The 130,400-nt window shown below is 38.5% G+C and overlaps 1 protein-coding gene across 2 annotated transcripts; it reads right to left on the bottom strand.

Annotated features, from left to right (window-relative positions):
- Positions 1-33,015: 33,015 nt before the first annotated feature.
- Positions 33,016-110,977, bottom strand: mtss1lb (MTSS I-BAR domain containing 2b). 2 transcript variants are annotated; one of them, XM_053616585.1, is made up of 14 exons: positions 110,169-110,977; positions 98,022-98,083; positions 97,845-97,918; positions 53,910-53,994; positions 52,666-52,757; positions 52,481-52,555; positions 48,770-48,927; positions 48,318-48,425; positions 46,946-47,043; positions 44,463-44,682; positions 43,454-43,528; positions 41,403-41,567; positions 40,045-40,210; positions 33,016-37,798 (listed from the first exon to the last, which is right to left on the bottom strand). In XM_053616585.1, exons 1-14 carry the CDS (start codon positions 110,250-110,252, stop codon positions 37,032-37,034), a joined length of 2,229 nt encoding a protein of 742 aa, XP_053472560.1. In that variant the 5' UTR covers positions 110,253-110,977; the 3' UTR covers positions 33,016-37,031. The 2 variants fall into 2 exon arrangements, with proteins under 2 accessions (XP_053472560.1, XP_053472561.1); XM_053616586.1 differs by having other exon boundaries at positions 44,463-44,595; positions 110,169-110,973.
- Between the last annotated feature and the right edge of the window lie 19,423 nt (positions 110,978-130,400).

Raw genomic sequence — 130,400 nt, 5'->3', positions numbered from 1 at the left:
ATTCACATGGATCTGCGAAAACAACTAAAAACGCTGTATTATGCATGCCAGGCCAGTAGTTGGCTATATTCTTTGTAAAGAAACACTATGCACCTGTGCACATAAGCATTCACATCAACGTGTCCACCATATTGATCCGGACAAGACTGCCTAGACATATACAAGTAAACAGGGGAGCTGGGGTTTTTCTGGTTAAAAAGCACAATAACGTTTACATTTCTCAAACAATTTCAATGGTTTATGATCTACATGGAGTACAAAAAAGTTCTGTCTCCAGTTACTTACAATCTTGATGGTTAGACTTGGAAAATTATTTATTGTCATAGGGAATTTTGAAAATTCACACTTGTCAAGCATAGGTTCAGCTTATTTATCTTGGTTAATAAATGCTGAGCTGTCTCTAATGTAATATAATTGAATGTACATGAAATGTGCATAAAGTTTTTTTCATTGTGGAAATGGCTTTTTCTGCCTTCAACCCCATAACAGAATTCTGTTAACAAGGCTTGTTCATTTTTAAATACTGGGAAAAAAAAAAAAAAAGAAAAAAAAATCAAAATGGTGCATCTTTAAGTACTAATAATTGACCATCACTGTACCAAAATGGAACAAAATCAGCAAATACAAATCAAGTATTGAGATACTGGCAGCTTTCTATATTTTATTAGCAATAAAAGGATACCAATACAGTGCATCCGGAAAGTATTCACAGCGCTTCACTTTTTCCACATTTTGTTATGTTACAGCCTTAATCTAAAATTGATTAAATTAATTATTTCCTCAAAATTCTACAAACACCACATAATGACACCATGAAAGAAGTTTGTTTGAAATCTTTGCAAATTTATTTAAAAATATAAAACAAAAAAAGCACATGTACATAAGTATTCACAGCCTTTGTTCAATACTTTGTTGAAGCACCTTTGGCACCAATTACAGCCTCAAGGCTTTTTGAGTATGACGCTACAAGCTTGGCACACCCATTTTTGGGCAGTTTCTCCCATTCTTCTTTGCAGGACCTCTCAAGCTCCATCAGGTTGGATGGGGAGCGTCAGTGCGCAGCCATTTTCAGATCTCTCCAGAGATGTTCAATCAGGTTCAAGTCTGGGCTCTGGCTGGGCCTCTCAAGGACATTCACAGAGTTGTCCTGTAGCCACTCCTTTGTTATCATGGCTGTGTGCTTAGGGTCATTGTCCTGTTGGAAGATGAACCTTCACCCCAGTCTGAGGTCCAGTCTGAGATCCTGACTAGCTTCCCAGGTCCTGCCGCTGAAAAACATCCCCAAAGCATGATGCTGCCACCTCCATGCTTCACTGTAGGGATGGTATTGGCCAGGTGATGAGTGGTGCCTGGTTTCTTCCAGACATGACGCTTGCCATTCAGGACAAAGAGTTCAATTTTTGTTTCATCAGACCAGAGAATTTTGTTTCTCATGGTCTGAGAGTCCTTCAGGTGCCTTTTGCCAAACTCCAGGTGGGCTGTGACTTCCGTCTGGCCACTCTACCATACAGGCCTGATTGGTGGAGTGCTGCAGAGATGGTTGTTCTTCTGGAAGGTTCTCCTCTCTCCACAGAGACATGCTGGAGCTCTGTCAGAGTCACCATCGGGTTTTTGGTCACCTCCCTGACTAAGGCCCTTCTCCCCCAATCGCTCAGTTTGGCTGGGCAGCCAGCTCTAGGAAGAGTCCTGGTGGTTCCAAACTTCTTCCATTTACGGATGATAGAGGCCACTGTGTTCATTGGTACCTTCAATGCTGCAGAAATGTTTCTGTACCCTTCCCCGGATCTGTGCCTCGATACAATCCTGTCTCGGAAGTCTACAGACAATTCCTTGGACTTCATGGCTTGGTTTGTGCTCTGACATGCATTGTTAATTGTGGGACCTTATATAGACAGGTGTGTGCCTTTCCAAATCATGTCCAATCAACTGAATTTACCATAGGTGGACTCCGATCAAGTTGTAGAAACATCTCAAGGATGATCAGTGGAAACAGGATACACCTGAGCTCAATTTTGAGTGTCATGGCAAAGGCTCTGAATACTTATGTAAATGTCCTTTTTTTTTTTTTTTAATAAATTTGCAAAGATTTCAAACAAACTTCTTTCTTGTTGTCATTATGGGGTATTGTTTGTAGAATTTTGAAGAAAATAATGAATTTAATCCATTTTGGAATAAGGCTCTAACATAACAAATTGTGGAAAAAGTGAAGTGCTGTGAATACTTTCCGGATGCACTGTATACTACAAAGCAGACAATTACAAAGAAAATGATAATATTTTGAATACCCTTCCTCGGCGTAGATGTGGGCTAATCATTTGCTGTAACAAATGCATCTCCGGTGGTCGTGGTAGTGATGCAGTAAATCTACACTTTGCTCGAGAAGCGTCAAACACAGTCCTGTACTCCACCATCATAGTTTTGAATGTCTTGCCTGTTGTTTTGAAGCACTTGTGTGCGTGCCTATAGACTGAACATGCGTGCACATGACGTCATGGTTTTTCACAGATTCTCGTTTTTGTACTTTTACACAGAGACGATAATGGCATCGTTTTCAAAAAACTTGCACTTTGACCCCCTTTTTCAAAAGCTTGCGTTTTCAGGCCCCAAAATGCCACTGTCGTGTAAACAAACAGTCAAAACGCATAAAAAGTTTTCCGTTTTTTTGTTGTAAACGTTGTCGTATAAACGGCCCCTCTGTGTGTAGAGTATCATGACTGTGTTTAGCTGCTGGTGAGCAGGGTGATGGAAAATGGGAAGGGAGTGAGTACCCTGCTGGGCAAACAAATAACACCTCTCCACAAAAACACTAATAAAGAGATAAAACTGACAGCACAACTAAAGGTTTTAGTAAGTAGTAGTAGTAGTAGTAGTAGTAGTAGTAGTAGTAGTAGTAAAACACCATATACAATTGCCACAGTAAAAGTATAACATTTAAACCTAGAAGACTAAGTTTAAAAAATAAAAATAAAATAAAAAAGACATGCAAATTCTTAAAGCCGAGTGTCTACTTTTATATGAGCCATTAACCACTACTGTGGAGTGTGGCATCAAAAATAAATTAAATGCTGAACATGGGCACCCCCAAAACAGCAGGAAATTGCATTTTCTTGGCCTCTGGTAAAAAGAGTTAACTTGCAGTCACATTAGCAAGTGACAATTGACACTGAATGCAATGTTAACCTAGTCACAACTGCAATAAGGCCTGTATTTTTTGACAGTACAGATTCAACCAGAGTGTTACACCTCTCTGTCACATTCACTGTAATGCGCCTAATGCAGTAAACATTTTCGATTAAGTCCTTTTACAAATAATTTGTCTAATGACCCTCACGGGAACCCTGAAGAAGAATAATGTGTAGACCTCATCAAAGAGTGATGGGGCAGTAAAAATTTGGTAAACAGTGAAAAATATAACAGTACAATTTTTAATAGTCCTATTACAAATTTCTTGTCTAGAAACCATCGTAGAAACCGTGAAAATCTGCTGCTGTTCAAACTGTTTGTAAACATATGCACTGACCAGCACAAGACAGCAAGCAGAATTTCTAATCACTAAAATTATTAAGTGTTAGATTTGACAAATTTTTGTAGGCCCATATAAAAAATTTTTGGTCAAAATGTTCAGCCAGAAGGGCTGTTTTTAACCATTTGCCGCCAAAGATTTTAGGCGGCTGTAATTTCAGCACATCCACTATAAATATAGTTCACTGATGTTGACTATATACATACATGTTTAGCTACCTATATGTTTGCTAAGTGGAACATATATTGATGTGAAATATAACCCATCAATGAACTCAAAACATTCTTCACTTACCTTGATAGAAAGGTAATTGTTCTTCCATGCGAGAAAATGAATAGGGAGCTAGTCAAAATAGTACTAATGTGAGATGGGGGAAAGAGGGCGGGGCTTCCAGGTTTGTGAGTTAATATCAGAGAGTTCAAAACGTCTGCCCAATTGAGAATTATTACATATTAATTTGGCAGTTGGTGCAGCTGGTGGTTTTTCTAGGGAAAGATTGCTCTTTTGGTGTATTTTGAGTGATAATTCATACACGTGTACACCAATGTTAAAATTAGGAGCTGCTACGAAAAATGCATGATGGTTGGCAGGTATGCTATTTCACTGGATAAGAAATGTGAAATTGGAGTGAAGGTCAGGTGCCTACATAGATGGCCATATAGGTTATATGCAGCAGGACACACTATCAACGTCTTTCTAAAAAAATTCAGTAAGTAGTTTTATTATAAAAGGTAAAGGTACATGTTACCATCTTGGCTTGCTAGTTAGCCCAATATCTATAGTATTACAGGAAATAACTGCATTTTTTTCCTCACTCTCTTTAAAGACAAGTGATTCAAATGATCTGACAGTGATACAAGTGCTGATGTTGGACCAACTGATGAGAAAAAAAGGGAAAGTAGTGGACAAAGAAAAGGACAGAGAACCAGATCTAAACATAAGAGCTGGAGTAAATTCTAATGCTCAGAAGTGCTTGACACACTAATCACCAAATGCACAATTCAACTAGGAATGATTTTTCAATACGCGGGTTGCAGCAAAAAAAAAAAAAAAAAAAAAAAAAAAAAGCATTCAACCTACGAAAGCTTTTATATATAAATAGTGGTGGCTTAGCCCTCCCAAGGGAATCATTAGGTCTGATGACAACTCTGCATCACTCTATAGCAGCCAATGAATAAGACCATTTCACATGGCCAGGGGATGTACAAAAAAAGTCATATTTATAAATTCATGCATAAAAACACCATTTCCACATTATAAATCATACTCATCATTCATAAGCATACTCTTGAATGAGTCCCCTATACAGCCTTGTTACTGCCCTCTATTTTGTTTAAATGGCCAATGCAAATTCCTTCATGAATACATAAATATGGTGTGCACCATCATTGTTGAGTGATTGATAGTGGTGACAATGATATAGCAGAATACAAAAAGGCTCTCGTGTTAGAGAAGTGAAGAATATATCCATCCATCCATCCCACTTAATCCTTTTCAGGGTCACAGGGAAACCTGGAGCCTATCCCAGGGAGCAACACCCTGGATAGGGTGCCAATCCATCACAGGGCACAATCACAAACTACAGACACTTTGGACATGCCAATCAGCCTACCATACATGTCTTTGGATTGGGGGAGGAAACCGGAGTACCCGGAGGAAAACCCCACAGCACAGGGAGAACATGCAAACTCCGCACACAGGGCCACGGTGGGAATCGAACCCCCAACGCTGGAGGTGTGAAGCAAACGTGCTAACCACTAAGCCACCGTACACCCTGTGAAGAACATATATACACTATACTATATCGTGTACACACACACACACACACACACACACACACACACACAGTAATTTTTTTATGCAAATGTTAATACACAGCTACTTTAGTTTATGTACTTAAGAACCTGATGACTCATTAGGCGGGTCAAGAATTTTCTAAGTAGCAGTCTGAGGCGCTAAAAAGAAGCTTTTCAAGATTTGAAGACCAAAAATGCTTTTGAAATGTTTTAAAACTGCCTATATGCTGGACTGAAAGGCAAAGCAAACCCCCAAAATGACATTAATACTATGCAGGAAGGTTTAGCTCACACAGGAGTGATGGTGTGCCATTTTACTGTGCGGTGTTGCTTGCATAAAGATGATCTGCATGGAAGAGTCATCAGAAGGAAATCTTACCTGCAACCTTATAAATAAAATCAGTGTCTGAAGTACACTAAACATCATCTAGATAAGCCAGAGACATTTTGGGAACAAGTACTGTGGACTGATGAAGTGCAAATGAAACTCTGGCCACAATCACCAAAGGTATGTTTGGAGAACACAGGAGCAGAATTTGATAAATAAAAAAAGGACACCTTGCTATCTGTTAAGCAAGGGATAGATCAATTATGCTTTGGGGTTGTGTGACAGCCAGTGGCACAGGAAACATTTCACAGGTAGATGGAATAATGGCTTCCAGTAAATATCAGCAAATGTAACAGTCAGTCAAGAAATTGAACCAGAAAAGAGATGCTGCAACTGGACTATCCACCATGAACTACCTCAAGAAATGCTGGCTGGAGAGTATGAAATGGCCCTTACAGTCATGTAACAATTGTGTAACATGTGACATCACTGAAAATATGTAGGTAGTTCTTAAACATGCTGTGCATGCTAGACAAGAACTAGAATTGTTCTGAAAGAAATAGTAGATAAAAGTTCATTAAACAAGTATAGGTATAAAGCGTTTGCAAGCTGTGATATCTGCCAAAGTGGGTGTTACTCATAGGTACAGTGGTGGATTGGTGGTTAAGGCTCTGGGTTACTCTGGGTTGGGGGTTCAAGCCCAAGCACTGCCAAGCTGCCACTGTTGGGCCCTTGAGCAAGGCCCTTAAGCCTCTCTGCTTCAAGGGCTACTGTACCATAGCTGACCCTGTGCTCTGACCCCAACTTCCTAACATGCTGGGGTATGTGAAGAAAAGAATTTCACTGTGCATATGTATATGTGACCAATAAAGACTCATTACTCATACGTAGCTGCTATATTTGCTATTGATAACTGTTTATGAGACACATCAATGGCACAATATTGGGGAGTATTCAGTGCTGAAAAAACCAAAGCACTCTAGACTGTCAAGTAATGCTTAGACAACTGCAACAACAGAGAGATCAGACGTTCATTTGGAGCCAAAGAAGTGGCCATGGCCATTTAAGAGGTCCTTGGGTATCAGTACTTGGCTGAAGAGGAGAACGAGTTCCCTGGTAATGTTATGGGAGGTGGCTTTCCAGAGTGGGACTGCCTCGGAGTACCAGGTGGCATAGTCTACAATGACAAGTATGTACTTATATCCCTGGGAGGATTTGGGGAGTGACCGTATGAGATCCATGCCCACCCTTTCAAAGGGCACACCAGTGATGGGAAGTGGAATGAGTGGGGTGGGTTTGGGCTGCTTGGGGGAGGTGCGTTGGCACTGCTGGCAGAAGTCTGTACTTCTGCCTCATACCTGGCCAGTGGAAGTGGTCCCTTAGGCTCCTCTGGGCCCTCCTCTCTTGACTGCTGACAGGGCCCTGGTGCCAGGTGAGGCCATGGAAGAATTCTCATTGCTCTCCTCTGCCGATTGTCAGGGTAGCCTGAGCACACTCCATCTCCTTGGGGGTGCCAGGAAATTGAATACCGACTGCCTTGCATTATTCTGCTGGTAGGGACTGGGATGGGGTCAGGGAGAGGGGTGGCTGAACCACATTCAGTTTGCAGAACACTAGCAGTTCCTCCTTGACTGCTTTAGTAGGGGATCTGGGTCCATGCTCATGCCTGCATTCTTCACCAGTATAGCAACTTGCAACAGTGGCAGGCAGAACACAGACAGAAGTGGGGCTGGTGGTTAAGAAGGCTTTTGTTTCCTTAAGTGAGGGGAAAGAGAGGATGGGAGTGTAGAAGGGGCATAAAATGCTTTCATCAAGGGCAGTGGGCTGTGAGGGATGTGTTAGGGTGGAGCATGGGGGTGATCACTGTGGGCTGGGCAGAGTGGCACAGGCTGGCAGCGGTGTTTGGCAGTGACATGAGGTCCATAACACTCTTGTAGGCAGGAGTGAAGGGGTGAAAGGTCTCAACCAAGGTGTGCAGCAGAGGGGGAACATCACTGTCATCACTGTCTGAAAGGAACAGGAACAAAGGGGGTCAGCATAACCACATAGACAGAAACCACCTCCTTTTTCTGTGGTCGCAATGCTCTTTTATCATCTCCGGTCTTCTCTGAGAGGGTGAGGAGCCGTGGTGATTATCTGCCACCAGCTGTGCTCCATTCTCCCACACCACCCCATGGCCATACACTCTCCTGCCGTCCACAACAGTAGTGCTGAAATGGTGCTGTCTAATTTCATATTGGGTATTTCTTTATAAATCCTGATGCATGTGCGCGAAATGATATACACAATTTTACAAGCCTTTCTGTGTGTACACAACATTTATAAATTAGACTGCAGTTTTATTGTAGTGATAACATAATGACTTTAGTGAGTCCCCAACACTGTTCTTCTGACTGCATCAGTTCCTGTTTTCACTAATGTCCACATTAAATACCATTTTAATATCTACCTACTCCACATTATTTGCAGCACACAGAAGTGCAACCATTGGCTGTTTCTGGTTGTTTTATAGGCTTTCAGCATTTGCCTTATTTTGTAGATAACTGCCTATGCCCTGAATACCAAGGTTGTTTTTCTATTACCAACTATAGTACACACAGTTTTTCATGAGAGTTCAGCACTTAGCAATCTCTGAGCACCACATAATACCACAAGGCCAGTTTTTCTTGCATTCAATAACACAAATCTGTACCAGAGTGAACATAAGCACTGAAGAATCCAATGCCGCATTTGGAGTTTAGTTTCATCCAAGCATATAGTTGTGCTCAGCAATCCAACTCTTTTTGCAGTTCTACAATTAGACCTGGCAACCAAATGGTTGTACAGGACCTTAACTGCTAAGCTACCTCTACCAATCAACATGCTGTCCTTCAAGTTAGATTTGAGCCAATGGCCATGTTAAGGGTTGCATCTTGATCAGTTAGCTATTAAAGATTATGGGATTGAGGACACATACAAAATCAAAATCAGTTAGCGCGTATGGCTCAAGCTCAGCTCAGCTCAGCTCAGCTCAGCTCAGCTCAGCTCAGCTCAGCTCAGCTCAGCTCAGCTCAGCTCAGCTCAGCTCAGCTCAGCTCAGCTCAGCTCAGCTCAGCTCAGCTCAGCTCAGCTCAGCTCAGCTCAGCCATGGAAGATGTCAACTCTATCTCTCTGACTCTTGGCAGCCTGCCAAAGATGCAAAGAAGCACATAAATAAGCTACCATAAATCACACACAGGTGTAGACCATCACTTATTACCCAGTTGTTCTCCATGACTCCCACTCTGGTTCACAGCCTAGACTTAACCACATCCCCACTGCCACATGGTAACATATCATTCACTCATTTATAGGCTTGTTTTTTAACAAATATGTGACACTCAGTAGTTGTTTGAGCTAAAGATGATTAACATTAACAAGCACAATTTGTTCCAAGGGTGCTATATTTACAGTAATATGAGAGTGAGTGATAGATAGCATGAAGGTGTACATGCTTAATGCATGTAATAAGTGGTTTTTCAGACTCATGGACACAAACCATTAATTTAGGGTGAAACGCAAAGGACTAAACTAGGGAATATACACCTACAAACAAACATGATATACTTACACTGCTTAGCTCACACACTGCTTAAAGCTGGCATTATGCTATACAATTTCCAGCTCAATTGTCTTATTGCAGACACAAATTACCCATAATAATATCATTCTTGGTCATGAGTTGAGACATAATGGGACATGCTTACCTGCAATGAGTTTAATGCCATTGTGACTAAAGAAAGCTGACAATATGACACATCTTAAATGAATGATGCTAATGGACAGAAAGAGAATCCTTATTAACTCAAGCTTACTTTGTTTATGTGAGCCCATTTTCTGCATGAGCCCGGATCTTGCCAAGAAATGATGTAAGCAGTACATATTAATTTTATTTAATCACAGGTATATTAGAGGAATTTCATTGTATAATCTTACATGAATAACACGTTATTGCACAGTCCATTATAAAATTTTGTCCAAGGTTTGTTTGGCACTACCTTGTACAGTGTGTAATAATTTTAAAAGTGTGTCAACAATACCAAGAAGCAATGACCAAATAAGAAAATGGGAAATAAAATGGGTCAGACAAGTGTGGAAATCAGCTGCGGTCAAGGGTTTGTTTTTACTGTAGGGATGAGTGGATTGATACGCATGTTCCCATATAGTGAGACAGTGGGAAACAATGGCTATGTCTATAGTGGGTTCTTATTTTTGTGTGACACTTCTGCAATCTCTCTCCACCCACCGCTCTGTTTCATGCACTCAGTCAAACTCACACACACAAAACGAGGTAGGCATAAACGAGAGAGAGCACGAGTAAGAATATTGTGATATTGATGAAAAGAAAAGAAGGACTGTATAATAAAGAACAAGGGGAAAATATGGATGCTAGATATTTATTAGCATGTTGCTGCAAGAAATAGCTGTTGTACATGTTATTTAATTACTATTTATAATTTAATTGTACTGAATTAGCCTATCCTGGAGTAACTGAAGTGAATAATTGAAGAGAACCCAAAAAAAGAACAACCTCAAATTATTTATTTCACATACAATTCTTGATATTCACATTTGCAAATTTCCAGTGCAGAATTCACAAATTCCCCCCTTTTTCAAAGTCACAGTATCAGTGTTGATATTGTGATACCAGTCTTGGTGTTACTTGGTATTGGATTGGGGAAGACAATTGTGGTATCCCCGATCTGTACTCATTTCCACTGGTACACACATTGCTATTTAGAACTTGTAATGATATATATAGCAGGAACTAACAGAATGCAGACCAAGACATTAAAAGGTTATTTTCATTAGGATTTGAACCCTGGTCTCCCAGGCCCAGAGCTGATGTTCTACGGGAGTGAGCTAACTGAAGCCTGAGGATAAAAGACCAGTATAAACTCAAAGTAGATTTTCTTGGAAAATCCAAAAACAAAGTACAACAACAGACAAATCTTAGGAGCCAAGCCTTACAAAAAGAAGACGGCAAAAGAGCACAATGGCTAACAAGCCACTCAGGAGACTAGATAAACAGATAGGCTCAAGATTGAATGGAAAACAGTGAACAAGTGCAGACTTAAACTGGGTAACAAACAGGTGAGGATAATCAACAATGATTAATGAGTGAAAACTGAGAGTTCATGACAATGGTTGCCCCCTGGCAACTGGGAGGAGAAATGCAGGTAGAAGGCATCCTGCGCCCCTTGTGACTGGGAGCAGTACTGCTGGTCAGGGCAGGACTTAATCATCACCAACCCTATTTTCTATTGATGGATTGAGAAAAGTGTCCAGAATTTCAATGTACACCCATGCATTGACTGTTGAGGTCTCTCCTGGTGTTTTACCTGACATGAAACCCCATAATAAATGAGTGGGGAAATTTGATTGTTTTCTTCAGGCAGACATCTTTATATGTTTCATTAGAATGGCACCAGACAAAAGTTCTAGCATCATCTCCTTGGCTAATGTGGATTCATGATTCATCACAGAATATCACTTTCATCCAATCAGCCACACTCAATGAATGCTTCTCTTTAGCCCACTTTAGCCTTGTTAGTGCTGGTTTTTATTTTGCTTTTTTATATGTAAATCCCATTTCATTCCATCGATTTCTTACAGTTCTGTCACAAACATTGACTCGTGCTTCCACCCATTTGTTTTTCATTTGTTTTTGTTGTGCATTTTCTATTTTCAAGGCATATTGAATTTGTTTTCTATCCTGATGCTTTGACTTCTACCTTGGTCTACCTGTATGTTTTCCTCTTATAACCTTCCCATTTTGTTTAAACTTGCACCAAATTTTAGACGTAGCTGACTGGGAACAACCAACATCTTTTCCTACACTCCGTGTTGGATTTCCTTCTTGAGGGAGTTTTATAATGCTTTCCATTGTTTTCATTGAAAACTCTCTTGTTGGGGCCATGTTTCATTTCAATTAGCAAAGTCCAACAGCTCGTTAAGGTCTGTAAGGAGTCTTTTTTTAACTGCAGACTAATTTGCATTTTTTAGATTTGTGCTGGTCTTTGTTTTAGAAATGCAAATTATACGCTGATTCTATTTTTTTTTTTTCTTTCTCCAAAACACTGAGTGTTTCCCTATTTTTTTAATCTACTTGATTTGGGAAAAAAAATGACATTAATGAAAATAATTTAATTAAATTTGTTTGAGGTATGTTTTATGAAGCCTGAATGTTCAGCTATTAAATAAAATAGTTTTGTCTCATATCTGTGACTTGTTTCTTTGCTACAAAGTAAAAAAAAAAAAAAAAAAAAAAAAAAAAAAAAAAAAAAAGCTAGAACATCCTCTAAGTGTGGTAATTCCATAATTTTTTACCAGGGGTAGTACAACTGAATGTGTCACACAAATGTTCTGTGTTAAACTCTCTCTAATTTAAAGTATTTGTTGCTTAACCAGTGATTAATACTTGTAGAATCAACAATCTACTTCAGATCCTCAGTTCACTCTGAAATATAACCCAATTCATAAATTTAATAGCGAGTGGTCAAAAACACTGCCTGAGAACATGTCACACTGAACAGCTTTCCTAATGACTTTCATGTAGATCTGAAAAGACTCCAGATGCCATTGTGATGTTTACAAGCCTCCTGGCTCCAGCTTCCAAAGACTGGAATATATTCAATTATGTTCACAAAAAATACGATGATCACATGGCTGATAAATATAAAATAGATTTGTATTATTTAAATGCAAGCTGTAAGAAAGTAAATAAAACAGTGGTAAATGAAATTACTGTGCGAAATATGTAAATTATATAAAGTGATTAGGGAGATGAGTAGTTGTGCAGTGAGCTTAAGATGGAAAAGAAAGTGGAGGAAGTGAAGGAATGGAAGAGGTGTTGAATGGGAAAACCATACGAAGTGAGAAAAGAAAAGAAAATGTTGAGAGGAAAATAAAATGAAGGCAGCAAGAAATGTGCAGAGCTAAAAATAAAAGACAAGATAGTATAGGATGAGCAGAATAAACATATGTAATTTGCTCCATAATTATGCCTTTTTTGACCTCGTATCCTCTGCATGCTTATTTTGAATGTCTAGGTCAGTGTACCCCCAAATCCAATCCTGAGGGTCCGGAGTCAATTACAATTCAGCAATCTTTCTTTACTACACCTGGTAATTATTTTTTCAGTTGAAGTAGCTGTCACCCAGCAAGCCTAACCCTTAACTCATAACACTAACTTATTAGATGCTGGACATGGAACAACAAACACACTCATCCGGCCTGAAACACACCGAGTTATTTCCTCCTCCAGACTGTTCTTTCGAGTCCACTCTGGCAGGAGATGCTGGATCAGGTTCGCCACTGCCCCCTGAACTTTTTACTTCTATAGCGAGGGGTAATTGTGTCATGTAGGAGAATTTTTATAATCATTATCATTATAAACTAAAATACAAAATATTTCTTTGAGACTTTTTTGTGCTTTTTTTCCTAGGATGAACAACATAGTTTCCAGCTGACAGAAAGCTCAACATTTTTTTTTTTTCCCTTGCAGGAAGGTTGAAATGATGGGTTTTTATTTTCTCATATTACATGAATTCTGAGACTCTTTTGAAGTAATAGTATGTTTTGTACTGCATATCTTCTTTCCTGATTTCCGAGTCTTACTTTTGTTTTAACCAGTGGATTAGGGATTTGTCTCTGCTCACTTTGTTTGCCTATTCCCTGACCCTCGCTATTGACTTTCACTATGATTATCTTACAATCATTAATAAAACTCTAAAGATTCCTGAGTCATTTCTATTACAGTGGAAGTCTTGGAAAGGAGGAATTGTCAGAGGGTAATGTTAGTAATGAATATGAAATGCAGTATGACAGAGCAAGGCTAAAAGGCAAGTGAAAGCATAAACTATTGTTAGCAGTGTCAGATCCTGTCAAGCAAAATGATGAAGGAGAAGAGAAAAAGTGAGGAAAAATTAGGAGTGTGCTGCTTGTATCTACATCCTGCTTGTCCATATTGCTTCTTAACAAGTTCTAAACTCCTCAGTTCACTCCAATTGGCCACATATAATCACAAACTGTCAAATGGCTAGATACTTTATGAACTCTCATACATAAAATATCAAACCCTGTCAGAGAGTCAATGGAAGCTGACTCTTTTGCTCATTTTCTACTCTATATTTTATCCCATCTATTTCAAAATCATCCATTTCTCTGATTGTGTTAAGTCAGTAAATAGAAGTTTGTATGGCAGCATAATAATTGAACCTGCTATCTTGGATGAGCAGAGCTTTTCATTAAAGCATAAATTCTCATCACAGTAACTCCAACTTATCATAGCCACAGAGCAGATAGGATGATAAGTGTTCAAAAGCACTAGGAAAAAAAGAGAAGGAGAAAGAGAAAAACAGAAAGTTATCAGATAATCTTAAAGAAAGCTACACTGCTGGGCATAAAGTCTGTGGTGTGATTTTGTTAGACCCTAAGATAATCAGACAAAATCTGAAAAATCATATTAATTTCTACGTTGTGTTTAATCAGATGTTGGTTGTCAAACACGATGATCGCTTTCCATCCCAGGTGCAGCAAACATCAATCCTTTTCTTTAAAGGCCTGAGAACTAGGGTAAGTTGTTGCAATTTGCAGACTTTGAAACAAAGACTCTGAGATCCTGAACAAGCTTTGGAAACAGGACTTAATAAAATATGTTAACTGTAATGGAGCATCTGAGCACGAAGATAATTTCCATCACCTCATGACATGACATTCATACGGTGTGTAAAAGTGAATATTCTCTGTTGGAGGATAAAAAGGCAGTAAAAACACCAATACCAACCCAAACAAACACCTATATTACAAACACAAATCTTAGCCCATAGGCAAGCTATTTTCTTCAGAGAGAGCAGTGTTCTCCCACACTAGAGAACATTATGAAGATATAGTAGTACCTTGTTGTTTGTATACTTCCCATTACAATTATATGAAGGATGAGTATCCCTTCACTGCAACTCATACATTATTTACAACCACATAAAATTGTGTGCTTCTTAGCACTATATGAGCATCGGGAGGTCTAGAGAAATGTGTATAAGCAAGCGTTAGTGTGCTTTGATCTATAGGATTCATCTTTTCTCTGTCTTACCTCATGATAAAGAGGTCATACTCATGGTAGAGAGATTTCATATAACACATTTCATTTAATTATACTAGCAATTTTCTTGTCTAAATCACCAAAAAAAACATAAAGATGATAGATCACTGTGAGGCTAAACTAAATGGGTGTCATGTAGACAACAACAACCTACAAGAAGTGCATATGTCATTAAAACGATACTTCATAAATATTCTGTTGCAATGTTTGTTTGTTTGATTTTTTGTCAGTAGATTAACACTAACTTAGATGGAATTAATAGAGCCCCATCCTCTACAGGCTTTCCTCCATGATTTGCATCTTTTATGCTTTTTTTTTTTTTTAATTATTATTATTATTTTTTAAGTGGGATTCTATTAATATAACAATTACAAACTTCAAGATTTTACATTTAAAATCTGCAATTGGTCAGTCCCTCCAGGATTTTAGCGATTTTGCAATCACAGAAAATCAAGCAAACGCCTCAATATTCGGAGAAGCTTGCAATTTTTTAACTTTAGCGCAGATTTACTGCAGATTTGGGGCAAGATGTGTTGTGACATCATCACAACACACACAGCCAAAGCCCTCTTTGATTCACATACACTGAACATGAGTACAGCTAAAAGGTCTCATTTACCAACAAACATCACTTCGAAAGGCAGTGCTAAAGAATTTTGTGCAATTGCAATTTTACCAATTCAAGTAGTTTTCTGCAAAAAAAAACAAAAAAAAACACAAAAAACACTGCAAGTTGAATCGCATATTTTGAAAAAAGCCACAGCAAAATCAAGCATTTTTGGCTGCAACACTCACAAAAACTCAGCGAAATCCTGTACAGACTGATTGGGTGTGTCCAATGTCTCATGGCATTCTCATGGAAATAGAAAATAACAAATGGCAAATACAATCTCACTTAACTACACCAAAAAATTTATTTAAACCAGTGGGGACCACAACTTGGGTAAAACGTAATGAAACTCAGTACTGAATTCAGCTTTTTTGTTATTTTACATGTCTTTTATACAAAATAAATATAAAAAGACTTTTCTGTGCAAGACGTCTTACTCTTGGCAAGGCATCTTTTCTGTCTTGTGTCAAACCCATCAAAAGGGTTATCCATTAAAGGAAAAGAACCAAGGGCCTTTCAAGATAACTACATGTTAAGTCTCATATTAGCATCCCATTCCCATGAGGGTGTAAGGGCCTTTCAAGATAACTACATGTTAAGTCACATATTAGCATCCCATTCCCATGAGGGTGTAAGAGAGGATGAATGTAGTGGATCTGCATATTTGCTCTGAATATTAAATAAATATATAGATTAAAAATAGGTCTTGTTACTCCAAGCTGTGCTTTTTAACAGCATGGGACCAGCTGCTCCTGTTTTCCACATTAGAGGCTTGTACTTATTTGCCTGTGCTTGTGCTTCTCTTGCTATTGGCCACCAATTTTCTCTTATTTTGCAGAGCTATGTGGGCAGCCAGGAGATCAGTGCTAAAAAAAAAAACAAAAAAAAAAAAACACATTCTAAAAGACTGCTTGATTCAAATAAGTATTTAGAGATTCTTAAACACACAATGTAAAGTCCTCTCAAAAATTGTCCAATTATTCGAGCAGAATTTTGAATTGACAGCCATTCAGTCTATATTTCTATAATCCTGTAATTGAGGAGTCTTCAAACTTTATCCTCACCACCATGGCTAGAATTATGCATGGGCTTACCTTGGCTATAGTTCAGCATTTCAAGCCAAAAATGGCCCCCAAATGAATGAAAATGCATTTAAAATATTAGGAATTTCATTCCAGCAATAAGAATATTTTCAAAGAAATATTGCTATTGTCATGTCCAGTTTCAATATTTTATTAAAATAAGTGCTTTGATTTGCTTAGTTGTACATCAGTCATATTTTTGCTTTTGCTTATTGGTTTAAGTTCTGTGGGATATTACATAATTGTCAGTGTCATATACCTTTGGAGGTTGAATTTTACTGACCTGCTAGTTATTGGGGTGCTTTTTTTTTTCAAAGAAATTCTCACAATTTAACTTCTAAAAGGTAAAGACCTATCTTGGTATTTTATATTAGGGATTTAATTTGGACTAGCTTTCTCATGGATTTTGTTAAATGGGCTAATTTTCTGTGTGGTAATCGTACATAATATAGTGTACTTTAGTATAGTATAGTATAGTATAGTATAGTATAGTATAGTATAGTATACATTGCTGTGAAAAAGTATTTGATTTCCTGATTTCTTCTGTTTTTGTGTATACTATATTTCAGACTAAAATGTTTCATAAATGAAAACAAAATCTAATAAATAAATAAAAAGAAAGGCAACCTGAGTAAACACAGAATACAGTTTTTAAATTATAATGTTATTTATTGAAGCAAAAAAGTTATCTAATACCAACTGGGCCTGTGTGAAAATATATTTGCCCCCATAGTTACTTATTCCCCAAAGTTATGAAACTGCAGGGAAACATGAATTCTGCCATCTACCAGAAAATCCTAAAGGAGAATGTCTGGTCTTCAGTCCGTAAGCTGAAACTCAAGAACAAATGGATTATGCAGCAAGACAATGATCCAAAGCATACAGTAGGAGTAGGTCCTAGTCCTAGAAGTAAGTGAAAAACTGATCTCCATTTATCAGAAGCTTTGGTTGCAGATATTGCTGCTAAAGGTGGCACAACCAGATTTTATGTTTAAGCGGGCAATTAGTTTTTCACATTGGTAATAGGTGTTGGATGACGTTTTTTGATTCAATAAAAAAATAAAAAATAAATTGTGTGTTTACTCAGGTTGCCTTTGTTTTATGTTGGGTTTCATTTGAAGATCTAAAACTATTTAGTATGAGATATGCATAAAAACAAGAACTCCCAGCACTATAGTATAGCATAGTATAGTACATAGTATAGTAGAGGGTGTTGTGGGCTATGCAGAAATTTAATTCAATGAAGGTGATGGCATAGTGTTCCTTTTATAATGTAAAGTCAGTTTCATACATCCATATACATATGTTCATATGTCCAGGGAACACGGACTCATTCTTCTTCATGAAATATGCGCAGTTTTTCGCAGTGTAGTAATGATACTGAGAGTTGAAGTTGCCAAAATTGACATTAATTTCAATTGGTCTTTCCAAAGTAAGACTAGAAAGTGCAAATATGCACATTCTTCCTAACCAAGTTGGGGAAAATGAATGGAGGACAAGATAAGAACAGCAGGAACAGCAGAAACAAAAGACAAGCAGAAAATTTGGGGGAAATTATGATGAGGAGAAAGAATAGGGTAGTGTTTCATGTGAAATTTGAGTCTTCAATGTATAATAGCTTGAGTAAGAAGTAATAAGTAACAGAATCTTTCTTTCTTTACTGAGATATGAGCCAGGACATGAGCATTTATATGCTAATGTTGCTCCTCATTAGCTGCAATTAATTATAATCGGGTGGTTAGGCACTGGTTAATGTGCAGGCTAGCCAATCGTTTGACAGAGAAGATGTGGTTAGACATGAAGGTATTCTTGACTGAACAGAGGGAGGAGACCGAGATACAAAAACCACTACTGAGGCCTGTTTCACGAAGCCAGTTTAGGTGGCTACCCAGGTAAGTTTTAGTTTAGTTTGAGCAAAGTCTGGTTTTTCGGTCTCATCAAGGTGGATTGATTTTTAGCGTGTTTCATCACCATGGTAACTTACACCACACAGCTAACCTGCTCCAGAGCAGGTTTTATTCTGGGTAAGAAAACTCTAACCCAAATTGGACCAATCAGCTGTTAGCAAAGTGATATAAATCTGATGCATGAAAGTTAACCTTTTAGTGGTTGTAGAGGTTGCGTCACCATTTGTGTAGCTCAGAGCGCAAATAAAGGCACTTTGAAGGGAAAGAACTTTTAGGGACAGACACAATCCCCTGGCTTTTCTTGATGACCATCTGTATGAAAGATATTGATTTTCAGCAGATGGTATAGTTTATCATGCTGGCTTCTTGACCTGCACATATACATATGACACGCTGAAGCCACTCTTACTGTACCGCAAACTGTATGTGTTGCTTTGCGGTTCTTTGTGAGCGGTACATATTTTCATGTGGTGGCATTATTCCTGTCCTAATATACCATCACAAACGTATATATATATAATTATTATTATTATCATCCATCCATCCATCCATCCATCTTCTATACCGCCTATCCTCTTCAGGGTCACAGGGAACCTGGAACCTATCCCAGGGAGCATCGGGCACAAGGCGGGGTACACCCTGGACAGGGTGCCAATCCATTGCAGGGCACAATCACATACACATTCACACACCCATTCATACACTACGGACACTTTGGACATGCCAATCAGCCTACCATGCATGTCCTTGGACTGGGGGAGGAAACTGGAGTACCCGGAGGAAATCCCCACAGCACGGGGAGAACATGCAAACTCCGCACACACAGGGCCACGCCGGGAATTGAACCCCTGACCCTGGAGGTGTGAAGCAAACTTGCTTACCACTAAGCCACCGTGCGCCCATTATTATTATTATTATTACTATTATTATTATTAATTTTTCATTATAATAATTGACATTTATATTATATTTAATATGTTATAGTTATACGTTTTCAATCCATTTATTCTCCTTGTTAGCTTATAAAAGTAAACTTAAGCATTACGCAATCAGCAATTTTCATGAGCTTTGACAGCTGCAACGGTGTGATTTGCGGTTTGCAGTTAGTGTAGGTTTAAATTCCTCATATTTCCGCATAATAATTTCTTGCTCTTCAACCAGAAATATGCACACCTTGTTGAACGCTATTGGTTGTTTGCTGCAAATGTCTGGCTTTCATGTGCATGCTGAATAAACCTTGATTTAGGGTTAAAAACTTGGTTGACTGAGAAAGTTGATGACCAGTGTCATGAAACATGTTAACCTTAAGTTGGATTTGTTTGGTTTGTTCAACTTGTTCATAGGCCTCTAAAGAGCGTTCATTCCTTCATCATTTCTTTTTCCAGAGCCTATCCTATGAATGTTGGGTGTGTGGCAGGAATACACTCTGAATGAGATGCTGGTCCATTGCAAGGCACCATGTACACACACATTCATCTCTGTGAAGTTTAGAGTAGAAAATCCACCTACTATGATGTTTTGGGGAGGTGGGAGGAACCTGGGGAATCCCACATGGCCATATGGAGATATGTAAACAAGATTTTATGTTTTTAACACAAATGGCTTCAGGACTGTCCAGCAGTTGATGGCAAGCAGAGTCAGCTGGTATGCATTAAGTTCAGTACTGGAGAGAGAGAGAAACTACAACATGACACACAAAAAAACAGTACCACAGTACTCAGCACATATGCAATCATCAGTAACATGTATTACTGCAGATGTATAGTACACTAATAAAAGGAATTATGCCCTGGGAATTATGCCCTGTAAGTCCTAATCATTTCCTAAACAAGTGTGTGTTCTTACTGAAAACAACAACACATAACATGTTCTCAGAACAAATGTACATAGATCTACCTTTTCTTGTTCCTGGGGTGAACTCCTCAAGGTAGAGTCATTTTTCCAGTCACAAAGGCCATTTTCACTTCCTCTTGAAAAGCTGTCCGGTCTACAACTTTTCAGCAGCTGTTTCACACCTTGATGCAGCATGTGAAGGATGCTCTCCACAAGGAGGAAAGGATTGCTGCACTCATTCCGGCTCTCTTCACCCTCCTCAAGAAATAGCTATTGGTGGACCTTTTTAGTGATGAAAGTCTGCTGTGCCACTGATACTGAATGATGAGTATGTGGTCATCTCATTGCTTTTCGTGATGAAATGGTAAATGCCGCACTCATATAGCGATTTTATCCAAAGCGCTTTACACTGTCTCATTCACCCATTCACACACACACTCACACACCAGTGGTAGCAGTGCTGCCATGCAAGGCACTAACTTGTCATCGGGAGCAACTTGGGGTTCAGTGTCCTCCCCAAGGGCACTTTGGCATGTGGAGTCATGCGGGTCGGGAATCGAACCGCCAACGCTACGATTAGTGGACAACCTGCTCTACCACCTGAGCCACAGCCGCCCCTATGAAGGTGGTATCACCATCAAACATGATGATACAGTTGTTTGAGGTACATGTTTAAAGCTTATTTAAGATACAACCAAGGTATTATCAGCAAATTATGAACCTTAAATAAGTTTTAAAAGGGTAGAAGAGACCCTTTTAATCCATTGATGGTTTCTCGCCAGTGACAAGCCATACTACAATTTAGTTTATTTTCTGTGTAGGCCTTTATCTTATTGATGAACCCAGATGGAGTTGTCTTTATTATCCAGTTTGCTTGGGACACCCGTTTTAACCAACACATTTTCATCAATCAGGCCTATTCCACATTCCAGTGGATCTTCTGGGCCTCAAACCAAAACTAGATCAACTTCCCCCATGACAGCATTACCTGTTGTAAGCAAGAGAAAGGATCCTTGCTGTTTCTGACTTTCATTTTTGGAACCTTCACAATGAAAACAACTTCCAACACAGTTTAATATTTTTTTCTGATGTTGCTTAATCACCTTTTTAAGCTGCACGTAAATAGATCTGCAATACAATACTGTGCATAACAGTTACAGAACTGACAGAAAAAAACTGCACACTTGGAAGCATTGGAAAGCAAATTTTTTTTATTGTGTGTTTAGGTGGCATTACCTTTATTATCTTTTCTTCATGTTTTTGAACAGATCCCCTCAAACTCAGTAATACTGAATGGGGAGTGTCTCTGAACTGTCATCTTCAGATCTCACTACAGATGTTCAGTGGGGTTCAAGTCTGGGCATTCACTGGGGCACTCAAGTACATTCAGAGACTTGTCCTGAAGCCACTCTAGCACTGTCTTGACTATGTGCTTTGGGTTGCTGTTGGGTCAACCATTTCTGAGATGGTTGTCCTTCCAGCAGGTTCTCCCATCTCTGTGGAGGTGGAGTTCTGAAGATCTGTTAGAGTGTCCATTGCGTTCTCAGTCATCTCTTTGACTAAAGTCCTTCTAGCCCAGTCACAAGTTTGGCTGTATGGCCTGCCCTAGGAAGAGTTCCAGTGGTTCCAAACTTCTTCCATTTCACCATGATGTAGCCCACTGTGCTCCTGCTTTAGAAAGTTTCAGAAATGTTTTAAACCCTTTCCCACATATATGTCTCCACATAGTTTGATCAGAGATGTCTACACTGCACTGTGAATTGTGGATAATTATTGTGGGACCTTAGGGGCAACAGAGATGTCAGGGCCAGCAAAAAGAGCTACCTTTAGGGTCAGAAGCTTCTCTGAAGCTGACTCTAATGGCTCAAATAGGGTGCCTCGAAGTTAGAGGATGTTGCCCCACAGAGGCTCCATAAATAGGGGCATAGCTGGCCAAAATGGCAGCCACATAAACCCTAATTGTAGAAGGAGCCAACCCTGCTGAGAAACAATTCTGTAAGAACTCTAGGACTGTAACTATTGCACAGTTTACTGGGTCTAACTGACATTCCACAAACCATGATACAAAAAGTTGCCACTTGAACGCATACAATTTTTTTCATGGATGGTGCTCTAGTGTTTAGCATGGTCTCTACAACCTCAGTTGAGAGACCGGACTCTATGAACGGGTGCCCCTCAGTGGCTAGATTCACAGTTTCCACAGTTCCGGTTGAGGGTGAGAAATCAACCTTCTGGCTTGAGACAATAGATCCCTGTGAAATTTCATTACATTACAGTTTTGTGATAAAGACACACCCCTCGAATGTGACCTGAGGCTAGAAACTAGGGACACCTCCAAGTTCTCAGAGTACATAGGCATCGCCGTGTGACACTGATTACTTTCAAGGGTTTCCTCCTTGGAAGAAACCCTAGATTTTCATCCAATGTTGCGGGGTTATAAACATGGCTGGTGTGCAGCTTTCCCCGGAAGCACGATATTTCATGATGCACCTCTGGAAAAAAGGGGAGTTTTCTGTGGTGTGTGGCAGATTTATTTTTACTGGAAAGAAAGTGCTCATCCAGCCCGCCACAAACCTCTTTCTCTTCCCCAGGCCAGTCTAATTTTAACTTCTCGACTGTCCTAGTGATCACTTCATGTGGCTCTTTATAGGACCGAGAGCTGCTCTCCATTCTTAATGCACTGGCTCCCCTCTCTGCTCCTCGGAGTTTCTATACTGGAGGGAGAAGTCACGTCGTGAGCTCCAAAACCCAGAAGCATCAGATCCAGAGGAAAGAGCAAGAGATAGAGCACTGCTCATCTCTGGATCCCCCTCCAGATCCATACATGACCCCCAGGATGTGAGCCAGATGGCTGCCTTGACAGTGGCTGGCCCAGAGACTTGAGGTTCCAAAACCCATCTTGCTTCAGCTGAGAAGCACGAGAGCTGGGAGCAAAGCCGCTTCATGGTGAAGCATTCACAATGAGTGCAGTCAGCCCCATTGAGGGCTGCTGCAGCATGATCCATTCCCATACACTCCACACAAAAAAATGTGTCCATCCCCCGCTATAATAAAATGAGAGCATGGTGTAACATACTTTCTGAACTCTCTATGGCTTATTCAGTTTGCACAGGATAGTGACAGAAGAGAAAAGAAATCTGATGGCATGGTTTACAGGCACCATTTTATAGTCATGCATATTACCTGACCATGGCAGGCCTATAAACAAGCATGACTTCAGATACCGATTGCACATGAGGGCGCTTCCCACAGCATGAAGTTCATGCAACGTTGAGTTCCCTTTGAAAGGGAACCTGTCCAATCAAAATAATTTGTCACAAATGGACTCCAGTCAAGTTCTAAAGAAATCTCAAGATAATATAAGTAAGCAAGATTCAACTGAATTCTATCTGATGTGCCTTAGTCAAGGACCTGAATACTTAGCTAAAGGAGATATTTCCATCATGTCAAAACATGAAAACATGTCATGCCATGGTTTATTATTATGTGTAGATTAATGGGCAAAGAATGAAAGTAAATGTATTTATTTTTAAATTAAATCTATAACAGATTCATAGTACAATAAAGTGTGCAAAAAGTAAAGAGGTCTGGTGCCAGGGTTCTATATGCCACATTCATGCGATTGCTCAAAATGAATCTTAGCAAGCTAGCACAGATAGCAATGCAGTAGTTATATAGTTTCCTCCAGGGCTGACTTCTAAATTTTTTTCTGCACACCCCAGCAATTTAAGGCCAGATTAATATAAATGGCTGAAGGATAAAACAAAGTTTTTTTTTTTTTTTTTTTTTTATCTCTGACTATTTAAGGCATTATGTTCTACTTGATCTATCTATCCAACTCTACAACTATTGGCCCTCTTTCTATCTATCACTTCCCGTGGCGCAGCACTACTGCGACCTTTTGTATCTTGTTCTTGACCTGTTGTCTCGTCGGTGCAGTTAATGTTGTTTTAATGTGTTTTATGTTTTTTGGATTTTAAACTTCCAAAAATTTTTAATGGAGGAACTGTGTGCATGTATATCTTAGCACAATGATGACCCTGGCTAAACTTTTACTGGCACTTATTTTAGCACTTTTACTACTTTTTAAGAACTCCTTCAGCCATGCCAAACATTAGGAACGGGAAACACCCAGGCGCTATCATACACCAGAGACGAGCTGCTGGCCCTCCGCACTACAGGAGACTCCCCATCCCCCGGCCTTCCTCAGGACATATGACTCCAGGCCCCGAGGAGATGCCTTTGGAGAAGGGTAAGGAGAGGAGGGATCCGGCAGTGCCTCTGACGGAGAGGTAACCGGCCACCGCTACCCTCCATGATACTTAGCAACATGAGGTCGTTAAAAAGGAAAATGGATGAGCTGCAGAACAATGCTACAGCCTGCTATGAGTACCGAGAGTCTCATGGTGTTTACTGAGACACGGCTGCATCCTGATGTTCCTGACTCGATGTGCAAGGTGGAGGGTTTTTCTCTAACCCACATCGACAGGAGTGAGGCAACGGGGAAAGATAGAGGGGGGTTATCTGTGTTTTGACAAATGGTGACAAATGGTGCAGACAGCACACACTGCATAAGGCTATTTGTAACCCCGATGTTGAACTGATCTTCTTGAGTCTAGGACCCCTGTACCTGCCCAGAGAGTTTGGTAGCATCATCCTCTGCAGTGTGTATGTCCCTCCTAGCGGGAACGCTGCGAGTGCAACAGCACACACCACAGACTGAGTACACCAACAGTAACTACGCACTCCGGAGGCCCCAATTTTTTTTTTAAGGGGACTTCAATCATTGCAAATTGGAACTGTCACTAACAGGTTTTCAACAATATGTTAAATGTGGCACAAGAGAGGACAGAATCCTTGATAAGGTAATGTGAAGAATGATTATGTTGTTACTATCACACTATCCATTGTTATCCAGATGAGGATGGGTTCCCTTCTGAGTCTGGTTCCTCTCAAAGTTTCTTCCACATATCATCTTAGGGAGTTTTTCCTTGCCACCTATACCTCAGAAAGAAATAATTGTATATCCTAACAACAAACCATACACAACTAAAGAGGTTAAAGACTGTATCAACTGCAAGAAAGTAGCATTTAGGAACTGGGACAGAGCACAACTGAAAATTTTGCAAGTAGAACTTAATCACTTGCTCAAGGACGCCAGGAGGAGACGACATGAATTAATTGAACAAAGTTTCCCAGAAATGAACTCAAAAAATCTATGGAACACTATGAAAGTAATTACTAATGAGACCAACTCAAAAATTCATCAGTACTTCGGATGACCTGCAAAAAGCTAATGAATTGAATGATTTTTACTGGAGATTTCTCTGAGTGGAAGAATGTTTTAGAGATAATTTCTGTCACAGAGCAGGACGCAAGGCTGATGATAGAACCCCAGGAGGTCAGATTACTTTTTAAACACTTATGCACTACAAAGGCCACTGGGCCAGATGGAGTATCTGCATTTCTCTTAAAAACATGCCCAGAGGAGCTGACACCTGCATGGTGCCCCATTTTTAAAAAGTCAGTGGACTCACATATCATCCCCGCCTTGTGGAAGTAATCTGTAATTACACCTGTACCGAAAAAAACATGCCGAAAGGTGAATAATGATTTCACGGCCGTGGCACTGACATCCATTGTCATGAAATGTCTTGAGAGGATAATGATGTAATTTCTTAAGCAAGATGTTTGTGCGTTTTTAGATCCCTTTCAGTTTGCTTATAAGCAGGGGTGTGGCACAGATGGTGCTATTAACAGCATTACACATCTGGTCAGCAAACACCTTGAAGACCCTAAGGCTTACGCACGCATTTTATTTGTCGATTTTAGTTCAGGGTTTAACACTGCAGCCACGCATGCTCATTCAGAAACTGAAACATATGAATGTTAACTCTTTAAAACTCAAAATTGGTATTTTTCTTTTTTAACAAACAGTACTCAACAGGTTAGAGTAAATAATGCTCTCTCTGAGCCCAGGCTGATCAGCACTGGTGCCCCTCAGGGCTGTGTTAGCTCTCCAGTCCTTTTTACACCATACACTAATGACTGCACTAGACTCCACAATGAGAATTTCATTATTAAATTTTCAGAAGATACAGCAATCCTCGGCCTTATGCACAGGGATAGAAGTTTAGTAGCTTATCATACAGAAATTGAGAATTTTGTTCAGTGGTGTGACAGCAATTAGGTTGTTTTAAATTTAACCAAGACTAAGATGGTGTTTGACCCAAAGGCCATAGCTGATCCCATGCCTGTAGTCATCAACAACATACCCATTAGTCAGGTTTGCTCTTATAAGTATCTTGGTGTACATATTGACAATGTACTCAGCTGGAGGGCCCATGTTGAGAGTCTCTGTTCCAGACTCCAACAGAGGATGCATTTTTTACGTAGACTTAGATTGTATGGAGCTAAACAAAAATGTATGTTGTTGTTTTACCATGCAATATTAGAGAGCATTTTAAGATATGGTATTACAACCTGGTATGGTAACTTCACAGTGCAGTCCAAATCACAGATCGCCCGTCAGGTACAGACAACTATGAAGATTATGGGGGTTGAAAACCATTCGCCCCTTCAGATAATCTATGAGCAGTCAGTTATTAGACAGGCAGAAAAAATAGTATCTATAATCTGACCCACAATCTAGTAGAATTTCAGCTTTTACCCTCTGGTTGAAGATACAGGGTCCCAAAGTGCAAGCTGAACCGATATAAACATTCATTTGTGCCTATGTCCATTAAGCTTCTCAATGCTAGTATGTATGTAATGTAGGTGTTGGCCATAAAGGTTAGGCTACTTGGGTTATACAATATGTTATTTGTGCAATGTAGGCTATATGGGATGGGCAATATTTTATATTTATGTGGGCAATGCAGGCTTTATCGTCCATCAGATGCCACCATTGTGAGTAGACTTGAATGAGTGAATGGCTGTATTTACATATGTATCTGTATTATGTACATGAGAGCATGTGTTGTGTTGCACGAGAGTATGTGTTGAGAGATGTTTATTTTATTGTTATTTTGTGCTGTTGTGTTGTTGTTGTGTTGTGTTGTTTGGTAAAACTGCAGAACAGTCCAAAACAAATTTACCTTCAGGAACAATAAAGTATATCTTATCTCTTATCTTATTACTTTTTTATTGAATAAAACATTATTCATTAAGAACAATGATCTCCACTCCAAAACAATAGCAAACTACCAAGGCGTGTGTTTTTCTGACAGATACCAAACATATACTTGCAAAACCAGCCTAAGGAAACTGATAAATGCAGACATGAAAAACTCAGGAAAACCTTACCTGAAACACTTTTTATGGATGAACCATGGGTCTCTACATCTCCCATTATTTGCCACTGGCCTGGGAAAGGTCTATTAACCAGAAAAATAACATTTACTTATAGGTTGGCCTTGAGTGTTGCGAAGCCTTAAGCATAAATAATATAGATTGTAACCAACCTACTAGTTTTCCTCTGTTCTTCTTTTCTTATTTTCTGTAAGGCTAGACTCATTAAATCTAGTAAACCTCTAGTGTACAAGGTGTGAAGGGAACTACTTTAAATTGTGAGTATGGAGGATGGTTGTTTTCCTAATAAGACCACCAAAATGTATAGCAGATAAGAAGCTTAAGAGAGATGATGCAAAATATGTGTTTTATTACAGAAGCTGTATGGAAAGTGGAAGGGAAACTGGATGTAAGTTCAGCTTATTTTACTTTCTGCTATTTTGGGGTGAGACACGACCTAAGTGAATCCTTATATAATTGTGAAGCCTGAAGTTCTACATAAAGAGTAACTATATATTATATGACTAAAAATAAACTACCACTAGGGAACATTTGCAGTGTCATTACACATACATGTACCTGTGAAGTTATTCATGTGTACCAGCTGCTGAATTCAGCTTTGCGGCAAATTAATTGGAGCTAAGACAATGTAATTGACACCTAAGATTTCATTTTTATACCAATACAAATGGAGTCCAGCTGTTGCTTCAACTTAATGGTCTTAGACAGAGTCAGTAATAAAATAGGAGTTCACTGTAGTGTTGCAGTTGCACAGCTGGACAAGTTCCTTTACACATTTAATTAATTGAACAGAATAGAATGATAAACTGATATGCAGCATCCCTCTGTTTCAGCCTTCAGTGTGGTTTCAGAATTAATTTCTTTTGTAAATTATCTGTGGCTTATTTCATTTTAATTAAACCTGCCTTGATGTGGTTTATGAAGTCTTTGGAGAGGCGATATGCTAAGAGGATCCATCCTCATTAAAGTCTATTATATGAAGAAAGTCATTATCGATATAGAAAGATACTTGAGTTGTTAGAAATCCATTGCACTAATGAGACTGGCATATCCTAAAAAGGAAAAAGGAAAAGAAAAACAGCCAAATAAATTATTTGTATCACTTACTTTAATGGTATACTGATGTGTAAGACTCTCGTTCAAAACTGATTACAACCTAAACATACTAAATAAATGGAAGTGAACACAGTAATATCCAGCTCCAAACATCTGGAGTTCACAAGAAGGTCTCTAGTGCCCCCTGCCTTCTACAAAAAAAAACAAAAAAACTTCAACTTATTTTTCCCCTTACAGTTAAATGGTTTCAATGTTTTTCATGGCTTGTCAGTGTCACTGAAGTGTCGGTGCTGCATTATGTTAGCCATTATATTTTAACAGGGATTGATAGTTGTAAGTTAGTCATTTCCTTTTTTAAACTTTGATTATACAACATAATTTCATAAGGTTGATTTATTCCTGAGGCTTTAAAATAGATATGTCAAGCGGGGAAATTGTGCTAGTCCAAGATTTTGAGTGGGTTATTTAATATAGTACATAAACATTAAATCATTCTTTCCCTCAGAACACAGAGTACCCAATCATTTTCTGTCATATTTAAACATGATTGATTTCAGCAGCGTGCTTCAGACGTTTAGTGCTTCAGTAATTGCATAATTGACTGATGAGGCTTTCTGGTGTTTCTGCTTGCCAAGTTGCATTGTGATATTTGTTCTCCAACTTTCCATGCAAACATTAAATGACACAAAAGAAAACTAAATCAATGTGCAGAAATGCACACACAGTTTAAGTACAATTTTTATTAATACTGGGATCATCACAGTGCGTTTTGTTACAATAGCAGTGACTAAAGTTAACAAAATGAAGAGAATAAATCTTACAAAAAGGAATATTTGTCATCAGCAATAGAGGCAGATTAGCTTCAGAAAAGAAAAAAAAACAACACAATAAATTAAAGTAAAAAAGGACAAAGATATAGAAGCAGACAAAAGCACCTGTAGTCTTACTTGACTCCATTGGAGGTACTGCAGGGGTTTTGCACAAAAAACAAACGCACACTTTATTTCTCTTCACAAGTATGAGAACTAGGAAAGTGATTTAAAGACAGTGGCTAAGGTCAGGTCACATCGATGCAGTATTCTAGTGGTCAGAAGTGTCAAAGTGAAAGTGTTTCTGTGAGAGAAAACCAAGGAATTTAGAGGTTTTATACAGAAGACAGAAAGGCGCTGTTCAGAGATTGGGCCAGGTTGCCATGGTACCTGCTTACATCACGCTGTCTGTTTGGCAGCGCTAATGACAAGAGGAAGCATAGGGTCCACTGATGGTTGATATTTCTGAGCTTGAGTATGAGTGGGTGAGAATGAGGGGGCATTATACATGTAAATCAGGCCTTCAGCAGAAATATGATGAGCAATGCAAGGCCAAGCAGATGAAAGACATTCTACACAGCTGAGTGATTCTTAGACTTCCAAAGCACATTTAGCACAGGATATTTAGCATTTTTCCACAATGGCAGCTACTCTTTTCCCACCACTGGGGAAATTAGGTCATGAGCATTAATGGCCACAACTGTCCTAGCACTGTTAATCAGCTTTTGGTAAGTAAACAGATGGAAAGTTGCAATGTTTATATGGATAATTCATAAACAGGCATTTTGAAATAGTAATGAATGAGTTTTTGTGAAATATTTCTATTTATAATAATTTGGTTATTTCATACACCTGTGTGGCTAAGAATATGTTGCAATTTAATTGAAATGTGTGAAGGTAGGAAAGTCCTAATCAACAGGAAAGAACAAGCAAAAATAGGAAGCACAATTATTAAGAAATGTGTAAGTATGTACAGATGCATGACAGCAAAATCATGTAGGTTGAGTTTTGCTTTACAGACTGTAGTCTAGTTGATGTACAGTAGAATAGATTGCTAAAGTTCATATCCCAAGCCACTGATGGATTTTGCAAAGAACTATGAATGAGTGAGAACAGATCTTCACTCAGTCACCTGTGCTAACACAAGATAACAATTTTCATCAAAAGGATTTCATTAGCTTCTCATACAGAAACATGTGTGTAGCTCAGCCACACCGGCCACAATCAGCGTGCTGTTTTAAATGAACTAGCATAGAAAATAAGAAATAATAGTATAAAAAGATGGATGTTTCACTGTTGCCTGCATATGAATAATGCATGAAGAAGGCCAATGGTGAAAATTACTGAATTGTTGAATGATGCAAAGAGATCTTTTTTAGAGAAGAAGAAAAGATAGACAGGTGAGTGACCCGAATACCGAGATAGGTGATACAGCAACTGTATGTTTGCACCTGTGTGTGCTGAGTGACGGTTTAGTTCAGTGGTGCCAATAGCCAGGATTCCAACCAATTTATCTGAATTAGTTATACACAGACCCTTCTTGTTCACTGCCTCTAGCAATTCTGGTTCACATTTTAGTTGCACAGTACATGCACAAGTTTAATACTGCATTGTTGTCTGTTGGAATGGAGTTGTGTTACTGTGATGCATTGGTGTGTGAAAGCAAATCAAATTAGAAATGGGTAATTTAATGCACTATGCTGAAGAAAGCTGATTTTTTGGACAGGCTGGATAAACAATGTGAGTATGTTGCATAAGGTTAAAAAAATATTGGGTAAAATGCCTGACCAAGTCACTTATATTCACTGAAAAAATACAGTGAAATTCTAAACATGAATGATTTGGTCATTCAGCCATAGTGAGTGCAGTATTATAGATATTAGACACTGCTCTTCTGTGCTCATCTTTCATTTGTGCGCTTATAGTTGACAAATCGAGGGTTGATTTGAAAAACTCATACACTGGACTCATTTTAACTGGGTTCTTTAGGCTAATGCCTAGGTGCTAAAATATTTCTGTATATGCCTGCATATGTACTGCTTGTTGTCTATCAGTCACTAAGGAAGACACTTTCACTTCAGTCTGATGGAAACACTTTCACTGGAAAAATGGCAAATTATCAAGTTTTATATTTGATTTTCAAGCAGGGGGCTTAAGAAGAAGAAGAAGAAGAAGAAGAAGAAGAAGAAGCATGTTACTGTGGGGGATATCAAATTTTCATTCTTCGAGGAGCACAGCACTAAACAGTTTAAGATTTTCTGCTTCAACACACCTGATTCAACCATAGTTACACATATTAGAAACCTATATAGCCAATAGAGGACACAATACTAGCTCATGTGATGCATACTCCCTTAGGATTTTCACCTTATTTTAAATACCCCTATAAGGTATATTTGTTGTTCTGGGAAAAAAAATTAAAATAAATAATAATAATAATAATAATAATAATAATAATAATAATAATAATAAATCCACTATCTGAGTCTGTAAAACAGTGTCATCATGTGAAATACACTCATAAACACACTAAGTGACTATTTGTTGCAATATGTTGCATTATTTGCTTATCAAATAATCTCACCAAATAGTCTAATCCAGCAAGCTAACATAGCTGGCTAAAATTTAGAGACAGATCTCTAAATAACTTCTAGAACTGCTAGACAATACATTCTCAAGCATACAGCAGATACACATTTAAATTTTGATGCAATTAAAGAACCCTAATATTGTAAATGTTTTCCCACAACAATATTCTTATATTTTGTCCACAGATATCTGTTCATTTTACAGCTTAGAATGGGAGCATTTATGGAGTCTGTGTACTGAATGAGTTCATTAGGTATCTAGGTCTCTAATATGTATATTTATTGATTTAACTTATCAGATAATTGAGATCTAGTTAAGTTGTGCAGGAAAAAACAACTGTTAAAATGTAGCTCCTGGAATGGAATTTGACACCCCTGATAGAGAGAAACAGTGAGGATGATAATTCTTTAATTGTTTTGTTTTCAATTGTTTGAAATTTTGTTTTCTCCAAGTGCCATTTAAACATTCCTTCTTAATGGTTTCATCTCTCAGTACATTTCTGTCTGCTATATTTTGCTGTTTTGCATCCCCATTGTATTAGATCTTCACTCTGCTCTCTTCCTTTCATCCTTCTTTCCCTTGGTCTTTCTCGCACCCACTGCATGGGTTCGTATGAGGGTCAGTATGAAATATCAGAGCAATATAAGCATGACAAGAAATTAGCATGTTACACATTTAAACAAATTTATCAGACTTATTATTAGACGTGATCTTTTTTTCTTCCTTAAATTTGACTAGACTTGACCTTTATTTTTTTTCCCTTCTCCCAAACTTCTGGACAATGTGTCAGACGTTATTTTAACCAGTGAAGTAGTACAGTTACTGTCCACCTCCTTTTATAGAATATGTACCTACTGTATACATGTGATTATATATACAGAGCCACAGTGTCCTCCACTAATATTGGCACCCTTGGTAAATATGAGCAGAGAAGGCTGTGAAAAATTGTCTTTATTGTTTAGCCTTTTGATCTTTTGTTTATATATATATATATATATATATATATATATATATATATATATATATATATATATAAATATATAACTTTGTTAACCATAGGTGTGCAACAATTATTGGCACCACTATGAATACATATGAGAAAAATATATTTACATTCCCATTGCTATTTGATTTTTTTTTTTAGTACACCTGAGTGACTAGGAACAGGAAATTGTTCAACCATGACTTAAACAGGGATAAACAGGGGTAACAATGAAACAGGGGTAAAAATATGAGGTAACACATAGGCCAGATTCCCTTAGTCATTCATAACAATTGGTAAGACCAAGGAATATAGCTATGATGTATGGCAAAAGGTTGTTGAGCTTCACAAAATGGGAAATGGCTATAAGAAAATAGCAAAAGCATTGAACATGCCCATTTCCACCATCAGGGCAATGATTAAGAAGTTTGAGTCAACTGGAAATGTTATGAATCAACCTGGAACACACTGGACACATGTCTAGATTGTCTCAATGTACTCAATGAAGAGGATGGTTGAAGTGGCCAAAAAATCTACAAGGGTCACAACTGGAGAATTGCAGAATTTAGTTGAGTCTTAGGGTCAGAAAATCTCAAAAACTACAATCCAAAATCACCTACATCACCAAAAGTTGTTTAGAAGGGTTTCAAGAAAAAAGCCTCTACTCTCATCAAACAAAACAAACTCAAGCATCTTCAGTTTTCCAGACACTACTGGAACTTCAAATGGGATCGGGTTCACCAGAGATGGTTCTGGCGCACACAGAGAGGTGGCCATATGGAAAAGTAACTCATGCCCGCGGTTAAATATGTTGCTAGTTCTTTAATGAATTGAGGCTGTTTTTCTGCCAGAGGACCTGGACATTTTGTTAGAATACATGGCATCATGGACTCTATCAAATATCAACAGATTAAATGAAAACCTGACTGTCTCTGCCAGAAAGCTTAAAACGGGCTGTGGTTGGATCTTCCAGCAGGACAATGAGCCAAAACATACATCAGAATTAACAAAAAATGGTTTACTGACCACAAAAATAAAGATCCTGCCATGGCCATCCCAGTCCCCTGACTTGAAACCCATAGGAAACCTGTGGGATGAACTGAAGAGGAGAGTCCTCCAGTGCGGACCTCGACATTTGAAGGATCTGTAGAGATTCTGTATGGAGGAACGGTCTCAGATCCCTTGCCATGTATTCTCCAACCTCATCAGGCATTATAGGAGAAGACTCAGCACTGTTATCTTGGCATAGGGAGGTAGCACAAAGTATTGAATAAAAGGGTGCCAATAATTATTGCATACCTATTTTTAACAAAGATTTTTTTCGATAAACCTGTGTTTTGTTTGCAATTGTTTGATATCCATGACAGCAGATCATTTTTGTGATTTTTTTTTAAACAAAAGGTTAAACAATAGAGGCAATTTTTCACAGCCTTCTTTGCTCTGGAGAACGCTGTATACTGTACTTCCTGAAGGAGTGATCACCATTGCACCTGGCACATAATGCCAGTCTCACGCCCTTCTCACACTATTCCTTCTGGTACAGTCGTGTACACTCTTGCAAAGCAGATACACTTTTTTTAATTCCTAAAAGACAGGCATTCCTAAAACAGAGTGCTCTATTTATGCAAAATAAATAATCCCAAAACAAACAGAAAATATTAATAAGTATTACGTGTCCATTTAGTCGCACATGTAGTGGTCATTTCGAGCGACAGAACTATGCGAGACGGCAGGGGTTATAGTGAACCATGGGAGCACAGAAGGTCACTCTACAGACAGATACTACAGGACTAAAACAGTGTTTTGGCCACCTATTACCCACTCCAATTCCAAAAGGCATTCTTTACCATCACACTTTGAAATGGGTACTCACAGGAAACCGCTGTGTCCATGCGATATTTTATAAAATGCCACACTGTTTAATTTCATAACATGTCCTATTTTCTATATCAGGCAGTGGAATGCTCACATTATAAAGCACTGGATGTCCATCCTTTGCCTTCTGTGTTTCTCCTCCTCATTTCTCTCTGTGGGTCCACACCAGACCCTACACAATTACTTTCCTTTTGTTTTCATATGACTACCAGGTTTATGCCTTCATCTCAGCTCATTTACCAACCTCCAGGATTTCTAGCTGAGTCAGAGCAGTGTGGTTGGAGGCTCAGGATCTAAAGGTGAGACCAACTCACCTCAATTCATTAAAAAAAAGATATATTCTCAATTTGGAAGAGTTATAAAAAAAATCACTTACTACCCAAACTCACTCTTTCATTTTCACATCTGATTCACTTTCTTTTTCACTCATTTCAATACCACGCCATTTGTAATTTCTTTCTGCATCTATTAGGGCAGGGGTGCTCAACTATAGCTGTGTTAGGCCAGAGGTCAGTCCAGTTTGGTGATTTTTCTGCTCACATACACCTGCTACATGTGGTAGGTATTTTTTAAAACCCTCTTCTTTTCTTTTTCACTTGGTAATGACTAAATCAGTTTTCAGGAAATCAGGAAAATGTCTTGTCAGATCTTAAAACATGCCCTTCAAATATTTCTGAGTGGGCATCCAAAGCTATATTCAGAGAGGTCTCAGATATCTTCTCAAGTTATATATGTTAGCCAGCTAGCCAGTGTTATCCTTGATTTGACTTGATTTGTTAATTTAGCATTAAATATTATTAACATTTATAAATATTACTTAAAAATCCACTCAGAAATCCTGTAACTCTTGCTAGACAGCTAACTAGCCTTAGCCTTGTGTATTATGAACATTTATCAGTATTACCTAAACTTTTGAAAAATCCTGTCAGGTTTACTCATGGTAAACAGCTCGCAAGTGTTAGCGCTGAAGATTACGAACTTTTATCGGCCACCCTGGACAATAAAAAACTAAATCAATTCAGACCATCCTTGTGACAGTTCTTCATCATCCTTTGGCTATATCACTTGCTTCTCTCTGCAGATTCTAGACAGCCATGTAAATAGGTGATGTTTTTATCTAAAAATAGTCTTTTGTTTAATATGTTATTTACTTTAACAACATGCACAGATCACCAAACTGTGCTGGACTTTAGCCCTACATGCCCTGAGTTTGCCCCCTTGCTTTAGGGTAAGCAGCTCTTCTCCTCTCAGCATCTACTGTACACAGTGCAGCTACACTGACCCCTAATGGCCAATACTATGTTTTCAAAGTGCTTGGCTTCCTCTTTGCTTTTCTTGGCTTCCACTTCCTTCCCCAAATATCACAACCAGAACAAAATTACCCAAGGCTTTGCCCTGTCTACAACCTCTGCACCTACATGCATTAAAAACTATTCTTGTAATTCTGTCTTACTTCAACTGTTGAACAGAAATATTATTGCTCCACATTATATTGGCATTTTTTTTAGGTCAGTTCTAAAAAATACATACACCTGATAAACACCTTCCACTTCAGGATCTGCAATCAAGATTATTTGCTTAGAATTAAACAAACAAGCTAACAGAGGTTTGCTAAAAGATAATTTCCAAAACCACAAGCTGACCTGCAGCAGAGCTCTGCTCATCTTCAGCCTGATTGACAGCCACACTGACCAATCACAGACAGCTCTGTAGCCGTTGTTTCAGCTGGCAGTGTGATGTCACAGAACTGGAGGTGGCAGTGGGGTGAAGTACAGGGAAACTGTCTTAACGAGACTGTGCACCCCAACAGTCCTCCATTCATTAGATGAGCTTTTCCAGCACTAATTCCTGGAGTCCAGAATTAGGGGATGTTTTGTGTTTTCAAAGATCCTTGTCCCCTACTGTCCCAATTCCTTGTTCTTGAATCTGCCCAGTGTCTTGCTAGAGCCTGACTATCCTGCCATGATGGGTAGTGTTAATAAGACAAACATGCGTCCAGACACGCTACAAGTTACAGTGGCCTGAGCCTGTTGTTATTTAGAATTTTTCTTCTATTTTTTTCTCATGATCGTTACTTACTATAACGACTTCTTTTAAACACTGAATTGATTTTTTTTTATCCTCTTCTTTTCGTAGGTGGTTCTCTACAGAGTCCGTGCAGAGTGCAGAGCGTAGACTTTTTTATGCTGCACCTTCATTTACCTCTCTGTCACAATATGCGTGGCGCCGAACGGTCATTGGAGACGGTCTTGCGCAGCCGGACGCCTCGACGGATAGATACCAGCATGTCCTCTCCTTCCTGCGGGGGACATTTACTCTGTGGATCGGTCTGGCCCTCTGGTGCCATTGACGGAAAGGGGTACTGGCCATCTCCCAGGGCTTGGGCACTTGCCACCAGCTCACCAATTTTTTCCACCAGGCTGTGACGGTTAGCGGCTAGCAGCTGGTCTTCTTCTCCCGGCTGCCCATAAACACTCATCTCAGCACCCGCTGTGCCCCAAGCTGCGTTGGGCAGGCTCAGGCGCTTCGGTGAAGCCTTCACATACTCCAGAGCAGCAGGAGAGGCATCATCTGCTGCGTAGAACACACACTCCTCACTGCCCACACGCGCTGGAGGTCCTGGGTAGCCACCAGGTGAGTCAGGCACAGTGGGTGTCTTAACTGGCACTATGGGTGGCCGGATAGGGATGGGTCCTGCACTGGAGAGGGTGCGCCTCACACCAGGCTTTGTGGAAGGTGTTCGGCGGATAGTGGCAGTGCCGGGAGTGCCTGATCCTCCACCTCCACCACCAGAGCCTCCCTGGGCACCCATGGCACTGGGCAAGCCAGCCGTGCTGGCTGGCCGTTTGGTCTGGATCATGCGGCGGTAGTTCTGAGCAATATTGCTGTGGCGTGGGATTGTGGACGATTTATCAAATTCAGGCTGGCCATCAGCTTCAGCGTCACCATTTACAGAGTAGCAATCATAATCAGAGCCTGAAGGGGCATAAGAAAGACAGAGGAATGCATAAACAGAAAAGCACTGTAATATTTTATTTTAACACGAATAAAGAAAAATATTATAACTCCATTTTTCTATCAATTCTACAGAATATATATATACATATACATACATATACATACACACACACACACACACACACATATATATATATATATATATATATATATATATATATATATACACACACAGTATCTCACAAAAGTGAGTACGCCCCTCACATTTTTATAAATATTTGATTATATCTTTTCATGTGACAACACTGAAGAAATGACACTTTGCTACAATGTAAAGTAGTGAGTGTACAGCTTGTATAACAGTGTAAATTTGCTGTCCCCTCAAAATAACTCATCAGACAGCCATTAATGTCTAAACCGCTGGCAACAAAAGTGAGTACACCCCTAAGTGAAAATGTCCAAATTGGGCCCAATTAGCCATTTTCCCTCCCCGGTGTCATGTGACTTGTTAGTGTTACAAGGTCTCAGGTGTGAATGGAGAGCAGGTGTGTTAAATTTGGTGTCATCACTCTCACACTCCCTCATACTGGTCACTGGAAGTTCAACATGGCACCTTATTGCAAAGAACTCTCTGAGAATCTGAAAAAAAAGAATTGTTGCTCTACATAAAGATGGCCTAGGCTATAAGAAGATTGCCAAGACCCTGACACTGAGCTGCAGCACGGTGGCCAAGACCATACAGCGGTTTAACAGGGCAGGTTCCACTCAGAACAGGCCTCGCCATGGTCGACCAAAGAAGTCGAGTGCACGTGCTCAGCGTCATATCCAGAGGTAATCTTTGGGAAATAGACATATGAGTGCTGCCAGCATTGCTGCAGAGGTTGAAGGGGTGGGGGGTCAGCCTGTCAGTGCTCAGACCATACACCCACACTGCATTAAATTGGTCTGCATGGCTGTCGTCCCAGAAGGAAGCCTCTTCTAAAGATGAAGCACAAGAAATCCCGCAAACAGTTTGCTGAAGACAAGCAAACTAAGGACATTGATTACTGGAGCTATGTCCTGTGGTCTGATGAGACCAAAATAAACTTATTTGGTTCAGATGGTTTCAATCGTGTGTAGCCGCAACCAGGTGAGGAGTACAAAGACAAGTGTGTCTTGCCTACAGTCAAGCATGGTGGTGGGAGTGTCATGGTCTGGGGCTGCATGAGTGCTGCCGGCACTGGGGAGCTACAGTTCATTGAGGGAACCATGAATGCCAACATGTACTGTGACATACTGAAGCAGAGCATGATCCCCTCACTTCGGAGACTGGGCCGCAGGGCAGTATTCCAGCATGATAATGACCCCAAACACACCTCCAAGACGACCACTACCTTGCTAAAGAAGCTGAGGGTGAAGGTGATGGACTAAACCCTATTGAGCATCTGTGGGGCATCCTCAAACGGAAGGTGGAGCAGAACAAGGTCTCTAACATCCACCAGCTCCGTGATGTCGTCATGGGGGAGTGGAAGAGGACTCCAGTGGCAACCTGTGAAGCTCTGGTGAACTCCATGCCCAAGAGGGTTAAGGCAGTGCTGGAAATTAATGGTGGCCACAGAAAATATTGACACTTTGGGCCCAATTTGGACATTTTCACTTAGGGGTGTACTCACTTTTGTTGCCGGTGGTTTAGACATTAATGGCTGTGTGTTGAGTTATTTTGAGGGGACAGCAAATTTACACTGTTACACAAGCTGTTCACTCACTACTTTACATTGTAGCAAAGTGTCATTTCTTCACTGTTGTCACATTAAAAGATATAATCAAATATTTACAAAAATGTGAGGGGTGTATTCACTTTTGTGAGATACTGCATATAGCTGGCATACACTCATTTTGTGTCAGTGCTTCAGGATCTGGATTATTTGCTTCGATAGGAAAGATTGGCACCAACCAAGGCCTGCAGACTTCTGTTACACTTGAACACACTGCAAAGATGACAGCTGGCTACTTCGATGTTCAATTAGCTCTGACAAGTGCTGACTACTTTCAGCAGTGTGAGATACACCACAAAAACAACATCAGTGGTCAACCACTAATGCTTCCCAGGATCTGGTAGATGTCAGTGGGCTTTCTTACCACTGTTTTATTTGCCAATTTGATTATCCAATGAATGTCTGTGTTAGACCACAAGTCCACTCTCCTGGACTTACTATTGGACTCCAGTCATCCCTCTATAAGAGGTATGGGTGTGTGTATGTGTGTGTGGTAAACATGTGCTTTACCCTGGGAGGGAATAGTGTCCTCAGAGCATGATGGTGTGGTCGTCTGAGTGCTGTATCCACTAGAGTACTGAAGTGAGTCTCTGCTGCTCTTTTGCTGCTCCATACTGAGGCCACGAGTAAGTACCATGGCCAGGTCACTGGCTGCTGGGGATACCTCCTCACCATGCTGGAATAATGAATATATATTTTGAATCAACACTAATTATTACCATTAAACAGGCACATCATACACTACATCATTCCACATTTAGTCCCTACTTTGCTGTTATAATAACATCCATTCTTCTGGGAAGGCTTTCCATTAGATTTTGGAGCATGGCTGTGGGGATTTGTGCTAATTTAGCTACAAGGGCACTAGTAAGGTCAGGCACTCATGTCAGGTAAGGAGGCTCGGGTGCAGTTCCAATTCAGGCCAAAGGTGTTCAGTGGGGTTGAGGTCAGGGCCCTGCATAGCCCACTCAATTCTTCCACCTCAGCCTTGGCAAACTATGTCTGAATCATGTTTGGACCCCTTAGTTCCAGTGAAGAGAAATTATAATGCTACAACATACAAAGGCAAATTATACAATTGTGTGCTTCTAACTTTGTGACAACAGTCTGGTGTTTACATTTACATATGGGTGTGATGTTAAGGTGTCCAAAAACTTTTGGTCATAAAATGTCAGCATTAATTTCATTCATTCATCTTCAATAACTGATTTATCCTCGTCAGGACTGCAGCGGATCCAGAAGCCATCCAGAGTGTGAGGCAGGAGATACACCATGGACAGGACATTAGTCCACCACAGGGCACTATGGGCACAGATTTACACTCATTCACATCTATGGTCAATTTCAGGTCACCAATTCCCCAATCAGCACGTTTTTGGGAGTTGGGAGGTAGCCAGAGAACCTGGAGGAAATCCACGAGTACACAGAAAGAATGGGGAGAGATCAGGAACGAGCCAGGAACCCTGGGGCAGTGAGGCAGCAACCACCCACCAGGCCACCCAACTCAATGATCAGTTTAAGAAATGTTTTTTTTTAGATGCATGGTGTACAGCTTATCATTATGGATCTGAAGGGATTATGGCTATGTCCGCTACAGTGAGATCCTTGATGGTTTCCTCTCTGTATGAATCCAAAGTAATGGTCATCTGTAATGCACCTCTATGTCACCATGAGTTTGAAGGGCCTTGTGTTGTAGTTTTTCACAACTTCACTGTGGAATCAAGGTGCTTGCACAAATCAGTATAGGAGTACCGGAGCATCATAGGTCATTAAGATCATACTTCTATGCAGCACTTTCACTTGAAGGGGAAGAATATTACTGTAATTACTGATTATATTGGGATTTTGATAGTCTTCATGAACATCACCTTAGCTGCAATGGTGGCAGGGGTCATCCTGGGCCTCTGGGGATCATCAGGGTGCACCCCAGCATAACCTTGAGACTGGGGTGATGATTCCAATTCTCTCGTCTCCTTCCTCCTCTGGAGAGTGTTCACTGCTGGCTGCTCATGCAATCCTGCCTTGGACCAATCCTGAAGGAGTAAGTGTGGTTATTTCATGGTAATAAACAGCCTATCCACTTTCTCTTGGATAAGAAAAAACCTGCCCACTATCCAGCAGTTTGAGTGTCCTTTCACACAAATACTCTTGACGTGTGCATTTAGCACTGGCCTGCACCATTTGTATTAGAATCGAGTGAACTCAGAAAGGACTGGAAAGGACGTACCATCCTTGGCCTACTCCATTTATCAAATCTCAAAGCACAGAGATTTGAAATCAGGATAGAGGAAAAGCAAAAGGCTTGTGTTAAGAGCAAAATGAGGTAATGAATGAAATTAAGCAGGAAATGAAGTTAAAGCAATTGAAAATAAGCTTTATTGAGGACAAGCGAATTAAATGCAAAAGTATAAGCAAAATAAAAGAAAAATATCTGCAAAGAAATTGTGCCCATGGGAACAAACCTTCCAGCAAGGAACCTTTGATGAGGGAGAGGAAGTGTTGGATCCGGGGGAGCGACTATAGGGTGGGGACACAGGAAGTATGACAGAGAAAGGCCTGATGGAGCCAGTGTGAGAGAGAGCAGGGCGGAAGGTAGCGAAGGACGAGCCAAACTGCGGAATGGAGAGACAAGATACAGACAATGAGAATAGGTAGCAATCCTACAACCTTGTGACCCGGAAGCAGATGCGGAGTGAGGGGACAAAATATTTCAGTGGAAAAGACAAGAAAAGTCAGAAGGCACAGAACAGATAAGTTGAGGTCAAAGCATCAACTAATTCCTTACAGTGCCATAACCGTCCACATTTTCACTGCACCATACTTACAGAACAATAATAAATTAAAAGCACAATGGAATGAATATCTAAGGTTTTATGAATAAAAATCTATATTTACTTGACTTAAAGACTAGGGTCCAAAAGTCTGTTTCCACTACCAAGAACTGTTTATTACTTTGGTTAAGAAAAAAAAAAAAGATCTATTTATAATTCTCAAAAAATAGTCAAAAAGATGGTTGTTTTTTCTGAAGGAAGACAAAATACTTTGTAATAACAAAAATACTTCCTTAAGTCAATACGTAAGTAAGTATGAGGTGTTAGGATTGTTGAGACAAATTGTTGAGATATTGTGATAATTAAAAGGATTGTGTTAGGATGTGCTACCATCTGAATGACATACCTACAATTTGGCATTCTATGAACACATTAAGAAATGAAGCATATAGTGTGTGAACAGAATATATCAATGAACTGTACATCATACACACACACACACACATATATATATATATATATATATATATATATATATATATATATATGCATACTGTGTACACACACATATAGATAGATAGGTACATAGATAGGTAGATGGATAAAATAATATTTGTTGAAATGATGCAAATGATGGGTCAATATAATTTGTCAGTATAATACACCATGGAGGCACAAAACTGTTATCCTAATATGCACAAAATCAAAGATACTGTACATGCTAATGAGGATGGCCTAATCGAACATGTGCTTTTTTACTTTTTATATAAAGGTTGTAGTCATTTGTGAGAACCAAAAGTCCTCATGATGATTGGAATAGATGTCCTTGTGGGGACTTTCAGGTGGTTTTTAATAAGGAATAGACTAAAATTGTCAAAATGTTTCTTTTTGTACAATTACGGTGATAGACTTGTCTTGAATAGCGGATGGCTTTCATATGTGGCACGTCTTACCTAAGTTCACTCGAAAACTACTGATTTCAGGTAGACCACAGATCAGCTTTCGGAAACAGCTTTCACATGAAATAAGCTTAAGTGTGAAAATGCTCATAGCACCCTGTCAATATGTAGCTCCAATAACACACAGGCTAATGGAAGTACTTAAAAAAAAATAGGAAAACAACTCTGTACAGGTGTGTGTGTACTTACTGTTGTAGGAGAGCTGCATTCACTCACTGACTGACATGTTTCTGAGGCTTCTGAAGATGCTGAACTTGATGACTTCTAAATAACAGATAAATAAAGAGCGCACAAGAACACATTAAAACATATCATATCCTTCCTATTGTACATATTACTACACTTAATTAGCATTGTTCATCTAACATTGAAAATGGTTGCTTATTTGGCCTCATTTGCATTTTGACGTCTTTCTGTAAAATCTTAGCCAACACAGTGAGTTTAAGCCCTGATTTACGATTACATACTGAAACACAGGAGACCGACACAAACATAAACAAAAAGCTATCCAGACAAAACATTAGCCACATGTGTCACTTTTTTCTTTAATACATGGTTACACTTTCCTTCAACATACTGTAGAATTTCTGGGTGCCTATTGTGTAGGCCAATCAAAGTGTCCTAGAATTCCATCATGCTCATCAAACAAGTCACATATAATATTTATAATATATTTTCTCTAAAACTATCACAATGGAAATATTAAAAAAGAGAAAATGGTTATTTCACAGGTTTTTTTCATACTCACAACCACCACATTATCTAAAACTTAGCAACTTTGATGAAATCTTAAGCTCAGCATACATGGAACAATCATGTCACCTCATATATCCCTAAAAAATGCTTCTTTTTTTTTAATAACGGTGCATGGTATTGTCTTGATTAAACAATAAAGAAATGATCTCTTTCTCAAAGTGAAATAAATATTTAATTTTTACTAGTAAAAGACTAGATTATTTTGAAATTTGTGCATATTTAGACAATGCCTCATTTGCATAAATAAATAAAAGCATTTATTTAAAAAAAAAGTTCTAATACAACAAATACTTGTAAGAATATATTCAAACAACTGTCAAAGATTGACTGATTTTGTTATCATTGTTTTGTTAGTTTTTTTGTCAATGACCCTATTCGCTTGTATTCACCAGTCTCTTGCTTTTAAAACAGAAGTAACACTCTAATCGTGAGGCTGTGATACCTGGCTGGTGATGTCCGAGGGCATGGGTGAGGGGGGTTTGGAGTAGATGTTGGCATCCTGAGAGATGAAGCCCGAGTCGTGGGAGGAGACACTGCTGAGGCGGTGGGCACCTCCTGGAGGCGGATGTGCCAGGCTGCGGTAGCGACAGGACGAACTGGGTGAGTGAGTTTGCGAGCCTCCCGATGAACGAGAGGCACTACTGTGGGCGCTGTTCACACTGCTGCAGGGTGAGGGAGGCACAGCAGGCACAAAGGACATAGACGGGTAGGGGTTGAAGGTATGGAGGTGGGGATCAGGATGGTTTGAGCATTAATGAGTCATGCAGTGGATTTCAAAAAGGTGTGAATGGCAAAAATGATGGTTCAGAAGCATGATAAAATAAGAATGGATATATGGAGGTAAAAATAAGCGAGTAATAAAGAACATGTTGTGGTGATGAGACAAAGAGTTCACATCATTTTGATTGAAAGTCACGTGATTTGATTAGTGGGATGCAATAATAAAAATAATAAAAAGCGAGATGAACATAATTGGTGAATGTGTAATGTTTATGAAGGGGATGAGAGGGGGAGGAAGGAGAATAACATGGAAGACACACAGGTTGGAGAGAGTGTAAGAACGGGAGACACCCAGGTATGAGCTGACACTGTATAGGACACAGGGCCTGGCACGGACAGCACAGTAGATGTCCACACACGGACTCTTCCTCTACGTCCATGCAAGGCTACACACACATACAGTCATACATGGGCACATGATGGCACCTCCATACTACACACTAGAGCCTAACTTAGACCAATACTCAATGAATTTCTCTAAGTTTAATTTATTAGCTTAGATTTTCCAGACTATAATTGCTGTGATAGAGAATTAAGAGCTATTTTGTTTTTAAAATCTTACATTTTCTATTGTTATTTATACATTTTCCAATGGTCTATAGTCTATATTTATTATTCATAATTCACAATGTCACTGGTGGGAAACTCGACAATCAATATTTGAATCAGACCCATTTGACTTTAATTATTTATTTCTTTTTTCTTTTCTTTTTTTTAAACATTTATAAGCAAAACATAGTGAAGAGAGAAAGACTGAAACTTGAATGTGCCCTCTTTTGAGTCATGGTCTACACTGCCAGATGTTTAAAACGTTATAATTTTGTATAATGCAAATATGGAAGTACAATGTAATGTAAGTGTCACTGATTCTGATTGGTCAGGAGGGATTTATATTAATGTGTTTTAATATTTTATCATTTCTTTAGTAACAAATTACACAGGGATTTCTACAGCAGACGGTCCTCAAGAATGGGTTTATAAAATGTATAAAGGTTTATATGACATAGACATTTAATTTAACATTTTGGAAGGAATCTCCAGTGTCAGCACTACTCAGAGTAAAGTTCTCTGATACAAAAAAGTCTTCAGGACAGATGGGTTTGTGGTTTCTTGGTAAAATTACATAAAACAAAAATTTGTCGTTTGTCTTATGAACGAGGGGAAAAAAGCTGGTGAGGGAACCACTATTTATAGCTGTTTATAACATAAGTGGTAACATGAATTAACTTGCTTCATGGAAGCTACACCACATTAAATATAACTATATGTAGATAAAATGTATGATGTACTGTTATTTAATAAATAATAAATCTTAAAAATTTGCATTAGCAAATTGCTGTGATGCAAGAGGAATAAAACACTTTGAGATGTGCTGTTACTGAAAAAACAACCTCTGCATCACAACATCCTTTTTCCTATTTTTTCCTATAACACCATCTTCTGTTGTGTGTCATTTCTTACTGACTTTTGTTATATTTAATAGAAATCTGAAACAGACTTCTTCTAAAGTATAAGTGATCATTTTTTTATATTCCAACCTTATTATTTTAACAAGAAAATTAAAAGACTACTAATAATTTAGCTTTAAGATGATTACAATTGAGACCCATTGGATTAAATGGGGTTAATATTACATGCAATCAATCTGTAGGGACATTGTTTTACCACTGTTCGCTACAGTGCAGTTTGCTAAAACACTTGGCACCAAGCCAGAGTAATTTGTCTCAAAATTAACAGGTATAAACCATGTTAAATTCCATCTGCTGTAACGTATTATTACAGTTCAATAGCCCACCGTTCAGTAATAGGCCCTCACATGTAATTATGGTTTCATATGACCACTCAAACTGGGCCAGTAATGCACTGTTTGTAATGAACACCCAGACAGGAACAGGATCACACACTGATATGTTAACACACATCTGAAATACAGAAACTGAATGAACAAGATGTGTGGGCTCGAGCAGCAGGTAGATAAACATGCAAGCACCACTTCAGGAGAATTCCCCTCACACACAGACACCATTTCACACGTCAGTTAAAGGCAACTACAGGTTTAAAACTGCACAATCAAAAGAAGTATACATATACAGTAAACAGTAACATTAAAATAAACTCAGGAAGGCTGATCACTCCTCATCTCACCTGCACATGCTGCTTTTTCTAGAGCCGGAGCTACTAGGGGAGGATGGAGGTGTCTGGTAGGACCAGCTGTAGTCTGAACCTTTCAGATCCTTTATCACCTGACATAGGGAAATATAGACAAATCCAAATATTTGTCAAAGCACAATTTCCAATAAACTTTTTTTTGAGTATTTTTATGTCTGTTATGTTAAAACAAAGAGTAAAACACCATGTAACATAGTTCCCTCAAAAATCATAGCAATGTCATGCCCTAAACACACCTGGCCATCACACCCCAATGTAGGACTTTCACAATCTGCTGCCAAAAAGTCGGAAGCAGATAAGTGTTTAGAATGTCTTTGTATGCTGTAGCATTAAGATTACTCTTTGCTGGAACAAGTGGCCCAAACTATTTCCAGTATGACAATGTCCCTGTACACAAAGTTGGTGTGGAAGAACTTGAATGGCCTTTACCTCAACCCCATTAAAGACCTTTGGGATAAATTGGAATTGCAATCTCCCAACATCTGTGCCAGATCTCACTAAAGCACTTGTCCCTGAATGGACACAAATCCCCACAGCCACATTCAAAAATTTAGTGGAAACCTTTCCCAGAAGAATGGAGGCTGCTATAGTAGCAAAAGGTGGACCAACTTCAGCAGACACATATATGGGTGTCATGGTCAAGTGTCCAGATACTTTTGGCTATATAGTGTATAATGGCCATATCTGCATTAATTACTATGGAATCTATAGTAAATATGTGGCAGTAACAAGGGGAATATAAACAGTATCTACCACCAGTCACCATAAAGAAACCATGAGTGTCCTGTTTAAATATGTAATAAGCTTATTATAAACAAGTTACTATAAAGACATGTTAGAGATACACTTAATACACATATGAACCATGTTTTAAGGTATAACCTTCATTTTAAAATATACTAACCATTGTATGCAGTGTATAATAGTAAAAATACAGTACACTGAAGAGGCTGCACCATAATCAAAAAGTCCATATATACATAAATACACAGAGATACAGGAACATGTACTTAGTACGTCATTAATTAGTTTCCATCACATTTTTTATGTATATTCCCTTTCTCACTATGCCAACGTTCCACTTTAGTGAAATGTAACAACATATTATTAGTGATAAATGGTGATTAAAAACAATATTGGTGATATTAAGTCACAATTATACTTAAGCACATTTAGTCTTGTGCACAAACTCAGACTTCACTTAAAACATGTTGATAGAAAGATCTTAAAAAGACCATAAACATTCCCAGAATGATCTTTCCACAAAACGTAAAATTTTCAAAAATTTTGCTAAACCTTTGCTTTTGCTGCACTGCTATACGGAACTGGAGGCCTGAGTGTGTTGTACCTGCTCACTGGCCGGAGGCAGTTTGTGGGGATCAGTCGTTAACACAGTGAGGTCATCAATAATAGCCTGCAGATGTGTGATCTCTCCCAGCATGGCAATTTCTCCATTCTGATTGATGAAAATAATAACAGATAAAATGGCCACTACTAAAGTGGACTAATGCATGTTAAGTTTAGTTCTCTAGCCTTCCTGGTAGTAAAGACCCAGTTTGCTACTTTTTTTTCCTCACAGTACTTTAGCTTTAAATTATTATTTTTCCGTCTGGGCAACCCTGTCATCATCCTGGTATTGTTTCAATAATTTTATTAGCTCAAGTGCAGTTCTCTGTATGGCCACTTGGGAGCCTACGGAATCAAGTTAATATTGTTGGCTGTGTTCAAAATGGTAAACTCACATTAAAATTCACCCAGTGTGTAGTATGCAGAATAACCGCTATTTTACAGGAGTCTCACCACTACAGGTTGCAAGAAGCTGATGAATGTACAGAAGCGCCCTCTTTCTTCCACCAGGGCGCGCCGTACTGCCTGCTTCTCTGTCTCCTCCATCAGCAAGTACATATCGTTCACATCCTGCATGGCACTGTCTAACTGAGGCTGCAGGTCCCCACGGCCTTCACAGAGGGACAGAGTGCAAGAAGACAGACAGAGGAGAGACAGAAAGGGAGGAAGAGGCATGGAGACAATATGAAGTAATAAGAAGGGAGTGGAAAAGCAAAAGCAATTTGAGGTAAAGAGAAAATGTCGGGAATATCACAGTGAAGGTTTCAGAGCAAGATAGTGGACAGGAGCAGAAAGAAAACATGTGAAAACATTTTTTCAGTCACAATACCAAATGAACACATACACTAATCCATTCTGATTAGCATCTACACAGCTGATGGAGGACAAACAGACTACAGATCCCAGTGCTTTTTACTCTCACTATGCAAAATGAAGTCTCCGAAACATCTAAGTATGTTACTGTTAATTCATGCAAATTGCTAATTGTGGCTCTAACACTTAGTGAGGATGCATAGTTGATGATGTGGGCAAAAAGTGTTTTGACGAGCAGCTACCGAAGCAAGGCTTGAAGCAAACACAACAGCTAGGACTAGGCCAGGTAGTCAGAATTTTTGTGTGTGAACATATTTTGAGTCAGATGAAAGGGAGAACATCATGCAAAGTGAAACTCTGCATTCCAGTACTGCTTTTAAACACACTTTTGTTGACTTCCCCTCACCACCACAAAGTGCACTGCCTATAATCACACGAGCAGACATTTGAAGCACAAGCAACAGAGCGTGAAAAACAAACTTTATAACAGGAACAAATTTAGAGTGTAGGTGAAGCAAATTTCTCTGATCTATGCACTTATTATCTAAGAGATCGAATTCAATGAAGTGTCCTTATATAATAATAATAATAATAATAATAATAATAATAATAATAACAAAACCAATGTATTTTCACCTTAAATTTTGTCTGCTATTTATTTATATTGGGACATGCCATTGAGTGCTTTTACTTTTACACTATGGTTACTTATTATATTGTTATTTACATGTATTATTTTAGCTTAATGAGAGCAATAAAGGCCTAGTCCAAACCATTCCCATCCATCCATTTTCTGTACCCCTTATCCTACTCAGGGTCACAAGGAGCCTGGAGCCTATCCCAGGGAACTCGGCAGGGAACCCTGCAAGGAAGGCAGGACCTTGGACGGGGTGCCAACCCATCGCAGGGCACAATCGTACACACACTCACACACTACGGACAATTTAGAGATTCCAATCGGCCTACAACGCATGTCTTTGGACTAGGGGATAAGGAGTGATTTCACAGATATAAAGTCATTAACATTTTGACCTGATCTACTTTAGAGGTGTGCCTATTTATGTGTATAAATAAGAGATGCACTGATACAAAATTTTTCAGCCGATACCGATAACCGATTATTCAGAGTGATATCGGCCAATACCAATAGTTCTGCCTTTTATCCCTTCTTATAAATTAATAATAATTAATTCCACAATTCTGAAAGAAATGCAGATAAAAACATTCTTCTCTCCATTTCATTAAGTTGTTTCACAGTAACTGGTCTCATAAACATAAAACACATTACTCAAATTAACATTAACACATGAACTAAATTCTGAAGATTAAAGTAGGATTTCTTAACTTATTGAATGTTATTAATTCATATTAACATTGACTGAAATCTAAAAAACCTCCTGTTATTCTTTACATTCACTCACCACAAACAAAAGCATTTCTACTTCTTCACTGACATCAAACTGGCAATATATAATATCAACTTTTTTTATAATATTAACTCATATTAACATTAACAGGATATGAAACATACTAATCTACAAATATATTTTTCTGTGCAATATAACTCATTTTCATTTAAAAATCTTTCAACGGTGTACTGGTGCTTTAATTCAGCACGAGCAGCTCGAGCAGCACGGCAAAATAAAATAATTTGACTCGATGCCAAAACTCCCGCTTCACTGTTGCAGCATCCGGTGTAAAATTTTATCAGTTCAGAGCTTACAAACTGCAGTTTTGTCGTCATTCCTCACAATAGACATCATCTTTACACATAGCATGAAATCGATGTGTTTTCCCGCCCTCTTTTGATTAACAGGATATAATCGGCCCTGATCATTGGATGTCTTTAAACTATCGGCCAATGGTCGTTAGCGTGAATAGTTGTCTTTATCGGCCGATACTGATTATTATCCGATACATCGGTGCATCTCTAATATAAATACATACACATGAAAAATAGGTTAAAGTGTTCTCCAGTTTGCTTAAAGGTTTTATGAAGAAGCCTACAGTAGGGTGCTTCCGTAACAGTGAGAGAATCCTTTGAAGCCAAGAACCCATAACTATCCAAAGAATCTCTTGAGGATTTTTTAAAAAGCGAATACACAAAAATACTACAGTATATTTACATTAGTTTGCTAATTAGGTTGCTACTTAGTATTGTTACAAACTTGATTATTTTATATTATCGTGTATGTATATATTGAGCAGTAGGCTACTTAAAACCTGACTTGAAAAGCTTCTTTTTTTTTTTTTTTTTTTTTTAAATATTAAGCACTTGTCTAAGAGGAAGAGGTGATGAGAAGTTGGCAAAGGTGTGTTAAAAAGCACAGTGGAATGCAAGCTAGAGCTACAGAAAGAGTCACAGCTTTCTGGGGAATATCATACTTACCCTGTAGTTCTATAAAGGATGATGGAGAGATAGAGAGAGAGAACAAGAGAAGAATGGAGGATGGAAAGGGGCATTCGGGAGAAGGACATGAGAGATGATGAGAGAAGGAGAGAGGAGGGAGAGCTCCATGTTAAGGTTAGTATAAAGAAGCAATCACAGCTCATTTCACAGCCAAAGGGCTTTGGGATTGTTAAAGCAAAATCAGCCAAAAAAAAATCCAAAATTTCTTCTTGGACTATACTATATACAACATAAAACTTAAATTATTATAAAGCATACGACTTATTCAGCTATATACATAAACAAAACAGAGCGATGGATTCAAATATGCGTCTTTCCACGTAAAACTGCAGTATTCCTTAGTCTTCCTAGTAACACATACACTTATCCTCTCTTCAAGAGCCCAAATTATTGGCTACACAGATAAGGGCTCAACAAATGATGTTAGAGCTGTAGTTACAATGATGAACCACCAGGAGGAGGTGTTACCACAGTTTTCTTCATTGCATTCATAGGAGAAAACCAATGAGATTCTACAGGCAGTTAGCTTGCACACCTTACATAAAAACACCTTTATGAAAAAAGGTATATGTTCAGCATGTCTAGTAGACATTACAGAAGAAACAGCGTCCCAGAGTTAGCCAAGTTGTTATTTTTAGTTACACTGTAATGTTGAGATATTGGCTATGCAATATTTTCAATTCAACATGTCTAAATTCAAAAACCTTTTTTTTTGCAACAACATTCCATGTTTGGTAAAAAGTGTTGTTGTTTTTTAAGAATTATTGCTTTAGGATTACATGTAAAATGTGTGCTGATACCTGGAGGAAGCAAAAAAAAGGGCAAGTGTAAAAGCAAACCAAAAGTGTTTCTAGCCCTGTAATAATCATATTAATGCAATGTTATAGATCTAGCTAGTTTATTTCAAATTTCTGTTAACATTTAGAAAAGAGCTCATGTACCTTTTCTTGCTTTCTTCTGTAGTTTCATAGTGTCTGAAGATTTCTTCTTTATCTCATGACGAGATCGTTTATACTCTGTGGCAAGAATAAGAAATATGCCATATATGTCAATGTCTAGTATTAAGCATTTTACAAATTTTGGAGGTCAAATAGCTTGTGCTAGGTTAAGGCACACTGTGAGTAACCTTTGGCATGGTCTTTATCCAGCTGATTGGCTGTTTTCTTCCAGTCTTCAATCCGCTCCTGAAGAGGGGTGATCAGGCTTTCCATCAGAGCACTGAAGAAAAAAAGAGGTGGAAGGAGATCCAGTGATAGAGACCCATATTTTATTTTGTCATGTTTCCCAGGATGACTTCATAGCAAAAACCCTGGTCACAGTATGAGCCTTATTAAAATCTCTAAATTTGTGACTTTGTGACTCGTGTGTGAGACAAGGTTTATACACACACACACACACACACACACACACACACACACACACACACACAATATAAATATCTGCCTCATATTTATGACATGATTTATTGTAATGTGTAAAAATGCACTGTGTAGCTGAATGTTATGGGAACATGATCGTACACGATCTTATAAATGCACAAGATAAATGGTTATACAAGTTAACAATCGATGGCTGAATTTTACCAGTGAGATGAAAATTATGTAAATCAGAATATAGTTCCAGTTGAAAATTTTAAATACACTTTCCCTGCTATTTTACAATGATTAACTTATAAATTAGCTATAAATGTTGACTGAAGAAAGTATATGAATATTTGTGGAAGCAAACATCAGACACGGAACCCAACATTTGGGGTAGGTCGACCCCTTCTTTTATAGGAAACCTCATCATCAACATCATCATTTATTTTTTTAACTCTACCATTACACACTTTACATGCTAGTGATAGATGTGCATCTTTGAAAAGGTTTATAATGTGGCTTTAACGGTACTTGAGCTTCCATTCATTAATCTGTCGATGCAAATTGACAACAGATGTCTTCAAATAAGGTGCAAGAATGTGTGTGTATGTGTCTGTGTGTGCACTTCTCTGCCCTTTAGTTTCAGATTTTGTTCTGGTGTGTGTTTCAGACAACATATGAGTTAGCAATGCTAATTGAGCGCTGCTCTGCTAGTGCATTACAGGATTATAGTCTGACAAAAGGACATACACGGATGTACAGATATATTCATTTTTTCATAAAAGAAAAGTGCATGGTTATGTGGAACACTATAACTGTCACAAAGTTCACAGATCCTTCATATACCTCCTGGAGTCCACGTGTGCTACAAATATAAGTTTCCCCTGTGTTTTAACCTCATGAAAGGCTTGGTACTGAGTTAAATCAAATGTGCATTAAAGTAGGAAACAATAATACAAAGTGAGGATCAGGGACGTCAGAAAAAAAGACAGAACAGGCAGAATCATACTTGGTGAAGTGGCGTAGTTTGGCCTCGATGCTCCGGTGGCGCATACACATCCTGGTCAGCGCTGAGCCGATGTCTCTGGTGGCACCTGCACAACACACAACAAAGAAAGAGAGAACTTTAAAATTGTACTGTGCATAACTATCATCATAACTAGGACATAAGGGATAAAGTGTCCCAGAGAAGCTATGAAATGCTTGGACACTAATCACTATTTTTTGCGACTTTACTGGGTGCCCCCCAAACTCAGTCAAATATTTATTAGACATAATCTGCCATTCAGTCATAATGTACACAGTCTGAGGCATAATCCAAATACTGCTGCATGTCTATATGTGAGCCAGAGAATGAGTAAAATCTATAATGGTGACATATGTCAAGTTATTTTTAGCAGCAGCTGAGCGTTTGGAAATTCCTGACCTCAGTATTTGGATGAGGCAGCTCTTTCTCTTCCAAAGAAGGCGGCCTGTGCCGCTATTGTTTTCTCCTGTGTTTATATGACGATCCCACGTGTTGAACTGAGCGAGTAATGTATAACTAAAGCCCTGTGTCTGCTTTCATTCCCACAAACCTTAAATAGGCCAGTCAGGCTGTGATTTACACATCCACTCGAATAACGTTGCAGACTGCATAAAAACGGAGTAAGATGAAAGGGGGAAAACATACTAGATTACTACAATTTGAAACAAACTATAACACATGCCGAGACTTTTTTAAACTAATGGCAAAGTGACTGTTAGCAACAGTGCCAGCAGTCATTGAATATGGCTTAAAAAGTACCTAGGAAATCCTGTCAAGTATGCTTTTGTTAGCACTGACTAGCACTAGCAGTGAAGATGATGAATATGGCTTAAAAAGTACCTACAGTAGTGCTATGAGTGATGAACACTAACAATTATCATTTAAAAATATCTGTAGCAACCCTGTCAATCTAGCTCATGTTAGCTATCTAAATTGATATTATGATATTATGATACACATTTATATGTAACACTTTACAACAACAGTACATGAATAATCATACACTAATACCTGAATTAATACGTACTTAAATATGAACTAATGATGAGTTAAGTCATGTACTTATCACAAACTAATCAAGAGCTAACCTTAACTACCAGGTGAAACACGAATTCATGCATGAATAGCAATTACCTTCGGTACATGTTAGTATATGTTTGTTAGTTAATGTATTAACTAACATGTAGGGTTAAACTAAATCAAACATGCTTCATAAGAAAGAATATGAATTAAATGTACATAATTTCAAATTGTTTATATAATTTGCTTTATGCAGCTGTGTACACAAACATAATTGGATGGCACTGGATTACTTTCATAATTTACATTGATCATCCTTATCTAACGTGGAAAGACGCACTAATAATAAACAATAATAATTTCATCTCAACCCGTTTTGCATCCATCCATTTCTTTTCAAATCCCACTGTAGTACTAGTACGTGCTCTGGGTCACCAGACATTAATTTGCAGACACTATAGAAAAATGGGTGACTGTTCATAATGATTTAAAGCCGGGAGACCCATTTGACAAAGACGCAGTAAAGCAGTCAATATAAACACAGCAACATCTAAGACTAAAAGACCGAAAAAATCATCTTATAGAACACTGGCTTTAAATGTTAATACATAATAGCGTCTGATAAATGAATAAATGCAAATGTATTAATTTCACCCTTGTGGGCAAAGGAGCAGTGCCCCAGGTGAATGAATTCATAAGACTCACGTCGTACTTAAGGTTAGCTCTTCATTATTTCATGATTAGTACATGCCTTAACTAATCATTAGTTCATCTTTAAGTAAATAGTAATTCAGGTATTCGTGCATGATTATTCATGTAATGTTATTGTAAACTGTTACACATTTATACATATAGTTTTAATAAATCATGGCACCCTAATGGACTTTAACCAGCAGGCTAGCAAACAAGTGTGAATGAGTGAGTATAAGTAATGAATGTATGAATATAGCTTAAAAGTTACCTCAGTAATTATATTACACTAGCATACAGTGTTATATTGGCGCCCTTGGTAAATATGAGCAAAGAAGGATGTGAAAAATAGTCTTTATTGTTTAACCTTTTGATCTTTTGTTAAAAAAAAAAAATCACAAAAATACTTTGCTCTTATGGATAACAAACAACTGCAAACAAAACACAAGTACAGGTACACAGAGAATATATGGCAAGGGATCTGAGACCATTCCTCCATAGAGAATCTCTCCAGATCTTTCAAATTTTGAAGTCCATGCTGGTGGTCTCTCCTCTTCAGTTCACCACACAGGTTTTCTATTCGTTTCAAGTCAGGGGACTGGGACGGCCCCAGGAGGGGGACCTTGATTTCTTGGTCAGTAAACCATTTTTGTGTTGATTTTGATGTATGTTTTAGATCATTGTCCTGCTGGAAGATCCAACCATGGCCCATTTTAAGCTTTTTGACAGACACAGTCAGGTTTTCATTTAATATCTGTTGATATTTGATAGAGTCCATGATGCCATGTATCCTAACAAAATGTCCAGGTCCTCTGGAAGAAAAACAGCCCCAAAACATCAAAGAGCCAACACCATATTTAACTGTGGGAATGGGGTAATTTTCCATATGGCTAACTCTCTGTGAGCGCCAAAACCACCTCTGGTGTTTATTGCCAAAAAGCTCTATTTTGGTTTCATCTGACCATATAACCAGATCCCATTTGAAGTTCCAGTAGTGTCAGTACCAGTTTGTTTTTGAGTTTGTCTTTTTTCTTTAAACCCTTCCAAACAACTTGTGGTGATATAGGTGACTTCAGATTGTAGTTTTGGAGATTCTTTGGAGAACTAAAAAGGATCATTACAATTTCCTGTTCCTAGTCACCCAGAATATATTTTTCTCATATGAATTCATAGGGGTTCCAATAATTGTTGCACACCTATACTTAAAGATATTTTTATTGCATAAATATGTGTTTTGGTTGCAATTGTTTGATATGCATGTGAGCAGAGTATTTATGTGATTTTTTTTAACAAAAGATCTAAAGGTTAAACAATGAAGACAATTTTGATCACAGCCTTCTTTGCTTATATTTACCAAGGGTGCCAATATTAGTAGAGGCCACTGTATCTATAGTTTTTCTGTTTAGAGTAGTTACTATAATTTGTAGGGTTGCTTCCATTTTCACCAACAGGATTTTAATATATATAAGCTTTTCAACCATTAAAGCTTTGTTCAGTTGCAATGTTGACACTGGGAAAAGTCCTGGCTAAAAAAGGTCAGATATTAGTGGACTAATGATTCCATCAGTGAATCAGCACTTCCTGCATCACTCTAAGCTGAGATCTGTGACATGATTGTTGCTGTCAAATCCATTGCTACATCATACTCAAAAGAAATGTGAGCAAATCAAAATGCAGATAATGAAGCATTTATAAAAACCATTTTATCACGGTCTACCAGCTCATCATCAGTGTTAATATTTCCATTGTACCTTACAGGAACTTCACCGTTATGCAGATTTTCTGCTTGGCTGCTCTGCACAGTCGAGACACACACACATGCCAGTGCACACAAGAGCAAACATAGACAGTCACACACAAATGGAAAGAAACTCCATTAATAATTAACACATTCCTTCTTTGTGCCTACTGTTCTACCCAGCAACCATTCATTAATGCTGAGCATGAGGACACACACACACACACTCTAACACTACACAGAACACTGAAATAGTGTCTAGTGTCACAACACTAGGGTACTTTCAATAGGAAAGAGAGTAGCGAAAGGATCAGTAGAGAATGAGAGAGAGAGTAACAAAATGGAGGAGAGGTGGTATGTGAATTACACGCTGAATGTGAGTGTGAAAAAAAACAGAAACCAAAGGTGTAAGACAGAGAGAAAGAGAGAGAGGGAGAGAGAGAGAGAGAGAGAGAGAGAGAGAGAGGAAGACAGAAAGAGTGGGAGAGTCTCACACATGTTAATTGCTTTTGAATTGATTCTCTCTCTCTCTCTCTCTCTCTCTCTCTGTGTGTGTGTGTGTGTGTGTGTGTGTGTGTGTGTGCTCACCCTTCATTGTGTGTACAAAGTACACAAGTACACAAGTACACGAGTGGCAGTTCAATTACTTCATCTTTTGCTGTTTACTGTTGTTTACTTCCTACAAATTCTAACCCAACAAGACTGCTGACATCTGGGCAGCACATTTCCATCTCACACTGTAGTAAAAATGTCTGTCTGCTGAATTCATGCCCTCTCAATATATAATCAGTATAATTCAGCAAAATAATTATACTGAAATATACTGCAAAAATATCGAATAATCCTGTCCTTTGCTTTCGATGCTTCTTCTATATGCATTCTAGTATACAATGTTTATCTATGATGAATGTTTTCTAACCTATAATACGCTTGTATATGCATATAAAACAGTGTTTTATACCTCTTGTACCACAGCAATTCACAAATGATAAAATGTTTAACAAAAACACATACCTTTTATTCATTTATAGTTACATTATAGTTACATAGTTCCATTTATAATGTCCGCAAGACAAGTTAGTTCCTGTTATCCTGTAATAAGTCTTTCCCTCACCAGCCTCTCTTTTTCTCTCACTTATTTATTTATTTATTTATTTATTTTTTTTTTTACTGAAATCATTCACATGGCTGGACTGGGAAGCTGTCATGAAGCACATCACATACAACAAAGTTGGCAAACTTTTTAACAAATTTGAAAAGACTGGAAGTGGAATGGCGTGGCAGCATGGCGGAGAAAAGATTTCGGCATATGTGGAAATATGGCAACAAACTTCGACACAACAAACTCCACAGTCCCTCAAAATTATTATTCTTGTTATTTATTTATTTATTTATTACAAAAATAAATATTGATTACATTTAAGTATTCTATTTTAAGAAGAAAACCAAGAACAAACTTTTTTTTTTAACCAATGGTATCATAAAGCATACATAGAGGGTTAAACAAAGTATTTACTTCCATATTTAGGTTTTCATTTTATTTCCATTAACCTGATACTTTAGCTTTATAGAAATATGGGTAAATATTTTAGAGAGTAAAATGCTATTATACTGTCACATATGTCTTTTCCATCCCAGATGACCAGCTCTCTTTTATTAATAACACAGCTTTGTGTCCATAGCAATGTGTAAAGTAGTTCAGTTTTCACACTTTGCAGCCATGTCCATCTGTTCCAGCCATCCTATGTTACGCTTCCCCACCATGCTCACCCCTTATTGATTTTTCTCAGGAGTCTTAGTCAGGACTGCTAAGAGAAACACAAGGACTGGGGAATAAGGCGAGGGAGAAAACGACCATAGAAGGGAACACTCACACATGCCATAGCACAGCCTAATATGTGTCTATATGTATCCCACTTTTCAATATCCACTTCTTTCTCTCTCCTACATTTTCTCTTTGCCTCTCAGATAGATTTAAAATCACTTCATTGGTGTTAATATACATAATACATTTTTCTCAAATCACAGATACAACTGCACACAGTGATATAATTGATAATATTCAGCAGTAATATTAAAAAATGCAGGGTGTCCCAAGTCTCCATACATGGGGGAAATGAACACTTTTTAGTAAAATGTCTTCCAAAAGTGTTCATACTTTATATGATAGTTTATATATTAGGCAGCCTGAGTAAACACAAACAGAAAATACAGTTTTTAAATAATGATGTTATATATACTGAAGCAAAAATGTTATCCAGTATCAACTGGGCCTGTGTAAAAATGTATTTGCCCCTGTAGTTACTAATTCCCCAAATCTAATGAACTGCATTTATAATGGGGTTCAGCTGGAACAGACACAACCAGGCCTGATTACTGCAAATACTGTTCGATCAAATCAACACTTAAATAGAACTTCTCAACAGCATGAAGCTGGTTTAAAGGTCTTACCCAGTAACACACTACAACAAAGTTGAAAGAAATTCCAGAAATGATGAGGAAGAAGGTGATTGAAATACATCAGTCTGGAAAGGGTTACAAAGCCATTTCAAAGGCTCTGGGACTCTAAAGGACCACAGTAAGAGCCATTATCTACAAATGGAAAAACTCGGCACAGGTGTGACCCTTCCCAGAAGTGGCCAACCTTACAAAATTCTTCCAAGAGCACTCATCCAGCAAGTCACAAAAGAGCCAAGGACAACATCAAAAGGACCTACAGGCCTCTCTTACATCAATAAAGGTCACTGTTCATGACTCCACTATCAGAAAGACACTGGGCAAAAATGTCACCCATAGAAGAGTGGCAAGGTGAAAACCACTGCTGACCCAGAAGAACATTAAGGCTCATCTAAATTTTGCCAAAACACACCTTGGTGATCCTCAAACCTTTTGGGAGAATGTTCTGTGGATCATTGAGTTAAAAATGGAACTGTTCGGAAGACAGGGGTCCGGTTATATCTGGCATAAACCAAACACATAATTCCACAAAAAAAAAAAACATCATACCTACAGTCAAGCATGGTGGTGAAAGTGTGATGTGTGGGGATGCTTTGCTGCTTCAGGGCCTGGGCAACGTGAAACTCAAGTGCAACTGGATTATTCAGCAAGACAATGATCCAAAGCATAGGAGTAAGTCCACCTCTGAATGACTCAAAAAAAGCAAAATTAAAGTTTTGGAGTGGCCCAATCAAAGTCCTGACTTGAACCAATTGAGATGCTGTGGCAGGACCTTAAACCGGCAGTTCATGTTCAAAAACCATTCAATGTGGCTGAAATAAAGCAGTTCTGCAAGGAAGTGTGGGCCAAAATTCCACCAAAGTGCTGTGAATGACTGATCTCCAGTTATCGGAAGCATTTGGTTGCAGTTATTGCTGCTAAAGGTGGCACAACTAGATTTTAAGTTTAGGCGGGGCAACATTTTTTTTCCCCATGGGTGATGGAAATTGAATAACTTTTTATTCAATAAAAAAATAAAAATAAAAACTGTATTGTGTGTTTACTCAGGTTGCCTTTGTTGTATTTCATTTGAAAATCTAAAACTATTTAGTATGAGAGTATACACAAAAACAGAAGAAATCAGGGTGTATATAAAAAAAATTCATATAGCCTTTAAGAACGCCTTTGACAAAAGAAGAACATATTGAAATCATTCTCATGGGTGGATCAGGAACCTGTGTCAAGCTTGCGATGGACTTACAGGTAACATGGCAAGCACATCACACAAGACAATGTTGCCAAACTTATTAACAAATTAAAAAAAGACTAGAAGTGTTGCGGACCAACTGAGAAGTGTACGTCCAGAAACATCCACTAATACATGCATACATAGTCCCCTATATATGGAGACATTTGGGACACCATGTAGAAGGTTTAACAGCTTCCAAATGATATTTCAAGACATTTTTCAATAAGTATACGTCGCAGTTTGTCAAGAACAACTGAAGAATGACTTGCATCAGTAAACATGCATTAAAGTCAAAAGTACTGACTGACAGAAATGGAGCCACCTTCAAACAACCAAAGCATTTCTGGTATACAAGATTATTCACTTTTATAGATTAAAACTTATGGTTAAGAACCAAATATGCTAAAAAAATTCGAACCAGGTCTCGTTGGGATTTTCCTGGTAAAAAAAAAATCAATACAGGTACACTAACTTTAATGTGTGTATATGCAATATCAAATGAGCAGAAAATATGCAAATTGATGTCATAATAGAGCAGCTTCACAGCTCTCTGTGTCTGTGTGTTTCCTCTGGGATCACCATTAAAAGTTGAACCTTTAAAAAACATATATAACCAGAGGTACATGGATGGGTCAAGGTTGGGTTGGGTCAAGGAGAAGTAGAATTGGGGGGTTTCTCTCAAGGTTCCTTCCTATAATTTGTGCAAAGTCCACAGGCATCAATTACATTACTCGAAAGTAAGGGCTCCCTGTTGACAATGTAGAGACTCCGCCCTTAGAACTACTGTCTCGACACACAACACACCCTACGTACTGGCATATAGTGCCCCTCTGAATAAACCCTATTATACAATTCTCTTATTTAAAAAATAGATAAAAAGTGATAGGATGGCTTCTGCGAATGTTAGAACTAAATATAATTTAGTAAATATACATGAAACTCTAACTGAAAGAAATGATTAGTTCAGTGTGTGCATGTCTGTGTTAGGTAGCACATGCTTACTTGCTCAAAATAAGTTCCCACCACACCCTCCATGCTGTATATTAGAATACCTCAGAGTCCACATCTGCTACCATGAATACCCAAATGCCCAAAATCTGTTAACACTTCAAGTCTGTTTGTGTGTGCTTCTGAGACTGTAATTCTGTTTGTAATGTCTGCCCAGTGGTCACGGTATTAGAAAAGCCTTCTATAAACATAATTTTATCATTTTAATGGAACTTCTAATTGTAGAAATGGAAGTTTAAAACAGAAGTTCCTTCCTATCTGGGACTATACAGTTACTTTTATTCTGTAATAGCTCTTATCCAGAGTGAGCGCTTTACTGAAATTGCCATGGTTACCTAAAAGATAAGTTTTCATATTTGGGAGTTTTCTGTAATATGGCCTAAGAATTCATCCCATAACCTTAAATGGAATACTGCAAATACACTCAAGTAAACTACACTGTGTACTCGGCCAATAAGCAACAGACTGACAGAGAACATTGGAGTACTTAAGCATGTGTGGTGTCGAATAAAGCCTAAGAAAGAGCTTACATACAAGTCCTGCCGTAAGCCCTTATTCAAAACTATAAGCGCTAACAATACCTCAGTGCTGTGGATTAATACACAAAAAGCTAATCTGCCGCTAACATTGAAAGCGCAATGCAGCTGCGAACTTCATGATTACATCAATACAAAGGAGCTAGAATTGACCGCTAAATACCATATCTAGTATTCAATATATGGGTACAGTAACTAGCACTAATTAGCCATTAGCCCTGTTGCCTCCAGCAAGTTAAACCCATCTGAAGGGCATAGCAACAGTCTAAGCTCTTTGCTCGTTTCCAGGGCAACAGATGGAGGGAGCGCCAAAGGTGTGCCAGTGCAGAGCAGCGAAAAATCACTCAGCCACTGCTAAAAGATAGGGCAGTTTCAGACCCAGAAAACTTGACATCGAACTTTTTAAGCGATAATTATTAGCTGGGATAATTCCAAGCAGGTAAATGTTGGGTGGTGCAGGTCTGCTACTAGTTAACAGCAAATCCATGCTGGTTGACTACCAAACCTTGCTCAGATAGGTGATCTTGCTACTTGCTTGTTTGTTTTAATTCTCTTCATACTAGTGGTTCGCTGTTCTGAGTTGTTTTGCCAGACTACCAAATGGACCGCATTTACAAGAGGCATTTTCCTCAATGAGTGACTGACAGAATGACTGATTGGTCTCCTGTTTGTTCATTAAGTAGCGGTATACAACTAAAATATAAACCAGTGATAACTCTGAGACGAGAATCAAGAAACATAGTTTTTTCTTAGCGCCATACTGACAAATTCCACTTCTTGCACTGCAGTTATTCCTGTCTGGGTGGAAAAAAATTGACACATCTCTGACCTGTCTCAGGTTCAAGGTTTCTCATATTCTTAAGTGATTTCTCAAATGTCTGATCTGGGTACTGGGGTCAGCCTTACTAGCATGGCCTAATCTGGTTTTAGCAGGGTGATCAATATATGCTTACCCAGATTCATTATATTTCTTCTTAGCGTGTGTTAATATCTGTATGAGATTGAACACACATCAACACAAATGCTGAAAAATGCATTAACAAATCTGTTAAACCAAAATGGATATTCCTCTACTGAATGTGAGGAGCACTGAGATCTGACTTGATCCAAAGTTCAGTTTTCATAACTCTATATTTTGCTAGCCACCCTCTCTGTCCCTCTCTATCCTAGTGTTAATCCAGGCACCTCTTATTCTCTAGTTTTTTCTTGTCATGAGACCTAGCAGTGCAGTGTGCATAGTACCTCATGACTATGTGCTGTGGGTTTAACTGCAAATGATGCTGGAGGCCTCCTTTTAATATACAAACACACACCAAGACTAAAACACTGATTATTCAGTGAAACCCAAAGCATTCCTGTATAACCTCATATACATTGTTTAATACTGCATCATGAAAGTTTGCATTACGTTAGATATTATACCACACAGTATTGCAAATTATCAAAATGATTCACGATTCAATTTGAGGTATGATAAAAAAAAATTTAATTTGAAACAAGACTAAATGGGTGATTTGATCTTGCATTGTGTAATAGACACTAAAGCCACTCTAAGCAATTTTGTTGACTTCACCCTATTGCACTCTTAAGTCCAAGGTTATACTTGAATTGACCTCTTTTAACTCTGTGTAAGCATGGTGGCTGCCAGGTGTATCCTATATTCATTCACTGCATCAATTGTGCACATTATGGTGTTTTTCATTGTCAATTTCTCTCATTAATAGAAAGAAAAGGATTATGCTCTCAGTTGTTGTGACAGGAACGGTTTAATGATCTAATATACAATATATGCCTCCTCCTTTGTGGTTTGCATGTCTGCCTCCGGGGTTGAGGGTTTGATTTCTGCCTCCGCCCCATGTGTGCGGAATTTGAATGTGCTCTGGGGGTTTCCTCTAGTTACTCCAGTTTCATCCCCAGTCCAAAGACACATGTTGTAGGCTGATTGGCATCTCTAAATTGTCTGTAGTGTGTGAATGTGTGGGTGTGTGTGTGTGTGATTGTGCCCTGTGATGGGTTGGCACCCCATACAGAGTGTCCCCTGCCTTGTGCCCTGAGTTTCCTGGGATAGGATCCAGGCTCCAGTGCAGCCCTACGTAAGATAAGCAGTACAGAAAATGGATGGATGGATGGCTTACAGAGCCTCATCAACTCCTGCCAACATCACTGTGTACTCTGATTATGAAAAATCAGAAGTAATTAAAGAAGAAGGGGTTAAAGAAGGAATTTTGGTGCTATTTCAACTTTGGCCTACCCCCTAGTGGATGGAGTGTTAGCTCTTACATATGTATAAAAAGTACACATGTGAATAATATGGTTGGCATAACTGCTGCATTCCCCTTGAGTCAAGTGTATCCTCTACCCAATGCAAATAAGAGGTCAACATTGTTTGGCATTGTGTATAGGTGGATAGGTGTGCCAGGTGAAGTTCCGTTCAGCTCAGAATAGTGCTAGATATAGGACATAGTAAAATGGAAATATAAACAATAAAACTGGAAAAATCTGGATATTTCTAAATAAATTTGTCTTGGGTCATTGATTTTTCTAAAATGCTTACCAGTTCATCTCAAATGAACCACATAACTAAAAGTCAGATTTAAGCAGTAATTAGGAATTGAGCACTTAGGCTTGGAGTTAGAACCCAATAAATCTCACATTCAGAGTTGAACAAATCCAATAAGATCCCATTTCAGCTTCCTGGAAGCACGGTCTCATTTTACAGATAAAGCCGAGGAGAGCAACAGCATTGAAGAAGTTCACACTTCAAACACACTTATCTGTGAGAGGCAGAGGTACAGCACTCTGCGTTGTGATACAAATCATGCTAAAGAGTTCACTCTAAACATGTACTGACAGAACGTCTTTAACGTAATGTCCCACAAACTGCAAGAGGACGACACAATCAGATCATGTCATCAGCACTTGTCAGGAGTGACCTCATCTCTTTGTAGCCAGCACACATTTACACACTAACCTGGTAGAGTGCCTAGAACAGACACGCACGCACACACACACACACACACACACAAACACACACAGAACTGGTCAGTGCAGACAGGATCTACTATTTAATCTACACCAACTTTTCCAGTTCAGAAGGTTATACCAAGTAAAAAAGCAAACAGGAAGCCTTCATGATTTTATCCTTCATAAAAAACTCACATTATACTCAGACATAAAACACACACCCACACACACCAACGTACTGCCCTAAAACCATGTTAACACACTCAGAAAATTCTATCATAGCCATCCATAATTTTCTGATTACTGCAGGAAGTAGCTCTTTTACCACACACACACACACACACACACACACACATATATATGAGAGAGAGAGAGAGAGAGATCCTAACTAATCTGCCACATAAACACCCAATGTCTTTAGGGACGAATATCAATGAGAGTCTTCAAGCATTCCCACTACATTGCCATAGCAACTGCAGAGAGATTCGTCTGCTTCTATTGCTCATTCTGCTGCACCATCCATACACACACACACACACACCAACCAACTGCATACACATATCAATATACCATTACCTCTTTTATACCACACAACACTGAGAAGTACCTTGGCCTTTTCAACACACATGTAATCTCTATTTCTATCATTTCAACATCTGGAGAGAGAGAGAGAGAGAGAGAGAGAGAGACAAGCAAGCTGGTGCTAATTATCAGGAGTTCCTCTGTGGGATTATGAGTTTTAATAGCCCTGTTTTATGAGTTACTTTCCTGCTGGGAGACACAGGATTACACTGTTTATGACACACACACACACGCACACGCACACACGCACACACGCACGCACAGAGACAGAGAGAGAGAACATACAAAGCACAAATACAAAATAAATCAGACTTGGATTCCCATACACAGAAGCAATAGAGAGAACCACATGGGATTTTTGCTGACGCACACTCAGACAAGTTACGCAGATACTTCACAAAGTGGATCACTAAAAACACAGTCATGTGCCCTTAATATGTTTTTATGTGTATGTTCTATCCCCTCTAGCTGTAGGGGACAGTGAATACACTAGTGTATTGCCTATACCTGTAGAAATTGTTTAATGTATAAACAATTCACTGTATGATAACTATCCAACCCATTTGTTTGTTATTTGTTTGTTTGGTATATAGCATATCTTACAATGAAACTTCAAGTTAAATTTTAAAGTATATTTGGAGGCACAGTGGCACAGCAGGTAGCTGCAATTGGTTCAATCCTTAGCTCAGGTCTCAAGCTCAGGTCTGTGCAGAGTTTCACTTTTTCTCTCCATGCCCATGTGGGTTCCTCAAAGTTCTCAGATTTCCTCCCACCTCCCAAAAGCATGCATGTATGTGGACTGACTCAAAGTGTCCGTAGGTTTAATTAATGCAGCTAATTTATACTATACTTACACCTAAATATAACCCTTTGTGTTACTGACCATGTTAACCCCTTTATACAAAAGGTCAGATCTTCTTCATTCCTAATCTCTTCTATTGAAGCGTGTTCAGACGACACTCAGATGGATTTAATCTAAAATGGATTGTAAGTTTTTGCACAAACATGTGGAGTCCATGCCAGCTCAAGTGCACACTGTCATTAAAGCAAAAGAGGAACATACCAAATACTAAGAAACTCAGAAATTCATGTAAATATTTAAAAGATTCTACTACTTTTCTAATTCAAAATAGAAACTATTTCAAAGTTCTACTTTTCACTTGATTCTACTCTTGACAGTTGTTGTCAATAATATAACTTGTAATGAAAAGCATTTTCTCAAGCTTTGATTCTAAGACTCTAAAAATATGGTCGCTTTCTTAATATATCAATAGTGAAAAAATCTAATTAACATTTATTAATGCTTTTCATGACATACATGATATCTTTCAGACACATATTTATTAGTATAATTTTTTATTATTATTTAAAATAAATACAAGATGGACTTAATGATAGATACTGTACCTACCTATGAGATAAACTAAAAGACAATTTAATGCCCTAAATTATGAAGCCAGGTCCGTAAGGTGTTTCACATTAAAAAAAAACCCTAGACTTTCTTGTTTTACAAATATTGCAGCATGCCCTAAGAGATGTGCTGCTGTGATGTCATCGTTGTTTGGTTATACACACCCGAGTTTCTAATTCCTTGTTTAGTGTACACAAAACGATCTGTCCACAGAAGCCCCACACCTCACCTTGGCAGGAGTGCATGTGGGACAAAGATCTTCTATTGTTCAGGTTGGCACACTTTGAAAAAAGTTAGCCATGAAAACACAAAGGTCAGGTAATTTTGAAGAGGAAACGTATGATGTCCGTTCAAATTGAACAGCAGCAAAATAGGAACGAGAAAACTCATCTTCAGAAGATTTTTATGTTGGAAAGTTGAACATTCCCAAGTACATTTCAGTGCGATTACTAAACATGACTGTCTACAGCAAAAATAAATAAATAAATAAATAAATAAATAAATGCTTCCCTCTATACTGTAATTGTAACACCTGTGTACTGTAATATGCATGGAATGAAACATGACACAAGGCATACTGTTATGAAAATAATCAACAATGGTGGTGTGACGCAGCCTGACACAAAGTGGAGTGTGTATTATTTCTCTTATTCCACAGTAATTTTCCAATGATTTTATTTTTTATTAAATCAATTCATTTAAAAACAATATATTGAAGTTTTTTAACTGTTTAAACTGACTTTTAATGTTGTTGAACATACACAAAATAATTTACTGTAACTCCTTTTATCATTTCAGCCACAGCAGCTATAAACAGTCATTCCATTACCAGCCTCGTGTTTTTTGTCTCTTTATGCAATAAGACAAAACACAGCTTTTCACGTTAGCAAGAAGCCAGAAACCACAAACTCCTCTGTCCAAAAGACTCTCCCATGATGGAAAACTTGGAATGACTGGAACAAAGCACTGATAATAGAGACTCCTTCCACAAATGTTAAATAAACATCTCCTTAAAGATCAATGAGTATCTTTACCAAGTAACAATATGTTTTTAATCTGTGTATTATTAGGCTAAGATTATGTGATGCAGCCACCATACATGAATTAGCTGTTGCTATAAAAATGATAACACAAAAGAATGAGCACATTACTATACCAATCAGAACTGAGAATTCAACAGCACTGTAGTATAATTTCCTTGAATCTGTTTATAGCACTTTATCTGATAAACTCACACTTTTGTAAAACCTCACAATATACTATACAATGGAGCACATCATATATGCATATGTAGCGTAGACTTATATGTTGTATATACTGTATGTAAGATAACATATTGAAGAGGCAGTCTCATTATCATTTAACATCATTAGTATACAAAATTCATTCTGCACTAATCAGAAAGACAGTGAAATGATACAAAACAACTACTGTATGCTGATGTTTTGTTTTCCATCAGTTTATGGTTGGTTTTTCATGTGTGTATGATTTTGTGTGTAACAGTGTATAGGCCTCAATGAAACAGTGACCCACTGAGCCTGGCCTAGTTCTCAGAGACCACTGTAGCCCTCAGCAACCCATCAGGCTTTTAAAGCGTCAGCTCACACTTTACACAAGTGACTGAGCATCCAGGCTGCAGACACACACACACACACACACACACACACACACACACACATTCACACATTACATAAGCATTATATGCACATCTACTGACTTGTGAAAACAGTAGAACATAAAAGCAATAATAATTGTGAACAATAAGAACTATCCTTATTCAGTAACTGGCATGAGCTCTACTTGCAGCTCACAGTCATTACTTAATCACCTAATCACAATTGTCTAAACTGGTTGAGATTATTTGAAGTGATTGTGACTAATTATTAGATCCCCTAATCACATGTTTCTATATAAATATTTGTATTAAGCAAATATAACTTTCAGTCTTAGTTTCTTGAGATAATTGCATTGCTACACCATCATAGCTTAATCCTCATTTTCAGTCACATGCTTTGATCTGTGAACTACTGGTAACTGTTTTTACTGCAATATTCAGCCATTTCAGTAACACATTTGATATATTTACGTTATTATTTGTGACATTTGCATTTTAACACAATTAATTGACATCCAAGGTCAGTTTTGACTAACTCTGTGCATTCCTGCATGGCACAATTCATGTATGAATTTTTTTCCAGATGCTTTTATTCAGCTAAACTTACAACTGAGCTGTGCAGTGGAGGATTAAGGACCATGCCCAACAGGGGCAGTTTGGAGGTGGTTAAATTTGAGCTCGCATGCCATTTCCTACAGAACTGGACTTACATCAATAAGTCAATATAATGAAATAAGTCAAATAAGAAATGTCAACATTATTGATGGCTATGTGTTGCTGATGTTAGTCTTCCAAATAATTCACTTGACAAAAATCTCATTCCTAGAGCCCTGCATAACTTGTTGGCCACATTTATAAAGAGATCAGATGTGATTATTGGCGAATGTGTTATAACGTCCCTGCACTCTAGGCACTGACTTTTTCTTGTAGCAACCTAAACTTTAGTTGAGGAGCTTTTAAAGCTGACCTACAGTAATTAGGCATTGTTGTACCTCATTATGTAAAAATACACCTAATGACCTTTAGCAAGACCGTCAAGTTGCACTGCCTTACTATCCAACTGTGTTTCTACTAACAGCATGTTTTTTAAATAAATAAACACCAGAGGTGGTTTTGGCACACACAGAGAGGTAGCTATATGGAAGTACCTCATGTCCACAGTAAAATATGGTGGTGGCTCTTTAATATTTTGGGGCTGTTTTTCTGCCAGAGGATCTGGACATTTTGTTAGGAAACATGGCATTATGGACTCTATCAAACATCAACAGATATTAAATGAAAACCTGACTGTGTCTGTCAAAAAGCTTAAAACGGACCATGGTTGAAAGCATACATCAACACGTCTCAAAAAAGTTGGGACGGGGGCAACAAAAGGCTGGAAAAGTAAGTCCTACTAAAAAGAAACAGCTGAGGAACATTTTGCAACTAATTAGGTTAATTTGCAACAGGTCACTAACGTGAATGGATATAAAAAAGACTATTTTAGAGAGGCAGAGTCTCTCAGAAGGAAAGATGGGATTGAATCTGGATAGAAGCATATGTTGCTCTAAAACATGTATATACGTTTCAGCATTGATGGTGCCTTTCCAGATGTGCAAGCTGACCATTTCATAGGCACTAATGCACCCCCATACCATCAGAGATGCAGGATTTTGAACTGAGTGCTGATAAAAAGCAGGATGGTCCCTCTCCTCTTTAGTCCTCTTTAGTTTAGAGGATGCGGCATCCATGTTTTCCAAAAAGAATTTCAAATGTTGATTCGTCTGACCACAGAACAGTTTTCCACTTTGCCTCAGTCCATTTTAAATGAGCTTTGGCCCAGAGAAGACTGCAGCTTTTCTGGATCATTGACTCATATGGCTTCTTCTTTGCATAATAGAGCTTTAACCAGCACTTGTGGATGGCATGGAGAACTGTGTTCAAAGACAATGAGTTCTGGAGGTGTTTCTGAGCCCATGCAGTGATTTTCATTACAGAATCATGCCTGTTTTTAATGCAGTGCTGCCTGAGGCCCCGAAGATCACGGGCATGCAATATTGATTTCCTTTTTCCCTTGCCCACAGAATTTTCTCCAGATACTCGGAATCTTTTGATGATATTATGTACTGTAGATGATGAGATATTCATAGTCTTCGCAATTTTACATTGAGGAACATTATTCTGAAATTGTTCCACAAATTGTAGATGTAGTTTTTTGCAGATTGGTGAACCTCTGCCCCTTTTTACGTCTGAGAGACTATGCCTCTGTAAAATACTCTTTTTATACCCAATCATGTTACATACCTGTTGCAGTATAACTTCCAGCTGTTTCTTTTTAGTAACACTTACTCTTCCAGCCTTTTGTTGCCCCGTCCCAATTTTTTTTTGAGACGTGTTGCAGCCATCAAATTCAAAATTACCAAATCAAAAATCTAAATCTATTGTTTTTTAAAATGGTACATTTACCCAGTTTAAATATTTGATATGTTTTTTTTTATTATTATTTTCTATTGTGAATAACATATGGGTTTATGAGATTTGAAAATCATTGCATTCTGTTTTTATTTACATTTATTTACATTTTGCGCAGCGTCCCAACTTTTTTGGAATTGGGGTTGTACTAATGTAGCCTGAATATTCAAGATGCTGTGTCAGAACAGGTCATACTAAAATTTAAACTTTGATATTTTCCACTAAATCACTTAAAGACACTCACTTATGAGGGAAAATGAACCAGGATTCAATTCAAAAGGACTAAAAGCTACAAATGTGAAAGCACCCTAATTCTACAATGGTGATTCAAGCACTCAGTCATGTAATCTCAGTGCAAATCAACATTAAATTGTGTTCTAATTGAACCATGGTTCAAGGTTAGGTTGACCAGGTTTCGGATGTTTGGTGTGCACCCATGTATGGCTAAAGTGTCAAAACAAACCAAGCTAAAAGAAGTTTAAAGGAGTTTGCTCTGCATGATGATGCGGAAGTCATAGTACTGAACCTCTCACAGAAACTACTGAACGAGATTCTGGTGTATAACCAGCAGCTAACACTAAAGCCATTCATCAGCTTGTTTTTTTCCCACATGCCTCCTCCTAACCAACCAAGCCCTGAACTATAAACTGCAAGCCCCAGCAGCAGACAGTGCAAAAAAAAAGCTCTTTTTCTTCTTTACATACACCATACACACACACACATACAGTATCTCACAAAAGTGAGTATACCCCTCACATTTTTGTAAATATTTGATTATATCTTTTAATGTGACAACACTGAAGAAATGACACTTTGCTACAATGTAAAGAAGTGAGTATACAGCTTGTGTAACAGTGTAAATTTGCTGTCCCCTCAAAATAACTCAACACACAGCCATTAATGTCTAAACCGCTGGCAACAAAAGTGAGTACACCCATAAGTGAAAATGTCCAAATTGGGCCCAATTAGCCATTTTCCCTCCCCGGTGTCATGTGACTTGTTAGTGTTACAAGGTCTCAGGTGTGAATGGGGAGCAGGTGTGTTAAATTTGGTGTCATCGCTCTCACACTCCCTCATACTGGTCACTGGCACCTTATTGCAAAGAACTCTCTGAGGATCTGAAAAAAAGAATGGTTGCTCTACATAAAGATGGCCTAGGCTATAAGAAGATTGCCAAGACCCTGACAGCTACAGCATGGTGGCCAAGACCATACAGCGGTTTAACAGAGCAGGTTCCACTCAGAACAGGCCTCGCCATGGTCGACCAAAGAAGTTGAGTGCACGTGCTCAGCGTCATATCCAGAGGTTGTCTTGGGGAAATAGACGTATGAGTGCTGCCAGCATTGCTGCAGGGGTCGAAGGGGTGGGGGGACAGCCTGTCAGTGCTCAGACCATATGCCGCACACTGCATCAAATCGGACTGCATGGCTGTCGTCCCAGAAGGAAGCCTCTTCTAAAGATGATGCACAAGAAAGCCTGCAAACAGTTTGCTGAAGACAAGCAGACTAATGACATGGATTACTGGAACCATGTACTGTGGTCTGATGAGACCAAGATAAACTTATTTGGTTCAGATGGTGTCAAGCGTGTGTGGCAGCAACCAGGTGAGGAGTACGAAGACAAGTGTGTTTTGCCTACAGTCAGGCATGGTGGTGGGAGTGTCATGGTCTGGGGCTGCATGAGTGCTGCCGGCAATGGGGAGCTACAGTTCATTGAGGGAACCATGAATGCCAACATGTACTTTGACATACTGAAGCAGAGCATGATCAATATGCAGTATTCCAGCATGACAGCAACCCCAAACACACCTCCAAGACGACCACTGCCTTGCTAAAGAAGCTGATGGTGAAGGTAATGGACTGGCCAAGCATGTCTCCAGACCTAAACCCTATTGAGCATCTGTGGGGCATCCTCAAACAGAAGGTGGAGGAGCACAAGGTCTCTAACATCCACCAGCTCTGTGATGTCGTCATGGAGGAGTGGAAGAGGACTCCAGTGGCAACCTGTGAAGCTCTGGTGAACTCCATGCCCAAGAGGGTTAAAGCAGTGCTGGAAAATAATGGTGACCACACAAAATATTGACACTTTGGGCCCAATTTGGACATTTTCACTTAGGGGTGTACTCACTTTTGTTGCCAGTGGTTTAGACATTAATGGCTGTGTGTTGAGTTATTTTGAGGGGACAGCAAATTTACACTGTTATACAAGCTGTACACTCACTACTTTACATTGTAGCAAAGTGTCATTTCTTCAGTGTTGTCACATTAAAAGATATAATCAAATATTTACAAAAATGTGAGGGGTGTACTCACTTTTGTGAGATACTGTACACACAAATACTGGATGTGTCTGGATGTGAGTCAGCTTTCAGAACTTGGACTAAAATTGTGCTGTGTGAAGTGTAAAATGGAGATACAATGTCAGAGAAACAGAGAAATCAGAAGCCCTCCATCAAGGAAATGCAGAGTGGGCTGACAAACAGAGTAATAAACGAGACACAAAAAGACCATACCAGCACATTAAACAGAATAATTCATGCAAGGCTCTATTCCCAGCTCAGCATGCATCCAAGATTGTGCATTAAAAATACAGCAGCTGTGTGATGCTCTGATGCCTCACAGAACAAGCAAATAACACTGACGTTTATGAGGAACGGGAGAATCTTTGAGAATAACTGATGATTCTCTGAGAGGAAGAGACAAATGATAGGAAAATACTTCATCTACAAAACAAAAAACTTGTGAAACCAAACACTGGAAAAGACCTTCAGTGGCATAACTTTGATCCAATCACTTAGGCAGAGCACGCATACACACTGTAACTTTCCAGTATGCTCAGATAAGTGACTTAACACGTGCATGCTTAGTCTAAAGTGTCTTCCAAATTGTTAGTGCACCAGATTAGTGAGTCTGAAAAGGATCAGAGGTCCATTCATTCATTTGCAAAGGATTTATCCTGGTCAGGGTGATGGTGAATCTGATGTCTATCCTGGGTACACTGGATGCAAGGTAGGAATAAACTGTAAGGCACAGCAGGGCATCATACACACACATACATGTATGCATGCACATACTAATTTACATGGGCAATTTATCACAGCCAATCCACATACATTCTTGTTTTTGGAAGTTAGGAGGAAACTGAAGAACCTGGTTGAAATCCATGTGGACAACATAACTCCACACAAACAGTAACCCGAACTCAGGATCAAACCAGGGACCACAGAGCTGTCTCTTGTCACGTCTCTAAATCATGCATTCTTAGGACTCAAAGTAGGGTAACTTGCAATCAAGTAACAAACATCATCAGCTGCATAACCTACACCAGCTCTAAACTCATAATAAGAGTGATAAAATGAATGAGAGAGTTAGAGCGCAAGAGACTAAGAAAAAGAGAGAGAAAATAGGTCTGGAGTGTACAGTGTCACTCGGATTGAGGACACTGATCTCTAGAGGGTCTCTCGGATTCATCATGTTCTCTTCATCACCAATTCACACGTGAAACTTCTCAGGAGTGTGTAAATCATGCATGCTGCTGGACTGCTGCCCTTTTCCAAGCACATTCTCAGATAATTTACAAAACACACAAACAGAGTTTCAATGCATAAAGTTTCTCACACCATGCCTTTTTATCTTAGCAGAAAATCAGCCACTTTCCACGGCCTCAGTGTGACCAAAGGTGCTTTAAACCACTGCACTGGGACAGTTTATTTGCAGAATAATTAACTTGCCAGTAGGGAAATAGACATAAGCAAATTTATTAGTCCTTTAACCTTTTATCACATAATGACATTTATCACATTCACTTCTACCTGACCTGTGGAGTCAGAGGGGTCAGAGACTCAAAAGACTCAAAGCTTGGGGTGAACACTTCAAAGCCTTAGCTTGCTCGTATAAATGTGAGCCTGAACAGATGATTGGCCCTCAGGTGCATGAAGAAAGACAGGCGGAGAATAGGAACAGCTGTCACTCACTATAGAGGAGTGAGCAACGAAGATTGGAATCAGCTGGGCACTGCGCCATGATAGGGAATGGGTTTGATTAGGTAGCGGTTACGATGCTCACTTGGGGCTGGTGGGGGGAGTGAAATAGTCGACAGGAGAAAGATATTATACTCCCCAAAGGAGGTTCCTGGCAAAAGATAGTGATGTGGCTAAAAATACTCGAAAATGCAGCTGAGGCCAGATGTGCCTTATTACCAAAAAAATGGGAATAGAGAAAAACAAGGAAAAGAAAGCCAGGAGAAAATCTACCCCTACACAGGCCTCACCCTTCTCTCTCTCTCTCTCTCTCTCTCTCTCTCTCTCTCTCTCTCTCTCTCTCTCTCTCTGGAGTATTTTTGGAAACATGCTGACTTCATGGCTGTATACAGTAGAAACCAATCTCCCAGGACATGAGCTCACCAAGAAACAAAATAGCAGCACTGATATGAAATGCTGCCATGGCTATTAAAGGAATAGCTTGGCAAAATACACCTCTTACACCATTGTAATCAGGGAGACACCCTTATCCAGAGTGACATACATTTATTTTGTTTATACATCTGAGAAGTTGAGGGTTAAGGGCCTTGCTCAAGCTGCCAACAGTGGCAGCTTGGCAGTGCTGGGGTTAGAACTCACAACTGTCCGAGCAGTATCCCAACGTCGTAACCATTGAGCTACCAATGCCGCATCCCAGCCCCTTACAAATTCTCCACAGGGTCTCGATCCACCATGCCCTGTACCAGGATAAATTGGTTAGTGAAGATGAATGAACAACGAATGTGTTCACAATGAATCTACATCATCATCAACCACATAATTTCCAACGTTCCCCTTTTCCTAAATCCTGTGCTAAAGGAAAAATATGTTGCAGGTTGTACAAGATGGCTGCCCTCATTATGTTACAGCATTCACCTACACAATAAAGATTTTGTTGACATAGATTACCACATCAAACATTTCCTGTTAATGTTCCGTTTACAATAAGGTACAATATTCCATCACATTCATATGTATGTGTATTTAGTTTGTAGACAATTTCAGTTAACTTGACAAGTCAGACTGAATCAAATCCACAGTCATGGGATTTGAATTCACAGCATTCTGGTTGCTAATACAGAAGGTTAACCACTGAAGTACCATACACGTCTACAATGGATAATACACAATATACAATATATTTAATAATATAATACATAATATACAATATATTTTGATTTATGAATTATCATTACAGTTCATTTGTGTAGATCATAATGTATACGAGAGGAAGTAGAAACTGTAAGTAATTACTGTAAGTAATTATCCACGCCACACACACTTTCTCCCAGTTTAAGAACAGAGAAGGTCAGAGTTTACAGCTTTGGGCCACATGTAGAGAGTCGTATAACTCAGAACTCTCCAGTCATTAACTGTAGAGAAAATAAAAGGTACCATATCCCTCTTTAATGGCTATATGGATATTTTTAATGCTTCAGATCAAAGACCTGCCATGTCTCTCTGTGTCACTCTCTTCCTTTACTAATGCTACATTTATATCACTGAACTGAATTACACCATATGAACAATGTAGAGGTTCATCTTTGAGCTTTCCATGGTAAAAGATCCTTATAAACCACCTGATAATCCAGATGCATGACCCCTGCAGAGATTCCTGCTACTTCATCTTAGAGCACCTAGTACAATTCAACTCCCTACCGCAAAGATTAATCTCACCTTCATGCCCCAGAGCAACTATTTGCCACACTTAACTGCCTTGGGCTTTTTCATTAAAGAAAAAAATCCACCTTGGATGACTTGCAAATTAATTTTTATAATTAACATATGGTTTATTTTGTAGTGAAATTTCAGTTTGACTTCTCATTGACATGCTGCCATATTTTCAGCTTGTTCAATGGCTTCCTACGTTGTCCACAATGCCATTCGACTACCAGCTGATAATGGTGTCAGTGGGATTTAGCCCTTGCTTCATCTCTATCTAAAGAAACTGATGCAGCAGCGCTTTAGTCCTTTAGTCTGTCCAGCTCACTCATCTCCACATTAGTACACTCTGCTCAAACAGATCAGCTTCCAACTTTATGCTATTACCACCTTCAACATAATCATACTTGATGATCGTGTTGCTCATCATCAAGTCAGAGAGACCAGACTCCTCAATGAAACCTGTGGACTGTACCAATGGAGGCAACTGGAGTCTTTTCAAATTTAGTGTATCAGATACCAATAATTTTGACACTGCAATCTTGTACCACAGTCCAGTCTAACAACAGTGAAAAATATCTCTAAATACCTTATTAAAAGTACCATTATTTATTTAACTGGTAGTTAGTACACTGTGTGTGTACAAAACCAGTCACACACTGGACATCAGCAGCCATTGTAAACATTGTATTTTTACATCAGCCACAGTTATGAAGTGGTTCAGCCTCAGTATCACAAACATGAAGCCTAAAAGTGGTTTAGAAGGAATACTTTCTGTGTCTTGTCTGAAACAGTGGGCACTGAGCAACTCTATAGCTGGATGTGTGCAGTTTTGCAACAAGTACTCTAAGACAAATAGATGGCGAATTTCTACTAGTGTCACATTTATACCACTGTACAATATACTTGTAACTTAGAACCAACCATTTGAACCACATGTTTATTTAGACTGTTTCAGCAACAAACTGAATCCAGATATACAAAAGGCTAAACATCCATTAGATACGGGGTCAGCAACCAGTGGACTGTGGTCCAGATGCAGTCTCAGCAAAATATTTCAGCAGAACAGACCGTGCACTTGCGGGGAAATAATTGGCTAATTAGCTAATTGAAAAAAAAGTTGACAATGAAAACTGAATGTCTAAAGATGATTGCACAGAGAAATATGTGTTTATTCTCCATTACAAGTTCAAAACAGAGGTGGTAATAAAACATAATCACTTCAAATTGATTGGTCTTATTTACAGCCATTAACTCACCATGATTGTTTAAGCATTAAAAGGTAACTGTTATCGCCATTTAGTCATTTAAGTCACTATCTGGACCAGGAGCGTAACCTGGCCTGGGCATTTTGGGCTGTGGCCCAGAGTATTTTTTCTTTCCTCGAATAATTCTCCACTTGGAGCGGTTTGTTACTACGTAACTGAAGGTCAGTAAAAGAAGACGGAAGTGTTGTAATTGTGTATCTTCAGTGAATCCAGTTTTGTATTTTATCTTCAGTAAATGGAGGCACGACCAATCAGACAGGGTTTACAGGACAATATATGGAAACACTCGTGTCTTATTGGCTGACAGCTCTCAATTCTGCCAAATGCCAGCTCACACAGTCAGTGTGAGGAAAAATGGATGTATGCTGATTTATTTTAAACCAGTAAAGGGGTTGATACTTAAACACTAACATCCTCAGATGCTGATAGGTCTGCGGGGAGGCTGGAGCCTATCCCAAGGGACTTGGGGCACAAGGCAGGAAACATCCTGGACAGGGTGCCAAGCCATTGCAGGGCACAATCGCACACACACTCACACACCCATTCACACACTAAGGACAATTTAGAGATGCCAATCAGCCTACAATTCTTATCTTTGGACTGGGAGAGGAAACTGGAGTACCCAGAGGAAACCCCCGAAACACAAGGAGAACATGCAAAATCAGGGCACACAGGGCACGCAGTGGGGAGGAGAGAGTCGAACCACCTACTCCAAAGGTGTGAGGCAAGTGAGCTCACAGATTATGTGCAATGAAGCTATTGTGCTTGTGGCTTCTCTGGCCAGCTTTCTCGTATTGTACTGACGAGATAACTAAGTATCAGGTTATGTACACGAGTGCGTCTCCTTCATTGTCGCTTTCTCTTCCTACCAAAGACAACTTACCAAAGACAAACAGCCCCAACTGCTAGTTGAATTTTAAACACCAGTGTTCCTCAGTTCATAGAATTTCAATTTTAGGTATTTTATTTGTTTTGTAATGTAACCCACTGTGATGTCTTACATATTTCTTAATAATTTAGGCATTAATTAGCAAAGAGACTAACTTCAAAATGCAACTTATCAAAGAGATCCTTGGCTTAACAGGAAACAAAAAAATGTCATGACTGCAAATCCACTTCTAGCTTCAGAGTTTATTAGTAAATATGACTTTTGTTGTTGTCCTTTCTATTATAAAACCACATTCCACAAAGATTTTTTAGCTTTATTTATTCGCTATTTGACTATCAAGATGGAATTTAGTTGTGCCATTACCAGCAGTTCATGTAGCCCCTATGTTTCGTAGTAAATCTTGGTCTTGTTTCAGATGCTACATGTCCTTTAGATAAATCATTTAGATGAGATTTTGTTGTTCTAGATTCTCCCTGTCTCTGAATGTTATGTGCTTATGTGCTGCTCCATGCTGATGGTGCAGTGGTTTCCTGTGGTGCATGCATAATTTTTGTGTGTATGTGGCATCTGTGTTACATGTAAGTGTGCCACTGCATGCCTGCATGTTCTTCACATGACACACACGAAGCCTCCAGATGGTTGCCATAGTTACGTGCCATCTGCAGCAGTCTGGCAGTGGCTTATGGCAGCATGGACCCGCCCAGAACACAGACACACACACACACACACACACACGCACACGTCCTTAAAGTCATTTGTGAAGGCACAACAGGTCACAAAACTCAGTCTGTGTGTCACGACATACAGTAAAGAGGATTACCCTCAAACAGGCAACAATGTTCTTACAGATGGCAACCTGCCATCTTCCTATAACACACACACAGATTTGTCTTACTAATGGCACCTAATGGCAGAGACATAATTATTGTGACAGTATTAATGGCACTAATTATTGCGATGCCTACACCCAAACCCTAAGGAATCAAAAGGAATAAGCATGCAGTTTTCTTTTTGAAAGAAATATCCTGACAAGGTATAAATGGATATATAGATAGATAGATAGACAGACAGACAGACAGATAGACAGATAGATACATAGATAGATGTGACAAAAAACCATCCTTATGAGGTCCCCACCAAGATATACATCGACCCCCACACACAGACACACAAACACCAGAAGCCATTTATCATAAAAGAAATACCATGAAATCTGTAAACATCCAACACTAACAATTTCCAACACTGAAGAAACATGAGCTTTCTTTTCTTTCTCTCTCAAACAATATTTTACCTTTATCACTTCCTTCTGTCTCACCCAACTCAGTTCTTTGTATTTTTCCAAACACATGGAATCAATCACATAGCAGGTTATTAAAACAATTTCACCCTGAAGTATCAAACACTCAACTGTGACTAATAACAAAGAATTGCTGTATCATCAAGCTCGTTAAGATGCTCCGAATAAGGCTTTAGGTATTCTAAACATTCTGAGACCTCACAGAGTTTTCCAGAATGTCTGTGACTTCATTGGCCTTTTGGGAAATCCAGGATGCAGAGCTCTCCATAGGTCCCTCAGTGGCAGTATGCCGGGTCAACGAACAGTATGCTAGCATCTGGTCAACATTTTATTAACAGGGTTCCAACAAGTGTTAACAAGTGACACAATAGAAACACGTTCACCATGTAGTCAGGAGATTGGGAGTTTGATGCCAAAGCCCTATGTGGTTAGGAGTCTAAGGGAGCAAAATTGGCCATGATCCCTCTCTTTAGGTGGGAGCTGTTGCATCATAAGGGAGAGCTAGCTAATGGGTGGGAGCTGGCAAAGTACTGGGGGAAAATCCTCCCAACACATATTATTTCTATATTGGTCCTAGATTTAGGTAAAAGGAACCAAACATTAATGTAATATAATAATAGTAATTTAATATAATTAAATATAAATCGGATATGAGAATATTAGGATGAAATGAAAGTTAAGCTGGAGAACTATAGGACTTCTTTAAAATGATTCTCCAGATCTCCAGAGGCATTACTTCTTATTGTCCATAACATATTTATATAGATGTAAGATATTTCATAGATCTGAAAATCTGGATTTTCTCCCAACCTTTCCAGCCCAACAAATCACCCCACATTACTCTAAACTATTCAGGGGGATCCCTTAGAGTGGCCTAACCAAGAACAGCTAGCCTGGCCCAAACCCAGCCTCCTTCAGTGTGCAGAGTGTGGGAAAAGCCTCCGGGACAGCAGAGCTTCATAATCATTTCATCAGGCCTGAAAACCCTGAGGCCCCACTGACCTTTTCCACGTTCAGTGTTTCAAGAGCAACAAGACAATGGCAGTGTACCAGGAGTAAGCAAAAGAGGCAATTTTGAAGAAGAAAAAAAAAAACTATAAGGAGCCAAACACTGCTCCCTGATGCACTTCTCACACCTGTACACTGGTAACATATCTCTCCTTCCCTACCAATAATTTTCAGGATATCAAGTGTAAAATCTGCATATACTTTAAAACCACATATACCCAGATTACATTTAGCCCTGTTTTATATTAGACAGTAGAATCTATTCTTGGGGGGGACCTCTTAAATTGTATTATACAAATGTTGAAATGAAAAAGAAAAGCCACTCTGTATGGATACACACAAAACACCAGGTCACCATGCCAACACACCCAAAGGACCAACAACACAGCGTCGCGCCCAGACCAGGACCTTTTAAAGACAGTGTCCAAGAGTGGGAGAGAAGGAGGGAATAGTGAAGGAGGTCAAGAAGAAGGTTAGTGGGAACAGGAAAAAGAGGAAGAGAAAATGAGATGGAGCGTCTGAGAGGAAAAAAAAATAAGGCTGAATGAAAACAGCGAGCCGTTTCCCAGAGAAGACGATAAAGGCACTATAAATAAAGTGGCTTAGCTCGGGGAAAGACAGGAAAGAGAAAACAGCAAGAATGTAGGATTAATGAGAAAAGAAGGCAGGGTGTGTGATTGGAGCAAACAGCAAGAAATTCAGTTTCTAATATATCATACATTGAAGTTCATAGCAATTATATAATGCTCTTCTTCTGCTTGGAGCTTGCTGCATTTGTGATTCACCTGCTAATGTTGTGAATGGTCCCATATGGAAATCCTAAAGATCTGTACTTCCCAAAAATAGTTTATGTCCACATCACACCATGTGGCATACCTAAGAACTGCTGATGTAATCATAAAGACTTTCCTGTTTTCAACACAGTTGTAGAAGATTAATGATATATAATCTCTCTATCTGGTACCAACAGGAAAGGATAGGTTCCCTTCTAAAGTTTTCTTCCTCATGTTTCATCTCATACAAATGAAAACAGTCAGCGAGGAAGAACAGATAGGAGAGAGAGAACATAAATGAAAGAAAGTGACCAAAGGAGAGCAGCTATGTTCATGAAATGTGTGATGATAGCAGTCGCTGAGACAGCAGTAGCAGCAGCAGTATGTAGATCACGCCTGATTGCCAACACTTAATAGTGAGGATTACCACTAGGCTGGCCTGAACTGGCCTGTCTGTGCACACTCGGACATGCACATGTGCACACACACACGTATACACTCCACACCCAGGCTTGCGAAACTGTCAGAAAGGCCATGACAACAGCAACTTGACAAGACTGAGCAGTTACAGAATTTTCCCATGATAAGTCGAGTGGTCATATCTACATAACCAATTGACTAAGAACATGTCAAGAACGATCAATGACTATTGAATCATTCATTCATCTTCAGTAACCCCTTATCCTGATCAGTGGATCTATAGCCTGTGCCAGGAAAATTGGGTGTGAGGTAGGAATACATTACATTTGGCAGATGCCCTTATCCAAAGCGACTTACAATTACCTAATTTTTTTTTTATACAAGTGGGCAGTTGAGGGTTAAGAGCCTTGCTTCAGCAATGGCAGCCTGACAGTGCTCGGATTTGAACTCAATACCTTCCAATCAGAAGTCTCACATCCTAACCACTGAGCTACATCTTCCCACACTAAGCTACCACTTCACACATTGGATGGGATGCAGTCCATGGAAGGGCATCATGCACATACATTCACAATTGGGGCTATTTCTCATCGCCAATTCGCCTTTGAGCATGTTTTTAGGAGGTGTAAGGAAATCAGAAAACCTGGAGGAAACCCATGAAAACACATGGGCTGCGTCTAAAATCGCGTACTACCCTACTACACAGTAGGCAAAAAGCAGTACGCCAGAGGGGTAGTATGTCCGAATTCTCAGTAGGCGAGAAACTAAGCGAGATATACCTGGATGGCATACTGCTTCTGGCGACATTTTGCAGTATGCAACCGATGGACACTATGCAGGTCAAAAAATCCCATAATGCAACAGGACTGTTGCAGACAAGCTCAGAAAAAAAATCACGGAAGACATCGCGTCGGCTGTTTTTAATTATTAAACCTTGGTTAAATGGGACTTGTTTAACAATACCTGAATAAATTTTTTACTTGTTGAAGGTTTAAACAAGAACATAGTTGTCACAGCGTTTGAAATCTTCTCATGATCTCCATCATGCCTTAGTCGGCCAAGCTAATGGCAACGGATTTACCTCAGCCTGTTAACACTGCCCACATTAAATTACTAATTAAGTTAACTTTCCTGATGTGCATTTTGCCATTAGTGCAGTTGCTTTAATCTGGTGGGCCCTTTAAGATTTTTCTGTTTATGATGACGTCGAAGGTTACATGACAATGCTGACATGGCAGTTGTGGTACTGTACAGTACATCCAGGACTGTATTCATACTACACTCACATTCTGATTAGTACGTACTGTTTCCATGGCCGTGCAGTAGGTACTGCATCGAATGCAGTACAGACAGTCACAAAACATGCAAAACCCAATACAGACATTAAAACAATCTATCCTGGAACTGTGAGGCAGCAACGCTAGCCACTACACCACCATTCTGACCCTTTTAATTATTATATTTTTATCTAATGTCTACAAAGGTAAATGTAAATGTTGGTAGAAAACTAGATTTTAACAGTACATTGCTACTGTGAGGAAAACTGGATTGGTCACTGTTGTTATATATAAGTGCTAACAGTACTAATGTGTGTATTGTGGCATATGCTCATAGCAATTTCTTTATGTTCTACTTTGTCTATATTTTGGTCTCCTTAATAAATTTATACCTTGAATTTTTATCTTCCTAAAAAGCTTATAGCTCATGGAGAACTGATTCTAAACACATCAGGACTTAAGCAGCGCTCTGATAGTGTGAGATGATGCCTAACAAATACTGATACTTGCAGCTCATATGCACACACCTACCCTCACTGATATTTAAATACTAGTAAACACAATATGCCCAACATTTACATTTGAGTCAAAAACATCCTTTCTGTTTGAAAGTCCCACATGATGTCTGATTATCTGTTTCTGTGAAACATCTAGGATCTCTCTTCCTCCCTGACATGGCTCTTTGTTTTTAAAAATGTCCAACAAAAACAACATTATTGTCTTTAATTAAGCTTCAGTCACAATGTTCATCTGTTCTCCCTCTCTCCCTCTTTCTAATGATCTCTCTCTCACTCTTTCTAATGGCCTCTCTCTCCATCTTTCTGATGTTTCTCTCTCTCTCTCTCTCTCTCTCTCTCTCTCTCTCTCTCTCTCTTTCTGCCCTGTGAGGACACTTCCTCGTGTCACAAGCTTTCTTTGTGTCTGTGGCCAGCAGCAAGTACGTGGGAAGCAGCACAAACTGGCCTCCAAAGCCAAGGCCAAAACTCCACTCTTACTAATGAGACCAGTGTGTGTGTGTGTGTGTGTGTGTGTGTGTGTGTGTGTATGCACGTGTGTGTCGGTATTTGTATGTGCTATAGGACTTACAAATGGAAAAAATATAATTTTACTACAAACTAAGTCTACTATGTGTCTTGCAAAATCACATGGCTCCTCATTTGTCACTCACATGACCTGATTAAAGTTTAAATATGGCCAGCAATCTGCACAAAACATATGTCTCTCTCAGTATCTTGCAACTCACAGCCCTGTGTTTTCATGTAATACAGGTTCAGGGTAAAATTGTCAGAGCCACCATTACTTTCATCCATATATAGGGCTATATGCAACAGTTTTATGTTTAATGTACTGTAAATCTACAATGTTTAACATTTAGACTTATTTTTTTTTCTGTAGCTGAATCACAAACAGTGTTCTATTGGGCAAATAGTGCACTACAAAGCTACTACAACACCAAAATGTTACTCTATGTAGTGAGCATGTAGCGTGAAATGCAATTGAGATTAAATAATGAGTTTAATTAAACACATCTCTGTGTTGGATTGTTGAGGATATAATGAGATAGTTAGGAATACCAGTAAGTGTAAGGTTGCATGCAACTGGTATGTTGTGCGTATCCTCAGTAATTACCACTAAGAAAGGTAAAATAAAGCTAATGAATCTAATTATCAGATAAAAACAGTTCTGAGTACTTAAATAAAAAAAAAGACAACATACAGTGTGTAGGTGGTTTATCCAGTATGGCTCATATGCTACTTCTACTGTTCATTCATATAGTTCATATATAATTACAGGCTAATTAGCTTGACTTCAATTAATGACAGAACAATTTGGGACATCAAGGTCCTTCACTTCTTCTCGTCATCATCCACTGTAACCCACTGCAACATTTTTCCCAGTCGCTTAGCAACACTACAAGCGACTGGGGCACCTCCATTTCTGTTGCTAAGCAACAATGCAGAGATCCACCTCCCAAAGCGTTAAGCTGATTGGTAGCAAGCCGGCCTGGCCGATGATCTGCTGTGGAGTGTCTCACACTCTTAGAGAAGGTGTGATCTGTGTGGGGAAGAGCAATTTCGATGAAGAAAACACCTAGAGGAAAGATTCTGTGGAAATGCACTTTCTATTAATATGAAGGCACAGTTATGCCAAAATTTAGTTACTATTTGACCAATGATAAAGGGTCTTTTAATGTATGATTTTTAAAATGACAGGCATTAAACGTCTTCGTGCAGCTGCTATAACCAGATGATTCTGGCCCAAAGGAATGCCTGTCTACGAGCTCAGTCGAGTCCCACAAACCCCTCCTCACCCTCCCGCCGTATGGATTAGTCTATCATGATGTACGCTCAGGCCATATTGAGCTGTCAAAACCAATCACATGGATGGAATGACATAGAAACCAGAAAAGATAGCACAGACAGAGTGAGGGAGTTTGATGAAATTCGCCATCTGCTGTTAGGGCTTGCATTTGCCCCCACATGCTTCGTACTACCCATAAAGGCCAAGGCTACCACATTAACAACCTCCATCATTTGCTGCATGGAAGCTGACAAGGAAATACTTAAACATACACACAGTCTATTCCTCTCATCAGCTCTTTTACAGGTGGTTAAAGCATTCTACTCATGTCAGCAACCACACAGTTTATCTATCTAGTCCAAAAGAGTCTTTTATTGAATTTCTGCCATCTTCCTTGTATGTATAGAAGGGTCACTTGGGAGTTGTATCTGTAGGGGTTACAAAGGCAGCTATGTTAATTAGAACTATAATTCTGAAATCCATACGTCAGTTAATGCTTTAACAGAAAAAAAAACAACATGAAACCCACTGTTGTAGAGTCTTGCCACCTTTTACATATTCTTCATATAGATTTGGAAATCCTGGAAGATGCCATAAAAATACACAGTGAAACAGCCAAGTTTAAAAAAATATATGTATGTGTTAAGAAGTTGAAAAACATGTAAATAAATATTAAGTACTGGTGTTAACCTTTGTGAGCAGAAAGCATTGTGGGTCAGAGTGATAAAGGACTCATGAAACTAAAAGATATCATGGCCACCAGCCATACTGGAAATCACCATTTTTCTAATTAATGGTCACAGAGTGATTTGTGGTTATGACCTTATGGCTGCCAAGACAGGGATAGCGACAGGGATATGCATTTCTGTGTTCTTCTGAAGCATGAAATTGAGAAGATGAGTGGTCTTCATTACAAAAGCTTGTGGATTTTGAGGAACATCAATTAATAGCGCATTTGTTGATGGTCTGTTGCTAGCTGTTGAGTTTTTTTAATCATAAATACCCATTTATGGGCCTTCATGTTATAACATGGACAATGTTTGATCATTTTTAAGAAAGCTTCAATTAGAGATTCATTCGTTTGTCTTTACATTTACATTTCTACATTTACAGCATTTGGCAGCCACCCTTATCCAGAGCGACATACATTTATCTCATTTATACAACTAAGCAATTGAGGGTTAAGGGCCTTGCCCAAGGGCCCAGCAGTGGTAGCTTGGCAGTGCTGGGACTCAAACTTCTGACCTTCTGATCGGTAACCCAAAAGCTTTGAGCCACCACTGCCCCTCTTTGACCACATTAATCTGATCAGGAATTCCTGATTAAGGAAGACTGTGGGACTACACCCAGGATGGGAGACCAGTCCACTGCAGGGCTCCATATACACACACAGAATCATTCACTCCTAGGGGTAATTTAGCATAGTCAGTCCTCCTAGAAAGAAACTCATGTGGGCATGGGGATAATATTCTAAACCCAAGCTCACAATAGAACCCTGAAGTTCTGAGGCACCAGTGCTTCCTGCTGTGCCACCATGCCACCCCAATTAGTGATGTTAAGATTAAATTATAATTTGTACATGTTTGTTTAGTTACCTGGCAACATGATGGCCCAGCAGGTAATGTTGGGGCCTCACAGCTTCAGGGTCTGGGGCAAAATGTCAATGCATCAGAAGAGCAGGGTCCAGATTCACCCTTCTCAGGGTACTTATTAGAGATGAATGAATGGCTTACCAGACCAGTAGTCTCTGCTGTTTGAGTTTATGAATGCTTAGAGATTCTTCTGTAGCTCAACTCATTCCTCAGGGGTTCTTTAAGACCCTAAAGGGAGGTCTACTTGGAAGTTGTTATAAAAGGAAACCCTCTGTTATACATGGGACTTTTTGGGATTCCCAGAGAAGGGCAAAACCAAAACCCTTTAGGTTGATAATTTTAAACATTTTTGAGTTTATGTATTGGTTCCTGCATACTGATAAAATGTAGAAATTCCAGGAACTGTATGGTTCTCCTTGAGGAAACTGGTGGCTCAGTCATTCTGAGCTAGTATCTGGAAGATTGCTAATTCAAATTAGCAGACCAGAGAACTTGACCTTTGAGTAAAACCATAAACCCTCCTCAGCTGTGTGTTTGGACTATATTCTGTCTTAATCCTTAGTCAATTTGGATAAAATGCATCTACCAAACAAAAAGTGTAAGTGAAATTCTATAATTACTTTGTACCATTGCTCCTTCTTCTGTTTGCTCTAAATGTAACTGGAAGCATCATTCCTGTCAAGCAACACTAAAGCACTTTGCTTGATCCTGTTTTTATTGGGAAGTGATAGTAACAGTAGTGGCAGTGTGTGTGTGTGGAGGGTGTGTATGGAGCTCTGATCTCTGCATAAAACTCTCTCTCTCATTTAGAAACAGGTGTTCTCGGACGACCTGAGTTTGGGTGGTATGGAAAGAGCTGAGTCAGGTGCCCTGTGACAACAGGAGGTGCCAAAAATCTACACCATGCAATAGAATTAAAGAGCTGCTTTACCTCCCCTCCTGCTGTCTGTAATGAAAGAACGTAATCAAGGGGATGCTTAGTAAGACCTTTTTTCTTTTCTTTCTAGAAATGTGCAGACGTAGAAGGCTAACCGCTAGAGTCTCTCACCAACCTTGACAGAACGTTTTGTTCTCTCTCTTCATTCTGTTCTTTCTGTCAGTTCCTCTCTTTAAAGTCAATGAGACAACACTGCAGTCCCTCATACATGAGGAACAAGAGCTGCTTTTCAAAATCTCTGTCAGAATCAGCCAATTGCTCTACTCAATTGATTTCTCTTTAGAGAACAACAAGCTAGTCTTTTCAATCACAAGGAGCTTGAAGAGCGCAATAATAGCGCATGTCTGTACTAGGAAGGACTAATTCAAGGACGCTTTTGCTGAGAGAGACATTGGTAAAGTATAAATCACATGATAGGGTTGAACAACCATTCTAGCTTTATTACTCTGTACTATGGGATGGAGCATCTCCACTTGTTTTGGAACTGAAACACTCTTTTAAACCAGTTTATACCAGTTAATTTTTAGAACATATCTTAGGGTGTGTTTGCATAGTCAGCAGACAGGAAAATGTCTGAATAGTTTTGGGCATTGATCAGCAGGGTAGGGAGGGTTACTTTAAAAATGTATTCCGTTACAGTTACAAATAACTTCATAAAAAACAACATCAGTAATGTAATTCAAGTATCACAGTATGTAATCTGATTACTTTTCGGATTACTTCAAGGTCACGTATGTATAAAGTCAGGAGAAAAGCAACATGATCTAAAATACTTTTATTTAGAGCTTATTTTACAGCTTAAAAGCATGTCCAATGTTTGGAACTTTTTGAATAAAATAAAATAAAATAAAATAAAATAAAATAAAATAAATAAATAAAACATCACTGCCCAATGTGGGTAACATTACATCACTAAAGTTAGGGTGACCATATTCTAGTTTTCTAAAAAGAGAAAACCATGTTTTTTTGCGGGTGGGGGGGCAGGGGGTTGGACCTCTTAGTAGTGTTCCCTAGTGTTACTATAAATGCAGATTTCAATACACTGAAAAAGACACACGATTAGCACCACATAAATATGGCATATATATATATATATATATATATATATATATATATATATATATATATATATATATACACATACACACACACATAGATATTCCCTACATTCTTTTGAATGTCCATTGAATAATACAAAATATCAGATGCCACAAGTGAACCTTCTGCCATCATTTACACATTTGAATGGGCATGTAATATGAAGCAATGTGAAAAGATGAAATTTGCTGCTATTGTCAACTACAACTTTTTGACACCGTACACAACAGCACTTCACACGGTCGCTGAGAGTAGACTAATGGTTGAGATGCAGGAATTTGGCCAATAGTTGCTGCAAGCCTTTTATAATTGACCAATTGGTGTGCAAGAAGGCAGGAATTACAAAGAGGGGTTAAAGCAATGCTAACATGCGCACACATGATACAGTATTAGACCATAAGGACATCATAATGAAACTAAAGCTGAATCACGGACAGCTTCTCAAATCTAGAAATCCCGGCCGGACACTTTTTTAATGTCCGAAAAAGAGGACGTCTGGAAAAAAGAGGACGTATGGTCACCCTAACAAAAGCATTTCAGAGAACAATTTGTGTTCATTTCTACCAAAATTAACTTTGTGCAAAATTTATTCACACATGCAAATAAATTTATAAAATCTTTATTCTAATATTTTGAGATACTGGACTTTTGATTTCCATGAGCTGTAAGCTGCAATCATCAAGATTAAAACAAAAAAAGCTTGAAATATTTCAATTTATGTAGACTATATGAAAGTTCCACTTTTTTAATTAAATTATGGGAAAAAATTTACTTTTCCACAATATTCTAATTTTTTGAGATGCACCTGTATATTTTGCCTTTCTGCTTACTCTGCACTTTACTACTGTTGCTCAACTGGTTAGACGCTAAAATGAATTGTGTTATACTTGTGCTTGTTCCACAATGTCTGTAATTTATGAGATACAAAAGCAGTGTATAGAGCTACTGTTTTTGTTTGGTCTATCTGTTGCAGTGTAACAATTATTATTAAGATTTAAAGAAATTAAAATCCAAATGCAATTATTTAAGGAATTTGACAACCCTATTACAGTTTCTCTTAAGAATTGTGCAGGTCCAGAACACTGACGTTCCTCTTGGCTTATATTTGCTAGCAAGCTTGTGTGAAGAGTAACACCAAAGTGCCTACTCGAGTCTGGTGCTCACATCTGGAGGAGTAGTAACCCCCCTGGCCACACAAACACACAATCTAAAATACAACCCAACCCAGACTGCCAGTTGATGAGCTGGCACACAGGTTGTTTTAATAGCGCTGTGTGTCTGTGAAGGGAAGCCATTTTGCCCCCCTGGTGAATGAATTAGATTTATGACGTTCATTATGGTCGACTGTGATTCGGTTCACGTAGACTGGCTGTAAAGCACTGGGTGAAGAGCTGGGCCAACGCCATGTGGGGTGTTTTGGACAGACTCGGCTCTGTTAATATTCATGCCTACCACAGTAGTCTGAAGATCTTGATATTTTGGATCATGAATTAGGGATCTTTACCTTTACTGCCTTTATACACACATAAACAGACTCCACATATACAAGTCCATCTATTCAGAACGTGAACTTAACACAGAGCTTGTGTTGTACACTTCCTGGTACTTATTATACATGTGTCTGAAAACATAACGATGGTCAAGCTCCTAATTTTCCATAAAGCAAACACAAGTCATGATTATTGCCAACAGCTCTCAGGCTAGGGAAAGCTATATTCTTTGTCTGAAGAAGAGAACCAAGATTAGTGGAAAGAGGGATACAGGGAAAGGAAGAGCAGTAAAATGAAAGCAAATGAGAAGCAGATTAAAGGCAGTTAAAGGCAGGAAGCGTTTGTTTCCTTCCTCACCACCACAGACCCCCACTGTGAGGATGAAGGCCTGAAGAGAGAGAGAGAGAGAGAGTGTGTGTGTGTGTGTGTGTGTGTGTGTGTGTGTGTGTGTGTGTGCGTGTTTATTTCTGCTGCACTGTGGTTAACTGATATTTTGCCTATAGAAGTTCAGACTTGGCATTAACATCTGTCTCTGTATATTAAAAGGTGTATCTGTATTACCAATAGTTTCCCTTCTTCCATTAAATGTAAGCTTAGAGTCATTTGTGAATACTTGTGTACTGGGCAGCTATTTGGTCGAAACTATTGCTAAACTTCTGCTAAACTTAGAACTTGTCTCATATTCTGCTGCCAAAGACTTTTTTTCTAAACTTTGTCTACAGCTGATAGGATTATTGTAAATTCCCTTTATTTCACACAGAACTGAAGCTGTCTATGCAGCACGCTGACCTCACCTTCATTTTTCTATATTAAAATGTGTACATTGGTCATTTGTCAGTGAATTGGTCTATTCATTCTCACAATTATACTTTATTTATGACAGTATCTGTATTAATATGAGAACATTTTACCATTTGAGAAATAATGATTTAAGCAAGTAATGTTGTTAATACCTATAATCACACATGAAATATTTTAAGGAATAATATAAGGAAATAAAATAAGGAAACAGTTTGAATTTGGCAAATTATGTTCAGCCATCAGACGGCTTTCTTAAAGGAAACGGTATTACACCATTTGATAGCATTGCTATATTACAGTCAGTAATTTTACAAAATAGCCAGAAAGCATGCATGTACTGTAATTCTCCAGTCACTGAACCTTCTGTCTCTTGGGTATGTTCTAGAAACACCAGATGTATAGGCTAACTACCATACAAGCATGTTGTTATTAGTGCATATTGTTTGATATTTGACAATTTGACATTTCAGGTTATTGGCCTGTGCACTTATGTGCACTGTGGTCAAGTTCATCAGAGATGTGTTTGTAAGGGACTTATTTTTTTAATCCTCACTCACATAGCATCTACACATCAATTTAAATTATTTATGCAACTTTTTGTCGGTTTTTACTTTCCCCTCCTCTTTCTTGGGTGATTGTTGAAAGCACATGAAACATGATTAGCTGAGTAAAAGCTGCACAATGCCATGTGACAAGATGACAGTATGAAGAAAGCATTACTGACTGATCTCTGCTGTGAGTGCCTGACTTTTTTTAGGAAATAATATTCGACAGCTAAATATAACCACGTCGTTTGAGTTCACGTTTGGTAATAGATCATATTTTGGGTCTAAACTGACATTCGATTTCTTTTGGCAGATCTGGCAATACTGCTACTGAAGAAATGAATTCCACTTGTGATCATATCACCTGAGATGTTAAGTTTGAGTAACGCCTATGTTTTCTGGCACTATGTAACTGGAAGTGATAAAACTGAGTAATGCTCTGAACTAGTACTGCAGATACTGCAGGTTTAACACTTTGAATCCCACTGTTTAAACAACATTGTGTTTTGTATTTGTAAAGCTCTAAAAAATCATGAACGTCAATGGCAAGGGGGAAAATGGGATTAAAAAGTTACATTTAACACAGGGATTAAATGTTTGTATAAATCTTTCTACAAGTTCCATGAGTAGAAAAAATGTCACTAAACCTAGTCCCATAAATCTCCACAATAACAGTTCTGTTAGTTTCCCTTCTTCCATTAAATGTAAGCTTAGAGTCATTTGTGAAGACTTGTGTACTGGTCAGCTATTTGGTTGAAACTATTGCTTAACTTCTGCTAAACTTAGAATTTGTCTCTCATATTCCGCTGCCAAAGACGTTTTTTTTCTAAACTTTGTCTACAGCTGCTAAGATTATTGTAAATTCCCTTTCTTTCACACAGTTGAACTGAAGCCTCTCTCCGTTTCTCTCCACCTTGTTCTTCCAGACTGTTTGATCCCAAGCCTAAATAGCTCACTCTCTCGCTCTCTCTCTCTCTCTCTCTCTCTCTCTGATGTTGTTCCCAGCGTCCAGTGCAATTATTTATCAGGTCACATGATCAAATCAGAGTATTACATGAGCGAGCCTTAATAGCTGGTCCAATAAAATGACCAGAGCAGCAGAGATCTTCTAGAGATAAGCTGAGTTCACAGAAATGTCAAATCCAGGTTACATCATATAGTTTCTTACTCACTTAGTTTCCCAATAGATTTCTGGAAACATGAAGGACACGTTGAATCTTGATAACATGATAAATCCAAGATGAGGCCTATTCTATTCCCAATCTCACCTGCTCCTGCACTATTGTCTGTTTCCCTGCAAAATTTCCTAGTCAGTGTTTCTTAAATATAAATGAATTAGCCAAGCATTGTTAATAAGATAATGAACACACGAAATCTTTAGGTAATTAGTTTAGGCTATAACAAGTCAAATAAGAGGGCGGCCTATGGTTTCTTTTTGAAACAATACATTGGGGAAACTAGTAATATTAAGTAGAAGTCACAGCAGTTACGTGCTCTCTCTTTTTGTCTCCCAATCTTTATGTCTGCTCCCACCTGCCTGAAGGTAAAAATTCACTATGCCTGCAACTTTTGCTGTTGTCCATCAAATGCTAGTTTCGATGCAAACTACTTCCCAGTTTGTTAGACGCTCTCAAAACAGGTTCTATCAGTGTTCAATCAGTAAAACAAGCTAGTGAACCTGCAATAGACTAAATCTAAGACCTTCCAAATGCCAATGGACCTAAACCACATTTTTATAAACTTGAATTTCTGACATGGATTTACAAGAAATGTCTGCTCTGGTCCATTCTTCGAATCACTAAATCAGTGACCAATAGCTTTGTTCAAAACAGGGGCTCTCAAACTATTTGTAGCTAGGGACGCCTTTAACTGTAAAGTAAATTCCAAAGACTCCTTCAGCTCAGACTTATTTTATGACCATAATCCTGCTCTTCAAATATTAGGTTCATTGTTTAAATGTGTAAAATAATATTCTGGCTATTTATTGGTGCCATACACAATTTTCTTACTGACCTTTCTACTGCCCAAACACATGATGTCCAAGTTGGCATTATGTGTGTCCTATTAGTTTTTGAGTTAGTGAAGTTTGAATTAAACCATTTCAATGCAAGTTACCAGTCTACAATGCTTAATAACAAGCTTAATTTTCATAATAACTATGAAAAGCTAATAACTGGGTTTGATAATGATAGTTTGTGAGTTCCACCATTGTAACAAAATATAGAGTCCCTGGCTATTATTCATTGTCCCAACCACTTGTCTAAATTACTATAACCATGACCCTAATTCAAGTCTAGATCTCAAAGTTACTGTTAACAAAACACACAAAGTTTATATTTACTTTTTCAGCAAAAACCTTCCAACTCCATACTATCATTCTCCACAGGCCATGAGCACTGTGATGCTCTGCCTTCCTCCACCCCTGACTGTTTAATGAGCATTTGCTTCCATATTCTTTCTTCTTACTTCTCAGCATTCTCCATATGCAGTCTTGGTCTGCAGGAGAGGTCAGACAAGCCCCTCACAGTTTTAAGAGTCAGCACAGGATAAGCTCTAAAGCCTGTCACCTCGTTAAAAACTCCGGGCCCGTCTGCATTTCCCTAACACACTTCCTCAGCCTCATATACACACATTCAGTGAGACAGGATATATATTCATAACCTCAGGCAGATTAAAATGAGATGACAGAAAAAACAAATGAGAGACCAAAGGAAAGAAGGCAGACTATTAAGGTCATAAGTGGTTTTTAGTGTTTTCTTTAACACCAGTTTTCTCATCAGCCAGTTTCCCTAAAGGATCACAGCTCCATTTCATAACAATGACTGGCGCAACCAAAAATAACCTACAATCTCTTGCTCTGTCTGTCTCCAGCTTTGAGTAAAAGCTTTGTTCTTGTTCATTATAGTTATTTCAATTTTTCAGCCTTTTTTGTCACTGAGTGTCAAAATTCTACCAACTTCATCTACAGCTCAATGGTTCAAAAATAAACTGCACTTTTTAATCAATGAATACATTTATTAAGGCCAAGAAAACTTTCTCAAGGGAAAACGTCTGGGTTACGCATGTAACCCTGTTACCTGAAAAGGGAACGAGACGTTGCGTTTAGCATAACACTATGGGAAGCACCTCTCATGCGCAACCAGCATCTGAAGCTTGTGTAAAATCATGCCTATTTATAGGCCTGCCATGATCAGGTGACGTGGCAATTAAGCGCGTCGCGTGATATAAATATGGCACCTGTGAACCGCGCCATCAGCCTCTATTATCTGAAGCGAAGACACAATTCGCAGGCCTGCTCTGATATGACAAAGCTACGCAACGTCTTGTTCCCTTCTCAGGGAACAGGGTTACATGCGTAACCCAGACGTTACCTTTCAAAGGGAACTTCGACGTTGAGTTTAGCATAACACAATGGGAACGAGAATACCCACTCCGTCATACCGAGGGTACGGCCTGTTAAAAAAGACCAAAGCCCGAGGACCACTATTTTTATCATGCATTACTGGAAAAAAGGGGAGTTTTCTGTGGTGTGAGGGAGAGTTATATTCACTGGGGAGAAAGCACTCGTCCAGCCTAATACGAGCCGCTTCCTCAACCCTGGGCCAGTCTAGATTAAGTTTTTCTACTGTCCTAGTAATCACTTCAAGCAACTCTTTATATGGTTGAGAGCTGCATTCCGTTTTCGGTGCAATGGCTTCCCCTTCTGGCTCCTCGGAGTCAGAGACAGTGTTTTGGCTTTCCATAACGGTGGGAGGAGTGGCGACACGAGCTCCAAAATCTGGCGCGAGCGGAGCTGCCTGATTGTAAAGTGCTCACAATGCACACAGTCAGCCCTCTCAAGGGCCTTGTTGCATGCTCCACTCCCAGACACTTCACACAGAAAGTGTGTCCGTCTCCCCCCGTGATGAAACGGGAGCCAGGCATGTCACTCTCACTCATACTTTTCTCTTTTTTGTCTTTTCTAAAGGGACAGAATAGTGAAGAGATTTTTCTTTTTTTTAAAAAAAAAAAGAAAGAAATGACAAGTTCACACAAATGACCGATATGCAGTCTCGCTGAAGGTAATAAGGTGTGATTTACAGGTGCCGTTTTATATCACACAACGCGCTTTAATTGCTACGTCACCTGATCATGGCAGATTTCATAGGCATGATTTTACACAAGCCTCAGATGAGGGTCACGCATGAGGGCGCTTCCCACAGCGGGAAGCTCATGCAACATTGAGTTCCCTTGGAAAGGGAACGTCATCAGCAGTGATTGAGAAGCCACACATGAAATAAAAATGTGGCTATAATAAGCATGAACCAGGTGGATTACTTTCACAGTAATTCATTTTCTCAGAAACTGCAAATATTGTCAAATCAAAGTACAAATTGCATGAAGGGACAAACAAGAGAAGCACAAGTTTTGTGTGGTTTGAATGAAAGAGCTGGCTAATGTCAAGCTTTAATGCTTATGTGCTTGGTATTTGGAAGAGACATGGCATGATTACAGACTTAAAACTCTTGACTTAAAATATTGCAGTCACAAATGATACTGCCTATGTGTATTTGTAGCTGTATGCCTATGATGAGACTCTATGCTATAAGAATCAAATTGAATGATTATATAATTGTAAAAGCGAGTTGCTGACAGAAAGAAAACAAAAAGAATTAGCCGTAAAAAGCTTGGTGTGCCTTGGCCCTCCACTGGAACCTGGATATGCCACAAAGACTATAGACTGATCTTTCTAAAATGCCTAATTCTGGAAAACCCAAATTCTCTGCTTTCCAGCAAGTCTAAAACTACTCTCTTTTACATACACACACCACTCCACACACACATACACACAGTCCTACCTCGTGTGTTGGTTGCCATGTCTGCCACCTTTTGAAAGGCATCCAGAAAAGCCACTGCTGCAAGCACAGTGGTTCTAAGAAAGGAGACAAAGAAAGTGCATGATATAATGACAATATCTTTCCTCAGCCTGCAATAATAAGGCTTGTTCTGTAATGACAGGTATAGATGGCACTCACCGGAGCTGGGCATGCAGCTTGGTAGCCTTGGCACTGAAGTCCTCCCAGACCGGATATGAACACTGCAACAGAACAAAGGTCCACGTTAGGCTAAGCAGATCTGTGTTTACAAGAATTCTGATAGCATTGTAATCTTTGAATGGGGACTCTATCCGCGATCTATTGTATCTCGTAACACTTTTAGTAAAACAGGGGTCAGAGGGTTACAGCTGTGACATTTGTGTTCACGTGAATGCATAGCATTTCAATCACACAGCTCCATTAGGTGTAGATCAGAGAGGCAAGTTTAGTCATGTGTTGTGTGATTTACACATCCTGTGTGCGGTGTGTAAAAGTGTTTGTTGGGGTGTGATTTGGCCTGCAGGAAGAAGAGTCCCATGATAAGGATCTGCCTTGTTACCACGGAAACAGAGAGGGCACAGTGCTCCCTGTGACGTGTTATTAAGGACAATGGCACCTCAGTATGTCCCAGCCATTACAAAGCACAGTATTAAATTCAGATCACAATCAGAGGAACACACTACTGATTACCATCTTGAATTAATTACTGTCCACAATTCCAAGTAAAATTACAACTTATTGCAGTATGGAATGCACACTATCCAGCCTAATCTCTTGCTGTGTGTACCTGTGAGGGTAGGAGATGAGGAGGTGTGTTTGATCAGGTCATTCTTTGTTAGTGACGCAGTGAGTGTGCTGATGGGTGAAATTAACCTCACTCGAGAACACAGCTGGAGGTCAGAATTCACTAACACCACCCCAAACCCCCTAAAACGGTGTTCTCCTCCACCTTGCCTCACCAACCCAATGCGACTGTACCCCCTCCTGCGTCAGCACGACATCATGCCCCTGTGCCTTTAATACTTTATGGGGGTAGACAGGGAGAAAGAGAGGGGCAGGAGAACAAAGAGGGCAGGAAATAGCAATTTCTATAATGATTTCTGATATATGATGAAAGAATGACAGACAAAGGGGAGAAACAAAAATGGGTGCAATAAGAATAAAATGGTCAATAGGACTCATTTTGGAATAAAAACATAGGTTCTGACATATAAGGACAGGAGAGAAACACCAAAATGTAGCAAGATTGTATGAATGTAAATAAGACTGGGGAATAAAAAAGAATGAAAGAGTGGTAGACAAAGAAAGCAAGAGATAGTAGTGATTTAAGCCCTATATGGACTGGATTCGTTTTACATGAGGTGGGGTCTGAATTTTAGTTACTATAAAAGAACCTATAGAAATAACCCCAAGTGATATATATCCCATCTGAATTAACATGAATTAATATTCTTGGTAAAGAATCTGTTATATCCTTTGGGAAACAGCTTTGACACTTTTTTTGTCTCTCCACTTCTGTAATCTCCTTGTGAAGCCAAACCAAAACCAAGCATGCTACTGGCCAAATTTAAAATACAGGACATATATTGGTCTACGTAAAATACAGACCACAGTCAAAATGATTTGTCAGAAGAGACACTTCTGTGGGTTTTAGGTCCATTAGTGAGTTCCTAGCAATGCTCCACAGATAGCCTACAAGGTTTGACAGGTATTGTCTGCCATAATGAGGTAAATGACAACTGTGGATGTCTATTGTGGGGGTCAATACACAGGACGCCTGCAACAAATTAGGATAATCCATAATCACAATCATAATAAGAATAATAAATGAGAAACACAGAAACACAAGTATTAAAACAAGCAGTTATAATAAAGTTCAAAACAGTGAGTTTGCATTCATATTAAATGTGCATACATTGTGATGACACAATATGATTTATCCTGTCCGAATCTATTATAATTACTTCAATTGTCCTTCAGCAGCTTGACTTAACAGGCATGTCTGGAAACTTTATCCTGTCCAAATAGTAGAGCACAGACATGTGGACAGACAGTTGGAGCGAAAAAGGGATAAAATATCAGGAAAATGCCAAAACAAAACATGACATTAAAAAGAAAGGTAATAAAAATAAACTGAGAGAGAGAGAGAGAGAGAGAGAGAGAGAGAAGGAGGAAAGCAATAGCCAGCTCAGTGGAAATTATTTTAATACAAACACTTAAACTATATATATATATATATATATATATATATATATATATATATATATATATATATATATGAATTGGAGATCAATAACAGACAAAAAATAGACGAAACAGGAAAGGAGAGAATGAAAAGAATGTAAAAAAACAAAACAAAAAAAAAAAATAAAATAGACAGACAGATATGGCCAAAAAGGACAAGTAATATGAATGCTTTGCATTAAAAATAAAACATCTGACAAAGGAAAAACAAAATAGGAAAAAGATGAGAATAAAGAAGCAGTAAACCCGTGCAGAACTGAAAAGAGAGCACAGTCCATGGTAATGCCGCGAAACTGGAGTCATCTCGTTTGATCTGCCGTCTCATTGACGCGTTTGATGTCAGACATTTCACTCTGAATCCAGAGAGTGATATTCCCAGTGGAACCCTAAACACACACCCAGACTGTTTGAAGTGCTCTATTCTGGTGTTAAGGCCTGAGGTCCATCATACTGAAGAGGGTTTGTGAGGAAGAGATAAGAGGATATGGTCCACTCCCTCTATGTCCAGATCCTCATTCATACCTCATTAGCATATTCACTGAGCTAATCTCAGAGCTGAGCAATCCCTCAAGCCAAGATCATTTTCATTCTTGCTATATCCCATCATCATCTTTGTGTTCTCCTTATTTCTTTCCTGGTTTGCCAAACATGCCACAAACCATTGGTAAAAAAGAATAGAATAAAAAGTAAAAGAGTGAGTCACACACTCTCTGCAGAAAGAGATGCTCGGCTGTACATGGAAATAAAGGAAGTGGGCTATTTTATCTTTAGCTTAAACAGGCAGAAAAAAATGGTATTACGAGTGCATTTTTATCAGGACAAAGACAGCCAGAAGGGTAACAAATGATAAAACACAGGCAAAGGATAAGACAAAAGCATCTCTTTTAAGTTGCTTGGCATGAAGATTTTGTATACACAAAGAGAAAAATTTGAATGACACTAAATTAAATGGCAAAATGTAGGGACACACAGCAATCCATACTGTTTTTCTAGATGTTCACAGACAATTTGCTGCATAATCAATGTCTGTATTGCTCAAGCACAGGACAGCAGCATAAATACAGGATGCTTTCATGAAATTAGTTCTTCGCAGTTCTATTTTTTGGCTTTAATAGGTGCCAAAAGATTTCCAGACTGAACTAAATATCAATGCATACAAAAAGGACTACATAAAAAATAAATAAATATTGTGATGCACTAAATCCACAGATGAAATCAGAAGGTCCTTGGAGGAATGTGGCCAAACTATCCACACTGCCCTACATGTAATCATAGTTTTATATCAACAAGGACATTGTCAGCATGAAATATTCCAAATTTTCCAATGAGAAATTTAAAGAAACCTTTCATGTCTGAAATGCAGTACAACACCCATCTTAATGGAAACCCATCTCCATCTTAATGAATACTTCCTTAAGAAACTGAACCAAATCAAATCAAATGCATCTGGCAAAAAATGTCTTCAGGAAATGGTCTTGAAGGGTGTGTTGCTGCTAATTTTTGTAGAAAGACAAAGTGGAAGAGATTTTACTATACTAAAGAGAACATGGCGTAACAAAAAATATAAGCAGTCCTAATCTGAGCTGAGGTTTGATTGAAGAGCATGCGTGGACTCGCACGCATTCAGTGAAGTTTAATGGAGACTCACACACTGTCAGGATGAGCCTTTATATAAATTGGAAATACTGGCATGAATTTCTAACAATTACAGATAAGGATATAAAGGTAAAAATGTCATTTCTGCACTGGAGCAAATTAAACAGCACAAGCATCTGTCGCAGCATTTGACACAACAAGCCATGTTAATACACTTACGAGTTTGTTTGACATGCTTAATATAGAACATTCTCATGCTTTAGGACGACCTGGATCATGCATTTTTCCTGCAGCAGCTCACTCTGTGACCTCTGCTGTTTTTCAGATGTGTTTTAATCATAGAAATGTGTTTCTCATCATTGTGAAGTGATGTCACTGAACCAACTAATTGATAATTAAATTTGGTGTCAATTATTTTAATTATCAATTATATCGATTAGTTGTTGCAGCCCAATTTTGGACCATTTTGTGAAATGAAAACAAACCTCTGTTTTTGAGTTCTATATATAACGTACTTTAATGTGGTAGATAGTTCTGAGCTAGTAATCAGAGCATTATTCACATTCAAATCTCAGGAGTACCAGAAAGCCAATAAGGAACTTTGTTTAAGAGTATGCATAAACATACTTCCTGCAGAGTTCGAATGATTTCCACTTTTCTTAAGGTGGCTATAATTGGAACCCTTTCTGAAAGTGAAACTCATTGTTGTAGGGTTCAACATTGCTGGGTTCCACCAGGGGGACAAAGTGAAGAGAATTTAAGAGTGCTAGTTTGAATGTATAAGAAACAAGGAATTCTTGTAATTATTACTGAGGATTTTCCTTTCAGAAAGGATGCCAAGTAGACCCCCTTTAGGAAGGTAGAATTCCTTATTTATCGAAAGAACTTTTAAAAACTTTTTTGTTGTTAAATTCACCATCTGCCATTATATTATACAAACCCACTTCCAAAAAAAAGTTGGGACACTGTGTAAAATGTAAATAAATGTAAATAAAAACAGAATCCAATGATTTGCAAATCTCATAAACCCAGTAGTTATTCACAATAGAACATTAAAAACATGTCAAATGTTTAATCTGAGTAAATGTAGCATTTTAAGAAAAAAAATAAGGTAATTTTAAATTTGATGGCCGCCACACGTCTCAAAAACGTTCGGACAGGGGCAACAAAAGGCTGGAAAAGTAAGTGTTACTAGAAAGAAACAGCTGGAGGTTAATTGGCAACAGGTGAGGCAGAGTCTTTCAGAAATAAAAAATGGGCAGAGGTTCACCAATCTGCGAAAAACTGTGTCTACAATTTGTGGAACAATTTCAGAATAATGTTCCTCAACATACAATTGCTAGACTATGAATATCTCATCATCTACAGTATATAATATTATCAAAAGATTCCGAGAATCTGGAGAAATCTCTGTGCACAAAGGACAAGGGTGAAAATCAATATTTCATGCCCGTTATCTTCGGGCCCTCAGGCGGTACTGCATTAAAATCAGGCATGATTCTATAATGGACATCACTGCATTGGCTCAGAAACACCTCCAGAACATTGTCTGTGAACACAGTTTGCCATGCAATCCACAAATGCTGGTTAAAGCTCTATCATGCAAAGAAGAAGCCATATGAGTAAATGATCCAGAAACAATCCAGTCCTCTCTGAGCCAAATCTCATTTAAAATTGGAAAAGTGGAAAACTGTTCTGTGGACAGACAAATAAAAATTTTAAATTCTTTTTGGGAACCATGGACGCCGCATCCTCTAAACTAAAGAGGACTAAGGAGGAGAGGACCATCTGGCTTTTTAGCAGCGCTCAGTTCAAAATCCTGCATCTCTGATGGTATGGGCGTGCATTAGTGCCTATGGAATGGGCAGCTTGCACATCTGGAAAGGCACCATCAATGCTGAAAGGTTTTAGAGCATCATATGCTTCCATCCAGATTCCATCCTATATTTATTTCTGAGAGACTCTCCCTCTCTAAGATACCCTTTTTATACCCAATCATGTTACTGACCAGTTGCCAATTAACGTAATTAGTTGCAAAATATTCCTCCAGCTGTTTCTTTTTAGTAACACTTAGTTTTCCAGCCTTTTGTTGCCCCTGTCCCAACTTTTTTTAGAGGTATTGTAGCCATCAAATTCAAAATTACCTTATTTTTTTCCTTTAAATGGTACATTTACTCAGTTTAAACATTTGACATGTTTACTATGTTCTACTGTGTATTGTGAATAACATGTGGGTTTATGAGATTTGCAAATCATTGTATTCCGTTTTTATTCGCATTTATTTACATTTTACACAGCGTCCCAACTTTTTTGGAATTGGTGTTGCATGTTATACACCATATTCTATAAATGGGTGGTGTTATTTCAAGCTTGTACAGTTGCTACCGAGGACTTTTGTACAGTGCAGTATATCATTCTCCATTTTCCAGAATATCACATCTAAATAAAATAAGCTTTTCTTTTTTTTTGCTATGAATAAATGTTTCTTATGTTCTTGCTGTATAAATCACTGCACACCCGTCTCTATCTTAATTCGCCCATATATGTCTATACCCTCTGAAAGGGCTCTACAATTGCTTATCTTCTCAAACAAAGAGTCTCTCTCCACTTATTTCTCCACTAATGAAAAGCTATTGAGCAGCCATTGCCTGGGAGTTTAAAAGACAAATTCTGTCAGTGCTCAAATGACTCATTTTCATTTCTGCTACAGAAATGAATAGCTCACTACGCAGCTTAATTTCTCTCTTCTTTCCTATTGATTTCAGGGCAATTCAGGGAAACATGAGTGAAACCATATTAGCATGATTCCATTGCTCCAGAACCATTTCAGACACTCAAAGAGCAGCACAAGTGAAAGAAATAAAATGAGCTTTGTTGCTAAATTCCTTGTTTCCCAGTTCTCAAGAGAAACACCATGATAAATCAGTGTTTGTAAGTCCACAAACAGAAGCTATAGTCTTTACACACATGACCTGGAACAGTATATCAGTGATGTTGATAACAGGGCTCCCACTGTGCATTAGGTTTCTTAAACACTGTGTTTGGCAAATCAGCCCTCAGTTTACATTAGCAGACAGCAGTAAGTTGTTGTCAGATGAAAAGAAGACTTTGCTGCATAATTTATGAACAAGGGAGATTTCGCCACACTAATGAAAACCAGTGATAATGTAGATGCCTTGTGGCAACGGGTCTGATGAATCGTTAGCCCCATTGAAATATTTGACATAATACATTAATTTATTCACCTTTTTTTTCAATTCATTATTCATTACTGCTTTCTCTCCAACCAATTCCTTTTTTTCTCACTTCAGACATATCGGGTATTGTTGCAAAGCTCGAATGTAATTTTTTCACATCTGATATATTCCACAAATAAATGAGATTCTAAATCCAAAACATATCCAATATATGGAATATATTGACATCAAATTTTCGTTTTAATTTTTGTTGTTATGTGACGATACGCTGACTCCTAATAACTGTGCCTGAGTGCAGTAGCTGGCTTCTGCCACAAGCCATCACAAGGCTGACACAACATGATTACACAGAGCAATAGCCTAGAGAAACGTTGTGATGGGACAGTCATGTATGTAAACAGACGCACAAAAAGTGAAATGTTTCCCTATTCATTCAAAATCTCACACCCACTTTCCATTTTCAAAGATTTCAACTCTTCACTTCACCACTCCTTACTTCGCAGCCATAACCACTCTTCATGCGAGATGTAGGTAGTCATAGGTAATGCGGTGCTTGCCAGAGCAGCAGTAAGGCATCTTTTCATCTCATTGTTATGACTCGTGTCACGTTTTAATGAAATCTTAACATATTTGGAAGAAACTCTACTTGTACAATATCATCTCTTATATGGTGGGGATCATGTTAAATCATGGTGATGCTTCTGGTAAAAAGTTGTTGTTTTCAGCCTAGTGCATTTTGGCAAGGGAATGGATGTAAACTGGATATGGTTCAGGATGTATACGGAAACAGAGGTGACAGAAAAAATCATATTTTTGTCAAAATATCATAAGTTTGACAAAGCATCAAGGCCCAGAATATAAAGGCAGTAAGTTTGATAAAGATGTCTGCTGAACCTGACACTGCAGATGTCACACAGCAGAAGATATATTTCGAGGAACGTTTTTGTGTTCCCTTTCCAACACTCCCCTCCCCCACCTCTTACACAAATGAATGTGGAAAATAGAAGCACACATGACTCGTCTGAGGGAGAGGCATTGATAGGTTGGTGGATTCCAAGAGACATCTTATGAGCTGAGCTACTACTTTAAAGTCAAGCTGATTGGCTTTGGTCTTTTCCGGGCTGAGGACAAAAACAGGCAGCTTGTCTTAGTCTGTACATCTTACTCACTTCCGTGAACAAATAAGTGAATGATGGAGAAAAGCAAATGATCTCTAGCTCCTACATTTAGCACTGCAGCCGGGGACCATGTTGTACTGAATTATGGAAACCACTGACCATGGAAAACTGCTGTTCCTCCTCTCTCTCTCTCTCTCTCTCTCTCTCTCTCTCTCTCTCTTTCATTTCTTTAATCCTAAATGGCCAAATTCTTTCATTTGTTTCTGTTTGAATGAGTCCATCCTTAGTGCTAGTTACTGGTCAATGAATAAGCATTGAGAGATTGACATACCTCCCATTAATAAATTACCCAATGAATACATGTATCCTAGTGCCTCACAACAAAACATTTTTTTTTGTAGAAATAGAGTCATAAGCATTGTCAAGTCATTGGGTAAAGTGATCACACTTGGGTCACAGTGACATTGCGGGCAGGAATTTATGGTCTACAGAGATGACAACAACGATAGCTGATCATTCATATTCCATCTGGAACTACTTATTCATAGCCAAAGCTGTGGCGGGGAAATACATGGAAACATTGACAAAACTAAGACGAACATAGTATACTGGTCAAGTTCTGTAAAGTAAAGCGGTCATACAACTCAGCTGCTAGATGCTAAAATGAGCTATCAGCTTGTATTTATACACAATGTGTCAAATGAAAAATGAAGGTATAAATGATGACAGTAGAATTGAGAAAGCTAATCAAATCAACGCTAAACAACAACTAAATTAAATGCTGCCATTTATACTTAGTAATCAAGCTGTAAAAATGACCGAACTGTGCCTAGCACTTTATCACAAAGTTTTCCAAAGTTCAACGATGTTATCGCAAGGTTGTACTTGAAGAGTCAATGCATTATTTTCACTTATAGAAAACTTGCCATGTCTTCAACAAGAAGAATACATGCAATACTGGTTCAGTTTGGAACCTGCCCATAACCTTTACTCCAACAGGGACAGACTTGAGCGCTAATCCTGCCCAAATGCTCTCTACCTAGACAACGTCCTCTCAAATAGAACACAGAAGTAGTTGAACTATCTGCACAATTCTTTACATTGAATATGATAATAAATCCTGACTTGTTGCAGCTAAAACCTGGTGAAAAATTTAATACATGTAAAGATGTAGCATTTACAATGGCAATGGGTTGAAGGAGAAATGTCCTCAAGGAACTCCATGTCTTTTCCTTTCCAAACTTATATTTGTGCAAAAGCCACAAAAGCACGAAGAACATCACCACACCTCAATGTCACTGATAGAAAACTGTATTTTCATTGAATACTACAACCCTTGGAATGAGTTCAAAAGCAGGCATATTTCATCTACTACTACACAGAATGATCAATCTTTATGAGGTTTCCCAAGAGTCAGCAGATGGAAGAGACAAAATGAGTTTGACAGGTCCAACAACGCCTTAACCAAGCTGGCTCGCTTCCAAAACAACTCCTTCCAAGGCGGGACAATTCATCTTTAATAAGCCTTTAGAAGGGCCAATGAAACACATGCTCGAATGATACAGCAGCCCTACACACTAAATAAATAAGTGGAAGTCCATGAGTAGTCTCACTAGGATTGTCAGGTTGGGAAAAAACTGGGTGGAACTGAGAAGGGGAACACATGCTCTTGTTCACACGTTCTTCAGCCCTGCAAATAGCACTGCTTGTGTGGATACTGTGCACTCAGTAAGCTCAGATTACATTAGAACCAATTAAAGCCATGGTTTCATTTGCCATTGGTGTTGATCCTTCTTAGTGAATATGTTATTGGATAAATAACATATGTTAAATGGTTAAAAAGTTAAATGGATGATGAAGTTACATTTCAGATGAGTCCTGTGCAGACTGAGGGCTAACCTTCGAGTCAGCTCATACATAGCTGAGCTGCCTTTGTGTGTGTACATGTATGTGTTGAGTGATTCTTCTCTATACGCTGGTGTGCACATCTCAGCAGGAGGCCTGTAAATGTAAACAGGAGTGATATATAGCATGTCCAGCTGGCAAACACATGAGCGCTTGCATCATTCACCTCTAGCCCGGGTGGTCAGAATACGCCCCCTTGCTTCTCAAATATTGGATTAAAGACTGGGACTTGAGGTTCTTCCATCCTGCAATAAAATCTGATTTTTCCAACCAATAATTCAAGCTCATAATCAATATGCTGTTGTTACAGTCCATCCTTTAAAAAAGAGCATCTGAAGGCCAACACATTCAAATATGCACACAAGGTCATCCATATAAATCAACACATCTGTTCTAAAGGAGTTCATGTTCTCAGTTGCAAAGCATAAATCTTATAATATGCCCATTTTATTTATAGCCAATACTTGTTCATCTCCAGCCATTCAAATGCACACTTTCAAAGGAAATTTGACATACAATGGATTTAGGCCACAGCTCAATATTTTGATGGGGTTCCTACTGTATTCGTCCACCAGAACAAAGGCCATCCAGACAGCATGCTGGCTGTCAGATGCATATAAGGAGAGCGCAGTCATGCCCTCAGGGTGCCATCCCCCAGCAACAAAGGAACGCGGGCACGAAGCTACACAATCCAAGAGCAAACCAGACAAACTATGCATGCATACAGAGCATGGATTTCATTCATACAACAAAGGAATCACTAGTGCTGAAGTCTGCACATCCACAGAAACCAGATGGCTGATTACTCAATGTTCTGTAGAATCATAGCGAAACTGTAGCATCCGGAAAGGCATTTAATAACTTCCCTGTGGTTCTGAAGCAATCCCAGCATTCATATAAAGAACAAGCGCCACCACAATGAACAAGCAGCATTCTATGAGTTCATCTGATTTTATAATCGTAAAAAATTCTCCACATGGCTTTCAAAGAGCTTTGAAATGTCACCAAGCTTACCAGAGTGAATATATCTGCCAATGAATGATCAAATTTAAAAATGAGAGCATGCTGAATGAAGAATTAGAAGATTAGAAGATCAGGGTCCATGTCTGAAATATCTTAAACATCTATTCATTGTTTATAGTATCTATCATTTTGCTATGATCTAAGATCACAAATTTAACTACTGTACCATTCATCTCGAATATGCAGAAGGCCAAACCAATACCAATACCTGGACCTGGCACAAAGGTCATCATAATGAAAACACATCTGTGCCAGTTAAACAAGTGCCCAGTGGAACACTGACCTCATTGTGGCCTCATTTGTGCTTCAGTGCAAACACTGACCCCAGTGACTTAGTACAACAAACCTATTCCAACATACGACAGAATGTGGTGAGTCATGTTTAGACCCATATTTTTGCAATCCAGTGGTGCATAGGTGGCATGCAACCTACGGTATCCAGCATGATGAAGAAGATCAGTGTGTGTACAAAGTCAAAACGTAAAACCAATGGGAATAGAGAAAGTGGGCATGAAATAGAAAGATACAGCATTCCTATTTGGAGGAGAAGACATGGATACTCAGAACCTTGGTAGATCTGGTGTACTACAGCCTCTAAGTCAATATCCCCTTTCAGCTCATTGTCTCGAGCACCCAAAAATGGAAGGACAGACCATATCCAGGAGAAACCCACAGCCCTAAGCTTTCTATCTTTCCAACTGCCATGTATCTGTTCCATTGTGCGTCTTTAAAATAGACACTAGATACATTAACCCAATCAAGATTCATCAATCAAGATGTCAGGTACCTTTTCTGTAGTGCAGAAGGCAAGAGCACCAACCATGATTGGATGGCACAGAATGGTGAGGTTGTATATGCTTATTCAGCAGCAGATGTTTCATTGGTTTTGGGGAATTCAATGCTTCCTCTTTTTGTTGTTGTTTCAATTAGCCTATAGTAGAGGAATGTTGTTCCTTTAAGGTATGTTACAATAGTCACCATCAAACCCATATCAACCAAAATCAAGGATCTCACCAATGTAGCTCACCATATATCAAATTATTTTATCAAAACTCTAACATGCGCCGACGCACCTGCGCAGTGCACGAATGTGCATGATATATGCGGTGCTGGAATCTGATGCAGATCTGCAAGTGATGCACGAAAAAAAAAAAAAACACACACACACGAATGCACTGGATGCTGCACATTAATCACCGACGTAGCTACAGGATGTAACCCACCTTCATGTCATTGACAATCGCCTGGAAGAGTCCACCGAGCGCGCCGCACTCCTTCTCCACCGTCTCCACATTTATGTTTTCCATGATTAGAGAGGAAAAGGGAAAAGAAAGACTGAGCCTGACACGAAAACGATGCCCCCGTATTCCCTTCCGTTTGGGATAACACTGCGGTTTCCCCCCAAACGAAAGACGGGATGGGAAAATGCGCAGAGAGAGAAGGGATAACAACAACAACAAAAAAAAAAAGACAGAGCAAATAAGATTGAATGAGTGCTGAGCGTCGACTGCTTCCCCGATTTAAAGAGAAAAGAGAGAGATTCACTCCCTCTCTTCCCTGCGCGAGGAGGTGAAGCTCACAGATGGCAGTGCAGGAATCACGGTCATCTTCTCCAACCGAGCCGGACTGATGGAGTGACGGAGCGACACCGGAGCAGAGAGCGCGGACAGAGCGCGGACAGAGCGCGTGAGTCGGACGCTGCGGCGGGAGCGCGCGCTACTGCTGCCGCTGAGCTGAGCCAGGCGGTAATCCGAGCCATGGGAATGGAAGGAGGAGGTCACGTGGACGAGAGGAGGAGGAGAGGGAAGAGAGACATGCACGCGCATTCACGCACTGACATGCATTGTCAGTCCCGCACAAATACACACGCGTACCCGTGTAATTCTATCTATGTGGGGCATTTACATTGACTTGTGTAATAACATACGGCTGCACCTATACCAAATCTAAGACACTGAATTAGTTTTTGTAGATAAATCAATAAAAGATCCACGCGCATTCACGCACTGACGCACACAGACACGCATGCTCACGGGTACACATGTAATTGTATCTTTGTGGGGCATTTTCACTGACGTTTAATAGCATACATATACGTCTAGGCCTAATCTCAAACTAAAACACTTTGATAAATAAGTAAATAAATAAACAATCATGCACATGCATTCACATATGAAGACATGCATACTCAGTATAGATCCGACATGCACGCACACGCACTTCTGTCTTTGTTGGGCATTTCCATCGACTTACATCTTTACATTATATTTACACCTAATTTTAGGGTAGATAGGTGGATAAATACATTCTATTTACAGCATTTGGTAGATGCCTTTATCCAGAGCGACTTACATTTATCTCATTTATTCAACTGAGCAGTTGAGGGTTAAGGGCCTTGCTCAGGAGCCCAGCAGTGGCAGCTTGGTTGTACTAGGATTTGAACTCACAACCTTCTGGTCAGAAGTCGAACATCTTAACCACTACTAGATACATAGATAGATAGATAGATACATAGATATATGCATAGATACATACACACATGGGGTGGCTGTGACTCAGGTGGTAGAATGGTGATAGAGCGGGTTGTCCACTAATCGTAGGGTTCAATTCCCGGCCCACATGACTCCACATACCGAAGTGTCCCTGGGCAAGACACTGAACCCCAAGTTGCTCCCGATGGCAAGTTAGCGCCTAGCATGGCAGCTCTGCTACCATTGGTGTGTGAGTGTGTGTGTGAATGGGTGAATGAGACACAGTGTAAAGCACTTTGGATAAAAGTGCTATATAAGTGCCCCAAGAAGATACATACATACATATATACATAGGCTTCAACCAATTGATATGCGAGAAGGCGGGAATTACAGACGGGTTAAAGCAATACAAACATGCACACACATGTTGCAGTATTAGACCATAAACACATCATAATGTCCAAATCCAACATTTTCTCAAATATAGACGCCTTTTTAAGGTCCATAAAAGACGACATGACTGTGAAAAAAAGGACGCATGGTCACCCTAACAAAAGCATTTCAGAGAACAATTTGTGTTAATTTCTACCAAATTAACGTTGCGCAAAATTTATTTGCGCCTGCACCAGGAGGTTGCTCATGTGAGCCACGACTGGCAAGAGAGAACCAGAACTATAACCAAGCAGCTGTCTATATTGTGTTATGTCACAAGATTAATTTCTTTGGTTTTAAATTATAATTTTTTTTATCCTGATAGTATTCACATTTTTTACTAAATGTACCTGTAATCTGATTATTTTCTTTTTGATGTAACTGTAACGGATGACAGTTATCAGTTTTTTGCATCCTCATTCCGTGACACCGTTACCCATTCCGTTTCTCCCCAAACCTGAACATACATAGAGAAACTGTTCTTGCATTTAACATGATAATAAAGTCTGATGAGGATCTGTAACTCATGAAGCAGGTGAGTTCAGAGAATGAGGATATTTTTACCTATCCTGAATGAAGGATCTCTGCATAATTAGGGCAGCTTTAATAAAAATAGCATATAGGCTACAGCAACTTTATCTCAGACTGACTGTTGACTACCTAGCCACAGGGGATGAATGAAAATATCTTTTAATCAGAAATTTCCATGATAGACCTGTTTCACTTGTGTACACTGTATACAATGAGCTAGTTTACATCAAAGGATTTATACATTATCTAGCTCCTAAGTCTTTAAATACTAACCTAAAGAGAATTAATAATGTAATGTAATGTCACAGTTTCCTTATTAATAAATAAAAGTTGCGGTGAAAGGGTAAAGATAGGGAGACAGTTGAACTCTGCAAAGGCACTACAGTGACAGGAATCCAGGAAACACAGGATAGTTAGAGTATGATGCATCATCTTTTAGTCACATTTGAACTCTCTCACTTACTCTCTGGGGGGTCCACCTGCTAGGGCTTGCATTACTCAGCTTAACGGAAAGTGCTGGCATCAGCATCACAGCATCAGTCTTGATAGTCCCCACAGAGCCCATCCAGCATGTCTAGACCTGTCACTCAAACCGCCAGCCCTATCCATCCAGTCCTTGAATTGTACATTTTAATCTCATCTTTCATCTCGTCACTTTCAAAGAAGGATGATCTAGATAGTTACGTGTTCTTTTTCTGACTTTCAAATTTAACCTTGCTCTCACCTCAAATGCCCTTTGTCAATCAGCGAAGACTACTCGGTGTCTGAAGTCTGTTTGTTTTGTTGTTTTTTTGCTTGTTTTTTCTCTTATTAATAGCTTTCAAAATCAGCTTTGCACAGACTGCAAGTCTAAATCACCAGACACTAATACCAAAAGGCTGTTTGGCTTAGTGACACAATTTGTACATTAAAAGTTTCATAAAACATAAAAAATTAGTCCACATACAACAAATTAAACATATGGCCCAACCTTGAAGATACAGTGCTGCTGAAGTGATATGGTGGCTATTTTTAATATTGTATAGCCTTGACTTAATATATTGAGACCATAGTTTAAGTTTCTTGTGACCATGAATTCATATTTTAAGGACATGAGTGAATCTCAACGTGAATAGACTTTCATGCCCATTCCCTGCAAATAATTAACTGGAGGCCGCATATGAAGTTCTCACAACATATTAAATTGTGGGCTCAACTTAGACAATTAGTGGCCATGACATTTAGTTACTTAGTTATTGGCCTTTTCCTATGTTATGTTAGGTTAGGTTAGGTTAGGTCAGGTTAGGTTAGGTTAGGTTAGGTTAAATAAACCATTTCACTCTGAGGTACTTTTATCCTGCATCTCATCTCATTCACTTTTTTCTCTTTCTTAGAAGAGTTCTATTGTTTTCATGTTGTCCTGATACCTCCTGCCTCATCTTTGTGTCTTCTCTTTACCTTTGTTCCATGTGCAGCAGATGGACAAGAAGGACAAAGGGTCCTGGACAGGACAAAGCAGTTTAAACTTATAACATATGGTCCACATTCTAATGCAGTCTCCTTGGCTAAGAGACAACAGAAAATCACACTTGGGGCACATTGGGTCCATTGAAAGACAGAGAGAGAGAGAGAGAGAGAGAGAGAGAGAGAAATGGGAAAAGAACATGGACAATGAAATTAAAGATTTTGCAATTAAAGTGAAAAATTTCATAGTATTAGGATAGTAGGACATTGCACTGTTGGAAGTGATAGTATAAGTTGAAAATAATCTTCAGGGAGGCAATACATCACCAAGTCAGTGGCCATTTTCCTATCCCCACTGAAATCACCAAAAAAAAAAATCAAAACTAAATAAACAGAGACATGTTTGCGGTCCAAAGATTGCTTCTTTAGTTTTGCACTGGATCAATAGATAATCTTAGCCTAATGTTGCTGTCAGGTATAAAAAGCTTATCACTACCAGTTTAATCAAATAGGTCTGTGTATAAAAAAAAGTACAATTTAATTCAAATACATTCAAATTGACAGAATCAATTCCAATATACAGTACCACCTTTTAAACTTAACAGGTATCTTACATGACTTACATCTTACACTGTTTTAGATGCAACCTCATTTTTTATTGACTTAGTTTGTCATAGAGTGTCAGAAACGCTGTAGCTATAAACATCTGTAGCTATAAACATCTGTTACTTGTTAGCTTCACACACATTTGGTGTAAGTTACTTCCTCTTCAAAAGCTCTCAGGTTCAATGAGCCCAAGCAACAGATCAAGAGTCATCACTGACATTCAGACTCACAACTGCATCACAACTGCATCTAAAGCCATGTGACTCTCTATATGTTACACTGCAATATCCTCTGTGCATATATGTGTAGGTGGGTCTTACTGGGACTGGATTTCAGTTATTGACCTTGGGCAGTGGCATTCCATCAGTCAGAGACAGGTTTATAGAGAAATTTTATAGCAGCAACCATTAAATCAGTCAGTGCTGGGAAACATTTTCCACAAATCACAAAATCAGATATTTACAGGAAATATCAATATGGGGTTTTTTTTTTGTTTGTTTGTTTGTTTGTTTTTTTGTAAAGAGCATTAAAAGCTGGAAGTAAGCAGAAGAAAGCAAATCTCCCTCTCTCAGTCTCACCTGTGTATATCTATATTCTCTTGTTTTGTTTCAAACTGTTACACAAAAACTTCAATCAAATCTAAATTCCAAATATATTGTGTAATTGTATCAGATTAAATCCAAAGGTCAGGCGGAGAGTATTGCCAAACTGCAATCCTGGGCCCATGCCATTACTGTGGAAGAATGAAATAACAAAATTATTAAATGTGTCAAATATTTATGGAAAATATTTTGAACTACATACAGCCAAAGCAAACCTCTGCATCATTTTGGGAACAGTTAAGTTATCTCAGACATGCCACCAAGAGCACATTCTCAGATGTCTGGCTATGAAAAATAGCAATCACATCCACACCAAGCTCACCATCGCCCCAGGGGTTGTGTAGTGCTAATATTAGCTTTCACTCCAGGGAACAGGGTCTTTATGTGTAACCACAAGCCACTAACTGGCTCTTGAGTGCGACTGCAGGGCATTTCAGTGTTCCGTTTGATTTCTATTCCTACTCGTGTTGGGATTTGTTTTTTCCTAAATTAGGAGCCATTAAAAAAAGGGTACTATTACAGAGCCTGAGAGAGGTTTGCTTCAAAATAGACATGTGCTACATATGGTAAGGTTATAGTAACACATAAAACATGATGTAAATGACAGCTTTAGAGAGTTAGAGGAAGTGATTGCTTCCATTTCAGCGATAGGCATTTTTTGGCCTCTAGGCATGCAAGAGGCCAATATAAGCAAAAAGTTTTCCAGTTGTATCCTTATTCACTTGCATGAACATGACTGTAGACAAGGATGGAGTGAAAGAAGTTTAGAATCACTCACATATATAAGTAAAACAATGTATAAAGATTCATAAAGACAGATGAAATTTACCCACAACAGAATAGATACATTTCTATACCTATTTAAAGAAGTATTCAGCGATTTTTAACTTAATCTCTCTTTAGCACTCTCTAATTATCCGTAATTACCACAGACATTTTGACATTATCCATTGTACTGAGAAAAGAACAGAAACCTGTTTACTGAAACTTAATTATAATGAAAGCTTAATGTTGCTGTATATCACTCATCTTTATAATTAACATCTCATCTTCAGTGGTGTCCAAGATTTATTTCGGAATGAAATTTTGGAACTTTTTCTTTGGAACTTCTTTCATCAACATGTTGGCCTACACTGCAAAAAAAATAAAAATAAAATAGACATCTTATGAATATAGTCAAATCTGGGGAATTTGGAGGCCAAGTCAACACCTTGGACTCCTTGTCATGTTCCTCAAACCATTCCTGAACAATATTTGCAGTGTGGCAGGTCGTATTATCTTGTTGAAAGAGGCCACTGCCATTAGGGAATACCGCTGCAATTAAGTGGTGTACTTGGTCTGCAACAATGTTTAGGTAGGTGGTATGTGTCAAAGTAACATCTACATAAATGCCAGAACCAAAGGTTTTCCAGCAGATCATTGCCCAGAGCATCACACTGCCTCTACCGATTTGCCTTCTTCCCACCCTGGTGCCATCTCTTCCCCAGGTAAGTGATGCACATGCACCCGGCCATCCACATGATGTAAAAGAAAATGTGATTGATCAGACCAGGCCACATTTTTCCAATGCTCCATGGTCCAATTCTGAAGCTTACATACCCATTTTAGGCTCTTTTGGCGGTGGACAGGGGTCAGTATGGGCACTCTGACCGGTCTGTGGCTACATGGCCCCATCCACAGCAAGCTGCAATGCACTGTGTGTTCTGACACCTTTCTGTCATAGCCAGAATTAACTTTTTCAGCAATTTGTGCTACAGTAGTTCTTCTGTGGGATTGGACCAGATGTGCTAGCCTTGGCTCCCCATATGCATCAATGAGCCTTAGACCTCATGACTCTGTTGCTGGTTCACCGGTTGTGCTTCCTTGGACCACTTTTGGTAGGTAGTAACCACTGAATACCGCGAACACCCCACAAGACCTGCCACTTTTTGGAGACGCTCTGACCCAGCCATCACACTTTGGCCCTTGTCAAAGTCTGGCAGATCCTTATGCTTGCTTTACACTTCAGCTTTCTTGCTAATACTACCATCAGTGCAATGGAGTATGTTAAGTAAATGTTATATTTGTGATTGTTAAATATGTTTTCCTGTATTAAGCACCATTGCAACTACAATAGTAATGTCCCTCCTGTAATATCAGAATGGCACCATCCAACAGATTAGAACCAGACTCGCAAAGCATGTCACAAATACTTCAGTGTGTTTCAGAGTTTAGTTTTCCTTTAAGAGAGATGTGTCTGTGGTAGTAAATAAACAAATCAGGTATTTATTTAAATAATGTACAGTATATTTAATGAAGCATCCTTGGCTCTCCTAAACTGAAAGATGGAAGAGAGAACCTGTTTTTATGGCCACATTTCAGTTTTACACAGGCTTACCCATCTAGCTCTTCAAACTGGGTCAGAGTGAGTCATTCAACACTTTCCCTCTCGGTGTCTCTTCTCCCCTGCAGCACCCTGTGCTAGACACCACAAGACTACGCTTCTCACACTCATGACTGGATTCTCCCACAGGCTTCGAGAAAGGCTGTTGGCAGAAGAAGAGCACTGCTGAAAACCAGCTAAGAAAAAAGCCAATTATGCCTTCTGCTACTATGCTGCTGTAGAATAGAGAAAATGCTACAACAGCCTTTATCATAAAGGATTTATTTTTATTGTCTTATTTTTAACTTTACCTTGAAATTAATAAATATGGTGCTGATCAGTGTTGCCTTAATACTGCCTGTGTAGTGGTACTGTGTTGTGGTAATACACTGGAGCATGGAGGATCATGGCCTTTCACCACCATAAACAAAGCTGCATCATGTAAACTGTTCTTGTTTTGCAACATTTAAAAGGAATCTGAGTAAGAGCTCCTTTTTCTTATTTGCCTTCCCAGCCAACAAAAATTACTGATCGCTTTACGACACTGTCTAATAATGTTTAAAATCTAGCTTGTTCTATAATGCCTTCCAATACTGGAGCTCAATGTACAGCATCTATTTGAACTTTGATAGTAAAATAAATAAATAAAAAACTATCCATTTTTACTTTAATTGATGAAAAAGTGCAATTCACAAAATTATCCTATAATTCCTGAGTTATCAGTAAAGACATGTTTAGTGTTGACATGTTTTTATTGTTGTTGTTTTTTAACTTTTCACTAAAGCTATAAGATTATGTAGCTGGAAAAAAAAAAAGTCTAGCTTACCCAGTATTGTTTTTGTAAATACAAGAACAAATCTTTGTGACTTTGCTTTAAACTGCATCTTGTGTTGTAATTAATTATTTCATACATTATCAGGAATAAACCATTATATATCCCATTAAAGAAATGATCGTATAACCTGCAGAATTTCCAGCTTTCTGGCACAATTCTACCTGGCCGGCAGAATGATAGCAAAAAGAATGAAAAAAAAAAAAGTGATTTTGGTCCAGAATTGCTTCCCCCGTAGCAATACAGCATTGAGCATATGATGCATAATGATGTTTAGTTCATTGTTATGGGTTGCAGTACATCAGACAATGTGGAAATTAACAGTGTACCACACTGGTAAATGATTGTGATAGTTGTGGATGAATTTTGAGGCAGATATCTATAGGAAATATCTTGGGTGAGACTACCATTACTGCTGTTGTTAGCAAAAATAGCTTTTTTTCAGTGAAATTACTACTTCAATCAAATAACTACTTGAGGAATTGTGATTTTTTTTCTTCCATATTTTAGTTTAAATATAATTATGTCCATGATGATGCAAGTTCCGCATGCTAATAAGCCACATTTACATTTACAAAGCATTTTTGTGCTTTGTGTACATTTTACAGTTATGTACACACTGAAGCTAATAACAGGGCTTGTATGGGAACATTTCAACTGTCCTAATTTTCCAACTCAAGTAAATAAGTAAATCTATGACCCATAGACCCCATCTATACTTTTGTTTCATCTGTCTTGTTGAGTCAGCATTACCAATTTAATCCCTCAAACCACATCCAAAGGTGGACATAAACCCACTTTAGTCATGTTATACAAGCATAAATGTAGCTGTCTCTCTAAGCTACATTTGACAAACAAACCCTCTCCCCCAAACATGTGAATGCCAAAGTTCATATGCTCATCTTTAGTAAGTGCTTTATCCTGGTCAGGGTCGTAGTGGATATGGAGGAAATCTTGGAAACACTGGGCAAAATGCGGGAATACACTCTGTGCCACACATTCACACACACACATGCACATATTTATTCAAACCTGGTGCAATTCAGAGTAACCAATCCACTTACCAGCATGTGTTTGGGAGGTGGGAAGAAAGCAGAGAACCTGGAGGAAATCCATGCAGACACAGGAACCTGCGAAACTCCACATAGACAGAGAATGCTGAAGGTGTTGACTTTAAAAACATAAGCTAAATTAAATATAGCACAAAAAATGTGTATGTGTATATATATATATATATATATATATATATATATATATATATACACACACACACACACACACACACATTTTTTTGTGCTATATTTAACTTTACTGTTTAACCTTGTAAAGTTTAAACACTTTAAACACAATTGCATCAAACAATTGCAAACACAGCACAGGTTTATAAAAAAATCTTTGTTTTATATATATATATATATATATATATATATATATATATATATATATATATATATATATATAAAACAAAGATTTTTTTATAAACCTGTGCTGTGTTTGCAATTGTTTGATATCCATGAGAGCAGAGTATTTATTTTATTTTTTTTTTTAACAAAAGATCAAAAGTTTAAACAGTAAAGACAATTTTTCACAGCCATCTTTGCTCAGATTTACCAAGGGTGACAATATTAGTGGAGGGTACTGTATATCATTTTAAATAAATATGAAGAACACTGGAATAGTGACTTCCATATGAGCATACAATACTCGCATCTTTCATGTGATTAAAATTGTATCAGGATAAAATCCAGATACAAGACACATGTAATAGCCAGGTGTAAATGGGGTCAAAACTTTTGAACAGCTCTAAGAAACAAAGCTAAATTTAGACTCTGTCTTCTATCTATACACAGCACTTCTACTCTCATAAGTGCATGAACTCAAAGCATTTCAAGCTGAACTTCTTATCATTGTGCCTCAGGGCTTTCTTAAATTATTCCGAAAACTGCCTTAAAGTGAGTAAGCACTTTAAACTTTATGCAAGAGAACAGTATTTTGGGTAACTTAGCAAAAACGAAATGTTTTATAATTTGAATGTGATGTGGCTGGATGACACTAACCTATAGACAACTTTCCTTAAAATGATATCAAGCCTTGCGCAACCTGCTCGTAAAATTATAGGAAGCACCTGCCCTCAAGCACTACACAGTTCATGTGTAGCATTTGACCTTCAACCTGTTGTGAAATTCCAGAACCCTCATCAGGGTCATCTCAAAAGGGGAACAGAACACAGGAAACCAGAGTGTGTGCTTAAGCACTGGGATGTTGGGGTAGAGGTCATTAGCCTTGGAGCTATCAGTGATTTAACACATCCTCTTCACAGTGGAATTGCAGAAGGCATGTAGCATGCAATTCATATGATTGATGTTTTCTACTAGATGTGCTGTACATTCACAGGGAAATCAGGGGTTTACAGTGTGTGTGTGTGTGTGTATATATATATATATATATATATATATATATATATATATATATATATATATATATATATATATATAATACACACACACACACACACACACACACACACACACACACACACACACATATATATTTGTGTCTGGGGGCGGAACTAATTTACTTGGCCAGAAAAAAATTACAATTACATTTCATGTAGAAGCCTGTAACAAATAAATCAAAAGATCCATTACAAGTTAATATTGTAAAATCAGATTTTTTCAAATGTACCTTTGAAATTATGCAATTATAACAGGCTTACAAATATGATTAAAGATTACAACTGGCACCTTTAAAAGAGCTCATTAATATAAAAACAAAATGAAAAAAGCAGAGTACATGGAACATGGAACCAAAATGGATGCTGTAGTCTGTTTGAAATATGAGTCAATTGTCATATAGAATATATTGTAGTAGTCAGTGAAAGATAAAAAAGTATAATATATTATACTATATTATATTATAATATATAATATAATATATATTTATAAAGATAAAAAAAATATAACTTTGGAAGTTGCATTTCACATAATTTGATTCTTGAGAGGTAGTGCTTTGTATTTTATGGCTGCACATAGTAAATAAGTCTAATAAGGCTTAAATGTCATTCTCGCTATCGTGTACAGCAAGAATGATTGGATTAAACTAGGAATGATAGTCATAGTAGTTTAGACAGGAAAGACTGGCTACATTTCAGAATGACTAATGCACACAATAAGGAAGAAGCACAGGTTTGCTCTACACAGGGGGTCTCCTGTCACATACACACACACACACACACACATGCACACATACATACACACACAAACACACCTGTCACTAAGACGAAATGTCACCTTCACCCTGCATACACTCCCTGCATGAAACAGCAACACTTTAATATTCTCCCTCACCCTACTTATTAATCTCTTCCTCTCATTTGGGCGTCTTTGCATCTGCATTTCTGAATTGTGGCTGTTCATGGGAGTGGAAAAGATAATGGAGTAGCTCTGCATGCCAATCTGTGTAGATAATTCTGTGTGATAGAAGGCCAGCAGATGGGTCTGCTCCTGTCCCTCTGGTGATTGACCTATCTGAGCATCATAGTGTTTTCTAACCCTCTTTTCCACACTGGTTCTCTTTTAATCCTTCCTTCTCTCATTGTGTTAATGCTTTTGCAACAGGTAGCAATTGCACCAGTACCTGTCCTCTCAGTCCTTTAGCTAGTTGGTAGAAAAGGGGGAGTTTAACCGAAAAAAAACAACAACATGATTTTGGCCTAGAGTCTAAGAAAACCACCCCTCCTCTCTCTCTTTCTGTCCTCTTCTGTCACTGAATGTAGGTCTCTACATGCCTACAGCCATCAGCAGCAATCAGTTCTGCCCCAGTTATTGAGGCATCATGAAAACACACACTCAAAACATGTGAATATACATAGCATATATAAAGAGATATGATGCATAATCATTCCAAAACACATTTTTCCTAGACAGAATATACTGTATATATAAACATCTATAATAATATACAGTGTACGGTATAATTCTCTATAAGAAGTACATATATGCTTACTATGTAAAGTACATATATGCTTACTTATGTCATACTATTGTATGACATAAGTAAATTAATATTGAGATTTGATGACATATTTTGAGTTATTTCATTAATAATATAATAAAAAATAGCAAGACTGCTCTGTCTGCAGACCATGGGCCAATGGCCATTACTTTGACTGGCAAACGGGTGTGTCTGAGCCCATGCATAGATTCAAAGCCACAAACGTCAAATATTTTTTATTAGTGAAATATCCAATCAGCTTGCCATCTATATAATATTAGAAGTGAAGATTATATGATCATTTTTTAATATGATTTTGATGAAATCCTCGCAGAATTCCTGTCACAGTGCCTCATGTTAGCAATCTATCTAATGTTAGCAGTGAAGATTATTAACTAGACATAGCAGAGATGCTTTACCCAGGATCAGTAGCAAGCCAATACCAGCAAAAATGGTGGATTGGATTTTGGAGGGAAAAAAAGAATGAATTTGATTGGATCCTGTAATAAATTGAAAAGATTGGAATTATATTTTTGAAACCGTAAATGTTTACATACAGTCATGTGAAAAAATAAGTACACCCCATGGAGATTGTTTCCTTGTTTGGCATATTTAGACAAGCAAACATTTGATCATCTTTGAAACAGTGTCTATTAATAAAGTTGATATACTTTAACTAAACCACAAGAAAAATTAGCTTTTTCAATCATATATTTAACAGAAATATCAATAGATGTGATATTCTTCTGTGGAAAAAGTAAGTACACCCTTAGCCTCAGAAACTAGTATTTCCCCCTGTAGCAGAAATAATGTCTTGTAGGTGTTTTGCATGATTGTCCACCAGGCTTACTGGATTTTTTGACCACTTTTCCATGCAATATTCTTTGCCTCACATACAGGTCAAATTTGTGCAATCTTTCTCCTGGACAAATTGGCAATCATTTGAAATCTATGCCATTTATACATTATTTTCCTTACAGTGCATAAATAATTTGGGGATGTTTTTAAATCCCTTGCCAGACTCATAGGCATCCACACCTTTTTTCCTGAAGGCCTTACAGAATTCTTTAGCTCTTGGCATGATGACACCACACCTCAATAAGAAAGGGAACACCAGAAATGAGACAGGTATAAATAAGACAGGTTCCACCTGTTTCTAATTTTATGGATTTGAAGGTGTGATTAATGTAGAGGTGTATTTACTTTTTCCATGTGACTGATCTGTTTTTTTTGTTCATTTAAATTGTGCAAATGACTACAAAATGTGAATTATATGTGTCATTTGATAGTGTATCAACTTTATTAATAGGCACTGTTTCAAAGAGGATCAAATGTTTGCTTGTCCAAATATGTCAAGAAAGCCAACAATTTTCATTATTTTTTCACATGAATGTATAAAGAGACTTAATTGTATTTTTAGGATTGATTTTAATTTATCCATCCATCCATCTTCTATACCGCTTATCCTTTTCAGGGTAACAGGGAACCTGGAGCCTATCCCAGGGAGCATCGGGCACAAGGCGGGGTACCCCCTGGACAGGGTGCCAATCCATCGCAGGGCACAAACACATACACACCCATACACCCATTCATATACTACGGACACTTTGGACATGCCAATCAGCCTACCATGCATGTCTTTGGACTGGGGGAGGAAACCGGAGTACCCGGAGGAAACCCCTGCAGCACAGGGAGAACATGCAAACTCCACACACACAGGGCCACGGTGGGAATCGAACCCCCGACCCTGGAGGTGTGAGGCGAACTGTAAGGGATTTTTATGTGAAAGCTGCAGTTTTGTATAAGCTGCGTATGTTTTTAGTGCTTCAGTTGAAAAAAAATATTTTAATGCATAGTAGTTTTAAACAAAAAAATACTGAATAGGTATCGATATTGGCTAATGCTCAAGGTTTCAGCATCAGTATCAATATCAGAGAAGAAAATGTGGTATTGTATGATCTCTATTATAAACATTTATGGATATGATTTAACATTCAGAAATGCTGTCATGTTAGCTCAATAGCCAGCAAGACAGCATTTCCAGTGAATTTTATAAAGGTTTATGAATATAAATGTAAATATGCAATTTTCTCCTTTTTTAAAACTATGTAACAGAAATTGTCAGAATTTGACTATGTAAAGGCTTTTTCTAGGTCATCACACATAATATGACACTGTATACATTACCTCATGTAACGTGATTAAACTGAGTCGCATATGAAATCATCCTTAGATTTAATTTAATTGACATTCATTATTCTTTTAATTACTGCATTATGCTGAGGGTTTCAATAGATTAAGTTTAAGAGACTATGTTTGTTATAGGAACTTGAGAACACACAGAATAAAACAGAGGGTCATGCACGTCTCAAAAACTATGATGTCCACCCAACCTTTGTAGCTTTGCAGTCTAAATCCAATATATTTTAGCCCTCCAGAATGTGTTTGAAAGTTGAAACATGATGCAACCTTCTCTCCGTCTGCTGAAAAGCCTCAGGCTGAAGTCGGGTCACACTCTTTTGGTACATTCTGAACTGCACTCATATGAAAAAGCCATTCCACAAGAGAGTTGTTGTCTCAGTGTCAACAGACTTATAAGCAAAAAAATAGCATTCAAACAGCACAGACATGCTCGAATCAATGACCTGTCTATTTCTTACGTAATTTTGCACTCCTCTGAATGAACACACTAAGGAATACGATTTGGTAAAATGTCACACCAACAATCCTATATCTATTTGTAAACCAAAAAAAGTTTATTTGTTCTTCTGGAGAAAGAAAGGTTAGGAGGACTGCAAAAAAGAACCATCTTTATACCATATGTTGGATTCATTACTTCTTATTTTTGGTTAAAATGAATAAACAATCTTAAGTGGATCGATGTGTATCAGCAATTACTGTGTAGCTACAAACAAGAATAGGGTAGATAAAAGATTTTTGTTAGTGCCTGATGCTGCTGATATGGATCATTACATGCTTTTTAAAAATAGTAAGGAGGTGACAGTAAAGGTGGACGATATGACGGTTGAAAAAATCAGCAGGATTTTCCCGAATTAAAAATATTCTAATCAGTTGTTAAACGCTTTGTGATGTTTGCTGACGTTAGCATATTAATTTAAATGGGTGTTTGGCTGGGTCGGTAATGTTAGCTAAATAGCTAAATGATTCATTATCAAATCCATCCTCCATACCACTTATCTTACAGAGAGTCAGGGTGAGCCTATCCCAGGGAACTCAGGGCACAGGTTGGGGGACACCCTGGACAGGGTGCCAACCCATCACAATCGCACACACATTCGCACACTATAGACAATTTAGAATCACCTAAAGCACCTGGAGGTGCGAGGCAAACGTATTAGGTTCATCTATAGTATAGATTCTATACTATATACTATATTCTACCCTAGGTAGAATTCTATACTATATACTATATTCTAAACTATATACTATATTCTACCCTAGGTATATAGACCATTAAACCAATCCTGTCACAACAACAGAGAGTATTATGCTTTTCTTTCTACTGATGAGAGAAATTGACTATGAGAAATGTCATAATGTGCACAACTGGGAATTGATTTGAACCCCTAACCCAGTGCAAGGGAAATGTGCTAACTGTGCCACTGTGCCCCCCAGGTTTCAAATCCAAAGTTCATTATTTCTAGATTTCTCGACTTTTTGATTTCTAAACTTTGTGCTACAGCAAATAGAAATAATTTCAAATGAGTCAATATGTTCTCTTTTAAATAATTATATTAAATAAATACATTAATTTCCTATTTTAGTGTGTTCCAAGGAAAAGAACCCCTTATATATATATATATATATATATATATATATATATATATATATATATATATATATATATATATATATATAGGCTATAGTGTTCATTCCTTTGATGACATCAAGGGTTTCAGAGAGCTCCCAAAGTGTGCGTGCGTGTGTGTTTGTGTGTGTTTGGAGCTGGACATCATGGCTGGAGATGTAAGACCCTCTCCCTCTAGGATAGATTAGGAGGTGAAGACAGGCATATTGCTCTCTCTATCTCACTTTCACCTCCCTCTGCCCCCTCTTTCACATTCATGACTTTGACAGGACTCATATATTCATGTATGTATTTAGACTAATCAGAATTCTCTCTAATAAATAAATCATGAACTACGATTCTCACAAGAGTAAAATGTGCATGAAACACATTTAATTAGCATGATACACATATGTGCTGCTGCTGAGAAAATCATTAAGCAAGGCACGAGTGTCTTTGAAAGATCACAAGGCGTAAGGGTGAATTGCTTCTCCAAAACAACTGACAAGCATATAGTGGGGGAAATAAGTATTGAATGCGTCAACATTTTTTTCAGTAAATATATTTCCGATGAGGCTATTCACATAAAATTTTCACCAGACATCAGTATTAACTCAAGAAATCCGGAAATATAAAGAATTCACAACATTAAAGTCCATAAATAAAGTTATGTGTAATAAAGTGGTTAAACATATTCTCATACAGATACTCTGGTCATGCAACTGATGTGTGATCATAATACAAGAGTGTAATGGGCTCAGGAGATAACCTCTGAATATGAGCATGGATCCAATAATGTTTCTCCATGTTCTCATTTAACTGTGCTCACCTCACACTCTTATTTCTTATTACCATACTTCAAAAAGTGTGTGTAGTATAGTGTTATATGCTATGTGCCTGTGTATAAAATCTATATTCATTTGTGTGATGTACTATGTATGCATACACTAATCTGAGCATATAGCTGTTGAGGGTTAGGGGTCCAAAAATGATGCTGGGATTTGAACTCTCACCATTCTATTAATCAGTACATATTCCTAACTGCTGAGCTACTGCTGCCTATAATGCAATACCCCTAGTGTATTTACTAATGGCTCAACCACACACACACACACACACACACACACACACACACACACACACACACACACACACACACACACACACACACACACACACACACACACACACACACACACACTTTGGCATTCTAAGAATTATGGGTGATGGGTTAACTATCCTCCTGAGACATGAAAGAGAAATGCAGACAAGCTGATTCAGTAACAGACAAAACAAATAGCAGATGATAAATGACATTAAAGTCAACTAAAACTGGGTGATTTACAATAAAAACACGTTTTTATTAATATTGCAGAATTTATGGTTAAGAAAAGCAGATGCTAATATTTAACAGGATGAGGAATGTTTTAAGCATGGACAGTTACATTTAAAGCTTTTGACTTTTTCTTTCTATTACTGTGTTTTTCATTCTAGTGTGGTTATAGTGTTAGTGTATAATAGTCACACCAGTAGAAAAATGAACACTGTCACAGTGTAGGAGAGCATACCACGTCACATCAAAGGCATTAAAGGATGGATGAAAGAATGGATGGATAAAAGGATGGATGGATGGAAGAAAGGATAGATAGATAAAAAAGGATAGATAGTTGGATGGATGGATAGATTGATGAATGGATGAATGGGCAGGTGGATGGATGAAAGGATGGACAGATGGATAAAAAAGGTGGATGGATGGATGCATGGATGGAAAAAGATAGATGGATTGATCAAAGAATGGATGAATGAACGAAAGGATTCATGCATGAATTAAAGAATGCATGGATCAATTAAAGGATGCATAGATGATAGATGAAAGAATGAGTGAATGGATGAAAGAAACAAAGGCTGGGGTGATGGATGCAGGGTGGTTGAGGGAGGGAAGGAAGGAAGGAAGGATTAAGTGAACAGTCCCTGTACTGTAATTACAACACAGACAGGGAAAGAGAGAGTAAATGTAAGTGACTAACAGTCTTTTTTGTACAATTTACATGGTGGTGAGATGAAAAATGAGTGCAATGAACTTCCCACCAGTCCATACAACTCAAAAACGCCTCTCAAGAGCTGAACAATAGAATTGAGAGAAAGGAAATCTCTTTACTCTCCCCACCTCTTTACTCTCTCACCCCGTCCCCTCAGCCTCTTTCCCCTATCCTGTCCACTCTGAGTGCAGCATCTCTGTGCTAATGAGCCTAGGACCAATAACCCTCTGTCACTGCATCTCAATGTGAGAACCATTCTTTCTTTCTCTTTCATTTTTGTCTTCTCTCACCTTACCTCCCACCTCTGCTCACTCCTTCTCCTCTCCTATCCCATTAGTACCCATCGCCCCCATCTCCCTATCCAGTGTCACCCAGTTTACCCCATCCTATCCCTTCCACATTCTCCATCCCTTCTCATCATCCCCATTCACTCCCATGTCCTCCAACACATTCAACCCCATCCTGTCCTATATCCTCCATCAAATCCGTTCACCCCTCCTATGTCTTCCAGCCTAAATAACCCTATCCCCTATTTCCCATCTCTTATTCCCATTTATTCACACTTTAGTAACCACTGGATGGTGGACCAGTAGAAGATAACTAAGTGGCTGTATTCATGCCACAGGTTACTAAGCAACTAGACACATAATCATCTTATCATGAAATTGTCCTTAAATAGTACAAAGTGTGAACCCAGGTTTGCTGAATGATATCATTCTGTTTCTGGCTGTCATGGTTCAAATTAAAGGTCTCATTCAATAGAATCTCCTGTTTCACAATGGAACCTTGGGTAACCTTGGCCTGTATGTGCTTTATATAAGAAGCTGTCTGCTGGAGTGTGTGTGTGTATGTGTGTGTGTGTGTGTGTGTTGAATTGCATCAAGACTAAGGATATTATTCAACGCCGTTACATTTTTTTCAAAGTCATGGTAAAGTTTTTAGTGCATGCAAATTTATAAGCTAAAGCATCAGCTTTTAAAACATTCAGTTAAAAGGTCAGACAGTTTACACTGCTCATATGTGGGTGTATATTATTTTCTCTTATTAACATGAATCCTTATTTTTCATTCAGTCTGAGAAATACATTTGAGTTTTCTTCTGTTCACTTTCACCCTGAGTTACAGCTTTACAGATTACTCCTTTGCTCCGTAAGAAAGAGTGCTATTTTACCGTTGAATTTCTGACATTAGAGAGATAGATAAGAGAAAAGGTGTAGGTTGTTTATTGTCAGAATGAGATATCACTGCTCACTTTAGTGAAATGAACAAGAGAATGGAGCTCACTCAAATCCACTTGAGCTTATCATGTCACATTTACATATAAACCCTTCACATGGTGAAATCTCGGCATTTTCTACTATATATAGTTCTGAAAACTACACTGTTGAACTGAAATATGTTTCTCTTTCGTGCATGTCTTAAGCACAAATAAAGTTATAGCATTTGGCTACACCCTGAAGGGAACAGAAAGTAGAAAAGAAAGTCAGTTTTCACTGTATGCATGTGGACAAGGGAAAAAAGCATGCTTCTGAAAATGCTGATATTGCAGTATAAATCTGCGGATGCCAATTGTGTTTTTGGATGTTATGAATGTGCTAGGACTGTTTATCATGGCTGCTGACCAGGTTGTTCCTTTGTGGTCAGTAATTTTTTATTTTATAACACGTTTGCACTTTTGCTGTTTTAATATTACACCCTCATGTGGGGCCACCAGACTCGGGTCAACTATCAGCCGGTGGGGCAATTTATAGAGATCAGTGTGGCTGAAGTATACATTTCTGCTTTTCACATTCACTATCACTCAATGCATGCAGTTTACTGTGCATCCAAAACTGCGTACCATGACAATACCTACTGCAGTTGATTCAGTACCTACTGCTTGGCCATTGATTCAGTACTTACTGATCAGTGTGTGTGTGTGTGTGTAGTATGAATACAATCTGGACGTACTACGTCTGCCATGTTGGCACTGTCATGTGACTTATGATGTCATAATATCTGCAAAAACTTAGCTGCTTTTTTTCTTGTTTAACCTTCAATAAATTAACAATTTACTCAGGTGTTGTTAAACAAGTATAGTTTAACTATAAGGAACAACGTTTATTACCTATAGCACATGCACTTACAAAGAGGTGATGCATTGTGTTCACTCGTTTTTGGTTCTGACAGCTTTCATGCCAGTCCCGTTACCAATGTCCATTGGTTCCTTACTGCAGAATCTTGGTGGAAGCAGTAGGTCATCCAGGTATTTCTCGCTTAAATAGAAAGGATATTCGGACATAGCTATGCTCTTAACATTCTTCTTGAGGCATTTGACCTAACAGTTTATGACATACT

The sequence above is a fragment of the Ictalurus furcatus genome, chromosome 27 (assembly GCF_023375685.1).
Source record: "Ictalurus furcatus strain D&B chromosome 27, Billie_1.0, whole genome shotgun sequence".
In the NCBI taxonomy this organism is placed as follows: Eukaryota; Metazoa; Chordata; class Actinopteri; order Siluriformes; family Ictaluridae; genus Ictalurus; species Ictalurus furcatus.
Note: the sequence above shows the minus strand (reverse complement) of the source record. Positions and strands in the feature narration are given on the sequence as shown.

Excerpts from the sequence above, each read along its gene's own strand:
- mtss1lb (XM_053616585.1), bottom strand. The coding sequence starts at position 110,252 with ATGGAAAACATAAATGTGGAGACGGTGGAGAAGGAGTGCGGCGCGCTC. Across the intron at positions 52,556-52,665 it reads GGATAAAGACCATGCCAAAG|AGTATAAACGATCTCGTCAT; the intron begins GTTACTCACAGT and ends TTCTTGCCACAG. Across the intron at positions 43,529-44,462 it reads CCTCGGACATCACCAGCCAG|AAGTCATCAAGTTCAGCATC; the intron begins GTATCACAGCCT and ends TCTGTTATTTAG.